General features: G+C 51.2%; 6 protein-coding genes and 1 long non-coding RNA gene across 11 annotated transcripts; 4 read left to right on the top strand and 3 right to left on the bottom strand.

Annotated features, from left to right (window-relative positions):
• The first annotated feature begins 2,557 nt into the window (after positions 1-2,557).
• On the top strand, positions 2,558-9,804 carry GEMIN8 (gem nuclear organelle associated protein 8). 2 transcript variants are annotated; one of them, XM_032956643.2, is made up of 5 exons: positions 2,558-2,665; positions 4,846-4,985; positions 6,047-6,522; positions 7,826-7,899; positions 8,339-9,804. In XM_032956643.2, the coding sequence occupies exons 1-5, from the start codon at positions 2,597-2,599 to the stop codon at positions 8,519-8,521; spliced, it is 942 nt and encodes a 313-aa protein (XP_032812534.2). In that variant the 5' UTR covers positions 2,558-2,596; the 3' UTR covers positions 8,522-9,804. The 2 variants fall into 2 exon arrangements, with proteins under 2 accessions (XP_032812534.2, XP_075923952.1); XM_076067837.1 differs by lacking the exon at positions 2,558-2,665 and adding an exon at positions 2,902-3,015.
• A 9,277-nt stretch (positions 9,805-19,081) lies between these two features.
• On the top strand, positions 19,082-52,292 carry LOC116943624 (neuronal membrane glycoprotein M6-b-like). The gene is made up of 7 exons (XM_032956641.2): positions 19,082-19,368; positions 41,734-41,938; positions 43,418-43,577; positions 44,231-44,405; positions 46,492-46,565; positions 47,387-47,452; positions 48,532-52,292. Exons 1-7 carry the CDS (start codon positions 19,365-19,367, stop codon positions 48,610-48,612), a joined length of 765 nt encoding a protein of 254 aa, XP_032812532.2. The 5' UTR covers positions 19,082-19,364; the 3' UTR covers positions 48,613-52,292.
• LOC142925082 (uncharacterized) lies at positions 23,696-29,599 on the bottom strand. The gene is made up of 2 exons (XR_012942182.1): positions 29,241-29,599; positions 23,696-24,044 (listed from the first exon to the last, which is right to left on the bottom strand). It is a non-coding gene; the product is annotated as an uncharacterized LOC142925082 (long non-coding RNA).
• A 1,112-nt stretch (positions 52,293-53,404) lies between the features above and the next one.
• On the top strand, positions 53,405-60,033 carry C18H7orf25 (chromosome 18 C7orf25 homolog). Its single transcript, XM_032956640.2, has 5 exons — positions 53,405-53,616; positions 55,366-55,990; positions 56,444-56,693; positions 57,562-57,901; positions 58,847-60,033. Exons 2-5 carry the CDS (start codon positions 55,414-55,416, stop codon positions 59,363-59,365), a joined length of 1,686 nt encoding a protein of 561 aa, XP_032812531.2. The 5' UTR covers positions 53,405-53,616; positions 55,366-55,413; the 3' UTR covers positions 59,366-60,033.
• A 2,525-nt stretch (positions 60,034-62,558) lies between these two features.
• LOC116943621 (alpha-galactosidase A) lies at positions 62,559-76,649 on the top strand. Of its 2 annotated transcripts, none has more exons than XM_032956638.2 (8): positions 62,559-62,886; positions 66,366-66,570; positions 67,241-67,415; positions 69,387-69,564; positions 70,028-70,122; positions 70,735-70,896; positions 71,511-71,708; positions 72,159-76,649. In XM_032956638.2, exons 2-8 carry the CDS (start codon positions 66,371-66,373, stop codon positions 72,471-72,473), a joined length of 1,323 nt encoding a protein of 440 aa, XP_032812529.2. In that variant the 5' UTR covers positions 62,559-62,886; positions 66,366-66,370; the 3' UTR covers positions 72,474-76,649. The 2 variants fall into 2 exon arrangements, with proteins under 2 accessions (XP_032812529.2, XP_032812530.2); XM_032956639.2 differs by lacking the exon at positions 62,559-62,886 and adding an exon at positions 62,895-65,555.
• A 2,587-nt stretch (positions 76,650-79,236) lies between these two features.
• On the bottom strand, positions 79,237-94,445 carry VEGFC (vascular endothelial growth factor C). The gene is made up of 7 exons (XM_032956637.2): positions 93,273-94,445; positions 88,587-88,665; positions 87,862-88,139; positions 84,128-84,279; positions 82,990-83,111; positions 82,023-82,239; positions 79,237-81,615 (listed from the first exon to the last, which is right to left on the bottom strand). The coding sequence occupies exons 1-7, from the start codon at positions 93,654-93,656 to the stop codon at positions 81,519-81,521; spliced, it is 1,329 nt and encodes a 442-aa protein (XP_032812528.2). The 5' UTR covers positions 93,657-94,445; the 3' UTR covers positions 79,237-81,518.
• Positions 94,446-99,178: 4,733 nt separating this feature from the next.
• Positions 99,179-141,526, bottom strand: PIR (pirin). 3 transcript variants are annotated; one of them, XM_032956636.2, is made up of 10 exons: positions 141,374-141,526; positions 136,425-136,530; positions 130,755-130,853; positions 130,215-130,295; positions 125,533-125,742; positions 113,619-113,703; positions 106,546-106,590; positions 102,818-102,900; positions 101,932-101,998; positions 99,179-101,352 (listed from the first exon to the last, which is right to left on the bottom strand). In XM_032956636.2, the coding sequence occupies exons 2-10, from the start codon at positions 136,515-136,517 to the stop codon at positions 101,234-101,236; spliced, it is 882 nt and encodes a 293-aa protein (XP_032812527.1). In that variant the 5' UTR covers positions 136,518-136,530; positions 141,374-141,526; the 3' UTR covers positions 99,179-101,233. The 3 variants fall into 3 exon arrangements, with proteins under 3 accessions (XP_032812527.1, XP_032812526.1, XP_032812525.1); XM_032956635.2 differs by lacking the exon at positions 141,374-141,526 and adding an exon at positions 139,063-141,358; XM_032956634.2 differs by lacking the exon at positions 141,374-141,526 and adding an exon at positions 138,110-138,236.
• Between the last annotated feature and the right edge of the window lie 1,266 nt (positions 141,527-142,792).

Genomic DNA, 142,792 nt, shown 5'->3' with positions numbered 1-142,792 from the left:
CCCCTTTTTTAGGGGGCTCCTGCATTTCGATGTTTGGCCAATTCCACGTATGAGTATTTGGCTTCGTGTGAGAGAGTACCTGGAGAAAACAAGCGTGCGAGGGGATAGCGTTCAGAGGGCCACACAGATGGATTCAATGCACGTATGTAGATCCAAGTGAAATGTGTTGTTTTTGAACAAAACACACTGCTTTGCTGCCATCTCCTGGCCACCGCCTCTGCCTCGCCACATAATGACGTAAGACTTTCATCCGTCAACCTTTAAGCAAACTGATTTTTGTTTAAATCGTATTTGTTTAGCTCTTAATTTGGCAAAATTCCATACTCCCGGTGGCAGAGCGGGTGGGGAGGTGCTGCCCCCTTGCCGTGTGGACCACAGGTCACTTAAGGTATCTTTGCGGTAACTCTGTGTTGTCCACTTCCGCGGGCAGTTTTTACTATCTATCACGAAGGGAGGTTGTAACTGTTCTGCGAGAGATCCAAAACGGAGTCTCCGTCTCAAGACATGCCAGAATAAAATTAGGAAGCAAGATATCGGAAATACATTTAAAAAAAATAAAACTTGCATCTCCTCGTTTAAACAGAGATACACTTTGACTTCTGAATAAAGTTTAAATTTTATAGAAATTTAAGGACAAAAAAAACACAACGCATGACAGCATTGTTCGAGCGGTGTCTGCTTACACGATCAAGTGGACAACATCGCCGCCTCGCCATTCACAGCAGACAAAGGCCAACCGAGGCGACCTGGGCGTAAAATCAATGGCTATTAAACGACAGAGATAATGGAGTGGACAAAGAGAAATGTGCGGCCATGGCAAAACGGACCACCGTGGTCGCACCGTGTGGCGTCAAAGATAAAATGGCATCGACATGAATGATTGCGCCCGCGTGGCTGGAACGTGTCCCAGCCACGCGGGTACAAGAGTGTTGGTGATGATGGCGTCTGCGTGGCTGCAAGTGATGGATGTGGCGATGGTAGTGATGTAAGGAGCATGATGATGGTGGGTGGGTGTGTGGTTGGTGGTGGTGATGGTGGTTACGGCGTGCGTGCGTGTGTGTGTGGAAAGTAGTGATGATATTGGTGTGAGTGATGAGGTTGGTGGTGGTAATGGTGAGTGATGGTGATGGTGGTGATTAAGGGACAATAGGGATACACGGGAGAGGATGCAGGCGAAGTTGAAGGAGCACAGGAAGGAAATCAGAAACAGGCACAGGATATGACCGCTCACTGGCAGAAACAAGCAGAGGAGATGGAAGATAATGGTGTGAGTGAAGGCGCGTGTGATGGTGTGATGTGGTGGTGAGCGATGGGGACAATGATGTGATGTTGGTGGAAATTGTGCCGCGTGTGGTGGTGGTGATCATGATGTCGATAATGATGCGTGATGGTGGTTGTTGTGTGTGGATTGTAGTGATGGTGGTGGCCTCCCGTAGGTCGACTCAGCCTCAAATGAGTACCTGGTGCGATGTGTAAACACACTGCCACTAGGGAGACAAAGGCGGCCGGGTGTGATGCTGGCCACCCCTCACTCCCTCGTGTGCCGTTCCGGCCTTTATCGCTGCTCGCTAACAACACTTGCCCCAATAGTATGTGAAGGCTACACGGGGGATCTTTGTCTTTGTTTATATGGTGGTTGTGTGTGAATTCTAGTAATGGTGGTGATGTGTGGTTAAGTTATCACGGTAGGGGGGCACAGGTGGTGCATCGGCAAGTCATCTCAGTCAGTCGACCCATGGCATCGTCTGAGTCTGCTCAAGTGAACTCCTGCCAGCGGGCGTTCGACACTTCACGTGGCCTTTAACGTGCACATCGCCTGGCACAAGCGCCGTTTGTGACGTCACCGTCACTTAGTGGCGAATGGCGGTTGTTGTTGTTGTTGCTGATGTGTGGATTGTAATGATGGTGTGTGGATGATATTGATGGTGTTGATTGTTGCCACGTTTTGCGCCGTACATTTGGATCTGAAATCTAAAATCTCGCACGAAAAAGATTGACATCTCAAGGAACTCTCAGTTTAATTATTTATTTGTGTTATAATTTTTTCGTAAATTATTGTGTATTTTATTCTTATTTTGAATATGTTTATTAAAAAAACAATCTTTACGGTCTTACACAATATTATTAACGGTTATTAGTGGCGAATAATCACTTATTCAGCGAAGGAGCTGTCTCGGGCTAAGCTCCAGAAAATATTTCCCTATTCTTGCCGGGTGGTGAGGGGGGCGGATATAAAATTCCATACAATAAATCAAGCCTAATTAATCCCAATTTACGTACAATCGCCCCCCATTAAAAAACCCCCCACAAAAGATTAAAATCTTTCTTGATTTGAAGCTTTCGTGACTGCAGGGATCCATACTCTTTAGCTCTTTCGGTAAAGTCACGTAGGTAGAAAAATAAAATAAAACAAAAAATAATATATCACGACGTTACGTGACTTATCGAAATAACCAAAGACTACTCAAATCTTTGCCTCTCTTGCTTTTTACAATTGCAAAATCGCCGCGGTCCCTTAACCTTAGCTGGGGGCGGGGCGGGGCGAGGGTTTAGGGGCGGTCTCCAATGTGAACCTCCGGTACAGTCGCGAAGGCAAATGGTCGCGGCCCCTCACCGCGCACGTTGTCCGACTCACGTGGCAGGGGGAGCCATGGCGGGAAGGGAGGTGAGGAGCCGACGGGCGCTCGCTGTGAGCCACGTGGCCATGGCAAGACAATTTAGCCTCTAACAGACTGTAGGGGGCAAGTGCTGTTAGCGGCACTGTGGCACACGAGAGGGGGGTGGGTGGCCAGCAGCCACGCCCGGCCGTCTTTGTCTCCCTAAGTGACGGTGTTTACACATCGCACCAGGTACTCATTTGAGGCTGAGTCGACCTAGGGGAGGCCCGGGACCGGTTCAGATCATCGTCACTGGGTGATGGCCGTGAGCGGGAATCGATCCCGGGTGGCCAGGTTCATAGCGCAGCGTAGCGCTACGCGACCGCTCCCCGTGACACTGTGGGACAAACGTCTTCAGGTTGTGTTATAGGATGTGGGGGTGCTATTCTCGGTTGTTTAGCCGTGGCAGGGTGACGGCTGTGTGCAGGGTGATGGCTGTGTGCAGGGTGATGGCTGTGTAGCTGTGTGCAGGGTGGCGGCTGTGTGCAGAGTGACGGCTGTGTGCAGGGTTACGGCTGTGTGCAGAGTGACGGCTGTGTGCAGGGTGATGGCTGTGTGCAGGGTGACGGCGTGTGCAGGGTGATGGCTGTGTCCAGGGTGATGGCTGTGTGCAGGGTGATGGCTGTGTGCTGAGTGACGGCTGTGTCCAGGGTGATGGCTGTGTGCAGGGTGACGGCTGTGTGCAGAGTGATGGCTGTGTCCAGGGTGACGGCTGTGTGCTGAGTGACGGCTGTGTGCAGGGTGACGGCTGTGTGCAGGGCGACGGCTGTGTGCAGGGTGACGGCTGTGTCCAGGGTGACGGCTGTGTGCAGGGTGACGGCTGTGTGCTGGGTGATGGCTGGGTGCAGGGTGACGGCTGTGTCCAGGGTGACGGCTGTGTGCTGGGTGATGGCTGGGTGCAGGGTGACGGCTGTGTCCAGGGTGACGGCTGTGTGCAGGGTGACGGCTATGTGCAGAGTGACGGCTGTGTGCAGGGTGATGGCTGTGTGCAGGGTGATGGCTGTGTGCAGGGTGATGGCTGTGTGCAGAGTGACGGCTGTGTGCAGGGTGATGGCTGTGTGCAGGGTGACGGCTGTGTGCAGGGTGACGGCTGTGTGCAGGGTGACGGCTGCGTGCAGGGTGACGGCTGCGTGCAGGGTGACGGCTGTGTGCAGGGTGACGGCTGTGTGCAGATGAGCCCAGAATGAGGCCTCGTCAGATCAGGGAAGCTAAGCAAAGCCGAGCCTGAATATTTCTTGGATGGGTCATCATCGTGCATACAACATAATACTGGATTTGTTTGGGTTAGATCGCGTAAAAATACGTGTCGTCGGTTGTAAATGTTGTGGCTTTGCTCTCCAACACACCGGCGTGCTGTACCAGTAACGAACTGGCCATGTTCTGTTTACGTGACAAACCTTACTAGTTGGCTGTGTCGGGTGGTGGCGGGTTTAACGACACATTTCTATATTTACGCGATCTAACACACAAAAAAACAACAACCTGTAATTATAGTTGATATTGGTCGCGAAAGGCTGCGTGTTGCCGGAGTGCATACAAACAGGTTGATGTGGAGCAAATGTCGTGCTCCCCAACGGCACTGCTAACGGTGGTGAGGTGTAGTCAAATGACACCCCCGCGGTATACGAAGGCCTTCATCCAGCAGTGGACTGACAATGAGGTAACAACTTCGGTTGCCACCTGTCCGGGATTGGCGCGGATAGTGCGGGGATCTGTACCGGGATGGTAAGAATCCATTTGGTGCCGAGGTTTGTAGCGCCTCCCTTGAGCACGCTTGGCTACGTACGGCACGAAAGAAGTTCAACATACAGTAACATCCATGTTTATACTGCACTTGTTTCGTAGACGCAGACTGGCCGAGAACTATATCCGGGGTTTGGCCTCAAGTGGGAAAAGTTGGCAACCTTAGGGGGCGGACAATGGCCACTCAATGACCCCGACATCAAACCCGTGTGTGTGTGTGTGGTCTCCCCTAGGTGGACTCGGCCTCAAATAAGTACCTAGTTGCGGTGTGTAAATATCGCCACCGGGGCAGACAAAGACGGTCGGGCGCATTATTGGCAATCCACCCCCTCGTGCGCCGTTTCCGGCCTTCATAAGTGCTACTACTCGCAAACAGCACTTGCCCCAACACTCTGCTCAAGGCTATACGGGGGGGGGGGTGCTTCTTTATCTTTGTGGCGTGCAGGAAGAGGCGACGGCTGCGACGGGGGGCTCCGCGTGGTACGCGCACCCCGTGTACGCGCGCTACTGGAGCCACTACCGCGACGCGCAGGCCTGGACGCGGAGGCACCAGAACGCGCGGCGGAGAGCGCTGACGGAGGCCGCGTGAGTGGGGCGCGCTCACGCGACCCTTGGCCAGCGCCGTTACCATGACCCATAGATGCACCAGCCAGCCACTTCTCCCCCGTGCCTAAATAGCCAACCAGCCCATTAGACCACCCATAGATACACCGCCCAGCCACCTCCCCCATGCCTAACTAGCCAACCAGCCCATTAGACCACCCATAGATACACCAACCAGCCACTTCTCCCCCGTGCCTAAATAGCCAACCAGCCCATTAGACCACCCATAGATACACCAGCCAGCCACTTCTCCCCCATGCCTAACTAGCCAACCAGCCCATTAGACGACCCATAGATACACCACCCAGCCACCTCCCCCGTGTCTAAATAGCCAACCAGCCCATAAGACCACCCATAGATACACCAGCCAGCCACTTCTCCCCCGTGCCTAAATAGCCAACCAGCCCATTAGACCACCCATAGATACACCGCCCAGCCACCTCCCCCATGCCTAACTAGCCAACCAGCCCATTAGACCACCCATAGATACACCAGCCAGCCGCTTTTCCCCCATGCCTAACTAGCCAACCAGCCCATTAGACCACTCATAGATACACCAGCCAGCTACCTCCCCCATGCCTAACTAGCCAACCAGCCCATTAGACCACCCATAGATACACCAGCCAGCCACTTCCCCCCGTGCCTAACTAGCCAACCAGCCCATTACATGACCCATAAATATGCAAGCTAGCCAGCCATTTTCCCTATGTCTAACTATCCAACCAGCCTATGTAGCTTGCCAGTCCTATATCACCATCGGCCATACTCAATTCACTGCTGGATTGAAGGCCTCCCCAAGCCATCACCATCTCTCAGTTCTGTAATGTAGCAATCCTAGCACCTTCTCACAAGCTAATGTCACTCACCATGACTGTGGTTGATGTCTTCTTGGCCGCGTTCTCGCCTTTGGCTGCCACTCCGACGTTGGTCTCGACCACCGGCCTTCATCCCTTCTAGCTATGTGTCCTGCCCAATCTCACTTCATGTATATATATATATTTTTATTCCCGAGTTGAATTTCTTTTCTCTTTGTCGCTGCACAGGCAAGGCCTGGACTGGAGCAGCCTAGTTGGGCTCCCATTTCCGTACGATCCATCGCATCCCTACGCTGCATCTCACCACGGCCCCCAATCACACCCTCCGTGTCTGGGTCACAATCACTGCTCGGCGCAAGCTGCCGGCCATCGGAGACGTCATCATCAGCAGCAGCATGATCATTATCATCAGCAGCAGCATCATCATCAGAAGCACGAGGAAATGCCAGAACATCATCACTTCTCGTCACAGGCTACCGAGCATCAGAGAGATCATCAGCAGCATCAGCATTATCACCATAATCAGCAGCGGCAGCATTGGCAGCAGCAACTGATTGACGAAGTTCCGGATCTGAGGAGCGAAGAACCAGACGAGGATTCGGATCCGGAGTCCGAGTCGGAATCGGAGGCGGAGAGCGACGTGGAAATCACGGACGAGCTGCGCGCGTATTTCGCCGAGACCGAGCGACACCGCGAGGAGAGGAGTGAGTGCCGATGAGCCGGACGCCAAACCCATCGCAACCGCTCGCTCACCGCAGGCGTTGCACCCCATAACTTTTATCGCCTAGGTATCGAATCCATCACTCTTGTCGCTCGCTGACCATACGTCTCATTAGAATCTTGCAGGCAAGCGTTGTGGGTGTAATCAGGAAGAGGGTGTTGTGATTGGTGGCAGACGTTTTCTACCAAAGCTTTGCGACCTTAGGTAGTACCAATTTCTTCAATGGCCTATGCATTCTTAGCCAGGTGGTGGCGGCGACGGCTCGCAAAACCTGTAATCCAGCACTAGAGGTGAGGGTTGGTGAATCACGCAAAATTTTGTGAAGCTCCCTTGCCTTTGGGCAGCGAGTTGCCATACCCTGGCTCGCCAGGAGAAGGCGGGGAACAGATAATTGGACTAATCTCCATCTGCCCCATCCATATGCTACAGAGTGTTGCCCAATTTGCAAGCGTGGGTTTTCTCTGGGCGCTCTGGTTTTCCTCCAAAGTGCATAAACACCACAATAATTGGCCGAAAACATCTTCATTTAAAGTCATATCATGCAGGACCCTCCTGAAAAAGAGTCATTGGACTCGGGTGTGGTTGCCTGGGTTAAGTTATTATTATTATTTGGACTCTTGAAGTGTGGCATTCGTAGGCCCTGCCTGTGCTGATAGCGCTCTCTGCAGGCTGCGTTTGCTGCACTCTTTAAAAAATTATGAATCGCATTCCGCTGTGCTTTAGTTAAAGCGGTGAGAGTCCAGTGAGGTTCCTTATCCCTGAGCTTGGCGATCCGAGTTCGATTGCAGGCCCACGTCAGCACTGTGGAGACAAAGGTGGCCGGACGTAGTGCTGGCACCTCTAGCCCTTGTACACTGCTGGTCTTATTAGGTGCTCGCTAACAGCAGTAGCCCACAAAGGCTTTGTAGCCTACATGGGGATCTTTGCTTCTTTGTGTGAGTCTTGTGTGTGCATGTGTGGGTCTGCGTGCGTGTGTGCGTTTCAACATCGGTGACCAATATCTGAACCGGTACCGGTCCTCGTCTAGGTTGACTCAGCCTTAAAGTAGTACTTGGTTTAGTGTGTAAACATCAGCACTGGGGAGACAAAGGCGGTCGGGTGTTGTTTTGGCCACAAACCCCTCGTGTGCGCCTCATCAGCTTTCATGGGTACACTCGCTAAAAGCACTTGCTGAAACAGTCTTGTCAAAGGCTATAATGGGGGATCATTGTCTTTGCACATGTGCACCCATATTTGATCGGCGCTAACGCCAGTGCTCTCTCGCCCTCTGTCTCTCTCTCTCTCAGGGCTGGAGCAGGAGCAGGAAGATGAACGAGCGGAGGGAATGGTGTGGGCAGATGAGCCGCCGGGGACGAGGCAGGTGATGAGCTCGCTCACATCGACTCGTCTGACACGGCACTCGCATCACAAGCAATGTGTGTGTGTGTGTGTATACGTGTGTACGTAAGTGCACGTGCACTTGCATGCTTGTGTAGCCGCGTGTGTACATGCATGTGTTGTGGGGAGTGAGGGTGTAGCGGTTAGCGCTACGCTGCGCTACGAAGCCGGCGACCCGAGTTCGATTCCCGTTCACGGCCAACATCGGTGACGATTATCTGAACCGGTCCTGGGACTTGCTTAGGTCGACTCGGCCTCAAATGAGTACCTGGTGCGGTGTGTAACCCTCACGACTGGGGAGGCGAAGGCGGCCGGGCGCGGTGGTGGCCACCCACCCCCTCGTGTGCCGTGACGCTCTTGCCCCAACAGTCTGTTGAAGGCTAAACGCAGGGGATCTTTGTGTCCTGTGTGTGCGCGTGCAGGCGAGTAGCCTGGCTCCACAAGAACGGCCGGGCGAGCGTCGGCGCGTCGAGATGGCGCGTCTGTACGGCGAGGAGGCGTGCGTACGGATCCTCGCGCTGGAGGCCGCGATGCAGCTGTCGTTCGACCAGCACTGCGACCGCACGCGGCCAAAGTACTGGCCCATCATCCCACTCAAGCTGTGACGGCGACGGCCAGGCGCTTGGCCCATTAACACCAGTCAAGCGTTGAGCACGCAGCCACAGCTACCAGGGAGAACGCCCGTCCATTTCACCCCATGAGTACTTTTTCACTCAAATGTCTTTCAACTTCTAGTCCATCAAACTCAAGTTAATGGCCCCACAGCCGGCCGAAAGCTGAGACCACGAACAGTAAGGCACTGGCCCCATTTACGCACGTGGAGTCAATGGACGTGTACAGCTGCAGGACGGAATAATAATTGATTCTTGGATGTGATCGTGGCCCTGAAACGTGACCTTTCGTCAGCTCGTGGACGGGCTGAATTCCTGCATCCCTGTCGTTCACACGAGTGAGTCGACCAGGGTGTTCCATCGGTGTCATCGGCTGAAATGTCAACATTTTTAGCAGCTCCGTTTTTAAATGTTTAAATTCCTCTCCACCGTATGGTGTTTGTGTGTGCGCACGTATGTTTATTATGTGAGAGTGAGTGTGGTATATGAGTGTGTTTGTATGTGTGAGGAGCGGTCGCGCGCTGTGCTATGAACCCGGCGACCCGAGTTCTGTTCTCGCCCACGGCCAACACCAGTGGCGATTATCTGAACTGCTCCTGGGCCTCCCCTAGGTCGACTCAGCCTCAAATGAGTACCTGGTGCGGTGTGTAAAAACATCGCCACTGGGGAGACAAAGGCGGTCGGGCGTGGTGTTGGCCACCCGCCCCCTCGTGGACCGTGCCGGCCTTCATAAGTGCTCCTTAACAGCACTTAGCTCAACAATCTGTTAAGGTTATATGGGAGATCTTTGTTTTTTTTGGAGAGTGGTAGCACAGTCTTAGTGATAACATCATCACTGGAAAGCCAAAGGCTGCTAGGCATTGTTCTGTACCAGCCTTAATAGGCACTGTTAATAGTACTTGCTCAAACAGTATACATATTCTTTGTTCTTTCGGTAAAGTCCCGTAGAAGGGAAATTATAAAATAATAAAAATTTAACAATGAAATTCTCACGACGTTTCGATTGCAACACAAGGAATCATCATCAGTTGTGAAAACCTGATGATGATATTGTTTTATTTTATTATTTCCCTTCTACGTGACTTAACCGAAAGAACCAAGAATATGAATCCCTGCAGTCACGAAAGCTTTAAATCGAAATCAAACAGTATACGTTGGCAAAAAGAGAGGGATGCTTGTATTTTTTAGTATGTGTGTGTGTAATTTAGAATGTTTTGATAAGGTGCAGTGGGAAATGTAGTTGTGAGAGTTCAATAAAAAAACAAATAAAAACTTGACCACGTAATTTCTCTGACGTTAGTTTAAGGGAGGCTGTTAAAGGGCATACTTGTGAAGTAACGGACAGGATTAAGGCGCAGCCCTGCAGTTGCCAGCTCACGGCACCGCTGGTGGTAAAGGCCTCTACTCTCAACAGCAGGCTCGAGAGAGACATTCAGGGGCCTCCTCTTGCATGCTGTTGCATGCTGGCCAGACGACTTTGAAAAGACGCGAGACTACCCACACTTTACCCCGCCATCAAGCGTCACCTGCCGATCGACTGGTGGAAGAAACGCAGTTGCCTCAACTGCCGCGCCGGGAGATGGAATCGAACCAGCGACCTCTGGCGCGCTCATCCTATGGCACCACGGCGGCGTCGTGCACAATACACTCGGTGCGGTGATTCTCCGATCGGCTGTGTAACTCCTATGGAGCAAATGCTGTTAGCGAGCACCTATTATTTTTTGCAATATTTTTTTTTATTTTACCAGGTAAGGCCCACTGAGCTGCGATATGGTTCTTGTTTTCAGACGCGACCTGGCTGTATCACAAATTAAGGCTCAACGAAGTGGCTTATGCCGTGGGCATTTATAGCAGCCAAATGCTCTAAACGCGTATTGATGCCGATTTTAAATGTGGAGGGAAAAAAACCGAAAGACCTAGAGAAAAAAATCCACGCAACCCACGGGGAGAGAGACACACACAGACTCCAAATATACAGCAGGCGTCAGGGTCTGGATCGAACACAGACTTCCTGCATGGCGGGCGAGGAAGTTAAGGCTCTTGTAACATAAACATGCAATAGAATGCAATTAATATTTTAAAAATATCTATTTTAAAGTTGTGGTGACATGAATTAGCGAATCTCTATGAAAGTGAATGGAGGTCACGTCGGTGTATACAAGGTGATCATTGATTATCCAGCTGCTACCAATAAGGACAGTTGATAATCGATTAATTATATTATCCATCCGGCTGCTTCCAAAGTCATCCGGCTGCTGCCAAGGGCCGATGAGGCGAAACCGCTCCAAAGGCTGTGCCCAGTCCGGCTATCGGCACCGCGTGCGTGACAAAAAAATTGTAGCTCCGCTTGATTTCAGTGTTAAATATTATATATAGTACATTATACACTACGTGCAAATTAAACAATGAAAATACTGCAACGTATCCTCTATACATCACCCCGAAGATGATTGGAGTGTTAAGTACGGTACAGTAAATACGGTAACTTTTTAAAGTAGGATATTTCTACTCGATTTAAAGCTTTCGTGACTGCAAGGATTCATCTTCTTTGGTTATTTCGGTAAAGTCACATAGAATGAGAATAAAATAATAAATTAATAAAATAAAATAACAATAAAATTCTCACGACGTTTCGGCCACAACACAAGCGGCCTTCATCAGGTGAAGGGACGAGACTGTCTGCAGCTGGAGCTCCAGCGCTGTCCTCCAGACAGTCTCGTCCCTTCACCTGATGAAGGCCGCTTGTGTTGTGGCCGAAACGTCGTGAGAATTTTATTGTGTTATTTTATTATTTTATTCTCATTCTACGTGACTTTACCGAAAGAACCAAAGAAGATATTTCTACTGTTTGGTTATTTCGGTCAATTCACGGCGGTAGAAGTATAAAATAAAACAAAATATATCGCAACGTTTCGATCGCAACACGAGCGGCCGTATAATCAATCAGTTCCACTGCTGGATACTTTTTTTCGCCTGAGGACGACCGCTCGTGTTGCGATCGAAACGTCGTGATTTATTATAATATTGTTATATTTTTATACTCTACCAAAGAGTATGGATTCCTGCAGTCACGAAAGCTTCAAATTAGGATATTTAGGTTTGTCTATCTGTACGTTTATGCGAATTTCATATCGTAAACCAATGCAGAACACCAAAAAAAACCACATATACACAATACCTACAAATATAATGTCATGCAAGTGTGTGCAAAATACATGCTCGTTTAAATCATGATTAGTGATTATCGGGCGCCCCCGATACCTCCGAATAATTGATGATCGAACCGCATTTTGATGGAGTTTCTTAACCCAGGCAAATGTCTCAACCGAGTCTCGTGACTCTTATCTCAGGGAGAGGCCCAGCCGAGTTTTCGCGGTAGGGGGCGATGATCGCTGTTGGCGTGTGTGATCTACGGTAGCAGAGCATAGACCTCTGATGAAAAGTCACAGCGTTGGACAGATCTCGACGATCTCGGGCATAAGTGAACGGGAGAGCTCTTTATTTTTTTCAGTTTTTTTTCAGTTTCTTTATTTTGGTATAGCCCTGTGAGCCATTCGGCTCTTGAATCGGGTGCAACCACAACAAACAAAAATACGAACAAGAAAACATCTTAAAGTGACTACGTGACTGTGCAAACAGAAAATCCACAGAGAGAGAGAGAGAAACACGCAAACTCCAATTATACAGCAGGCATCAGAGTTGGGACCAAAACCCCGACCTCCGGCATCAATGAGAGAGCAGAACAAGGAGACGGAAACGTAACAGATTCACTCCGGTCACTCGCTCACTCACGGCGGACAGCCACTTCCTCGTCACTCTCCTATCGCTACTACCCCGTTCCCCGTGAACTTTACTCATTCATTTCTCCAGCCACTTCGAGGACTTGGTCCACCACTGACGTTTGTTTCTCTCTCTCGTCCATGCTGGGTTCAACCACCACACTGCAGGTCAAAACAACAATAACAACAACAACGCACCTGCTCGTTCAACCACTCACCCGCTCGCTCACCCACTCACTCACTCGCTCACTCACTCACTCGCTTACCCACTCGCCCGCTCACTCACTCACTCACCCACTCACCCACTCACCCGCTCGCCCGCTCACTCACTCGCTCGCCCACTCACCCGCTCGCTCACTCACTCGCTCGCTCACCCACTTGCTCACCCACTCACCCGCTCGCTCACCCACACGCCCGCTCGCTCACCCACTCACTCGCTCACCCACTCACCCACTCGCTCACCCACTCACTCGCTCGCTGACCCACTCACCCGCTCGCGCATCCACTCACCCGCTCGCTCACCCACTTGCTCACCCACTCACTCGCTCGCTCACCCACTCACTCGCTCGCTTATCCACTTACCCACTCGCTCATCCACTCACTCACCCACTCGCGCACCCACTCACCCGCTCGCTTACCAACTTACTCACTCGCTCACCCACTCACTCACTCGCGCATCCACTCACCCACTCGCGCATCCACTCAGTCACTCGCTCACCCACTCGCTCACCCACTCACTCACTTACCCACTCACCCGCTCGCTCACCCACTCACTCACTCGCTTACCCACTCGCTCACCCACTCACTCACTCGCTTACCCACTCACCCGCTCGCTCACCCACTCACTCACTTACCCACTCGCTCACCCACTCGCTCACCCACTCACTCGCTTACCCACTCGCTCACCCACTCACTCACTTACCCACTCACCCGCTCGCTCACCCACTCACTTACCCACTCGTTCACCCACTCACTCACTCGCTCACCCACTCACTCACTCGCTCATCCACTCACTCACTCACCCACCCACTCACTCAACCACTCACCCGCTCACTCGCCACACAGCCAGGTCACAACAATTATCTTTCTGCTTCTTCCCTTGCACCGCTCGCCTTTAAAATGCCCTCACCGTCTCCTCCCCCCCACCCCCCGAGCCCTTACTATAACAATCTTACTCAATCCAAGAAAAGCGTTAACTATAATCGATTACAACATTGATCGTGCTGCTTGTTGCTGAACGCTTGACATTTTCGGCACGTGCAAAGCACTTCCGGTCATCGCGGTTGGCTACGTACGGTGCAAAAGAAGTTCAACATGCATACAGTACATACGACATCGGCCTTGCCCTTCATTCGTCCCAGGAAAGCCTCGTAGCTGAGCCTCACGAGATGGCGGCATAGCAGTGAATTCCTGAATCTATCTGTGCAGGGCTTTTGAGTGCTACTCAAATGAATGCATTGTGGGTTTTCTCTCACGTCGAGCCAAATAACGTTTCTTTGACTTCGAAATTGTATTTTTTGAAAGCATCCTCGTGAGGACGTCTATCATCATTCAGGTGTTTCGGAATGACGTAACAATAGTTGACTATTTATTTTGAATACATAGCAATTGGTTTAAAAAAATGTCCACGAACAGTGAACGAATTGAGATCACACGTTTGACCGAGCGTGGGCCAGTCGACGTTTTAAAAGCTTTACGAGCATCAATTGACCTCCTCTGAGATGTCACATGAAATGCCCTCTCTGGGTTTTAGACCTCCCTATTAAGTCCATGGGCCAGAGCAGAAATTGATAGCAGAGCTTAAGTCGCATCGATTTTATTTACCTGGCTCATGAGAGCGAATTACTCGGTACCCACACTCATTCCAAACGGTCATCAAATAATTCGATGTCGTTGGCCACACGAATAAATTGGCAACACACACAAAAAAAGTATGACACCTTAGGTGATGAAAATATCTACTTTGGACTATTATTGTACTGTTTATAGGGTCGCGTCCGTGACACCATTCTTTATACTTGTTTTAATATGCATGTAAGCACTGTATTGTTTTATCCTGGATGGGTTTCGTGTAAATAACATGTTGTGTTTGCTCCCGTTAGTTTGCCTTATTCACTCCATCCTGCAGTGTCCTGTAACTGTCGCCACTACCCACGGTCCGGGGCTGTGGTCTGAAGGTCGCTCTGTAACTCTATGGATCTCGATGAAACTATATGGATCTCTGTGTAGCTATATCGATCTCTGTGTAACTCTATGGATCTCTGTGTAACTCTACGGATCTCTGTGTAACTTTATAGATCTCTGTGCGACTCTATGGATCTCTGTGTGACTCTATGTATCTCTACGAAACTCTAGGGATCTCTGTGTGACCCTATGGATCTCTGTGTAACTCTACGGATCTCTGTGTGACTTTATGGGTCTCTGTGTGATCCTATGGATCTCTGTGTGACTCTATGGATCTCTACGAAAATCTACGGATCTCTGTAACTCTATGGATCTCGATGAAACTATATGGATCTCTGTGTAACTCTACGGATCTCTGTGTGACTTTATGGATCTCTGTGCGACTCTATGGATCTCTGTGTGACTCTATGGATCTCTGTGTGACCCTATGGATCTCTGTGCGACTCTATGGATCTCTGTGTGACCCTATGGATCTCTGTGTGACCCTATGGATCTCTGTGCGACTTTATGGACCTCTACGTAACTGTCTGAGTCTCTCACCACGCCCGGGCTCTACACAGAAACCCGATCTGCCCGTGGCAGTGCCTGGGAGCCACGACGTTTATTTTGGGACTCCGTAGGTGGCAGCGGAATATCACTGGAGCTCACGTTGCCACCACGCGCCCTGGAATATTCTCTGCGGGATTCCGGTTCAGATCTATAACGCGATAAACGTGCACGATGTGTCACGGGAGGTACAGGCGCAGCCCTGAAATTTCTTGCTCGTGCCACTGCTGGCGGAAAGGGCCTCGACTCTCGAGGGAGCTCCAGAGGGGGGGGGGGGGAGCTACCTCGAGACGGATACTTCGCGCTCCTCTTCCACGCCGGCCAGAGGTCTTGGAAGAGGTCGGAGTACCCACGCTTTACCCCACCACACGCGAAGTGCAGATTCAACCTCACTCTGGCGTGCCCTTTTATGGTCCTGCCCAAGGCGGCAGGGGCGGATTTAAGAAATTCGCGACGTCGTTTTAACATCCGTGCCGGCAGATGGAATCGAATCGGCGACCTCTGGATGGAAGTGCGGGGCACCGATTCATGACTCCGCTGTGGTATCTTGCAGCATCTTACTGTAGTGACGTGGGAGGTTAGCGGAAGTCTTCTATAAGTCCTCAACATGATTGGAGCTCATCAGTGCACTATGCTCAGATACAGACTGCCAAGCCTCATAGTGTTAAGTAGGGCTTCAACATAAGAAGACCTCATCAGTTAGTCATGCCCAGATACAGACTAACAAGTCTAGTTTACTGTTGCAAACGTCCTCAATATAATTGGGGATCGTGAGTTAGCCATGCCAAGGTACAGATCGCAAAAGTGTCATATAGGGCCTCAACAAATTTAGAACACATCAGTGAGTCATATCCAGATACAAAAAAGACCTTAACATAACCACGATGAGGTGCTCGCAAGATGGGAGACCACATATGTATTTCACCCTCATAAGGAATCATCAGTGAGTCATATCCAGATACAAAAAAGACCTTAACATAACCACGATGAGGTGCTAGCAAGATGTGAGACCACATATGTATTTCACCCTCATAAGGAATCATCAGTGAGTCATGCCCAGGTGTATACTGCCGAGGCTGGCTAAAGTGCGTCACAGGTCCTCAACGTGATGAGCGCTCATCATTGAACCACGCTCAGAGACACGACTGCTAAGGCTAATTGAGTGTTATATCGGTCATCAATATCGTTGTGCCTCAACATTGATGCTCCGATAGAGATTGACAAGAGCAGCCCAGATTATATGTGGGTCCTCATGGTCAGTGTGACTCATCGGCGAGTCATGCTCAGCTATTGGTTGCCAAGGACAAGCAGCAGCGGGAACCGCAGTGAAGTCGTTAAGATGCAGGCACATTCCTGAACGTGACGGCGATGTTGATGATGCCGATGCTGATTATGACGCTGATGATGATTATGACGCTGATACTTATGACGCCGCTGATGATTATGACGCCGCTGATGATTATGACGCCGATGATGATTATGATGCCGATGATGATGATGATGACGCCGATGATGATGATGACGCCGATGATGATTATGACGCCGATGATGATTGTGATGCTGATGATTATGACGCTGGATGATGATTATGACGCCGATGATGATTATAACGACAGTTTATTTTAAGCAGGACATTTGCCCTAAAGATAATGATGATGTTTAACTCGTTTTACCCTGCTGATGAGATCCAGAATGTCAAAACCCCGGTCTCCAGTTCACTTGCTTAAACAAATGCTGCTGGATAATATTGGTGTGGAAAGCCGCTCGGCTGATGGACTAAGACACGCCTGTACTTGTACGTGGCGAGACGCAGAGCGGAGTTGTGCGCGTATTTGATATTCATAGCATCACGATGATAACGATGATGAAATGCTTGAATTTAATTAGGAATTTTCTCTTGAGATGAAGTTGATGATAATGATGATACCCTTAACGTGAAGATAATGATGGTGATGATCGTGATGATGATCATGATGATGTTCATGGGAAATGTTCTTTAAGCAAGACAAACCTCGCCGAGTCTCAACACTCTTCTCAGAAAAGTACTACCTACGGAATGTACGGTCGATTACAAACTGTAGCATGCCTGTCAACCCCTTCTCAGTGCCTACCTTATTTCAGACCTTATTGGTCACCCCGTGCCCTTAAAAATCTCAACGTTCACCCTACAAAATCACAAGGGAGAAAAACAAACAAATAATACACGTTAAAAAAAATGTTTGCCCGTATTGAAACGGTTGTACGCCGTAATGGACCTTAAAACTCAATTTCCCTGTACAAGAATACGGGTTAAACCATATGGGTTGACATGGCCTGGTATAGTAGTGTAGTACTGTGGCACACGTGGCTCGCCGTTTGACCCGTCACCTTCGAGAGAACGGTTAGAGGACTGCTCTGCCACCCGCGGGGTAATCCACTGCTAGATGAAGCTCTGTCCCACGCCGTTGTCAGTCATAGGCATGTTTTTAGCCATACTTCACCAGGCTGGCCAGCACGCTCTGGTGAGAGGGCTCACTCCATGAAGGGTTCAGATTGTCACTCGCCACTGACGTTAGCCGTGGCCGCTCCCCGCGGTAATTCATTCATGCGGGGCGTTAATTACCAAAGCACGCCGACTGGCTCTGAGATACACGTTAAAGAGCTGATTGCGTCATCGTTTGCGGCAAGAGATTTGTCAAGTTGCTGTGTCACCCCGCTGTGTCACCCCACCGCGTCACCCCGCTGCGTCACCCCGCCGTGTCACCCGCCGCGTCACCCCGCCGTGTCACCCGCTGTCACCCACTGCGTCACCCCGCCGTGTCACCCGCCGTATTACCCGCTGTGTCACCCCATTGTTACCTCGCTGTATTCACCCCACCGTGTCACCGTGCGGTATCACCCACTGCGTCACCCCATTGTGTCACCCCGCTGTAGTTGACCGTGTTACAGGCTACCCTCAACGAGAGCGAATTGAAATCGCAAGTGCAGCGCTGTTGCTGCTGCTGCAGCTGACGGCGATAATGATGATGATGTTTGCGAACGGTGCGACTGCTGCTGCTGCCGATGATTATACTGCAGCTGCTGGAGACGCGATGGTTCTGTAGCTACGATACTGCTAGCTACGACGGTGATAACGACATTGATGACGATGTTTGTTTATGCTGCAGATGATGATGATCATCATCATGAGCATATATAATAAGACTGCTGAAGATGATTGGGATGATGACTATGCTGATGTATTCCTGATGCAACCGCTGATTGTGCTTATGAAGATAACGTACGGTGATGCTACTTCTGCTGCTGCTGCTGCTGACCGATGATTCTGCAAGTGCTGCTGCTGCTGACGATGGCAGCAAAAAAAGAGGATGATGATGGATGCTAAGGCTGCTGCTGTTTCTGTAGCAGAGACGCTAATTTTAAAGAGCCACACTCCCGTAACGCGCCCGGTAAGGCGTCTACTAAGCGAATCAACCTCAACCCCTGCCAACAGAGACCCCCCCGTCGCCACACCTCCCTCCCTACATCACTCTCCTCCCTTCATCCCTCTAACCCTCAATCCCCTCCACTCTCCCCGTGTCTTGCCATCCTTCATCTCACGCATCCATCATCCGTTCATCCCTACTTCCATCCCTCACTCGAACCCTCGTACGCGTCATCTGCCTTGTGTCTCTCTCCCTGCAACCCTCTAAACACCCCCACTCGCTCCCATTCCCACCCTCCCTCTCACCCACCCTCCATCCCTCCTTTCATTTATCCAACCATCCCTTACATCCCTCTCTCCCAACCACCCTGCCAGTCGCAATCCATCCTTTCTACCCTGCCTCTCATTCTCCCTACATCCCTCTCCTCAATTCCCACTCTCCCTCGATCCCTTTCATCTATTCCCATCCTCCCTCCATCCATCCCTTCAATCCCCCCTCTCACCCATTCCCACCCTCCCTCCATCTCTCCCCGTACACCCGCCCCGTGTATCTCTCTCCGTCTCCCTCTCACCCACCCACCCACCCTCATTCTAACTCTCCCCCCTCTCTCTCTCTCTCCCATTCCCCTCCCTCCTCAGAACCAAACATTTTTTCCAAACCAAGTCACGTTCGCTTGCTCGGAAGCGCCAGGACGCGACCACGCGCTTGGGTATTCCGTGCACAGAGCTGATCGGAGCGCCGCTCTCTCTCTCTCTGTGCTCTCTCTTTCTTTCTCTCTCTCTCTCACACACACAGCTCCTCTCTCCCTCCATCCCTCTCTGTCTCTGCGTGTCTCTTTTCTTCACGCACTGCCCCACAACAACCACCACCACCTACAACTGCAGCAGCAGCAACTTCGCATCTTCCGAGTGGACTTACAGCGTCATGGGTGAGTGGCAGAGCGCATTGTTCGGTTTGCTCTTGCCATCTTTGCAATGTGTGTACGCATGCTGAACTTCTTTCGCGCCGTACGTAGCAAACCGTTTTAATCGGAGGTGCGGGGGAAGGACAACGAAACTAAACGCAAAAAAGCAGTTCTAAAAAAAAAACGTTGCTGGTGTGGAGACGATAAATGATATTGACGCTGCTGTTGTTGTAGTAGTACATGTATACACTGTATGTGTATACATAATAATACAAGAGGTGCCGTGTTCATTGACGGACGTGGTGGTAATGAGACGCCGTGAACTTGACGCACGGCACGGTTCGGGCGGTGGTGGGGGGTGGGTGGCGCCCTTGATGCGCGTGTTTACATTATAGCAATTAACGCAATTGATTTGTGGGTGGGTGAGGTGGGTGAAGGGGGATTGGGGGCTGTGGGGGTTGGGGGAGGGGCGTGGAGAGCTGTGGTGGGCTAGTAGTGCGTATGTCGAGGGATAGGCAGAGATTAGGAGGGCAAAGCTGGCGCTGAATGCCGCGACAACAACAGCATCAGCAGCGTCGGCACCGAGGATAAAGCCACCCGACTCGAAGGGAATTAGCCAATGAACTTGCCGCAGGAGCCTCCTGCGAACGGCATCGCGAGACTCGAGCGAGGCTTTCGTAGCTCAGAGAGGTGACGTCACCGTTGTTGTTGTTGTTACACAATAGCAGCCGCCCCTAGATAGGCACCATCGCCTGAACGCGTGCGATCTCGTCGGACCTCGGAAGGCAAGCAGACGCGAGCTCGGTTAGCGTCTTCGATGGGATACTGCCCGGCCACTGCTCGGGGCTACGAGGTGGCTACGCTGATGGCAGTAACTGTGCAATGAAATTATTGAATCTATCTGTGCGGAGCTTTTGAGCGCGGGAGTTCCTGCGGGTTCGCTGGTTGAAGCCAAAATGATCGTTGAACGGAATTGGCCGAACATTCCGATGTGACAGGATACAAGTGTGAGCATAGAACAACAACAGCAACAATGCCGACGACGACAACAACATCATGAGTTAGAGAATGTGGCACCTCGATTTTAAATGAAATTGGCCAAACATCTCCCATGTAGCAGGACCCTCCTGATTTAAAGAGTTCTGGGAGTCGGTGAGAATGTAAAAGCATAAAAGACATACGCGCGCGTGTTTATCCGAACATATTTAAAACAACAACAAACACTTTAACCACAACAACAACAGCAGAAGAGGCGTATGCACAGGTCACGGATGGGGGACTCTTGACGCGTGTACAGGGGAGGATGGCAGAGCGGGTATTTATGGCTCATGAGCAGTAGACCCTCCCAGAACGGGAGACCTGTGCTTGGGCTATTTTCGTACGTACGCTCCTCCCTTCCAATTTCTCGCCGGTCACGGCTAACGTTAGTGGCGAGCGGTGACTGAACCCCATCCCGTCAGCACCACCGCCTCCCTCCCCCGTAGCCCACCCACACGCTCACCCACCCCTTCATCACCCCGCACTAATCGTGGGGAAATATGGTTAAACAACCCCCATGACCGACGTGGCGTGGGGAAAGCCTCCATCGTTACATGTCCCCTTGATCTGTTCAGAACCGACACTCATTTGGCCTCCCATTGTCAATTGCTTTTCCGGCAGTGCCTCGCCGAGTCCCAAGGCCCTCTTTTCATGTGGCTCCTGCTCTATTAAGATAGTGAGATATTTGGGTCAATTCTATCTCGAATAAGAATGTGCCTTCATGCGGGAAAACGCCGGAGAAATCCCAACTCGCACACACATACATACATATGGCGGGGGGGGGGGGGGGCAAGAGTCAAAGTTCCGCACAGATGGATTCAATTATCAATTTCTGCACCATCTGCTGGCCACCTCGCAAACCGACAAAAGACTAAAACTAAAAAAAACTCTTTTTTATTTTGCCAGGCAAGGCCCACTGAGCTACGTGGCTTTTCAGAAGCGACCTGGCCACAAATGATAGTTCAACGACGTGGCTTATCAGATGGAAATGCATAGCAGCCAAATACTCTGAAACGCATGTTGAGTCAAAATGTGGAGGGTGCAAACCGGAGGACCCGGATAAAAATCCACGCCACCACCACCACCACGGCGAGAGGGAGGGAGAGACGCGCAAACTCTAAATACACAGCAGGCGTCAGGGTCGGGGTCGAACCCACAACCTCCTGTACACCAGGCGAGGTAGTTAACATCTCGCCAACAGCCATTGAAAGTACTGTACTAGCCAGGCTCAAAACATGCTGAGCTTTTGACGGGGGGGTCAGGCGCGTTCCGGATGGTTTGCTCGTAGGCGCGAGACACGCAGAACAATTGGGGCGCTGTTGCGGGTTTAATGCGTTGGCAGGGGGTGTTTAGTTTAGGCCGCAAGCAAACTCTGTGTGTCGGCGTCTGTGTATGTGTCCCCTTGTGTCAGGCATTCCCCCTCTCTCACTCTCACTCCCGGGTTCTCCGTGTGCTTATTGACTATGCTGTCATCACGGTCAAAACAGCAACGGAGCTGTTGTGCTTCCACATTTCAGCCCTGTCGTGTAAGACACTTCGTACACGCACCCCACACTGATACACAGATGAAGATCACCACCCTGTGTAGCCTTAATAAATCGTTGGGGCAAGGGCCGTGAGCGAGCACCTGTGAAGGTCGGGGCGTCAGATGAAGGGGGTGGGTGGACAGCACCACGCCCGGCCGCCTTTGTCTCCCTCGTGGCGATTATTACACACCACACCAGGTGTGGTCCAGCAGCACGCCCGAACGCCTTTGTCTCCCCAGTGCTGTTGTTTACCCGCTGCACCAGGTACAACTCAGTTAAAGCTGAGTCTACCTAGGGGGGGGGGGCTCAGATTTCCGTTACTGAAGTTGAAGTTGGCGGTGGAGCGTAGTGCGCTAACCATTACGACACCGCTCCCCACAAACACACACACACACGCGCGCACACGTACAAAGATGCCCCGTATAGCCTTAACAGACTGTTGGGGCAAGTGCCGTTAACGAGTTCCAATTAAGGTTGGCACGAGGGGCACGTACCCACAAAAGACAAAGATCCCCCGTATAGCCTTAACAAACTGTAGGGGCAAGTGCTGTTAGCGAGCACCTATGAAGGCCGGCACGTCACGCGAGGGGGTGGGTGGCCAGCACCGCGCCCGGCCGCCTTTGTCTCCCCAGTGGCGATGTTTTCACAAAACCGCACCAGGTACTCATTCGAGCTTGAGTTAATCTAGGGGAGGCCCAGGACCGGTTCAGATAATCGTCACCGGTGTTGGCTGTGAGCGGGAATCGAACTCGGGTCGCCGGAACAACAAAGACCCCCCGTATAGCCTTAACAGACTGTTGGGGCAAGTGCTGTTATCGAGCAGCATCTTTGAAGGCCGGCACGAAGCACGAGGAAATGGGTGGCCAGCACCACGCCCGGCCGCCTTTGTCTCCCCAGTAGCGATGTTTCCCGGGGCGATGTTTACACATATGGGGAGAGACATCGCCCCAGGAACTCTTTTGAGGCTGAGTCGACCTCAGAGAGGTTCATGGCTAGTTCCCGCAAGCGGGAATCAAACTCATGTGGCAGGGTACACACACGTGCAAAAATAAACCACAACAACCATTCTTGCACGAACCCTCACCACCACCCACCATTATCACCCCCACCTCTCACTTCCATCCCTCACCGCTACATCCTCATCCCCACCTCTTACATCCATCCCTCACCCCGACACCCTCACCCCCACCCCTCACCCCTTACATTCATCCCTCACCCCATCCCACGCTCACCCCCCACGCTCACCCTTTATAAGAACTCGAAGAGCGCGGTTGCGTTGGAGGCATCGCTGAGTCGCAACTGATTTCGTATGCAGGGCACGTGCACGGCGCAGTGGGGAGCAGAGAGAGAGGGGCAGAGAGAGAGAGGGGCAGAGAGGCATGGGGAGAGACACACAGAGAGGGAGGCATGGGGAGAGCGAGAGGGACAGAGAGAGAGGCATGGGGAGAGACACAGTCAGAGAGGCATGGGGAGAGCGAGAGGGACAGAGAGAGAGAGGCATGGGGAGAGAAAGAGAGGGACAGAGAGAGGGGCATGGGGAGAGACACACAGAGATAGATGCATGGGGAGATGGAGTGGGACAGGGAGAGAGGCATGGGGAGAGACAGAGAAAGAGGTATGGGGAGAGACAGCGAGGGGGGACATAGAGGGATAGAGGGAAAGAGACGGAGAGGCAGTCAGAGAGAGAGAGAAGAGGCACAGACATACAGATATATACAGAGAGAGAGAGCAACAGACAATACACAAATCGTTAGAGAGAGACTGACAGAGGCACACAGGGACAGACAGACTTTTAAACAACTTTTATTGCCGCCAGCAGCAAAAGCACTGGAGGCGATTTAGATATGAAATAGACAAAGTCACCAGCAAACAATTGCAAATGAACGTTACAATTCCACGCGCTGTGGCGCTAAAAAGCACCGCGCACAACATGAAAGAAAAGTCACGTGGTGGTGGTCATTCGCGCAGGCCACGGTGACGAGCGAGCGCTTCAGAAGGTGAACATGAGGGTGCTGTCCACGCTAGTACAGAGGGCTTTTCAGGCTCCCCAGCGTTCGAGGAAGACGTGCACATCACCGACATGTGTGTGGTACGCGTGCTCCAGCCGGAGCCGCGCCTTAAGCAGGCCCCTGAACACTGGAAGCACAGAGCAGCCGTCAGTGTCACCTTCCAGCATCTTTTTTCTGAGCATAGGCGAAGTTGGCGAGGTCATTGCGTTTGTTAGCCAGGTAAGGCACCCCATATACGAAGCTGCTGTTGTAGAAGGGCACCCCCAGTTTCATGAAGATGTCCCCCAAAAGGCGGAACATTGGTTTGAGCCGCTGGCAGTGTAAGTACTGGTGGGGCAGGTCTTCCCTGGCACCGCAGGATATGCACCAAGTCTGTTACCCCTGGCGAGATTCGGCTGAGCCACACGGCCGATGGCAACGTGCAGTGTGCCAACCTACACTGGAGGTCATCGCAGCGTTTGGCTACGGGAGACTTGTACATTTGTTTTCACTGAGGGTCAGACATAGAGCGAGACGGACAGACACTGAGATAGACTGGCTCGCGGAGAGACAGAAAGAAAGAGACTGCCAGATGGATTCAGAGACAGGAGAGACACAGAAAGCTAAGGCGAGAAACACGGAGATAGTTTAAGGAGATACAAAGGGAGAGAGGGCGGGGGTTCGTTGTGTTGAGGCAGAGAGGAGCAGAGAACGGGGAGATTAAGGCTGGAGGATGACGTCGGGACACTGATTCGTCATGGGCAAGATGAGTGATAGGAGAGAGAGATATTCGAGGGAGATGTGTATTCAGCGGAGCTCTAAGAGGCAGGATATACATGTATTCAGCAAAAGAGGTAGCGGAGACAAGAGAGACATTCAGAATCGATAGATGTATTTAAAAGTGATAGAGATATACAGCATAGGAAGATAGGCTACTGATAGATATATAGATACATGATAGACAGGTAGACACATCGTGTACATGGATGGATAGATCTAAAGAAAGCCAGGGTTGGATACACTCATGGGCTGATGAACAGAGAAATAGATGGTCAGATGGCTTTTATTTATACCAGGTGAGAGCTCAACGGGTAACACCTGGGTTCCGTTACGTTGCCTGTGATGTTACACAAACACACATACACACAAAGATCCCCCGTGTAGCCTTCATAGACTACTGGGGCAAGTGCTGTTAGCGAGTAGGACCTATGAAGGTCGGCACGGCACACGAGTGGGTGGCCAACACCACGCCTGGTCGCATTTGTCTCCCGAGCGGAGATGTTGACACACCGCACTAGGTACTCATTTGAGGCTGAGTCGACCTAGGGGAGGCCCAGGACCAGTCTAGCGGTTAGCGCATTGCCCTATGAACCCGGCCTACCCGAGTCCGAATCCCGCTCACGGTCAACACCAGTGACGATTATCTGAACCGGTCCCGAGCCTCCGCTAGGACGACTCAGCCTCGAATGAGTACCTGGTGCGGTGTAAACATCACCACTGGGGAGATAAAGGCGGCCGGGCGTAGTACTGGCCACCCACTCCCTCGTGTGCCGTACCGGCCTTCATAAGTGGTCGCGAACAGCACTTGCCCCAAAAGTTGGTTCAGGCTATAAGGGGGATCCTTTGTGTACTAGTGTATTTGTGGAATAACGCCCAGTGCTCGAACGGAACGGTCTGGCCGATGAAGCGAGTCAGCCCGGAATGTGCCCGATTCTGGCAAATCTCGGAAGCTAAGTAGGGATTTTTTTTTTACCTGGACAGCACTTGGATGGGCGGCCACTACGCACAAACAACAACAACAACAACAGAGAAAACTCAACACATTCGTCAATAACACTGTGGCATTGAGAGCAAACATCAAGTCGGCGACGTTTCGTGCAATGGCCCTTCTTAATAGCACGTGCACAATCAGAATGTCATGGGGTTTCAGGGGCTACGTGATGGGCAGCAGAGGGCGGTGCATAAACTTTAATTGTTGTACCGCACTTCTACGCTGTCGGTCTCTATGCTTCCCATCTTCACCAACTCGCACTGTCCAGCGTGGTGAAGTAAGGTCAAATCATCTGTATGACCACCGACAGTGCGTTGGGAGTCCTTCATCCAGCAGTGAATTTGACAAAAGGTACACGTGAGATGACGTTTCGGGCGATGGTCCTTCGTAGAGCAGAGTTAACGAAGGGGGGGAGTCGTGAGTTTTGAGACTTACAATTGCAGATTCGGGCATGATTTGTCCATGTTGTTGACTCTAAAAGGATGTGAAATGTAACGACTGATGGAGAGATTGCTATAGAGAGGGGCGGGGGAAGGGAGACGTATCGGGGGGGGGGGGGGGGGGTCACACAGAGCGACAGAGAGAGCGCGTTAGACGACAGAGAGAGTGAGACACACAACAACAACCGCCATTCGCCACTAAGTGGCGGTGACGTCACCACGACGCTTGTGCCAGGCCATGTGCACCTTGAAGCCACGTGAAGTGTCGAACGCCCGTGGGCAGGAGGTCACGGGGCAGACCCAGGTGCCACAGGTCGACTGACTGAGATGGCTAGCTGATGCACCACCTGTGCCCCCTACTGTGCCAACCTGCTGTGCTTTAGCCACCCGGCGCTCCGCTCGTTGTTGTGAGCGTCGCTCCTCCGCCCTCCGTTGTTGTTTGAGGGCGACTGCCTCCAACTGCCCAGTAGCGTCCTTCACGAGCCTTCTCCACAGAGGCCGATCTTGACACCGCTGGTACCAGTCATCGGCAAGTCAACTCAGCTCCACGTCCTCCTGTACCACGTCACTCTATCTCGTCTCTAGCCCGTGCCGCGCCCGTTTAGCCCCCTCGATCCGGCCGAACAAAAGCTGTTTCGGCACGCGGTGGCTGGGCATGGGTGAGACAGACAGACAGAGAGAGTGAGAGAGAGTGAGACAGACAGAGAGAGACAGACAGAGTGAGAGAGTTAGACGACAGAGAGTGTGAGACAGACAGAGAGAGAGAGTGAAAAGGGGAGTGAGAAAACATGTTTGGAAGAGATACAAACGGGGCAAAGGAGAGGGGGTGAGGGTGTGACAGAGGGGCGTGGGAGAGCAGCAGAGAGAATAGTAATGAGCGTGCGCGAATCGTAGTGCGGGCTATACACCACCCCCTTGTGTACCGTGCCTGGCCTTAATAGGCGCTCGCTAACAGCGTTTGCACCTCGGGGCCTAATTAGGCATTTGTGTACATATGTCGTTGTCTTCGTGTGCGATTGGCGCGTTACGAAACCCAGTGATCAGAGTTCTGAATCCCGCTCACGGCCACCGACAGGGCCGCTTCGGATAATCCTCCAAATATACAGCAGGCGTTAGGGTCGGGGTTGAACCCATAACCTCCTGGAGACGAGGCGAGGAAGTTAATATCTCGCCACTCGCCATTCAAAGTACTCTACGAGCCGGGCTCAAACAAGGAACAGGATTATCCGAACCGGTCCTGGGTTTCCCCTAGGTCTACTCAGCCTCAGACGAGTACCTGGTGCGATGTGTAAACATCGCCACAAGGGAAACAAAGGCGACCGGGCACGGTGCTGGCCACCCACCTCCTGGTGTGCCGTACTGGCCTTAACAGGTGCTAGCGAACAGCACTTGCCACTAAAAGTCTGTTAAGGATATGTATGCAAGTACAGTACGTAGGTGGGGAGTGGTGGTGCAGCGGTTCGCGCAACTCTGCTAGAATCACGGCCATCTGGGATCAATTCCTGACAAATAGAAAACAATGGCGAGTGATATCTGATCATGTGCTGAGCCTCCCCTAAGTAGACTCAGCATTAAACGAGTATGTGTGCTGTGTGTGAACTTCGGCACTGGGGAGGTAAATGCGACCGGTTGTCATAAACCGGCCACGCCACTACTTGCCCCAACAGTCTGTTAAGGGTCACGCCGTGACCCCTTCCTGCCAGCGGGCCTTTGCCACTGCGCGTGACCTGGAAACGGACCTAGCATGGCACAATCGCCAGGACGATGTCTTTGTAATATTTACAATCGGCGTTCTTGAAAACCTCCTGATATAAACGTGTAATGGGACTAGCTTCAAAATAACGAACTCAAACATTGAATTGTAAACGTAAGTGTTCGCACTTTTCTAAATATAATCATGGAACTCGACTGCAATTGTTGCAAATGTGATTCTTATCCCCCTTCCAGAACAATTTTAGAAAATTCCATCGGTCAGGAAGTCAATCGTTAGCGTCTCTATCTGATGACCGCGTGTGCGAGATGAAGCGATTGGGTCCCGCTCATTGGCGATTTTTAGCCAGGCAGACGGATTACGGCATCGCAGAGAGATGGTGCCGACTCGAGTCAGGCTTTCATCCAACAGTGGATAGAGCACGGCAAGGGGGTCTGGAACCAAAATAACAACAGCCATTTTTTCGAATTCGATCCAAAAAAAACCCCTCAATATATCAAGAGCCCCATTGCCACGTGAATGCGAGACGGCCGTCATTAATAAATAACGCCACGAAGCAGTACTTTAATAGCCGCATGCGACTCCGAAGCAGAAATTTGCCGATCCCTGACCATTACTCATGATGACGGAGATGAAGAGAGGAAAGCCAGAGAGGAGGTGGTGATGGATGAGTGGCAACATGTAGAGGGTGACATTGTGGGTAGGCAGGTTAGGAGGTGGGGTAGATATTGGGTGTGCAGGCGGTGCAACTGCACAGGGACCGTGGGCCGGAGGGATACGACGAGGAGAGGGGGATTGGACTGCGTGGCGGGGTGGCATTTCATTCCTTTCGCCAGAGTCCATGCCAACCGCGCTACGCTACGCCCCTGTGGGTGAGAGTGCAAAGGGGGGAGAGAGAAAAGCAGAGAGAGAGAGAAGGGAGGGGGTGGGGTGCAGAGATAGACACGGAGGAGTAAGAGACAGAGACACAGTCATACAGACATACGCCGAAGACACTGAGAGGTACAACGATACAGAGAGACAACACAGAGGGGCAAATCAATGATAAAGGAGAAAGAAGACAGAGAGATAGGCATATTGAGGACAGACAACAGAGGGAGGGAGTGGACAGACGGTAGACACACGAGGGACAGAGACACAGAGTGCAGGACACCGTGAGAGACACGCGCATGGGCACAGAGACAGATGGATGCTCGTTCACAGATGGAAGGAGAGACAGCCAGCCACGAAGAGAGATAGGGAGACAGGTACAGAGGCACGATTACACAGTCGTGGAGAGACGCAGAGGGGGCAAATGTAGATTGAGAGAATCGGTAGGACACAGAGACACAGGGAGACAGAGAGACAGGGCGAGGCAGTGAAAGAGAGAGAGAGACAGGGCGAGGGAGAGCCAGGGGATAGCTCTTGCTGGCATGGACTCACGGGTTTCTGGAGCGAGAGAGCGAGCGACATCACAAAGCTCCCTGTGTTCATCCGCTCCCTGTGTTCCTCCGCTCTGCTATGTTGCACTTTTTTTTTGCCCTAAAGAGGCGCGTGCAAGCGTTCAGCCTTCACACGCGGGACGCGCGCCAACTCCGGCAATCACATCGCTGCGCGGGTGGGAGGGTGGCTAAAGCGACGCTTGTACTCACGCACGCACGCGCGCAGTGGGGGATGATGTGTTTGCGTATGTACCTGTGTGTGGGCCTCCTCAGTTGTGCACCTAGCCTGGCACAGGCGCTGTGGGGTGTTTTTGTGTGTGTGTGTTTTGTGCGATATAGCGTGTGCATGTGTAAACAGGGGCGGCACAGTGGTTAGCGCGCACTGGAATACGACCACAGAACCCCGAGTTCGATTCCCACTCGCTGCTAACGGCAGTGGCGAGTGACATCGGAGCCGATGCTGGGTCTCCCGGTAGTTGATTTCAGCCTTTAATGCGTTAAAAACGCCAGCATTTGGGGAGACAAAGGCGGTTAGGTGTGGGACTTTGCCCCATCATCTCTCACTAGCACCACTTTCCCCAACACATTGGCTACACTGGGGGTCTCTTGTACATGCGTGTGTACTATTATGATGATTGTTACGCTAGTTTACCCATCAACGAATCACCGAGTTTTAAGGCTCCCTTTCAGAAGGGTCTTGCCAAGTTTTTAGAGTAGGGGCAGCGATGTTGCTGCTATGTGGAATCTCAATTGAGTAAATTTGCAGGTGATATTTGAACGTTGTGATGTTTCTGGTCAATGCCAGTTAAATTGTGATTTAATTTTTTTTCATAGCAATGGGAGGAAATGAGAGAACTCAGAGGAAACCGATGCAGAACACTGGGAGAACATTTCAACTCCACACAAAAAGGAGGAGGCCGAGTCAGGAATCGAACCTAGGACCTTTTGGTGTGTGACACTTGTGTCACCGCTGTCGCGTCTCTGTGCAAGTGGATGTGCCACTCTGGTCAGCCCCGTGACCTATCCTACCAGCCAAGACTTCCTCACTTCACGTGATGGCCTTAAAGTGCACCTCGCCTGGCAGAAGCGCTCAAGCGCTGTGGTAACGTCACCGTCACTGAGTCGGCAAAGAGCGGCTGCTGTTGTTTTTGTGTATCTGCGTGCGTGTGAGATGTTTTGTCTTTGTGTGGCTTCCAAGTCAGAGCCCCAATGTAATCATAAGCGCGGCGATGTACAACAAAGTCAACAACGGCAAACCGATGTTCACTTCCCAGTACCCAGTTGCAAGTTTACCGACCCCGGAGGTAATGATGATGATGATTGCAATGACAACGACGATAACGTGATGAGGGTCGTGTGGGTGGTGGTTGATGGTAGTGGCTTAGTCGATGTTGAGGATTGATGGTAGTGGATTTGATGATGATAACGACAGCATAGTGGTGGTGGTTGGTGGTGGTGTTTATGAAGGTGGTGTTGATGGTAGTGGTGGTGGTGATGTTGATTGCGATGTAGTGGTTTGATGATGATAGTAGTCACAGTGTTTTGATGGCGAGAATATTGGCGAAAATGAAATAACTGTCACTAACCCCTGGCCTGACAAACCCAACCACCCTCCCAAAAAAAGAAACCCCACTAAGCCTCCGTCCCCCGATACACGAGGCTTTTCCGTGATCAATAAGGAGGGCTCTTCTGTCAAGAGACCCTCAATTCCAGCCTTCATTTATTAATTCCTCCGAAGCAACTGTGACACGCAGGGCGGAGAGACAGAGCAACCTTAAGACAAAAGTAATACTCATCATCATCAGTATAAAAATCATTTGTATCATCATCAGCATAAAAATCAATTGTATCATCATCCTCAGGAGCAGATTAAAGGCGGCAGCATCATCAGCATCGCTCAGCTGAAAGCAACGCGATCAGAAACAGAGACAGTGAGACAGAGAGACTGGGGATAATGAGAGAGAGACGGTGAGCTTGAAACAGTGAGACAGACAGAAAGACAGAGAGAGAGAGAGGCAGGGAGCGACAGACAGACAGTGGGAGACAGACAGACGAGGGAGACAGACTCGGGAGACAACGCACTTTCTCCGCTCGTCCCAGCTGTTGACGTGGACACGAACCGACTCGCTCTTCATCACCACCATCGTCGTCATCGTTGATATTCTCGTCGGCGCTTTGCGAGTCTTAAGTCGGTTTCGCAGTCGTTGAGTTGACGTTATGCGGGAGACGTCAGTCTCGGAGGTGCTAAAAATCATAGGCGAGAGTAACTCAGGTCTCGTCCAGGACGCGACAATCGCGGACACAAACCTCCACGTCCTTGGATGTTCCTAACAACGTCGACGACGACGTTGTTGTTGGGTCAGCGGCGGAACGGTGGCGCAGCGGTTAGCACAGCCGCGCTGCGCAAACCCCTCCAACCTGAGTTCGATCCAGCGGCACCCGAAACGCGGCTAACGTCAGTGGCGAGTTATATCTGAGCCAGTCCCGTATCGCCGCATCCACCTCTCTTCTCTGCCAACACCGCACCGACCAGCGTGGTGAAGTATGGACAATTAACCCTCCAACCCCCCACCACCCCCCCCCCCCGTGACACACACGCCGGCGGGGGAGGCCCTTCATCTAGCAGTGGATTGAGTAAGCGCCGTGAATTGTTATTCTATGAGAAAAGCCGTCGTGATGGAAAGCCGGTGCATGGAGGTGCTAACCCGAGCAACGATTAATTTACATCTCTTACGATAGAGGGGTTCGTAACGCGTACAACTTTAAACCTGTACATTATAGGAACAACGGGAAAACGACGGTCGTTATAGCAATCTGAGATAGAAGGGAGGCTGACAACAACAAAATAAATCAGGGCATTATCATCATCGTCGTCATCGTCGTCGTCGTCTTGATCATCAACATCGACCATCAACCCATCAGCAGCAGCATCGACACCAATCAGCGGGGCAATCGCGAGAAAGTCAGCGGAAGAGGAGGCGAGGAGACATGGCAGCGAGCATCGCGAGCGAAGAGGAGGAGGCGTTGGGTATGAGGAGCAAGCACACACACACGTGTACACAGACACAGAGACACGTCTCTCTCGTGTCGTCGTTGCTCGCACAAAGACAAAGATCCCCCGTGTAGCCTGTAACAGACTGTAGGGGCAAGTGCTGTTAGCGAGCACCTACAGACACACAACAAAGACAAAGATCGCCCGTGTAGCCTGTAACAGGTTGTAGGGGCAAGTGCTGTTAGCGAGCACCTACAGACACACAACAAAGACAAAGATCCCTCGTGTAGCCTGTTCAGCAGGGACGAGCGCGCTGAACTCGCTCAATTGAAAAAGAGAGATGACATTGTCATCATTTCAGCCAACAAGGGCAATGCCACGGTCATCATGGATAAAACCACATACAACAACAAAATCCAGGACCTTCTTAATGATGGCGGTTATACTAAAATCAACAAAGATCCTACCAACCGCCTGGCTACAAAAACCAACAATATCATCACTAATTCAACTTCTCTAATCAAATCGACCAAGCAGCTCTCTCTAAAACCTTCGGCTGCTAGACCACCCACATTTTATGGTCTTCCAAAAATCCTTAAAGAAGGTACTCCACACCGTCCATTCGTTTCTACCATCAACTCACCTACCTACAAACTGGCCCGATTTCTGTCTGAGACTCTGCTTCCATTCACGGGCAAGACCACCTCAGCAGTACTTAATTCAGCTCACTCAGTTTCTCTAATCAAAGACATTTCACTGTCTCCAGATTATTTGCTTGTCAGCTTCGATGTAGTCTCTCAGTTCACCAAGGTACATGTGCCTGACACCATAGCAATCATTGAAGACTTGGTCCAACAGGGACTGAATCCTGATGTACCAACTTTGGTGAGGCACTGCCTTACCAATACTTTCTTAATCTGAAATGGTACATTCTACAAACAAAATGAAGGTACCCCTATGGGCTCTCCCTTATCACCAGTGGTAGCGAATGTTTTCATGGAGAAATTTGAAACAGATGCCATCCTGACATCCACCCTACGTCCTTCCCTGTGGAAGAGATACGTAGATGACACTTTCGTCATCTGGCCACATGGCCAGCCAGCACTGAACCAGTCTTTCAACCACATCAATTCCATACACCCATCCATCAAATTCACCATGGAAGTGGAAAATGATGGTAAGCTACCATTCCTGGATGTTTGATCGAGACGAGGCCTGATGGCTCGTTGGGACATTCCGTATACAGGAAGGCCACCCACACGGATTCCTATCTTTAGCCTGATTCCCACCACCATCCGGCCCAGAAGAATTCCCTCATCAAAACAATACACCATAGGGCCCATTGCATCTCCGACCAGCGCCACCTAGCTTGTGAACTGGAACACGTACACCAAGCCCTCAAGATGAATGGATACTCAGACCGCACAATCTGCAAAGCTGTAGCCCCAACCATAGGGAGACAACCATCTGAGGACCCAATAAAAAACACCACCTTGCCATACATAGCAGCTGTTACCAAAAAGATTTCCAAAATCTTAAACAAATATAAGATCCAGGTCCGATTCAATACAGTACACAAAATCCGTGATTTGATCCCATCTGTGAAGGATGTCATTCCTGACATGCAATACTCTGGTGTCTACAAACTGAGTTGTGTCTGCAGCAGCAGTTACATTGGGGAAACGAAACGACATGTCTCGGACCGTGTTCGCGAACACAAGGCAGATTTGAAATACGGCAGAACCAATACCTCTGCAGTGGCTGATCATTGTTATAACACAGTGGGCTCGCACAATAATGTTTTTTTCCGAGACCAAGGTACTCTGCAAATCTTCGGGCTACCATCAAAGATTTGTCCATGAAGCCATCCAGATATATAAACACAGAGACAATTTCAACCGAGAAGAGGGGTATAAGCTGAGCAATCATTGGAAGGACGTTATTAACCAAGCAAAGTCGTAACTTGCTGTGGTGCTTCCATTCTTCCCTGCCGTTTGGCTGTTATCTCCGGCACTCTGAGTCGCATTGCCCTGTTGGGTGCCTCTGTATTAACGGGTTGGGGTCTCACTAACATGGCCACCTCCCTTAGCCTCGATGTATCGATGGTTCTGGTTGTGTGATGGGCTGTGTGTCTCACTGGCACGACCACCGTTGTAGTGGTTCCCTTGCGTGGACGCGCTTGCCTCACAGCGCAGTTGGCAGCGCCGCAGCTTGTGTTACACATAGACATGACGTTAACTTACTAATCCTCCTAATCTCCCTGCCTAATCTCTCCCATCAACATAGTGCTAATCTCCCATTGACACTGCTGTTGTGCGCATATGCGGGGATGATACTCTTATGCGGCGACGGAAGCTCATTTCATGCTAATCTCTCTCCCTAATCTCTCTCTCCCTAATCTCCCCCATTAATACAACTGACGTGCTTGCGTCCGGGGATGGAATTCCTTTCCAGCTCAGACCCCGCTTGCTTGCCCATCGCCACATAAATAACCTCTTGTTGTAACAGCTCTCTCGCTGGTTCAGCAGTTCCACTGCTGGATTATTTTTTCCCCCTGAGGACGACCGCTTGTGTTGCGATCGAAACTTCGTGATATATTATTTTTTGTTTTATTTTATTTTTCTACCTACGTGACTTTACCGAAAGAACCAATGAGTATGGATTCCTGCAGTCACGAAAGTTTCAAATCAAGATTGTAATAGGCTGTAGGGGCAAGTGCAGTTAGCGAGCACCTACAGACACACAACAAAGACAAAGATCCCCCGTGTAGCCTGTAACAGACTATTGGGGCAAGTTAGCGAGCACCTACAGACACACAACAAAGACAAAGATTCCCCGTGTAGCCTGTAACAGACTGTAGGGGCAAGTGCTGTTAGCGAGCACCTACAGACACAACAAAGATCCCCCGTGTAGCCTGTAACAGGCTGTAGGGGCAAGTGCTGTTAGCGAGCACCTACAGACACACAACAAAGACAAAGATCCCCCGTGTAGCCTGTAACAGGCTGTAGGGGGCAAGTTAGCGAGCACCTACAGACACACAACAAAGACAAAGATCCCCTGTGTAGCCTGTAACAGACTGTAGGGGCAAGTGCTGTTAGCGAGCACCTACAGACACACAACAAATACAAAGATCCCCCGTGTAGCCTGTAACAGGCTGTAGGGGCAAGTGCTGTTAGCGAGCACCTACAGACACACAACAAAGACAAAGATCCCCCGTGTAGCCTGTAACAGGCTGTATGGGCAAGTTAGCGAGCGTGGTTTAAAAGATAAAATAAAATTATGAACGGGAGAGGGAAGAGAGGGGGGTGGGCAAGGAATGACCGGGCCAAGATGTCGCGAATGAATGGGTGATGATGAGAAGAGAGAAGGAAGGAGGGAATGAGTAAAATGAAGGAACACAGCTGTCAACCCATAGGGTTTACACACCAGTAATCTTGTGCAGGGAAATTTAGTTTTCAGGTCCATACGGCGTCCAGCCGTTTCAGTACGGGCAAATAAAAATACATTTCGTGTTTGCGTGTAATGTGTTGAGGTGATTTGTTGTGTGTAATGTGTTGAGGTGTATTGTGTTGAGGTGATTTGTTGTGTGTAATGTGTTGAGGTGTTTTGTTGTGTGTAATGTGTTGAGGTGTTTTGTTGTGTGTAATGTGTTGTGTGTAATGTGTTGAAGTGTTTTGTGTGTAATGTGTTGAGGTGATTTGTTGTGTGTAATGTGTTGTGTGTAATGTGTTGAGGTGTTTTGTGTATAATGTGTTGAGGTGATTTGTTGTGTGTCATGTGTTGAGGTGATTTGTTGTGTGTAATGTGTTGTGTGTAATGTGTTGAGGTGTTTTGTGTGTCATGTGTTGAGGTGATTTGTTGTGTGTCATGTGTTGAGGTGATTTGTTGTGTGTAATGTGTTGAGGTGTTTTGTGTGTAATGTGTTGAGGTGATTTGTTGTGTGTCATGTGTTGAGGTGATTTGTTGTGTGTAATGTGTTGTGTGTAATGTGTTGAGGTGTTTTGTGTGTCATGTGTTGAGGTGATTTGTTGTGTGTCATGTGTTGAGGTGATTTGTTGTGTGTAATGTGTTGAGGTGTTTTGTGTGTAATGTGTTGAGGTGATTTGTTGTGTATAATGTGTTGTGGTGACTTGTTGTGTGTAATGTGTTGTGTGTAATGTGTTGAGGTGTTTTGTGTGTCATGTGTTGAGGTGATTTGTTGTGTGTCATGTGTTGAGGTGATTTGTTGTGTGTAATGTGTTGAGGTGATTTGTTGTGTGTAATGTGTTGAGGTGTTTTGTGTGTAATGTGTTGACGTGATTTGTTGTGTGTAATGTGTTGTGTGTAATGTGTTGAGGTGTTTTGTGTGTCATGTGTTGAGGTGATTTGTTGTGTGTCATGTGTTGAGGTGATTTGTTGTGTGTAATGTGTTGAGGTGTTTTGTGTGTAATGTGTTGAGGTGATTTGTTGTGTGTAATGTGTTGAGGTGTTTTGTTGTGTGTAATGTGTTGTGTGTAATGTGTTGAGGTGTTTTGTGTGTCATGTGTTGAGGTGATTTGTTGTGTGTCATGTGTTGAGGTGATTTGTTGTGTGTAATGTGTTGTGGTGTTTTGTGTGTAATGTGTTGAGGTGTTTTGTTGTGTGTAATATGTTGAGGTGTTTTGTGAGTCATGTGTTGAGGTGATTTGTTCTGTATAATGTGCTGTGTGTAATGTGTTGAGGTGTTTTGTTGTGTGTAATGCGTTGTGTGTAATGTGTTGAGGTGTTTTGTTGTGTTTCATGTGTTGAGGTGATTTGTTGTGTGTAATGTGTTGAGGTGTTTTGTGTGTAATGTGTTGAGGTGATTTGTTGTGTGTAATGTGTTGTGGTGATTTGTTGTGTGTCATGTGTTGAGGTGTTTTGTTGTGTGTTATGTGTTCAGGTGTTTTGTTGTGTGTCATGTCTTGAGGTGATTTGTTGTGTGTAATGTGTTGAGGTGTTTTGTGTGTAATGTGTTGAGGTGATTTGTTGTGTGTAATCTGTTGTGGTGATTTGTTGTGTGTCATGTGTTGAGGTGTTTTGTTGTGTGTAATGTGTTGAGGTGTTTTGTGTGTAATGTGTTGAGGTGATTTGTGTGTAATGTGTTGAGGTGATTTGTTGTGTGTCATGTGTTGAGGTGTTTTGTTGTGTGTAATGTGTTGAGGTGATTTGTGTGTAATGTGTTGTGTGTAATGTGTTGAGGTGTTTTGTTGTGTGTCATGTGTTGAGGTGATTTGTTGTGTGTAATGTGTTGTGTGTCATGTGTTGAGGTGTTTTGTTGTGTGTAATGTGTTGAGGTGTTTTGTTGTGTAATGTGTTGTGTGTCATGTGTTGAGGTGATTTGTTGTGTGTAATGTGTTGTGTGTAATGTGTTGAGGTGTTTTGTTGTGTGTCATGTGTTGAGGTGATTTGTTGTGTGTAAAGTGTTGAGGTGTTTTGTTCCGTAATGTGTTGAGGTGAATTTTTTGTGTGTAATGTGTTGTTTGTAATGTGTTGAGGTGATTTGTTGTGTGTAATGTTGAGGTGTTTTGTTTGGTATCATGTGTTGAGGTGTTTTGTTGTGTGTAATGTGTTGAGGTGTTTTGTTGTGTAATGTGTTGAGGTGATTTATTGTGTGTAATGTCTTGAGGTGATTTGTTGTGTGTAATGTGTTGAGGTGATTTGTGTATAATGTGTTGAGGTGATTTGTTGTGTGTAATGTGTTGTGTGTAATGTGTTGAGGTGTTTTGTGTAATGTGTTGAAGTGTTTTGTTGTGTGTAATGTGTTGTGTGTCATGTGTTGAGGTGTTTTGTGTGTAATGTGTTGAGGTGTTTTGTGTGTAATGTGTTGAGGTGATTTTGTGTGTAATGTGTTGAGGTGTTTTGTGTGTAATGTGTTGAGGTGATTTTGTGTGTAATGTGTTGAGGTGTTTTGTTGTGTGTAATGTGTTGAGGTTATTTGTTGTGTGTAATGTCTTGAGGTGATTTGTTGTGTGTAATGTGTTGAGGTGATTTGTGTGTAATGTGTTGAGGTGATTTGTTGTGTGTAATGTGTTGTGTGTAATGTGTTGAGGTGTTTTGTGTAATGTGTTGAAGTGTTTTGTTGTGTGTAATGAGTTGTGTGTCATGTGTCGAGGTGTTTTTGTGTAATGTGTTGTGGTGTTTTGTGTGTAATGTGTTGAGGTGATTTTGTGTGTAATGTGTTGAGGTGATTTTTTGTGTGTAATGTGAAGGAGCGGGCTACGTGATCCCTGTAGGCTATGAGGGGGCATTCAATATTGAATATAAAGTGCAGTAATTCCGCTAAACCACAATCTATAATCTTTGTTGGGTTTTTTCGGAATAGTAAAAAGCACTTCTTTTTTTTTAGACAGAGTATCGTTTTTTTTCACGATTCTCACTGATAAACTTTCTGTGGTTTGTAAGACCACGTCTTTTTTTGCACAGCAGCACCGAGTGTTTGAACAGTAGTGTAGTTCAAAGTAACGGTACAGTTAAAATGCAAAGCTTCAGTTAACGCGGACCCCACAGGCTTAGAGACTGGAGAGAAATTCATTGAACTTCAGGTTGATGGATGTCTACCTCACATTTCACTCACACAGTGTCGCGTCTGAAGGATTACATTGCTCGGACAACAGCATTATTCTGGGGCGCAACTAACAACAAACAAAACATTCAACCCGTTCATCAATAACACTACCGTGGCCTTAAAAGGAAACATAATAGCCGACGTTTCGGGCAATGTCCCCTTTCATTGAGCACTAACGCAGTCGATGGGGGGAATGACCCTGGTGCAACACGCGTGCTTGCAATGGTGGACGCCAGGTGAATCGTTACACTTTGTAACACGATTTTTGTCCCTGGGTAGTAAAGTGTTATTTTCTAATTGCCTATGCCTCAAAAGTTTAGAAAATGGCTATTATTATTCCCCACAAACTTTGCTTTTGTGACCAGGACTTTACGTGTAGGAATGACACAAATGCACACCACGTTTTCTCATTGAAAATAGGTAAATTAAAAAAAAATCACTGTCCCTGTTAGGAAATGACACTTACTACCCAGGAACAAAAAAAAATACATTTGTTCCACACTGTTATTAATGGAGTGGATTAACGATTCACTTTGCTATTGTGTCCTTGTCACAAAAGCAAAGTTTGTGTGGAATAACAGCCATTTTCAGTACTTTTGAGGCATAAGCAGTTATAAAATAACACTTACTACCCAGGAACAGACATTTGTTTTTTGTTACACAGTGAATCAGAGAGTTGGCGGCGCCCTTTGCAACGGATACAAAAAAGATAAATCAGCGAGCCGTGCCGGATGAAGCTAGTGCTGGGGCCTGTAGGATACGTTATAAAGGGGGCCCTAAATAATAATAAAAAAACACACACGCAAATATTAAAACACAATTTTTTTTTTTACTTGCATGGTAAAGTAATTGTATTTTTTCATTTGCTACACAGCCAGATAACACGACAAATCGCTAGCCTTAAACAGCCAGTCGTTCATATAAAAGTTGAAGGCGGTATAGTACTATAGTAATAGAGCAAGTGCAGAATCACTGAAACCAGAATTGATAGCTTGAAAGCGTTTAGCGCGGGGCCCTTGAAAGTGCGGGGCCCGTAGCATGTGTAGTAGCTACTACACATGTAGCTACTTTTGCTACTCAAATAATCCGGCACTGGATGCGAGCGTGTTCGTTTACGACATAATTGGTGGCTGGCCAATTGATGCTTAGGCACCAGCCGTGGCTCGCTCGTGCAGCCAGTGGGGTTAATTTTAGATGACAGGCGAGCGGGAATGATGCACATATCAGGAGTCGCAGCGACACGTACGGGAAACAGTTCAATTAATAACCCGTGACAAGTTGAAATTTTGGAAATTACGCGCGCCCGGTTGGGTTTCCAAAAGTGTTAATGGAGGAAGCAAACAGATTAACATTGTTTTCGTGCCTCGTGAAGGCATTGCATTTTTTGTCTCCCAATTATGGCCTCCGATGAAACTTGCATCTCTAACTGTGCAGTGTCAGACAGTTTGTTGCCAAAGATAAGATTCAATAATCTGGATTCTCCAGGTCCCCCTCACACCACCACCTTCTGCCAGAAAGGTAATGATGGCAGTTTCTTGAGACAGGAACAAAAATCAACAAATCGCCACTCGAACTTCCTATTGTGCCTTGTTGTTGGGGGACAGATTGAAGGTTCATTAGTATCGCCGTGGGCTCTGAAGAAAGGGAGCGAGTGGTGTTTCAGCAATGACGATGCAGGCTCAGGCTCCGCACGCGCAACGATGGGATTGTTGAGAACAGCTTGCGCGCAGAATTCCATCCCAGAGCTAGCTAAATCCATCCGTGCGGAACTGAAAGATGGTCCACGTGGAAGGTGGTTCGACAGTGGCAAGGCAGTGAGTGCTCATGACCGGAGAACCAAATGCAGATCGTCTACGCTGCTGGCATGAGGAATCGATGCGGCTGTTGGGACCAGGGAGTTGAGTAGAGGGGTGACTAGATGGAGGTCTCTCTATCGGTGATCCACGTTGAATTGTCACATCTCACAGTCGTGGGCCTCCCCTGGGTCGACTCAGCCTCAAATGAGTACTTGATGCGATGTGTAAATATTAGCACTCTGAAGACAAGGTTGCTTCGGGCATGGTGCTGGCCACACCACCGCTCTCGTGTGCCATGCAGCCGGCCTTCACAGGTGCTACTCGTGCATGTCACTAGCCCCAAAAGTCTGTCGAGGCTACTATGCGTGTGTGTATGTTGAACTTTTTTGCACTGTACATAGCCAACCGTGTTAATCGGAGATGCGGGGGGGGGGGGGGGGGGACAAAAAACTAAACACAAAAAGCACTTGTAAATAAATTAGTTTTCAATTTAGATAACTGAAAAGTGCACAGCTCCCAGTGACTTCCAAATTTCAAAAGGAAGAGCGTTCCAGACGGCCGCTGAAGCGCATCTGAAAGCGCGCGATGCAGAATAAAAATATGTATTCATACTGGAAGAATTCGATGAGCTACAAAGCTCTTTTTCACAGATGTCCAGAATTCCATATACGTTCAAGTAAAAGAAAATATTTTAACAGGTAAGGCCCACACATCAATTCCCAAGCTTGGGCATGGCAGCAAAAGAACAGCAAGAACAGTCCCAGGGGAGGGTAGAGGCAGGGCAGGTGGGAATCCACGTAACTATAACTACTAAGACTATTTTTTTTATTTTACCAGGTAAGGCCCACTGAGCTATATAGCTGTTTTTCAGAAGCGACCTGGCCACAAATGATAGCTCAACAAAGTGACTTATGTGGATCTGTTTTTTTTATAAATGGGGACGGAAAAACTAGAGGAGCAAATCCATGTGACCATGGGGAGAAAATGCCAACTCCAAATATACAGCAGCAGGCATCGTCAGGGTCAGGATCGAACCCACGACCTCATGTATGCTAGGCAAGGAAGTTAACATCTCCTAGCCACGGCGGTGCCCTCATGATGCAGGGTGGGGGGCAACTTTTTCCTTTTTATGTGTGCGCAGGTTGCCGACGCCGCTGCTCGCGCTGCGTGGGTGCCACGCCGTGCGGCTCGCTGCTCGCCACCGTCGTGTGCCTGGCCGGCGTGGGGCTATTCTGCGGAGCGGGCCACCAGGCCCTCGGCACCACCGAGGAACTGCTCCGCCACCGCTTCGCCTACCCCACGGACGACGGAGGGGAGGATGGGGAGCGGAGAGGGATCGGAAAACTGTGAGAGCAGCGGTTGTAAACTATAAACTATTTTCTATTTTACTAGATAAGGCGTAAGGCCCACTGATGATGATGAAGGCCCGCTGAGCTATATAGTTATTTTTCGGAAGTCACCTGGCCACAAATGATAACTAACGAAGTGGCTTATCACGTGGAATTCTATCGCGACCAAATACTCTAGATGCATGTTTTTGAATGTGGAGGGGAAACCACGGAGAATCAGATAAAAAAAAACGGTGGGGAAAAATCCACTCCACCACGGGGAGAATATGCAAACTTCAAATATACAGCAGGCATCAAGGTCGAACCTGCAACCCCCTGTATACCAGGCAAGGTAGTTAACATCTCACCATCGCGACACCCCTCGTTGTGTAGGGGCGGAAGGGGTTGTGGTGATCATGGTGGTGGCGCATCATGGACAGGGTGGTAGTGTTGTTGGTGGTGATGATACATGATCATGGTGAAAAGTGACTTTCCTGGATGATGATGATAGTGCGTCATGATGACATCGCAAATAGTGCTGCGGAAAAGTGTACGATGTAACTTGGTGTGCTGTCTCTTGTGATGTTGTTTCAAGTTAAGTTTATTTAACCAGGTGCGAACTCAAGAGACCAGAATGAGTCTCATTTGCAAGAGTGACCCGGGGTATTGTTCGCGAGTAGGGGGCGATGATTGCTGCCACGTATAATCTAAAATGAGTCATTTGCGGTGTTAATTTTCAAATATAGCAAATTTTCACCATGACGTTAGCACACTCTTGTGAATGACGTCACGGGATCTTGAAAGTCCACGGTGTTTGAATGCCACGTAGTATTATCGTGGCTAATACGCACCGCATTAAGAATCAATTCAAACCGTTAACCTCTGCAACAAGCTGTGAACGCGCTACCACAAGGCCGCGATGCCGCCTGCGCTATGAATCTGGTATCGTGATGTAATCATCATGATTTACTTATTTTTCCAGGGAAAGCCACACCGACTCATAGGATTTATTTTCTTGTAAGATGTTTTCAGCCAATTAATGGTGTTTATTTTACTCGTGGGAGGGCACCGGAGCACCCGGAAAAAACCCATGCGTGCGAGGGGGCAACGCTCTATCTCCCCGTTCAGATGGAATAAACGGACAGCGATTGCTCCACTTGCGGCACTGGGGTGGGTGGGTAGCAGCACGCCCGACCGCCTTTGTCTCCCCAGTGACAATGTTTACGCATCGTACCAGGTACTCATTTGAGGCAGAGTGAACCTAGGGGTGGCCCAGGACCAGTTCAGATAATCGCCACTGGTGTCGGCAGCAGTGAGCGAGAACCGAACTCGGGTAGCGCAGCGCACTAACCGCTACACTACCGCTCCCCCAAGCAACGTAGCCACCCCCAACCACCACGGGCCCCGCCGCCGCCACCGCCGCCGCCCATCTGCTGCGACGCCCGCGCATCGCGCGTCCCACGTCGTGATGCGCGCTGTGCGTGTGTCCCGCCGCAGGATGGACGTGCTGCGTTACGTGCTGTACGGCCTGGCCGGGGCCTTCTGCCTCTACGGCGCCGTGCTGCTGTGCGAGGGCGCCGCCTCCACGCGCGCTCGCCGCCGCTCCTACAGCGGGGGTAGCGGCGCCTCCGCGTGCGCCACCTGTGTCAGCGGCTGGGTACTGAACGCCTAACCCCCCCCACCCACTCCCCCATCTATATTTCACCCAGTGTTCTTCATTGCAAGGACCGCAGGCTACTGGCGGTCCCAGGTGGCCTTTAATGCGGTCCCCGACAATGCACGAATATGAAAACACCCCCCCCCCCCGTCATCGTGCTGCTGTCCACACCCAATGGTTTAAAATGTGTGGCGGCCCTCACACCGACGTCTCAACGGCGAAAGTGGCCACCCTCTGAAAGTGAAGGTTTAACACATAGGCATAATAAAGGTTTTTTTTCTGGGTTATATCGCGTAAATATAAATGTGTCGTTAACCCACCACCACCCGACAGCCGATTAGTAAAGTTTGTCACGTAAATAAAACGAGCAAATTAATTACTAGTTCAGCACACCGGTGTGTTTGAGAGTAAACTCACAACATTTACAATCTGAGTACGAAGACTTCACAATTCTGCAAATCGCCTGAAAACGTTGGTTGTAATCACCAGCGATGACGGTGGTAATGATGACACTATAAGAGTGGATTTGAAACCCATGAAAACATAAAGTCCTCAAACCTTCATAGGTGCTCGCCAACAGCACTTGCCCCAACAGTCTGTTAAGACTAAACGGGGGGGATCTTTGTCTTTGTGCGTGCGTGCGCGCGCCAAAGTTCATCTTGCTGACCTTCGTGCTGGCGCTCGCGTGGCTCGGAGTGTTCGGCCTCTCGGCCCTGCCCGTCTACATGGCCTTCTCCGTGCTCTCCGCCTGCCACTCGGTGGCCCCCTCGGCCGGGTCCCCCGCCCCGCCGCCCCCAAGCCGCGTCTGCGTCGACTTGCGCCAGTTCGGTGAGGATGGGCGCCACCTCCTCTCCTTGCCGCTGTTTTTCCCTTCCCCCCCGTCATTCAGTCTCGTATTCGCACCTCCGATCAGCGCGGTTGGCTACGTACGGTGCGAAAGAAGTCCAACGTACATACAGTACATACAGCAACGGCCTTGCCCTTCATTCGACCCAGGAAAGCCTCGTAGCCGAGCCACACGAGATGGCAGTATAGCAATGGATTGTTAAATCAATCTGTGCAGGGTTTTTGAGTGCTTCCCGCCTGAATGCATTGTGGGTTTTCTCTTGCTCCCATGGTTTTGTCCCACGTGAAGTGAAATGTCGCTTCTTTGACTTTGAAATTCTATTTTTGGAAGCATCCTCGTAAGGATGTCTATAATCATTCAGCTTACTCTGTATTTTAATCCGATCTGATCTATGTGCCTGTAAGGTGGCAGTACAGCCATAGGCTCAGTCCACGCACAGATTCAATGTATTGGGTATGCCTGTGAATCAAATTCTTTGTGAAGCCAAGGTCATTAAAACTTCAAGCTGTTACAAAGTTTTCTATTCTGTATACGTCTGTTTTTATTATTTTACTCTCTAGAAATTGTTTGCTGTTAAATATTTGTATATATGTATTTGTATAAATAATTCAGATTTCTCTTCAAGAATAAACTTCTGTTGCCAGCGAACTCTTACCAAAACTTAAATAAATTATCACTCCGGCGTGGGTGGCGATCCACAGCCAGGGGCGGAAATTCCAAATTTTTATGGACAGTCAAGAGTCTCTCTAAAAATAACGGACGTTACTGTTGGCTCGCCCCGTACTTTACGACGATAATTTTTAAATCAATCGCGGAGGAGCGAGCTGACCCCACTGACAGATGATTTTAAACGCAGGCTTCAAACGATGGCCGTGCGACATGTCCCCCAATCTTCCTGTTTTGGCAACTAATCTCACGGGTGCCTCGGTTTGGCATCACGAGCCCCAGCGTCTAAATCGAGCTCTTTACGGCGGCGGATGTGTAACGGTGTCCCATTTCGCAATGTCGCTCGTCAATCGTCGTGCTTGCACCTCCTTACTCCTCCTCTTCCCTGCTCCACTCCCTGCAATGCATACCTCCACCTTCGCCACCACCACCAACACGCGCTCGCCTTCACTTTACCCGCCATCGTCACTCACTCTCTCCTGAACCGTCACGACTCTTGCCCCACATCTCTGTCGCAATGCTAATGCCGCTCTCCACATGTGCGTGTGTGTGTGGCGAGCGGTCGTGTAGCGGTTAGCGCGCTGCGCTATGAACCCGGCGACCCGGGTTCGATTACCGCTCACGGCCAACACCAGTAACGATTATCTGAACCGGTCATGGGCCTCCCCTAGGTCGACTCAGACTCAAATGAGTACCTGGTGCAGTGTGTAAAGATCGCTACTGGGGAGAAAAAAGGCGGTCGGGCGTGGTGCTGGCCACCCACCCCCTCATGTACCATTCCGGCCTTCATAGGTGCTCGCTAACAGCACTTGCCCCTACAGTCTGTTAAGGCTATACGGGGGATCTTTGTCTTTGTCCCTCCGCCCGTGCTGCCCTGTGTTTTGATTCTGTTGTCTAAGTCTACTCTGTCGCTTTGCTTCTTCCGTCCTGTCCTTGTGAACCCTGGGAACTCACACGCACTGCATACTAACGCACACACAACTTCACCCACCATGCACACAACCGGCATACACAACCCTACACACATAACCTCTGCACTTACACGCACACAACTGCGCACACGCAACATTACACACACAACACCGGAATATGTACACAAACACACACGAAACTCCTCCGCGTACACCGCACAACACTCACAATTTTGCAAACAAACAAAACCCGCCAAACACAATCGCACGCACATACATACACACACAATGCACATATACAAACCAACACACGATTCCACGCACTTACACACACACACACAAAACTCCGCATGCATGCATACAAATACCTTCACGCACAATGTCGAGCACGACCCTGTACACACGCAACACTGCACACGACCGCACGCGCACACACACACACACATGCACGCATCTCCATCCCAACGTGCGTGTGCGCGTGAGCGAGCAGGCGTCATCCCGTGGAACGAGACCGCGGGGGTGCTGTGCGACGCGCCGCTGAGTGAGATGTGCGACAGCTCTGAGGTGAAGCCGGCTGCAGCGATACCCATCGTGGCATTCACGCGGGAGATGAGGGACCTCGGTGATGCTCGACCGAGCAGTGAAAACCTCTCTCTCTCTCTCTCCCTGCCACTTTGACGCATTTCGAACAAAATAAAAAAACAATTGTCGGCAATTACAAATATATTCAACTACTCAACTATTTCGATTTAAAGTTTTCGTGACTGCAATGATTCATCTTCTTTGGTTCTTTCGGTAAAGTCACGTAGAATGAGAATGAAATAATAAATTGATAAAATAAAATAACACAATAATATTTTATCAATTTATTATTTCATTCTCATTCTACGTGACTTTACCGAAAGAACCAAAGAAGATACTCAACTATTTTTTTTTAACCAGGCACATCCCACTGAGCTATGTAGCTCTTTTTTTCAAATGCGACCAGGCCACAAATGATAGCTCGATCAAGTTGCTTATCACGTGGACATTTATAGCAGCCAAATACCCTAAATGCGTAACGTTGATTATAAACGTGGAGGCGGAAACCGGAGTAACCGGAGAAAAATCCACGCGACCACGGGGGAGAGACATACTCCAAATCTCGCAACCGCGTCATTGAATACGAGCTTGCGACGTTCTAGACCCGAGTCCGAATCAGATACTTTATTTTAACCGGATGAATCCAATGAGCTATGAAGCTCTTTTTTTTACAGATGTCCATTATGGGCGGGTACTCACTGACCAGACGCAATCGAGCAGTCATAACCGTTGAAACCCCTCTCTGTAACCCCTTTCCTGACCCCGGCCCCCACCCTCCTCCCCCCTGCGCCAACCCCCCGCAGTTCACGACCGCCTTCTACCTGTACGCGGCAGCGAGCGCGGGAGCAGCACTCACCGTGCTGTCCATGGTGAGTGCGGCGCGTCAACAACTCCCGGGCACCACCTTCGTGCCGTCACCCCGGCGGTCGTAAAGAAAGACGTGGCCCAGACACACACGCGGCTCTTTCCTTGAATTTTTGGGTCAGGCCAAATTTTTGTCGTAAGACCCGCCTCCCTCTCCACGACCCCACGCTGCCAAGCGAATAAAATTTTGCCACGCGGTGCACCGGGTTGAAATTAAAGGACGATTCCCGCAACTAAAATTAGCAGCACTTGGATACGTGGCGTGTCACTCGAAACCGCATCGAGCATCTTCAGGAAGATTCAGGAAGTCGAGAATTAAAAAGGCGGGGAAATCTATCACGAATCACAATATTGGCTGTTATGTTAGCTCTTCTCTAGTAGCTACACAGACAAAGATTCCCCGTATAACCTTAACAGACTGTTGGGGCAAATGCTGTTAATGAGCACCTATGTAGGCCACGCAAGGGGGTGTGGCCAGCAACACGTCCAGCCGTCTTTGTCTTCCTAGTGGCAATCTTTACACAGCACACCAGGTACTTATTTGAGGCTGAGTCGAGCTAGGGGAGGCCCAGGATTGGTTCAGATATTCGTCACCAATGTTGGTCATGAGCGGGAATCGAACTCGCGTCGCCGGGTTCATAGTGCCGTGTGCTGACCGCTACACTATCGCTCACCCCTCGAGTAGCTACACACCTAGGCTGTCACACGCAGGCTTTGGTAATGAGAAACAAGTTTGGAGAAATAGTGCGTACGCGTCTATTATGGAAAACTTTCCAAACACTTTGGCTTGGGCAGGATGCGTCGCTAGAAGGGACGATGGCCAGTGGTTGAGACTAATAATGGAGTTGCAGTCGTTGGAAGGAACTCGCCCAAGAGAGATGGAGTGATGGGATCACTTCGTGTCCTGGTGCTCAAGATGGGTTTTTGCATCGCAAGACCATGAGAGATATCGACAGCTTGAGGAGGCCTTCATCCAGCAATGGGTAGATCACAGCTGAATATGATGATCAACCGTGGCCCTTGACCCCACCATGATCCCTGACTTCACCCTCTGACTACTCCATGCTGTGCCACGTGTCCGCAGCTCATTTACTGCTCCGTGCTGGTGTACAACTTTGGGGTCTCGCGCCTCTACCGACGGGAGGATTACTGCACCAAGCTGTGAAGGGAGCGGGCATCCAACTCCCACCATGCCCACGGGGCACCCAGAGATCGGCAGAACAAACGGGGGCAGAAAAACGCTTACGCACTCACTCACCGACTCAACCGCTCGCTCGCTGACTTGCTCACTCAATCACTCGCTTGTTTACTCACGCACCCACTCACTCAATCTCTCGCTTACTTACCATAGCACTTGCGCCAAGACCCCTCTCCGACCACCAAACATCTCTCTTCCCCTCCCCCAGAGTTTTGTCACCAATCCACAGTTTTATGGCAGGAGCCAGTCTCTCCATATACGACAACCACTGTTGACCGCCCATGAAGTGGTATCTATTTTATCGACCCCAGAGGGATAACAATGGTGGGCTGAATCGAGCTCTTAACCCAGGATCAAACTCACAACTTTCCGACCGTGTGTTGTATACTCTGCCGTAGTCCTGCCATCACTGCGATGGGTTCCGTGGGGTTTAGACTGCCAACGTTAAATAAATGGCTGGGAACTGCATGATCGCGACAGCATTGTCTGACACACGGGGCTGGTGGCAGACACCTGGCCACCACTTGCCGTGACATTGACAATGATAGTTAAACAGGGGGCCGCGGTGGCGAGATGTTATTTGCCTCGCCTGGTATACAGGAGGTCGTGGGTTTGATCCCGACCCTAATGCCTGTATATTTGGAGTTTGCATGTTCTCCCCTGTGGCAGCGTGGATTTTTCTCCGGACCCTCCGTTTTTTTTCCCTCGATATTAGAATAAACATGCGCTTTATTTGAACGCTATCCATTTCCACACGATACACCACTTCGTTAAGCTATCATTTGTGGCCAGGTCGCCTCTGAAAAAGAACCATTAGCTCAGTGGGCCTTACATGGTAAACAAAAAATACTTTTTAGGGTTCACAACGGCCGTGTCAGAGTCACCGAAAAAGTTCCAAAGGGATACCCGGGTTAGAATCTGTCGGGGGGTTGCTGCCGCCCGTGATGAAACCGGCTTCGGCATCCCAAGTGAGGTGACCTCATGGTCTCAGACCTGGGTCACTGATGACAGCACCCACAAAAAATCCCACCGCGTTGAAGGTAGTTTTTCACATAAATATAGAACACGTTTAGCGGTGAGGATTTAAGTTTCGGTTCGAGCGTTGTCATTTCGACAAATGCTGTTAACAAGGCACGTAGTAATACACGTGTGCCACCTATTGTGGAATTTATTCAAGGCCCAGTGAAGGTGACATCGGCGGTTTGATGTCACCTTCCCCACGGCCGTACTGGAGCACAAAGTGATGCATTCGTCTCGAGAGGCCAAGATAAGCACAAATTGGAATTATAATTAAAAGCATTTTAAGGCATATATATTTTTTACAGAAGCAAAAATAGATTTAAAAAAAACCGTCAGAGCACCGGGGGACGCGGCAACAATGGGTAGGCGTAGCGACGGAAGTTTCAGGGGTCGCTCTTTGATCGTCTAGTACTGAAGCACAGTGTTTAATTGCGTAACGAGACCTCGTAATTGGTATAATTGTAGCGATCGGGCTCGAGCAGGGGTGGGAAACGTGCGGCCCACGTGTTAGATGCGGCCCACGGCTTGGGTAAGGTCCGCGTCCACACGCGGGCTACTGCCACTTCAAAACGGCCCACAAAACGATCTTTATCCGTCACCGCGGACACCTCGGGTGCTTTGGTTTCTTCCCACGTGTAAACGCTCATTAATTGACCGATAACACCTTCGTATATAGAGAGGGTGGCAGAGTTTGGGTGGTGGGAGCGATATTGGCGCTGGTTCACTGTCTGGCTGTTGTTCCTCCTGTGCGGCGTGATACAAGTTGAAATTATTATTAATCGGTCACCTGTTTCCTTTCACGGAGTTCTGAGCACACGGTCAAATGCGTGGCTAGCCACTGAAGGTGTTTGAGAGTCCTTTTCGGCCCTCGGTAAGGTAAAAAAAGTTATATCTCTCAGGCAGATTGTGACCTGTAGACCCACGTTTCCAATCACACAAAACACGAAGTCCATTCTTTTTACACGGGGAAGGCTGACGGAGTTCGAAGACTCATTTTTTACGCTGGTTCCTGCTACATCTGGATGTTTGGCCATTCCATCGATGAGTGTGTGACTTGTGGAAAGGCAACAGGAGTGTGTGGAGAAAACTGATGCACACGAGGGGATAATACACAAACGTATTTAATCCACAGACAGAACCACGCCCTATGTGGATCAAGCCGATGGCTGTCCTGCCATCTCCTGGCCCCCCTCTCTCAGTCCGAGATGTCAGATTTGAAAATAAGTACTCAAAATTTAATCAACTACTTGATAACAGCATGAATAATGATATACGTCCTTGTTAATAATTTACAATCCCTTCGAGGCAAATACGTCCTTCGAGGCAAGCACATGTAGTGAACTTATAATCACAACAATATAGTTACATTATTCAAAATCAATTAAACGTCATAGAAAGCATACATTCAAAGTGCACCCAATTTCAGTGCAAGGTGCACCCCAGACCAAACAGAGTGCACCCACCCACGTGCTGAGACAAGGCTACGCTCGCACGCGCGTGTGATTGGCCGGCGCCGTTCGACGACTTGCTCCCTGCCCCGCCCCCTGCCTGCACGCTAACCCCCCCCCCCTCGTCCCCCACCACCCCACACAGGAGGGCTAGACTTTAGTGTGGCACCGTGCGTGTTTCTAGCGTTATTGCCCGCAATAGACTTTATTTTTGTTGGAGTTCTGTGTGTTTTTTTTTAACTAGTCCAATGTTGAGTATTAATAAAATGTGCGTAGCGTTCTAGGCGACTTTGATGTCGTGAAACTTGTATGTGGTGAAGTCATCGGACTACGGTTCCCCAACTCTGAGCCCCAACTCCTGACCCCAAACCTTCACCCCCCACCATCTCACCCTAACCCAAGTGCTGCACCCCACAAATCCCTAACTCCAAGCCCTAATCCCCAGCTCCAACCCATTAACCTCCTAACCCCCTATCCCCAATCCCTAACTGCAACCCCGAACGGTAAACACCTAACTCCCAACAACTCCGTAGCCCATCGACTCCTAAACCCTTTTCCCCACAGCCTTTTCCCCCGGCAACTAGATGACACGGCATCATCCCCACGTGGCGTTCGTTTTACCACCCACCGCAAAGGAATGCCATTGCTGATGACGATGATGGCGGTGATGAGAGCGGTTGAAGGGACTGGATTGGATGTGAACGCGGCATATTGCAACTGGGGAAGAAGCCTCGCCTCTGTCGTTTGACGAACGATGATGGCCAATGGTGGTTGTTGTTGTTGGTGGTGGTGCTGCTGCTGGGTTGCCGGTAACAATTTTCCGCCCAAATCGTAACTCAATAATTCGGTTGTCGCCTTGCTGTTGTTGTTGTCGTCGTCGTTCTTGTTCCTTGTAAGAGCGTCGTTTTTGAATCTAACGTCGAGATCGTTTTTAGTAAAACTACTGTGTAACGCCTCTACTTCGAAATAACATAATAGCGACGACGGTAAAGATGATGATGTTATTGAACAACTTAAATACTGTATTAATGTTTTTTAACCTACTGTACTAAAAGTAAACTTGGGTGTTTTAAAAGGATTGATCTGCATGCATAAAACCACAAGACGTTGAAATGTGTGTCCTGTCTATTCGTTAATAACTCAAGAGAAGTTTAAAATAAAGTTGGTACTTATACCTGAGGAGCAATGGATTGTGAATTTTATCCGGCGGTTTAGTTTCCATTCGTGTACAGTAATGTATATACAATTTGTTCTATAAAGCGTTTTCATAACGGCAATTGGATATGACGCAATGAAAATATTAGGAAACGCATTTTTAATAACGCGGATGGTGAATTGTATATAACGCGATCGAGTGAACGGAACTACGTCGCGCTATTAGCAACAAGCGGTTGTATCGCTGCCTCGATGTACCATCACACAAGGCGGGATGCTGCTGGATGCTTCTAGGCTGCGTACACATCTCACATGTTATCGCGGACTGTGCTTTACCACTACATTATATATTATTTATGATAACGCGATTTATTTTCCATAATGCGGTGTTCTTCAGGACGGTATATCGGTAAGGCATAGCCCGCACCTCCAATTAGCATGGTTGGCTACGTATGGTGCGAAAGAAGTTCATCACAGTACAGTAGACTCTGGATTATCCGCGTGCAGTTTATCCAATTTGCGGATTAACTGCACACCTAAGATTTTGATATTAATTAATAAGTCATGGATTTTCACTTCAGCCCAAATTAATAATCTAAAACCAGTTATACATTGTTATTCTTGGAAATACTTATTATAAGTCACACGGTGCTTAAACCGAACAAATATGTTGCTTCGGTTATTTCGAAATCCACGTGATCACCTCTACAGTACAGTAGTTGCATATCTCTACAACAGTGGGGCGGAGTTTGGTTGATATTGATAGGCGTGGCTCTGTGATGATCCACTTAGTGGGCGGACTCTTCTACGCAGGAGCAGGAAAGTTATCATTGCGCACGCGCATCGATCGATCGTTCGATCATTAGTATTTGTCATAGAGATCCGTGGAAAATTTGACGTTTTTGGACTGTCCGCTATTTTGAATCATTCACGACCGCTCCCCCTCCCCCACCACCGTCATGAGCGCGGATAATCGAGTCTATTCGGAACATACATAGCCCGTTGCAAACTCACACATCGAGCCGCGCCTCCGGACTCAAATGGCGCCTCCACGTGGATTTCTGAACACGTTGCAGGGACGAGGTTGGGGGGGGGCGGGGCGTTTGGGGGCGGGGCGTTGGAGGAGGGGGGGAACGCGATGACGTAACCACTCGACGTGACGACGTCACCGATCTACTTCCTGGTCCGTGACAGGGCCACCACGTGCCTGCCGAGTGTGTTCGGCTGGGCCGGCTCTTTGTCATCATCATCATCCTCCATCAGCAGCAGCAGCAACTACCATGTTCTATCCACCGCTATGCTTCACCGTTAGCAGACTCTAAAGTGATAGTGGCGACGTCGGCGAGAGGTATTTCAAATCCTCCAGTTCTCATCGCGGGACGCCTTGACACCCTGTACCACCACCACCACACGCTGCATCGAAGATGTTGCACTGCAGTTGGCAACCCTGCACCACAGATTATCCTGACACCCAGCTTCACGGAACACTCTGACACCTCGCTCCATAGCCATGATGACACCCCGCTCCATAGACACGATGATACTTTGCACCGCAGACCGACACACCCTGCATCACTTCACACCCAGCACCATAGACCTGGCACCCTTCACAACAGACCTGGACACCCAGCGTCACAGACACTCTGACACCCAGCACCATAGACCTGGCACCCTTCACAACAGACCTGGACACCCAGCGTCACAGACACTCTGACACCCAGCACCATAACCCTGGCACCCTTCACTACAGACTTGGACACCCAGCGTCACAGACACTCTGACACCCAGCACCATAGACCTGGCACCCTTCACAACAGACCTGGACACCCAGCGTCACAGACACTCTGACACCCAGCACCATAGACATGGCATCCTTCACTACAGACCTGGACACCCAGCACCTTTAGACAGACTACCCTGCACCATAAACTTGACACCCTGAATCACAGACAACCCGCACCGCAGATGCCCTGGCACCTTGCACCAAGCACCCTGCGCCATGCATTATACACAGACCCTGCCCCACAGATACTCTGACACCGTGCAACACAGACATGAGCTACACACCCCGTTCCCTGACGGAAGCCCCTGAATTCTGTAGAGGCCCCCAGAAGTAACTTGGTCTCTGTGTGTCTGCATCTGTCTGTGTCTCTGTGTGTCAGCATCTGTCTGTGTCTCTGTGTCTGCATCTGTCTGTGTCTCTGTGTGTCAGCATCTGTCTGTGTCTCTGTGTCTACATCTGTCTGTGTCTGCATCTGTCTCTGTGTGTCTGCATGTCTCTGCATTTGTCTGTGTCTCTGTCTCTGTGTGTCTGCATCTGTCTTGTGTCTGCATCTGTCTCTGTCTGCATCTGTCTCTGTGTGTCTGCATCTGTCTGTGTGTCTGCATCTGTCTGTGTGTCTGCATCTGTCTATGTCTACATCTGTCTTTCTCTGTCTGCATCTGTCTCTGTCTGCATCTGTCTCTGTCTGCATCTGTCTCTGTGTGTCTGCATCTGTCTGTGTGTCTGCATCTGTCTCTGTCTACATCTGTCTTTCTCTGTCTGCATCTATCTGTGTCTCTGTGTCTGCATCTGTCACTGTCTGCATCTGTCTCTGTGTGTCTGCATGTCTCTGTGTCTCTGCATTTGTCTGTGTCTCTGTGGGTTTGCATCTGTCTCTGTGTCTGCATGTCTCTGTATGTCTGAATCTGTCTCTGTGTCTGCATCTGTCTGTCTCTGTCTGCATCTGTCTGTGTCTCTGTGTGTCTGCTCGGCAATGTCTGTTTATATGGCTGCCTCTGTATCCACTGCCTTACTTCGTCTTGTCGCTATATTTATCTCTGCATTCTTGTATATCTCTTTGTGCGTGTGTCTATTATTTATCTCTAAATTTCTGTATTTTGTCTTCTATTTCTGGTTGTCTCTTTTTGTATTACTCCGTGTATTTTTGCTTGGTGCGATTCATCGTGTCTCTGTCTGTCTGAATTCATACACCAGTCTAAATATCTCTGCATCTCTGTCTCTACATTTTTCTCTGCATCTGCGAGGTTATTGTTGTCTCTCCGTTTTCCCCTGGGTCTCTCTGATATCTAAAGTCCCACCCTTCCATCTGCACAGGCCCTACTCAATGCTGGACCATCTCTGACCCTGGATCCTGGCCCCACGATGTCCACAGCCGCCCGCCTGGAGGAGCTGCTGGTGCTTGGTCACGACCTCCTGCGGAGAACGGAAGAACTGGGGATCAAATCAGAACCTCACCTCCCAGATAGGTTTACAGGGTCCGTGCAGACCAAATCAGGACCTCTGAGCAAGGATGAAGTCGCTGGTCTCCTTGGGACTGAACCAGGACCCCAAAACAACGAGGAGGTCCGAAGACTTTTAGAGACCGAACCAGGAACAGGGTGCAACGAGGCAGTCCCAGGTCCGCCAGAGACTGAACCAGGACCTCAGAAGCAGCACGAAGTCCCAAATCCACTTGTGACCGAACCAGGAACTCCGTGCAAGGACCAGATGCCGAGTCCTCCAGTCCCCAAACTGGTCGCTCGGGGCCGCCCCTCCGGCCTGGCCATGCTGCGCTCGAAGATCGAGGCGGAGATGCGCTTCCTGATGCGCGTGCAGGGCGGCCAGTGCAGGGAATCGCACGTTCGCAGCAGCAACCTCACCCAGCTGCGTGCGCTGCTGCAGGCCGCCGAGGCTCACGGAAGCGTCACGGCCGTGCTCAAGACGTTCCGCTACCGCGATGGTAGCGACGCGTGCGTGCGCGCGGGCAGGCAAACGACACGCGGGAGCCGTGCCACTCACCGACACGGCTCGCTCACCACTAACAGGGTGCCAGAGTATTGATAACTATGGAAATGGATAAATAGCCATTACAGTGCTTCACTTGTTATTGGGCTTTAGTGGCCCTGCCTGTTACGAATGATGACCGTGACTTATTAACCATGGTAGTGATTTACTAAACATGATATTAACTTACAAAGAGATTGGTATCTTAACGACCTTGACATTTTTTTACGTCTGAAGGTGATTTCCCAGTGTTTGGTGCTGAGTTCTGAGTATCAGGTGTTGAGTTCCCAGTATCAGGTGCCGAGTTGTCAATATCTGGTGCTGCGTTCCCCGTATCTGATTCCTACTTCCCAGTATCTGCTGCCGACTCCTCAGCGTTCCTCTGCCGACGTCCCCTGTTCCCCCGCAGAGCTTGAGCAGCCGCGGGTGCTGCTGGTGGACGTGGTGGCGGAGGGCGGGCGCGCGTGGGTGAAGGCCGTGGGCCGCAAGGCGGACTCCCTTCTGGCGGCGTGGGCCGGCCGGTGCCCGCACGGCGTGCGCTGCGTGAGCGAGCAGGCGCACCTCTTCCTGCGCGCCGCGCAGCACAACCCGCTCCACTTCCACGCGCCGCGCGTCGTCTTCTCATTCTACGGCGGCGTGCCCAGCCCTGTCGCTTGCAGGTGACTTGGCGAAGTGTTTGGCTGCTGGACATTGCCGCAGGAGATAATCCACTCCATCGCGCTATCATTTTGTGGCCAGGTCGCTTCTTAAAAAAAAGAGCTTAATGGCTCAGTGGGCCTTACCTGAATAAAATAAAATAAAAAAATTGAGCGCAAGGTAGTGGGGACTCGCCTACAGAAGCTGGGCTATCGGCAGCAGAGATACCTGTAAATCATACTGCGGTTCGTTCCTAAGTGCGGATGTTTTGTAAGTTGGACGTTCTATCTCGGGGACTGCCTGTATTCAAATAAAACTTGCACAGTAATCGGCTACTTTTCTCGTGGTCGATTACTCGGGCCTCTTTAAGAACAACGGGCACTCCCACATGCTGCCTCCTGAAGGCAGGAAACCCCCTAGAAAATGCACCCACCGGCATCACCAAGCCCCGCCTATCACTTCCCGTCCAGCGGTGAGACCTTATTTTCCCCCAACTGTTTTCGTGTTGTCCGATTAGCCGCGTAACTGAACCGATGATCGGTTAGGAGTCATAGATTACTGAAATCAGTGGTTCTTAACCTTTACTGCAGCCTTGCACCCCTTTAGTTATCAATATGTTAAAAACATGTATAATGTTAATAAATACATAGGTTTGATGAAATGAAGTAGTTGTACTTACGTGCACATGCTTAATTTGTGTTTTCGATGATTTACCTTCCAAAAAAATTTGGCATGTCTCGCACCCCCGGACAGGGCATCTCGCACCCCCAAGGGTGCGTGCACCCCAGCTTAAGAACCACTGACTTAAATAATCGGAGAGCCTAGCTGTGCTATCGACTGCTTTGTCAGTGGGTAATCGTCAAATCCGCAACACAAAACATGACCCTCCAGGCTGCAGGAAATGGGGGTCACCGTCAGAGGGGACATCCTCCCGGGCGTCACTGATCCCCTGTCCGGGGCGATCGGCGGCGAGGACGAGGAGTGTGGAGGAGACTCGGATTCCGATGACGAGGGCGAAGGAGGAGATTCGTGGGCGCCGTGGGGGGACGCACGCGCGGGCGCGAGGCTTGCGACGGCGAGTCCCCCAAGTTCCCCGGTTTGGACGCAGCCCCCGGCAGGGGGAGTGGGGGGCGGCGGTGGCTGCTGCTGCTCGCGCGTGAACCTCGACGTGACGACGATGCTCACGCTCGTCTCCGCGCTCAGCCACGGCGGGAGCCACTTCGCTTTCAAGGTAACGAGGAGACGCAAAAGGTTACGTGCCTGGAGGGGGGGGTGCGTGATGAGAGACACCGGGAAGGGAGCATAGCCCCGTACAGATGTAATCATAGCAGGAGCAGCAGCAGCGAGGTTGTCGTGGAACTCGGAAAATCACTGCAGACCACTTGGTGATTGAGCACCAAGCAGCAGCAGCAGGAAAAATCACTTGTCAGGTTTCCATATCTTTTCCGTACGGAAATTGAAAAGAAACTCCCAATACTTAACTGTTTACTGAGTCTGGTAAATCCGTTCGATGGCATCAGGAGTTGCTCGATGCGTAGCGTCCGTGCCTCCTTTCTTAAGCGCAGCAGATCCCCGCTTCACGTTCGCGATGGGTCGGGCGGCTTTCTGTCGTTTCCCATTTATGAAGGAAAGAGCCGCACCTGCCATGCGTTGTTGGAACATTCCAGTTGCCGCAATCCTGGGGCGCATTGCGATCTACAGTTGAAATGTGCCTTAGAAATGTAAATTATTATTGTTCACATTTTTTTAAAAATAAGAATCCATTCTTGCTTTGCCATGTGCGCATCGTCCTGTTCACACGGCCTTGTTTGCGCTGCCTGTTCAACCGTCGCACCGTTTGTGCCGTGTCTCCGCTGTGTGCTGCCCTGTCTCGTCTATCTAAACATCTGTCTGGTTCCGTCTCGTTTGCTCCAACGATTGACGGTTCAAATCCAGCAGTTGTCCTGATTTATACTGTGGGCCTAATATTAACCTTAACAATCGACTTCTCTGGGAAGACTAATGCCATTCATCACTCTTATGAATTAGACTCCTCCCGGTCTCTCGAGTTCTCACCGGGTTACACAAAATAACGTGAAAATTAGATTTGAGAGCAACGGTTCGCGGCGCGCCTACCGGACGTTCCCGTGTTAAACTAACGGCACGCCCGCACGCGACCCCCCCCGTCGCTCTTCAGGAGCAGGTGCTTGCCGAGCAGGCCGCGGAGGAGCGCACCGACCCCGTGCTGCCCGCGCTCGTCCGCTTCCTGCGCGACAAGCTCCTGGTCGCGTGCGACTCGGCCGCCCGCGACTTCTCCTCCATCCTGGACACGCTGGGGGGGCCCCGGGAGAGGGCCAGGGCCCGGGCCCTCATGGGGCACGTCGCCGTCGTGGCGGACGGGCCGTCGGCCCGGGCGCTGGGGCTCGCGGTGCGGGGCCGCGTGACCCCCCGCTCGGTGGCCGTGTTCGGGACGGGCGACGAGCTGCGGGCCGTGACGGCCACCGCCAACGCGGGGCTGGTGAGGGCCGCGGCGCAGCAGGGCGTGGCCTTCGCCGTGTTCCTGCACCGCCCTCGCGCCCTCACCGAGGGGAAGGAACACGACGCGGCGAGGCTGCCCTCGCCGCGCCGACGCGACGACGGGCGGGAGGAGCAGGAGGCCGAGGAGGAGCTGTGGAGAGAATTCACGGCGGGCAAAGTAGGCCAACAACAGGACTGACATTGCGGACGAAGGAGACCCATCGCCCCAAACGTTCGCCCGGTCGGGATTACGCACGGCGGAAATCATCGCTGCCTGTCAGTAGATTTGATGCCTCTGCTTGGAGGCCAGGCACTGCTACTTGGGGTGCCCTTTGTGTTAAATGTTTAATTATAATTTTTGCACTTGTTTACCCAGGAATGCCCGAGTTTCAAGACTTTTTTTCATGAGGGTCCTGCCAAGTTTATGCAGTACGGGATGATGTTGCTGCTCTGTGTGACCCCTATTCAGTAATTTTTCTAAATTTGTATGTTTTTGCCAATGCCCATTTCTGTACATTGCGTGGTTTATTTTAGAAAATAAGATGTTTTAGAAAATAAATCACAACATGGGGAGAGACCATACAAACTCCACACAGAAAAGGCACCCACGTCGTGAATTGAACCCGAGCGCTTGTTTTCGTGAGACACAAGTGTTACCACTGCGCTTTTCTGCAGCCATATAACAACAATAACTATACAGTCAATTTTGGCACATCTTGGGTTAGCGTGATAAAAAAAAAACTGCATGCGCGATGATGGAGCGGTCATATGACCCTCGGGGCCCGTGAAGGGGCCGTTGAGTAACGTGTACCGCTAAACTGCAGCATGCAGTCGTTTTGGAATAAAGATTATTTTTGAAGCAGTAAAACAATGTCGTCATTGAGAATCTTTCGACATGTGAGACTATAAACCCTCACGTGTCCATCACTCATAAACGCTGAACAATTATACGCTATATAATTGCCCACGCGGAGGTTCGAATGTCGCGAATCAATGTTTTATTTAACTCTGCCTTGAATGGTAGCTCATCGTCGGTCGTGGTCGGTCATCCACTGCTGGATGAATGCCTCGCCAAGACACCGCCACTTCTCAAGATCCTGCGATGAAGGGAGGTCTAGGATTCAAGTGCGAAACGGATCCAGATATCCTTGATGCCACTGGCGTTAGTTTGTTTAGCCGTGGCCGGGAATCAAACTCGAGTCGTCGGGTTCGGAGCGCAGTGCGCTAACCATCGAGACGCCGCTTCCCACAATATCAGCATACGCCATGAATCTTGGTCGAAATCTAGCGTTGCGTTATCGTGATCCTAAGATCCAACTGTGATCGATGATTACTCGCCACACGCCCGGCTGGTATGCAGTTAGGAAGCGTCTCCACAGTGCCTAACCATATATACGACAAAAAATTAGTCACTAGGTTCGTCAATTACAGTGTGTGGCCTTTAAAGGAAAATATATAGTAAGCGACGTTTCTCCTAAGGGCCCTTAATAGCACATATATAGAGGCCAGTAGAGCGATTGAATGGATAATACAAGTTGAGAACTGCACTTGAATACATGGGAGCCTGATGATAGCTATTGGGCAACAAACGAACAATCTTTGGTAATCAAAATAAAATCTATTGACTGAACAAACTAATGTTTACATCATTGCAGGGTAGAATTAGGAAACATTGCTGGAACCTTGTTAGGTTATGGCAAGAATTGTGTTTGTGAGGTCTGTGCGTCGAGAAAAATAGGGACATGATGGTGATGATCACATACCTGTCCACCCCTCATCAATATCCTACCTCATTACAGACCAATTCAGACATTATTGGTCACCCCCGTGCCCTTATAAATCTCAACGTTCATCCTACAAAGTCCCATCACAAGGGAGAAACACAAACAAATATACTTTTTTGCTCGTATTGAAACGACTGTACACCATATGGACCTGAAAACTCAATGTCCCTGTACAAGCATATGGGGTAAACCGTAGGGGTTGACAGCTGTGTGATCAGGATGGGTAGGCAAAAACACAATAACGAGAAGAGGCATTTTTTCTCGAACTCGGTAAAAACACCCCCCCCCCTCTTTATTCTAAGAGCCGCAATGCACTGTGGTGGTTGAATACGAGGCGGTGGATCCTTAATAAAGAACGGTCACGAAGCGGTGCTTAGAAAGAGCCGCACGCGGCTCCTGACCCCTGGGGCGCCACGGTGGCTAGGAGATGTTAACTTCCTCGCCTGGTACACAGGAGGTCGTGGGTTCTATCCACAACCTGACGATGCCTGTTGTATATTTGGAGTTTGCGTCTCTCATCGTGATCATGATCACGGTGGCTAGGAGATGTTAACTTCCTCGCCTGGTACACAGGAGGTCGTGGGTTCTATCCACAACCTGACGATGCCTGTTGTATATTTGGAGTTTGCGTCTCTCATCGTGATCATGATCACGGTGGCTAGGAGATGTTAACTACCTCGCCTGGTACACAGGAGGTCGTGGGTTCGATCCACACCCTGACGATGCCTGTTGTATATTTGGAGTTTGCGTCTCTCTCATCATCGTCATCATCACGGTGGCTATGAGATGTTACCTACCTCGCCTGGTACACAGGAGGTCGTGGGTTCGATCCCACACCCTGACGATGCCTGTTGTATATTTGGAGTTTGCGTCTCTCATCATGATCACGGTGGCTATGAGATGTTAACTACCTCGCCAGGTACACAGGAGGTCGTGGGTTCTATCCACAACCTGACGATGCCTGTTGTATATTTGGAGTTTGCGTCTCTCATCATGATCATGATCACGGTGGCTATGAGATGTTAACTACCTCGCCTGGTATACAGGAGGTCGTGGGTTCGATCCATACCCTGACGATGCCTGTTGTATATTTGGAGTTTGCGTCTCTCATCGTGATCATGATCACGGTGGCTATGAGATGTTAACTACCTCGCGTGGTACACAGGAGGTCGTGGGTTCTATCCACACCCTGACGTCTGGAGTTCACCTTGTCTTTCTCTCTTTCTCTCTCGCCGTGTTCTCGTGGATTTTTCGTCCCCCGGGGGTTTTCCCCTCCACCTCGAGCATCTCGCCTCGAGAGCGCATCTGACGACTTGCTCGAAACGCCGTCTCGTTCAGCGATAGCAAGGTCGCCGCTTCTGAAAACAAACACAAAACATAGATAGCTACGTAGCTCAAGTGCGCCTTACCCAGGTTTAAAGTTTTATTTTATATTTATATATATTTAAAAACCGAAGAAACAATATTGCTGAAGTGGGCACCTCGGCAATATTGTTTATTGCTGTGGTTGATCACACGGCTGATGACGGACGCTCGTGTCGCGCGCCCGAAACGTCGTGATTTAATTTATTTTGTTTTATACCCTACGTGACTTTGCCGAAAGAACCAAAGAGTATATGGATCCCTGCAGTCAGGAAAGTTTATACTGGTAGGAACGAAGTTGTAAACTGAGTGTACCAGCCTGCAATAGATTAATGTGTCCGTCCGTCCCCTTTCAATAATTTAACGAAGTGAAATCTCGTGCTGTTGGGTGTAAAATCAGCAATAGACAGCGCAGAGACTTGTCCTACCAGCCCACCCTGCAGGGACCTGTTTGTTTTAGTTCGATGATCGAGGAGGAGTCTCCGCCGCTGACTCCACAGCGCCACGCCGCGGCTTCCTCACCCGGAACTCGGCGCTGAGACCCGCAACAACACTCTTGTGGCGCCTCGTTCTGGTGAGCACCCTTGTCTCCCCGTGTCTCTCTGGCGTGTCTCTCTGATGTGTCCCCGTGTCTCTCTGGCGTGTCTCTCTGATGTGTCCCCGTGTCTCTCTGGCGTGTCCCCGTGTCTCTCTGATGTCTCCCCGTGTCTCTCTGGCGTGTCCCCGTGTCTCTCTGATGTCTCCCCGTGTCTCTCTGATGTCTCCCCGTGTCTCTCTGGCGTGTCCCCGTGTCTCTCTGGCGTGTCCCCGTGTCTCTCTGGCGTGTCCCCGTGTCTCTCTGGCGTGTCCCCGTGTCTCTTTGGCGTGTCCCCGTGTCTCTCTGATGTGTCCCCGTGTCTCTGATGTGTCCCCGTGTCTCTCTGGCGTGTCTCTCTGGCGTGTCCCCGTGTCTCTCTGCTGTGTCCCCGTGTCTCTCTGGCGTGTCCCCGTGTCTCTTTGCTGTGTCCCCGTGTCTCTCTGGTTAGTCCCCGTGTCTCTCTGGCGTGTCCCCGTGTCTCTCTGGTTAGTCCCCGTGTCTCTCTGGCGTGTCTCTCTGATGTGTCCCCGTGTCTCTCTGGCGTGTCCCCGTGTCTCTGATGTGTCCCCGTGTCTCTCTGATGTGTCCCCGTGTCTCTCTGGGGTGTCCCCGTGTCTCTCTGGCGTGTCCCCGTGTCTCTTTGATGTGTCCCCGTGTCTCTCTGATGTGTCTCTCTGATGTGTCCCCGTGTCTCTCTGGCGTGTCCCCGTGTCTCTGATGTGTCCCCGTGTCTCTCTGATGTGTCCCCGTGTCTCTCTGGCGTGTCCCCGTGTCTCTCTGGCGTGTCCCCGTGTCTCTCTGGCGTGGCCCCGTGTCTCTCTGATGTCTCCCCGTGTCTCTCTCGCGTGTCTCTCTGGCGTGTCCCCGTGTCTCTCTGGCGTGTCTCCGTGTCTCTCTGGCGTGTCTCCGTGTATCTCTGATGTGTCCCCGTGTCTTTCTGGCGTGTCTCCGTGTCTCTCTGATGTGTCCCCATGTCTCTCTGGTGTGTCTCCGTGTCTCTCTGATGTGTCCCCGTGTCTCTCTCGCGAGTCCCCGTGTCTCTCTGATGTGGCCCCGTGTCTCTCTGGTGTGTCCCCGTGTCTCTGATGTGTCCCCGTGTCTCTCTGATGTGACCCCGTGTCTCTATGGCGTGTCTCCGTGTCTCTCTGGCGTGTCTCCGTGTCTCTCTGATGTGTCCCCGACTGATAATTTTTAGATTGTTTTGCTGCTATAAACTTCCACGTGATAAGCCACTTCTCGTTGAGCCAAAATCTCAGTGGGCTTTGCCTGGAAAGATACAATAAAGTTTTTAGTTTTATATTTTCTTCAAAGGGTTTTGCGTATTTTTCCTATACTTTTCACTCATATCGTATTTTTTGTATTGTTGTAACGTTCTAACTTGCCCCTACTGTGAAAAAAGAGCTTTATAGCTCATCGGATTCCTCCAGCATAAATAAACATTCGAATTATGATTCTGAGCCGCTTCTAATTGATCGACATTAGCACGCGAACCCAGACAACCTCAATCCTATCTCAGACCCGAACATCAATCCATAAACCTATCTCTATCCCTACCCCTAACCAAAACCCAATCCCCAAATATTAATCCTACCCGTGACCCTACCCCTACCTGGGTTATAACCTGAACATAAGTTCTCACCTTTTTCGTTTATTGTCCTTCCCCGGCAAAACCGATTAGCACGGTTGGTTACGTACGGTGTGAAAGAAGTTAAACATACATACAAACGAACTCGGTTACTAATAAGCAAACTAACCCGAGCCCTCACCAAAACCTCATCCCTCGTGCTGTCTCTTCTCCCTGGTGTGTAAACACCGCCACTCGGCAGACACATGCGACCAGGCGTGGTGCTGGCCACCCACATCCCCTTGTGTGCCGTGCCAGCATACACAAAAAAAGCCCCAATAGTCTTCTGAGGCTTTACCGTGGGATCTTCGTCCTTGTGGTTGGCATGCGGATGTTCGGTTTGAGGTGACATCAGCTGATGGATGATGGGCTGTGGTACGACCAGAACCACGCCCAGCCGTCTTTGTCTCTCCCAATTGGTTATGTTACTTACACACCGACACCTAGGGGAGGCCGAGTACCAGTTCAGATATTCGTCACTGATGTTGGCCGTGAGCGGGAATCGAACTCGGGTCGTCAATTTTCGTAGCACAGTGTGCCAAACACTAAACGACTACTCTCCCATACAAAGACATAGAGGCAAACCCACGCACATCCACCACCGCACACTATTCCTGTCTCCCCGCATTTCCCACGCTTCACCCCACCCTGGGCGAACAGTCAAATCACATGAGTCACATCACAGTCGCAATACGTGATGTATGTGTGTATATTGAACTTCTTTCACGCTGTACGTAGCCAATCGTTTTCATCGGAGGCGTGAGGGAAGGACAACAAACTAAACACAAAACGCAGTTATAAAGAAATGAGATTTCAATCTCGATGATGATTTAAAAGTGCATAGCTCCAGTGGCTTCCTGATTTCGGAAGGAAGAGCGTTCCAGCGGCCGCAGAAGCGCATCTGAAAGTGCGTGATGACCGTCGATGGCCGGCCAAAAGCCGCTGCGAGGATGAGCGGAGTCCGCGTGGTGATTTGTGCTCGTTGATGACGACGGTGACTCTTCCAACGCAGAGCTCTCGTGGTGTACGCCCAGTGACGGAGGTAACCCTCAGCGGAGTTCGTGTGTCTTTGCTCATCAACAGGGGCGGTTCCACGATTTCGGACACTCTTAAGCAGAGGGCACACTCACGGTCGTGTACGTCGCTCGGTGGTGGCGTCTTCAGAATCGGAATATTTATTTATGCTGGAGGAATACGATGAGCTATAAAAGCTCTTTTTCACAGATCTCCAGTAGGTGCAAAACATGACAGGAGTGCAATTTATTGGAAAGGTAAATAAACACTTTAAAAAAATCTACAAATAACACTAAAGTATTTTTTTTAAATCTTACCATGTTGAAGCGCACTGAGCTGGTCGCTTGGGCATGGAATGCGTCGATCAATTTGGACGGCAAATCGGTTATAAATTATTTGTCCACCTCTTTTGCGAAGGGAGAAACGCACATAAATAGAACACCACGGCGATCGTGTCACATCTACTCGGACGACTTAATTTTTCCTCCAAGCTGGGGGGGAGGATGGTGGTGGTGCATCCTGTTTTGTGCATGTGTGTGGGAAACCATCGACGCATTCCAGATATAGCTATCGTTTCTATGACTATGGATATACCCAGTAAACATGCAGCATTGAGCCAACGTAGGCATGTGTTTTGAATCGTTGGCCCAAATTTGGCCCAACGTTGCAGGTTTCCTGAGTGATGGCGCTCACAATGGCACCCCGTGTGTATCATTAGGATGATGTTGAAATGTTTAAGCACGTGTGTGTGTGTTTGCTTGCCAAACGTGTTGGCACTACCCAGAGTCTGAAGAGGTCGTTTGGCTTAAGAGCGGGATATATATCCTTGTCTCTGCAGGTGTCATGTCTGTCCAGGTGCCAAGTCAGGTGTCTCGAGGGGCGGCTGCACGGCTGCTGCCACTGCTGCTGGGGCTCTTCATGTTCGGGGGCCCCGTGGGAGCCCTGGACAATGGATTGGCGCTCACCCCTCCCATGGGCTGGCTACACTGGGAGCGTTTCATGTGCAACACGGACTGCCGCAGCGACCCGGACAACTGCATCAGGTGCGTCTCTGTGGCCTCAAAGTTCATCGAGCTTGGCACAAGTACTTTGGTTACAGATTTTCATGTGTGCGTCTGTGGGTAGGAATCAAACACAGGTTTCCAGTGGACATTTAACAATGGGCCAGTGTTGGGCTAACGGTTCCAACCACATGCCATAGTTGCTCTAACGTTGCGTGCTTACTTGGTCACTGCTGATGTTAGCTGTGGCTGGGAAATGAACTCCGGTAAAGCCATGAGGACTCGTTTTTAGAGTATTATAACAATACCGCCCCCTTACACCCATACACATGCAAAACGCGCGCACACAACTCCTGCACACTCAACAAACCCATGCACAAACACACGTACACACAGAAAAATTGATTTACTCACATACCGATGCAGACGCACATTTACCCACTCACAGACACACCCAAACACACACATTACAAGTAATAACGGCAGCCTTTATCCACTATGTGGCAGTGACATCACCACGTGAAGTCTCGCTGGCAGGAGAGCACAGGACAGGCCCGGGTATTATGGGTTGACTGACTGAGATGACTGACAGATGCACCACCTGTACTCCTCACTGTGCCACTGTGTAATATGAAACATTCCACACACGCACGAACAAACGAGCCCTCACCCGCTTCTTCCCTTCGGCCGCCCCCCCCCACCCCCTCCGCAGTGAGAAGCTGTTCATGGAAATGGCCGACATAATGGCGACGGAGGGCTGGCTGGACGCCGGCTACGAGTACGTGTGCATCGACGACTGCTGGCCGTCGGCCAAGCGCGATGCTCGGGGACGCCTGCAGGCCGATCCCGAACGATTCCCGTCTGGCATCAAGGCCCTGGCGGACTACGTGAGGCCGTCGCACGCACCCCGCCGATTGGCGATGGCCGCCGCCGCCACCGCCCCACCCCAGCCGCCCCCGGGTAGATTTCTGCAAGGAATTTCATCGCCTCCTGTTGGCAGACCAATGCCCGTTTTCAGGCCAGCCGCCGAGTCGCCTCGTGCGAACGCAGGGGCAGCTGACACTGGGGGTGTCCTTTAAAATGTGTTGAGATGAGAGGTGTAAAGTCCACTGTCGCTGGTAAAGTGCTCCCCAAGACACCTCGGGCACTCTCTCGATAACAAGTAAGTAATATAATAACGTAGAGCGACTCGCGAGGGCGACTGCAGGCTGAAGTGTTCCGCCCGTGGTGTTGGTGGTGGTGGCAGGCCGGCTCAGAGGTCAGAGCGTCGAACCGGACTTGCTGAGACCCGTGCTTCGAATGTAGGCAGCCACGCGTGATTAAACCGGGTTCCCAAGTGTTAGCGAGTTGATGGCACCAGCCCAGGCAACAATAAACAATATCACCATAATACATTCTTGTTCTGCACTTAATTTGTCCGAATCCCAGCTCTAAGCATTAAAAATATTGGTCACGTGACATTTGAATTTTCATTCGTTTTAATTGGCTCATTCCAGCTCAGAATATCACAGATTTCAGTCTCACGCGCATTGATGAACATTTTTGTCGAAGCAAATAAAACCCATGTCCCCCGTGCGCTGTGCCAGCCTTAACAACTGCTTCCTAGTAGCACTCGCACCAGCAGTCTGTATGTCAGCAAGGGGCATCTTGTGAGTGTGTATAGGGGCGGGCATGTAGTGATTAGCCCGCTGCACTACAAACCCGGCGACCCAAGTTCCGATCCCAGCCCAGCAACCGCTAACATCAGTGGCGAATTACTGAACCAGTCCTCGGCCTCCCTTCGGTCGACTCAGCCTGGTGCGGCAGGGCGTGATCCTGGCCACGTGGGCTACATGCAGGGGATCCTGCGCGTGTGCGCGTGTGTGTCTGTATGTGCGTGTGTCTGTATGTGCGTGTGTGTGTGTATGTGCATGTGCGCGTGTGTCTGTATGTATGTGTGTGTGTGCGTGTGTGCGTGTGTGTGTCTGTATGTGCGTGTGTGCGTGTGTGTGTCTGTATGTGCATGTGTGCATGTGTGTGTCTGTATTTGCGTATGTGCATGTGTGTCTGTATGTGCGTGTGTGTATCTGTATGTGCGTGTGTGTGTATGTGCGTGTGTGTGTATGTGCGTGTGTGCGTGTGTGTCTGTATGTGCGTGTGTGTGTATGTGCGTGTGTGCGTGTGTGTCTATGTGCGTGTGTGTGTGTGTCTGTATGTGCGTGTGTGCGTGTGTGTGTCTGTATGTGCGTGTGTGCATGTGCGTGTGTGCGTGTGTGTCTGTATGTGTGTGTGTGTGCGTGTGTGTGTCTGTATGTGCGTGTGTGCGTGTGTGTCTGTATGTCGTGTGTGTGTATGTGCGTGTGTGTGTCTGTATGTGCGTGTGTGTCTGTATGTCGTGTGTACGTGTGTGTCTGTATGTGCGTGTGTGTCTGTATGTGCGTGTGTGCTTGTGTGTGTGTCTGTATGTGCGTGTGTGCGTGTGTGTATGTGCGTGTGTGTGTATGTATGTACGTGTGTGTGTGTGCATGTGCGTGTGTGCGTGTGTGTCTGTATGTGTGTGTGTGTGCGTGTGTGTGTCTGTATGTGCGTGTGTGTCTGTATGTCGTGTGTGTGTGTATGTATGTGCGTGTGTGTCTGTATGTGCGTGTGTGTCTGTATGTCGTGTGTGCATGTGTGTGTGTATGTGCGTGTGTGTCTGTATGTACGTGTGTGTCTGTATGTGCGTGTGTGTCTGTATGTGCGTGTGTGCTTGTGTGTGCGTCTGTATGTGCGTGTGTGTTTGTGTGTGTGTCTGTATGTGCGTGTGTGCGTGTGTGTGTATGTGCGTGTGTGTGTATGTACGTGTGTGTAATTCGCTGTGACATCCCGCGTGAGTGCAGGTTCACGCCCGCGGGCTCAAGCTAGGCATCTACAGCGACGTGGGCCCCACCACGTGCGCCGGCTACCCCGCCAGCTACGGCTCCTACGAGCTGGACGCACGCACCTTCGCCGAGTGGGGGGTCGACCTGCTCAAGTTCGACGGCTGCAACCTGCAGAACATCAGTGTGCTCGTGGAGGGTGGGTTGCACGCTCGAGGGCGCGTGCCTTCGCCGCACAGTTGCACAGTCGGGCAGTGCCTTCTGCTAACACTCGCCCCCCCCGCCCCCCCCCCCAACGGTCTGCGAGGCTAGCGGGGGCGGAGGGGGGGGACCGTTGTCTTGTTACCGTGGAGCGGTAATGGTAGTGGTTAGCGCTGTGCTGCGCTACGAACCCGGCGACCGGAATTCGATTTCCGTTCACGGCCAACACCAGTCACGGGTTATCTGAACCCGTCCTGGGCCTCTCCTAGGTCGACTCGTCCTCAAAATGAGTACCTGGTGAAGGTGGTGTGTAAACATCGCCCCCCAGGGAGACAAAGGCGGCCGGGCGTGGTGTTGGCCACCCACCCCCTCGTGTGCCTTGCCGGCCTTCATAGGTGCTCGCTAACAGCACTTGCCCCAACAGTCTGTTAAAGGCTCTACGGGGGATCCTTGTCTTGTAGGTTACACGAACATGTCGATTGCTCTCAATGGGACCGGGCGGCCCATGGTCTACTCGTGCGAGTGGCCCCTCTACTCGTGGGGAGAGTACATCAAGGTAACGCGCGCGCGCACGCACGCACGCGTGCACACGTGGGTATCCCGATAGCATCGATTTCACGTGAAACCAGGTGAGAACTTAAGGGACCAGGGTGAGTCATTGAGACTTGGGCCATTAGTCTGCCTGTAGGGAGCGATAACTGTTACGTAGGATCCCATTTGAGTAAAGAGTAATTCCAGCGGCCGCCCTAAATCACTGCAAAATGCTACACGCCGTCTACTTCAGAGTGAACAGTAAAGACCCCCCCCCCCCGACGTAATTGTCGCAAGAGTAGGCCGTTGTATGTTGGTGTCAGGGCCCACATTTGCCAAATTCGAAACTGATCTGCATTTACAGTCCTCAATTGGGAATACGCACAGCAATCATCTCTCCCCTCTACTGGCAGAATAATGCTCCAGGTCACTCCTTGTGAACGAGACTCCGTCCTGGTCTCTTGAGTTCCCACCTGGTTAAACAATAAACTTTAATAAACGTGAAAGCCCTCACCCTAACTCCTCCTCACTCCCTTGCCCGCTCTCCCCACTCCTCGCACCGCCGCCACCACCACTTGCGCCGCAACCCTCCTCCGTGTGCGCGCGAACACACGTCCACGCGCTACACGCCGCACAGCCCAACTACACGCAGGTGCGCCGCTACTGTAACCAGTGGCGCAACTCGGCGGACGTGGAGGACTCGTGGGAGAGCGTGCGCAGCCTGGCCGACTGGGCCGCGAACCACCAGAGCCTCATTGTCCCCGTCGCCGGGCCTGGCGGCTGGAACGACCCAGACATGGTTTGGCCTGGACGGACGCGATGACACCGCAACACCACTGTGACAACACCGCAACACCACTGTGACAACACCACAACACCACTGTGACAACACCGCAATACCACTGCGATGACACCGCAACACCACTGCAATGACACCGCAACACCACTGTGACAACACCGCAACACCACTGTGACAACACCACAACACCACTGTGACAACACCGCAATACCACTGCGATGACACTGCAACACCACTGTGACAACACCGCAACACCACTGTGACAACACCGCAACACCACTGTGACAACACCGCAACACCACTGCAATGACACTGCAACACCACTGTGACAACACCGCACCACCACTGTGAGAACACCGCAACACCACTGCAATGACACCGCAATACCACCGCGACAACACCGCAACACCACCGCGACAACACCGCAACACCACCACAACGCCACGACGACACCACCACGACGACACCGCGACGATACCGCAACACCACGACACCACGACACCACCACCACGACACCACCACGACGAGACCGCGACGACACCGCAACACTACGACGCGTCGGAGCAGTGACTTGCTCACAATCTCGCGCGTGCCTCTGTGTGTCGCCGCCATAGCTGGTGATCGGGAACTTTGGGCTGAGCCACAGTCAGCAGGTGACGCAGATGGCGCTGTGGGCGATCATGGCGGCGCCGCTCATCATGTCCAATGACCTGCGCAACCTTGACGGGTTCTCGCGCAACGTCCTGCTCAACCCCCACGCTATCGCCGTCAACCAGGACCCGCTGGGCCGGCAAGGCACGCTCGTGGCCAAGGTGCGCGCCCGCTCCGGGCAACCGACGTCCGACTTACGCCGGTGCTCAATCGCACGCTCGGACCGAACGGCAACACTCTCAACCTGATACGAGCACTGATTCGAACGCCAACATTGAGTCTTAACTCTGAGCCTAACGCTAACACTGAACCTAACTCTGAGCCTCACGCGAACACGGAGCTTAACATTTAATCCAATGTTAACATCGAGCCTAACGCTAACACGAAGCCTAACACCGAGTCTAATGCTGACACGGAGCTTAACTCCTCCGAGTCTAACGCTAATACTGAGTCACACGCCAGGACCCGAGTCTTACCGCCAACCCTCTAGAGGGAGCCGTCTCGAGCTGTCTCGGGCCCTTGCACTAGCGGTGCTGTGAGAGCAAGCGATCCATAGCGGTGCCTCTACCACGTTACCCCTCGCCCCCCTGCCACCCTCGCCCCCCGCGCAGCTCAAGAACAACGTGGACATGTGGCGTCGCGAGCTGGCGGGGGGTGGCATGGCCGTGGCGCTCGTGAACCGCAACCAGATTGGCGGGCCGGTGCTGGTGAACGTGTCCCTGTCGGCCTGGGGGCTGCTGGGGGCGAGGGTGGCGCGGGCGTGCACTCCGTGGTGCGCCGTGCAGGTCGCGCTGCCGCCGGGCGACGCGACGTTCCTGCGGTTGCAGGGCCAGGCGGTGCGGGTGGCGGTGAACCCCACGGGTGCCGTGCTCTTCACCGTGCGTCCCCACGGCGGCCTGCCGCAGCCGATGGTCGGCGTGCTCTAACGCTGCGGTGGAGGCTGGAGGACGTCGGAGATGGTGCGGTGGCAGCGGCGGAGATACGGGAACTTTGCGAAGATTTTTAGTTTTCGTTTTGGGGGCCAATTTGTTCAACTCCGCTGGCAATTTGCGACTCGCCGTGCACCACGGCTGGAGCTCGCGCGAGGCGGTCGTTGTCGGTGTTGCGAGCTAAATTAAACGGTTGCACTTTTTGGGAGTTTGTTCCACCGGAAAAGTCGGGGCTGTAGGGACCGAGTGGGAGGGGCGGGACCACAGATGTGGAAAGGGTGGGGCTAATCGAATAGGCATAAGTTTTGCTGGCTGGCGCGGGCGGCGGGCAAGCGCGTGGCGGTGACGACATCCGCATCTTGGATGATTGAGCCAGGTCCGATCGTGCAGACGTCACGCCTCCCCTCACCCTCTCTCCACCCTGGCCATATATCCCGCAAAAATCAACTAAACTATAGAAACGAAACAATTTAACTATAAACTAAATGCACCAGTTTCAGATGTCACTCGCCGGGAATCGAACTCGGGTCACCGGGGTTCGGTTCACTGAAGACCCAAACTGCGCCACTGCTCCACCCCAGCAGCGATTATCCCACGTGTTTAATTCACTAACGTTTAACCAAAACGTGTGTGTAATTATAACCGAGCAGGGCATGATTATAATTGACCTAGGCTCAATTATAATTGCGCCTATGACCAAGCCACTCGGAATGCACCGGAGCCTGGTTACTGTTCGGAGGAACAGCCACCCGTGCACAGCAGGTTGCTGCGCGAGGCTGCGTGGGGATACGTGGTGTAGGTGTCAATGTTTTGTATGCACGTGCGCATGAATCATTCACCAAATTAACATTTTGGCCCCACCATAGGAATGTGGAATTTTCACCTCCAGCTCAGGAGCTTTAACCACCTTTCGTTAAGTGCAGGGATCACTTTGCCTTAAAATAGACGCGTGTGTGCGTGCGCGTGTCAGGAGACATAATGCACCTAGCCTGGCACAAGCGCCGTGTCAACATCGCCGCCACTTAGTGGCGAACGGCGGTTGTTGTTGCTGCGTTTGATGCGTTGCACGCTGTGCTGCTGTATGATACGATGTACCGTGTGTATACCTCATGACATGTATGGTACATGCTGCATTGCGTAGATACAGTAGCTGTACTCTTTGGTTCTATTGGGTAAAGTCACGTAGGTGAAAATAAAATAACAAAAAATCACGACGTTTCGGCCACAACACAAGCGGCCTTCATCAGGTGAAGGGACGAGACTGTCTGGAGGACAGCGCTGGAGTGGAAGAAGCCACGCTTAGATCACGACCTTTAAGCTGTGTGAGAAGAAAAAGACCACGCGCCTTGACAAAGGAATTAGCATATAATTTAGCATTGAAATGGCTCATTGAAATAGCTAAGTTAAAGTATACACATCCGCAGAGGTACCCCTTGACAAAGGAATTAGCGCTGGAGTGGAAGAAGCCACGCTTAGATCACGACCTTTAAGCTGTGTGAGAAGAAAAAGGCCAAGTGCCTTGACAAAGGAATTAGCATATAATTTTGCATTGAAATGGCTCATTGAAATAGCTAAGTTAAAGTATACACATCCGCAGAGGTACCCCTTGACAAAGGAATTAGCATCGAATTTATCATTGAAATAGCTGAGTGATTAGCTTGTAACTGGTCACAGAAATAGCTATGTTAAAGTTAGAGCATATACATTCACCTAGGCACCTAGTACTCATCAAACAGGAGAATTTAGCGAAACACAACCACGCTCAGACATCGGACCTGTGTGAGAGCAAACAAGGTGTTCCGACAAAGAAATTAGCATAAAAATTAGCATTTGATTGGCGGATTTTAGGAAAGAGGTGGTGTACGTGCCGGTGGACTTGCAGTTTGGCGCGGTGGGGGGAGAGTTTACCTATTGATGGTGTGAAAAGGGGGAATTTATAAGAGCTGCGAAAGTTTGGGGTACCACTACTTGAAAAATATACTGTACCATTGAAATTAGTTTAATGTTTAGTTCGATTTAGAACATCTTTCCAATGGTTGCTTAATTTGAAACCATCCTCGGTTGAAATTGTGTCTGTGTTTGTAGATCTGAATTGCTTCATGAACAAATCTCTGATAAAAGCCCGTGGGTTTGCAAAGAACCTTGGTATCGGAGAAAATTATATCGTGATCCCCCACAGCGTTGTAACAGTGATCAGCCACGGCAGAATTCTTCTTTCAATGCTAAATTATATGCTAATTCCTTTGTCAAGGCGCGTGGTCTTTTTCATCTCACACAGCTTAAAGGTCGTGATCTAAGCGTGGCTTCTTCCACTCCAGCGCTGTCCTCCAGACAGTCTCGTCCCTTCACCTGATGAAGGCCGCTTGTGTTGTGGCCGAAACGTCGTGATTTTTTGTTATTTTATTTTCACCTACGTGACTTTACCCAATAGAACCAAAGAGTATGGATCCTAGCAGTCACGAAAGCTTTAAATCTAGAATACAGTAGCTGTCTTTGCGGAGTCGTGAGTGATTAGTTCAGGCATATTGTTGACATCACTGGTGATGCAGGGAGTGGATGTGTCTTGTGAACGTGAGGCAGTGGTAGGTTATGTCGGGCAGAACAAGATTTCCCCAAGTCCAATCCACGCCACCCACCACCATTCAAACACAAATTAATTCATCTCGTTACATGCTGAACGTGCCTGATGATTTCAAAACGCATCCCACGTGATGTATTAGAATGCCGATTCAAATTAAGAGAGCTCTCTCTAACGTGGGGAAAATAAGTACACACACGCGAGATATTTATTTGGATCAGGTCCTGCCACGTGGAACAAAGATCCCCCGAGGGGGAGTTGGTGTGCCTCAGAATTACGCCCGGCCGTCTTTGTCTCTCCTAGTCTTGATGGGTAACCATTTGCAGCTGAGCCGATTTAGGAGAGGCCCAGGATCGGATCAGATAATCTCCACTGGTGTGAGCCACGGCGAGGATTCGAACTGGGGACGCCAGGGTTCGTGGCACAGGTTCGCGAACCACACCGCGGTGTGTGTGTGTGTGATACGCAGAGCCGTCCCTCGGGTACGGCGAATTGGGGGCGACCGCTCCGGGCCCCGCGCTTTGGGGGGTGGGGTCCGCGCTTCGACGTCACGGTGCCAGATGTAATATTTTAGTTTGAAGGCATCAGATGGCCCACACAGACACGCCGCACGCACTAACGGCACGTCGTTGCGATACGATTATTTCACTCGTTCATATCTAACAAGAGAGGGTCCTGATTGCCCGTCAACGTCGGGCAGTTTCGCCAGCATCGGTTCAAGCAAGCCTGACTGCTGATGAGATAGTAAACGTCGAAACCGGTCCAGAGTTGTGCTCGTACAGAGGACCAGTGCTGCTGATGAGATGCACTCCCAGAATGCCGCGCGTGTGGCTGGTGGGTTGCGTCGAAATAAAATCTACTTTTGTTTAACGTGGCGAGAGACAAATATGGGAAAGATGCATGATTTAGTTGAACAGGCCTAGTAGAACTCTTGCTGTCCTTGTGAGTCGGCTGACAAGTCGGGCTCATTGAGCCAAATTAAGCCCCGACAGACGCGACCAAGTCTTCCTAAAATAAAAAAAATATCACTGTAAAAGTTTTCTATTTGCACACGCGCGCGCGCACACACACACGTGAATACAATACTAAAAAAACAAAATAATACCTCAATGTATAAGATGTTGCCGCTGTGCTTCTGAGCACGCCCTACCATCAATGTGGTACACGTTGTACGTGATAGAATCGAACTCGCGCTTTGTTATGTCTCAAAGCGAAGGCTTATTCGGAGTGCAGTAAGACACCCGTTGCCACCACGCCTCCTCTTCTCTCCCACAGCCTTCTCCAATAACTTCACGCCTCTCTTATACAATTATCATCTCCATTGCTTCTAATCTCCGCCTTCATCCCATGCCCTCCTCCAGCCTGGTCATGGATCATCTCAATTATCTTGGCCTCTCGTCCTCCATTATTTTGCAGTCCATGCACTGCCTTTAAATCCTCGATTTCTCCATCCTCCTGCTACCAAGCGTCCCGGTTTGGCCAGGACAGTCCCGGTGGTTCGGAAATTGTCCCCACACCCCCCTCCCCCCACTTAAACGTGTTGCTCTTCACAGTCGCATGATTTTGTTCCAATGTCATTAAAAAAAGAAACATCAGCTGGCTCCAAACAGCGACTCATTGTGGGCAGAGGGCCGGGTTACCTGAGTGGTGGGCGGGGTTACCGAAGTGGTGGGCGGGGTTACCTGACTAGTGGGCGGGACTAACCTGGCAGTGGGCGGGATTATACGTATAGTGGGCGGGACTAGCCGGGGTTACCTCGGTCGTAAGCGGGGTTACCTGAGTAGTGGGCGGGGTTACCGAAGTGGTGGTCGGGGTTACCTGACTAGTGGGCGGGACTAACCGGGCCAGTGGGCGGGGTTACATAACTAGTGGGCGGGACTAGCCGGGGTTACCTCGGTCGTAAGCGGGGTTACCTGAGTAGTGGGCGGGGTTACTCGGGTAGTGGGCGGGGCTAGCCGCATAGTGGGCGGGACTATGCAAAGTGGGCGAGTCTGATAAAGGGAGTGGGCTGTCGGGCTTCCCCCGTGTGTCCTGATTGAGCCTCCATGAAGTCTTCTCTGCTGCACTCCCATCTCGTCCACCCCACCCACCACCGCATCTCTCTCCCTTACACTGCGCAGAGCCCCCTCTGCTGTTTCATTTCGCTTAGAGAATCTACGCGTCCCCCTCTCGTCCATCGCAGCTTCACGGTCTCGTGCACGTCTGTGAACAAAGCGCTTCATAGCTCATCGGATCTGTCCAGCTTTAAACACAATGGTCTGATTCCGATTTTTTTTCCACGCGTCCGTTTCGCGTTTTTGTTCGTTCAGGGTGGGACACATTGAAAGGTGATGTCACCTATCAACGTGGATTCTTACATTCGAGATACCATGAGTCGAGCTGGTGATAATCTATGCTCTTAATACACACTCATTTGGGATTGTTTAACACGTAGGCTTTCGCGACTAATATCCATAAGGGGCCGTCCATAAATGACGTCACGCGATTTTGGACGATTTTTGACCCCCCCCCCTCGTCACACGGCGTCACAAAAAGTCAGACCCCCCCCTCAAGTATGACGTCACAAAGGTCTGCCCCCCCCCCACAAATAAAACATGCTTCAAATGGCTTTAAACTATTGTTATTGTAGTGCGTTTTGAATGTGGCGCTGCACCCTGATGTTATAGGAGAAAACATTTATTAAAAAGTCTATTTAATTAAGTAGAACGTGTTGGCTATATTTATTTAAAGTTGCGCATTTTTATGTGACGTCACATTTCTCACCCCCCCCCCCTTGTCACACATCGTCACAAATGTCTGACTCCCCCCCCAGGTGCGTGACGTCATTTATGGATGGCCCCTAATACTGGTTTTTTGGGGGGTTATGACACGTAAATATGAATGTGTCGTTAAACCTGGCTGCTAATTAGCTGCGTCGGGTGGTGGCGAGTTTGACAACACATTTATATTCTTTGGGTCTTTTGGTAAAGTCACGTAGATAGGTTCAAAGAAAATAACAAAAAAACTACGACGTTTCGATCGCAACACAAGCGGTCGACATCATTCCTATCTACGTGACTTTACCGAAAGACCCAAAGAATGTGAATTCCTGCAGTCACGAAAGTTTTAAAGTCAAGATTTAACACATATCTATTTAGGCGATCTAACCCCCCAAAAAACCTGTATTATGAATAATGTGGGATTGCATACAGAAATCATCGCCCCGTTCCTGGTAGACTAATGTCCAGTTGCAGGCCAGGTGCTGAGTCGCCTCGTGCCACATAGAGACCACTGCCACTAGAGGTTTGAGATGAGATGCAAGTCGCTTATCGTTTAAAGAGTTATCGGGACCCTTACAGCCACTATAGGGCGCGACAGGGAACAAAAACTAAAATTGTATTTTCCGGGTAAAGCCCACTGAGCTATTAGCTTCTGAGGCTACTTGGCCACACCTGATAGCTCATCGAAGTGGATTTTTTTCGTATCATCGCACGTGGGGAATTTATAATCGCAGGGTGGGGAACCGAAAGGAAATCTGAGAACAATCCACGTGACCACCACGGGGGGAGAGAGAGATCACGCGGACGACTCTAAGTAGTGTAAAACAGGCATCGTAAGGGTCCGGGATCGAACCCAGCAGGTCACAAATGATAGCCCAGCGAAGTGGTTTTATAACGTGGAAATGTGTATCAGCCAAATCATCCAAACGCATGTGGATTCTCAATGTTGAGGGACAAACCGGAGGACCCGGAGAAAAAAACACGCGACCACGGGGAGAGAGAGACGTGAAAACTCCAAATATACAGCAGGCGTCAAGGTCGGGATCGAACCCACGACCTCCTGCGTAACCAGGCGAGAGAAGGATAACGTCTCGCCACCTCACGTCCATTCCTGTCCGCGATCAACATCAGTGGTGATTTCCGAACCGGTCCTGGCCAACGTGGTTTAAGTATGGCCACACACGATTCCCACGACCGACAACAACGTGGAGAGGCATTCATCCAGCAGTGGTTTGACAAAGTGGCTGTAAAAAAACAAACGAATTGGCTGAGACAGCTCGACTCTCGAATTCCCTCCCATGCATCTCGTCTCGTTTTCCCAAGCTCTTATAATAACGTTGGCACAAAAACGTACAACAATCTTAAACCCTTAGCAACTGCACGTTGCTAGCAGCTTTGCAATTAATTTACGCCATATGTTGAATTTAGGATGTAAATAAATATTTATGTACACAATAGATAATAAAATGCACGCGTAGGGAGCAACATATTTTACAAAACAAAAAACGCCAACATTGATCATGGCATATGACAGCAAACATTACCGTATTCTCTGATGTATAAGACGTTCCGGAAAGTAAGACGCATCCCGAACTTGCGTCGGGTATCAATAAGGTTACACAAATCTGATCACACATCACCGAGCGGATTATACGACGCACCCACAACTTTTGTTTAAAAAATACAGTTGTAAAAAATAAATGGTATCTTATAATCGGGAGAATACGGTATCTCAATAAACCTGAAGTATTCCGTACTCGTAATCTCAAAGGCATTTTTGTTTGCGCCGCAATGATTGGAGGAACGGTGGCGCAGTGGTTAGGGCACCGTGCCCTGAAATCCAGCCGACGCGAGTTGGATTCCCGGCCACGCGTCAGTGGCGAGCGAAATCTAAACCGGTACTGCCCACCACCCCCTCTCCCCCTTTCACTAATTCGCACTGATCAGCGTGGTGAAGTATGGCCAAACAATCCCCATCACAGGCACGGCGTGGTGGAGGCCTTCATCCAGCAGAGGATTGACAAATATCTGTAAATTGTAATATTATTACTCTGTAAAATATTGATCCCAAATAAGATGATATTGTACGCATGGGGATTATTCGGCCGGACGAGTTAATACACCTTCATGAAACTGTGGATTGGTTAACAGGCGTCAGTGAAGGAGTTGAAAACAAATGCACATATTTGTAGCCTATGTTACACGTCTGTGATCCAGCAACTTCGGAGGCAAGGGTTTGCGGACAGTGAAGTGACATCGTTGAGAAAACTGCGAGTTCGTGAGCACCAATTAATGTCGGCACAGTGCAAGAGGAAGGTGGTGTGTGGCAAGAACCATGCCCAGCCGGCTTTGTCTCCCGAGTGATGATGGGTATTCATTTAAGACAGAGTCGATCTAGAAGAGGCCCAGGATCGGTTCACATAATCGCTGCTGATCATCACGGACAATGCCAGTGATGCCACCACACAATTCCATCGCTTCCTTCCACATGCTAGATCCCACAAAGGTTGCACAGTTGACAGATACCAGAACTCCAAGATCCCCTCTTCACAGTCCACCACCACCACCGTCTGAGTTTGGCTTTAGGTCTTCCCCGCTCGTTATCCAATTTGACACTTCCTTCAAAGAGGCCTCTTGCAGTCTCATCATCACCAGCGTCTGAATTCAGGCCTATTTCTGGCTCTATGAGACTCATTTGCATGCATCCTCATATGCACAGCCCATTGTGGTCCAAAATTACCTCGATAAAAACAAACGATCATCATTGTCATGATCATCATCATGGTCCTCATCATCTTCTTAAGCATCATTATCATCGTCGTCGTCCCTCCTCGGTCAATAAGTGGAGCACCGCGCAGAGAAGCCGCATCATTAAATTTGATGCCGAGGAGTCAAAAGATTGCGGGTATTTTCATGTTTTTTTTGTATCTCAGAAACACTTGATCCCTCCATAGAAGCGTAAAATCTCCACGACTGGCCCTGGACCAGATGTCAATGCAAAGACTTGCATTTACATCAATCGATCTATTTAATTGTGTGGCTATCTGTACGTATGAGTGGGCGTGCCAGTGTCCACCATCTTGGGTGCACTGTGAAAAAAGTGCACAGTGCATATTTTGGGCTGGGTCAGGTCCAGGGTAGGGTCCGGGTTCGGGTTGAGGCGAGTTTGGTTTTGGATTGAGCTTGGGTCTGTGTCCAAATTGAATCTGAGTCCAGGCTGGATCTGGGTCTAAGCATGATCTGCGTCCAACCCTGGGACCAACTGGGTCTGGGTCCAGGCAGGGTCTGGGTCCAGCCTGTATATATAGGTCGATGTTGGGTCTGGGTCCAGGCTGGTTCTGGGTCCAGACCGAGTCTAAATCAAAGCTAGGTCTGGGGTCCATGTTGAGTCTGGATCCAGGCTGGGTCTGGGTCCATGTTGAGTCTGGATCCTGGCTGGATCTGGGTCCAGGAAGGGTGTGAGTCCAGGCTGGGTCTGGGTCCATGTTGAGTCTGGATCCAGGCTGGATCTGGGTCCATGTTGAGTCTGGATCCAGGCTGGATCTGGGTCCATGTTGAGTCTGGATCCAGCCTGGGTCTGGGTCCATGTTGAGTCTGGATCCAGGCTGGGTCTGGGTCCATGTTGGGTCTGGGTCCAGGCTCGATCTTGGTCCATGCTGAGTCTGGGCCCGGACCTGAGTCCAGAGCAGGCTCGGTTCCCATTGCTCAGAGGCCGCGCCCCCACGGCACACAGCTGCACGAGCGCGGGTGGGTGGCGTGGCCGGGGACGCAGACAACGCGAGGACACGGGGCTCGGAGACAGCTGCACGCACAGGACCACGCAGAATCAGCGAGAGGAAGACAGAGGCAGAGAGGAGATAGATATAGAGAGCGAGATATGCGACAGTTGTATATTGCCTTACCACTTAGCCACCCGCACTCAATATTGCATTTGTCCGTGGTGTAACTGCCCTTTCATTAAGTTCAGATATCTTAGCCTTTCATTTATTCTCCTGTACTGTGCCCATGGCTTAACTTGTTCATAGAATATTTCCAGGGCCCTTCCAACCCATAATCCTCTTCACTGCAGGGATTTTTTTCTCTCCCAACTGACGCTCATCCCCGGACACATTTTTTTATTCTCTCAAATGAATCCCTGGGACTGTGCTGGTTTTACCCCCACATCCTCCACGCCCCCCCCCCCCCCCTGCTCACCCCCCACCCCCGCACCTGCACGTTTCGGCGTGGAAGCGGCCACCGCGGCGCGCGCAGCCCTCGCGCGTCTCGGGGCACGCGCACTCGCAGCGCGCTCCGTGCGCGCTGCGAGTGCGGCGGCGGTGGCGTCGCGGGCACGCGCGCCGGCACACGCACGCGCACGACTCCTCGTCGAGCGCGCGACCCGGGCCGCACGTGCGCGCCGGGGGAGCCGCCAGCGGCGGATCCGGCACTGCGGGGGGAGCGGCGGGGTAGGGGATGGGAAGGGGGGGTGGGGGTTAATGCACCGGGTCAAAGGTGAAGATCGTTCAAGGTGGAGGGCTCCCAGGTTTCATGAAGCGCTTCGCTTCCTTGCGATTTGGTGGCCCGGCAGAAGAGCGAGTGGCTCGCGATCGGAAGGTTGCAAATTCCAATCCTCGTCTGCTATGAAAAAGGGCCAGTGCCGGAAACGTCGCCTTTTATATATACTCCTTTAGGGGCCACAGTATTGTTTACGAATGTGTTTTTATTTGATTAAAAGAGGGCGGCAAGACGCCTCCGCAGTGGGAAACACGGTCCAGAGTTTAAAAACGACGGTAAAATGGTTGCTCTGAAAAGTTGCTGTTTTACAATCGTGTTTTCTTCTCCTAATCATGAAGTATTTTCTCAGAATTCGTGCCAAACGTGGTACCACAACAACTTCTGTTTAACGATGATAAACGTTGCTGCTGCTGTTGCTCATGCTGCGCTACCGCTGAAGCCGAGTTGATAATGACGCTGCTGCTATTGCTGCTGATTATGATTATAGGACGTTGCTGCTATTCTGGCTGCTGCTGCTGCAGCCGATATTGCAGCTACTATTACTGATGGTGACACTGCTTTCTGTGACCGGCGGAGGGATGGAGAGAGAAAGAGAGAGAGGGAGGGACTGCTCGTTTGCATATACTGTCTTTTTTTTTCTTTTCAAAAGTGAGATATGTCACGGGTGATGTCCCACACTCACGCCAGTAGCTGAGGTGTGGTGCCAGCAACGCTTCCAGTCTGGGCACGCAGGCGCACGAGAGGTCATCCCAGAGGTGCCCGGATCCGCATTCGACCTCGGCGCCTCCCCTCACGGGCGCGCAGCTGAGAGACGCGGGTAAACGACAATCCGCGTTGATCCCTCCGGCCACCTCTATCCGATCGACCGGAACGAACGAACGAACGAAATTTGTTGTTGATGTTTGTTTGCGCAAGCAGACTCTGGACCGGGTCACGTGCTCGTGTGTTCATGATGAGGCACGCCGAGTCGCAGGAGCGTTCTTTCAAGAGGGTCCCTGGCCGCTTAGACTGGGTTTGTCTTATTGATTTATTTCAAGGCCTTTACATTGCCGCTCACCCACCAAGTGGCGAATATTTGAACCGGTATTCAAATTGGTGCCTGGTGCGTAAACAGCAGTCGGGGGGAGACAAAGGCGGCCGAGCGTGGTGCTGGGACACCCTCTCCCTCGTGTGCCGTGACGGCCTTCGTAGGTTGCTCGCGAACAGCGCTCACCACAACAGCCTGAATGGCCCACGTGACAGTTTTAGCAATCACTAGGCACGCACGTGCAGCGTGTACCGACTGTAGTCTGATTCAAATAGAAATGATTTGGTCGACTCGAAATAACGTATCGATGGGGTGTCGCGAGTCATGGTCGAGTTTGGTAAAGGCAGCTCAAGCCTAACCTCTAATTCGGACAACCTAGCCCTGTCCCTAACCCATTTAACTCGGTCCTAGCCCCGTGCCCTCGCTCTAACTCTAACCTCAACCCTAAACCCTATCCTTAATCCCTTAACCATCTCTCCTTGTCCTAACCCCTCGCTGTAGAACCGTACCAACAATTACGCGCGAGCACCGACATTAACCCTCGTCCCAAACCCCAAAACGTGACCCCCTAACCCTAGCCCCGAACCCCATAAACCCTAACCCCTTGCCCATACCCCTTAACCCCGAAGCTGGCCTTAAACCTCCATCGTCCATAAGCCCTTTAAGGCTTTAGCCCATCTCGAACGCTAACCGCGCGTGCGCTCTACGGCTGGTGGCCTCCCCCACGGGGTACCCCGGGGTACCCCGTGGTACCCCGTGGCACCCCGTGGTACCCCGTGGCACCCCGGGGTACCCGCTCTCCGGAGTCTCCCCGAGGGCGCGGCGGATGATGGCGTGGGAGTGTCGCGCGGCGTCGGCACGGGACAGGCAGCGGCACGTGGTGTGGTTCACGAAGCTCACGGTCACGGCCTCCAGGCGAACCGAGCTCACGGAGATCTCGATCAGCTGCACGGACACACACACGACATACACAGCGCTATTGACACACACACGACACACACATCGCTACTGACACACACATCACTATTGACACACACACACATCACTATTGACACACACACACATCACTACTGACACACACACATCACTACTGACACACACACATCACTATTGACACACAGCCCTTTTGACAACAACGCTAAGTGGCGGTGACGCCACCACCGCGCTTGTACCAGGCTAGGTGCACGTTGATGCCACGCCGGCAGGAGGTCACGGGGCAGACCCAGCAGGTGCCACGGGTCGACTGAGATGACGGCTGGCCCATGCACCACCTGTGCCCCCTACTGTGCCAACACACATCCTTACAGACACACACAGGTCCTTATAGACACACACAGATATTTATAGACACATACAGACCCTTACGGACACACAGGTCCTTATAGACACACAAAGACAAAGATCCCCCGTATAGCCTGAACAGACCGTTGGGGCAAGTGCTGTTAGCGAGCACCTATGAAGGCTAGAACGTCTCCCCAGTGGCGATGTTTACACACCGCACCAGATACTAATTTCAGACTGAGTCAACCTAGGGGAGGCCCAGGACCGCATCAGATAATCGTCAGGTTCGTAGCGCAGCGTGGCGCTAACCGCTACACGATCGCCCGCCACACACAGACACACTCACACATCCTTATAGACACACACACATCCTTATAGACACACACAGATCCTTATAGACACACACAGATCCTTATAGACACACACAGATCCTTATAGACACACACACATCCTTATAGACACACACATCCTTATAGACACACACAGATCCTTATAGACGCACACAGATCCCTATAAACACACACACATCCTTATAGACACACACATCCTTATAGACCAGACGTGGGCAAAGTACGGCCCCCGGGCCGTATACGGCCCGTTGGGCTTTTTAATCCGGCCCGCCGAATTTGTCTAACCTTTTAATGTAGATAATAAAGAAGTTCAAGTGAGGTAATTGGTTTGGGCGCAGGCCTCAGATGTTTTCATGATGTTTGATCAGTCACGTTACGACAAGTTTTTGTATTGTTCATGTTCGTGCAATGTGTTAAATTGCCTTGCAAATAAATGCTTTGCTACCTGTTAAAGGCCAAATCCTTTCATGTAATGATTTTTACACGTCATTTATATTAGTTCACACAAACACTCCATCCATCTGTTCTTGGCCCGGCCCCTCTGTCAAATTTTAGAACCCATTAAGGCCCGCGAGTAAAAAAAATTACCCACCCCTGTTATAGACACACACACATCCGGCAAGACACACATATTATTATAGACACACACACACATCCCTATAAACACACACAGATCCTTATAGACACACATAGATCCCTAAACATACACAGATCCAAATAGACGCACACACTTACCTATAGGCATACACACAGTTCCCTATACACACACACATAGATCCCTACAGACACACACACACATAGATCCCTACAGACACACACACACACATAGATCCCTATAGACACACATACAGATCCCTATATACACACACACATAGATCCTTACAGACACACACACACATCCCTACAGACACACACACACATCCCTACAGACACACACACACAGATCCCTACGGACACACACACATCCCTACAGACACACACACATCTCTACAGACACACACACAGATTCCTACGGACACACACACACACACATCCCTACAGACACACACACACATCCCTACAGACACACACACATCCCTACAGATACACACACACACATAGATCCCTACAGACACACACACACACATAGATCCCTACAGACACACATAGATCCCTACAGACACACACACACATAGATCCCTACAGACACACATACAGACACACACATCGTCTCTCATCCGCCCTACCTATCTGGCCTCTCTATGTACAATGAAGAAGGGCCATTGACCGAAACGTCACCAACTTTATACTCATCACGACGATGATGATGATATCAATAACAATTATGATGATTATGACTCCGATGATAAATCAATGCAAAGATAACCGTGATGACGAAGGTGGCCGTGTCGGTGATACGCGACTACAACGATATCTTCAACTCGCATGGCCCCCTAAAGGCCCCCACAACTCCAAGACAGATTCACTTCAAAACAAGACTTCACATAAAAACGAAATACTCAAAGTGTGTCAGTGTGTGTGTGTGCCAGTGTGAGTGTGATACTAAAGTGTGTCACTGTGTGTGCCAGTGTGATTGTGATACTCAAAGTGTGTCAGTGTGTGTGTGCCAGTCTCCCAGCGTGAGTGTGATACTAAAGTGTGTCAGTGTGTGTGTGTGTGCCAGTGTGATACTAAAGTGTGTCAGTGTGTGTGTGTGTGCCAGTGTGATACTAAAGTGTGTCAGTGTGTGTGTGTGTGCCAGTGTGAGTGTGATACTAAAGTGTGTCAGTGTGTGTGTGTGCCAGTGTGAGTGTGATACTAAAGTGTGTCAGTGTGTGTGTGTGTGTGCCAGTGTCCCAGCGTGACACTAAGTGTGTCAGTGTGTGTGTGCCAGTGTTCCCAGCGTGAGCGTGGCACTTAAGTATGTCAGCGAGGGTGTCGTCGAGTAAGTAGCTCTGTGAGTGAAGCAGCTGAGCGCACGAGTCACGGACAAAACGCAACGTCGCACGTTTAAATTCTGCAGCGTAATCAGACGAATCTAAGGGACGCCAAGGGTTTGTTGAGGGAGTGAGGACTCTGGGCTTGATCGCACGGAGGAGAAGGGTGAGGTGCTCAGGCCAACGCGTACAACACTCAACACGCTCGTCAATGACACTGCTTGGCCTTTGAAAAAGATATATAAACGGGCGACGTTTCGGGTAATCACTACCTTCTTACAGCACGTAGAGAGAGAGGTCAGAGTGGGTAAGATTTGTAGACTGCACGTCGTCGTTGTTATTGTTGTCGTATCAGACTTAAGCACAGACGAGGAAGGCATCGACATGCCGAAAGGTCACGAGGCAGGGAATTTCAGACTCTCAGGAGCCGCAGGAGAAGGAAGAGCGAGCGAGCTACCATGGAAGCCGTCGATTGAACCGATAGCGACGATGACAAGGATGACAACAAAAAAACACGCAGAAAATATATATGTGGCGACGTTTCGGACAACTGCCCTTCGTGAACACGTAAACGAAAAGTGCTATGAAAAAGGGCCATTGCCCAAAACGTCGTCAATTTTTTTTCTTGCTAAGGCCACAATGCTATTGACGAATGTGTTGAGTGATGTTGTTGTTGTTGTTGCGCACCACTGCGAACGCAACAGCAGCAGCAGCGGCAGAATGACCAAATCAATTGTTGTTGCCGATCGTGATGACCATAACGGCGATGATGGCCGTGGCAGTGGTGGTCACCACGACTCGTAGTGACAGACGAACTTCCTCCGCACCGTACGTAGCCTACACGTGCATCGTCGGAGGTGTGGCGGTGAGGGTGCCGGTGGGTGGGATGAAGGACAACAAACTAAAAGCAACAACAACAACACAAAATGGGGGAGGGAGGGGGGTCGTTCGTTTTTGAACCGTGGCGTGGCAGCGCGAACCGTCTTGCTGATGTACTCGTAGCTCGTGTTCACGCACTGCAGCCCCTCCGAGTTGCAGCAGCCGCCGCAGCGATGCAGCGCCACGCAGGGCGGCTTGAAGAACGAGGCGCTGCCCGAGCCTCCCCCCTCGGCGTCCGAGCCGCCGGGGCCCCAGCCGCTGCCCCACGCAGCCCCGGGGGCCACCCCGGGGGCCGCTCTTTCGCCCGCCCGCTCGCGCGCCACGTCGACGCACACCTCGCGCGGCACGCAGCGCGTCTTGTGCCACTCGCGGTCGATGCCTTGAGGAAGAGGGGGGGGGGGTGGCGGAGGTTTGGGACGAGTGACACCTTCATTAAAATCGTCAGCAGCAGCATCAACAGCAGCAGCAATAGCAGCAGCAACAGCAGCAGCAGTAGCAGCAGCAATAGCAACAGCCTCAACATAATTGATGATGCCCATGGTGATGATGACGAAGATGCCCGTGATGACGATGCCCATGAATGATTATGATGCCCGTGATTATGATGGTGATGATGATGCCCGCGATGATGAGGGGCATGATGATGATGGCCTTGATGATGCCCATGATAATGATGATGCTCGTGATGATGATGATCGTGATTATGATGGTGATGATGATGCCCGCAATGATGAGGGGCATGATGATGATGGCCTTGATGATGCCCATGATAATGATGATGCTCGTGATGATGATGATGATGATCGTGATGATGATGATCACGCACTCTCCCAGTTAATGTTGAACGTGGCCGGAGTCCCCGAACGCTTGAGGCGACAGCGAACGAGGCTCCACGGCGACACCCCCTGTGCACATCATCACGGGTACCCACATCATCATCACCATCATCACAGACACCCTCTGTGCACATCATCACGGGTACCCACATCATCATCATCATCACAGACACCCTCTGTGCACATCATCACGGGTACCCACATCATCATCATCATCACAGACACCCCCTGTGCACATCATCACGGGTACCCACATCATCATCATCATAGACACCCTCTGTGCACATAATCACGGGTACCCACATCATCATCATCATCACAGACACCCTCTGTGCACATAATCACAGGTACCCACATCATCATCATCACAGACACCCTCTGTGCACATCATCACGGGTACCCACATCATCATCATCATCACGGGTGCACACCTGACACACTTTGTTATCCCACTCACGCTGGAACACTGGCAACAATAACAACAACCGCCATTCGCCACTAAGTGGCGGTGCCGTCACCACGACGCTTGTGCCAGGCTATGTGCACGTGGAGGCCACGTGAAGTGTCGAACGCTCGCTGGCAGGAGGTCACGGGGCAGACCAAGCAGGTGCCACGGATAGACTGACTGGGATGACTGAGATGACTGGCCGATGCACCACCTGTGCCCCCTACTGTGCCAACTTGCTGTGCTTTAGCCACCCCGCGCTCCGCTCGTTGTTGTAAGCGTCGCTCCTCCGCCCTCCGTTGTTGTTGGAGGGCGACTGCCTCCAACTGCCCAGTAGCGGCCTTCACGAGCCTCCTCCACAGAGGCCGATCTTGACACCGCTGATACCACTCATCGACAAGTCCACTCAGCTACACATCCTCCTGTACCACATCACTCCATCTCTTCTCTAGCCCGTGCCGCTCCCGTTGAGCCCCCTCTATCCGGCCGAACGAAAGCTGTTTAGGCATGCGGTGGCTGGGCATGCGGGCTACATGACCCAGCCAACGCAGCCTTGCCAGCCGGAGGAGCTCAACGATGGGACTTTGTCCAGGTCTTTCAAGGATTTGTGAGCTTCTCAGACAATCCAGCCTGGTTAAATCCAGGATGGATCCGTAGGCAGGCCAGCCTAAATGTTTCTAACCGGTGAAGATGTTCCATTAGGGGGGGTCCACGTTTTGCAAGCGTAGATAAGGGAGGACATGACTGTGGCCGAGAAGACATGAAGCTTCGTGTGGAGCGACAGACCAGGTAGCTTCCACACAGCGTTACGCAACCGATGAAAAGATAATGCCACTCGACTGATTCGGAGTGAGACCTCTGATGTCAAACCGGAGCCGGTCATGAGCACACTGCCCAGGTATGGGAATCTCTCCACTCTCTCCACAACTACCCCATTACCAATTGGGAGTTGTGGGGGTGGAGTGTCCGATGGTACAAAATACCCAGGCAGGTGCTTAGTTTTGGTGGGGCTGATGGTAAGGCCCCACCTCTTAGTGGCATGCCCCAGTTCAGCAGCAGCGTCTCCAACTCCCCCTCTGAGTGAGCAGCAATTACCAGATGATCGGCATACATAACGTGGTTGAGCAATAGGGAGCCATCTCTTGACCGCACCCGACCATCGATCAGCCTCCCATTGTATCTGTACGAGACGGAAATTCCTCCGATACAGCCATCAAAGGCTTCACGAACTACATGGTCGAAATAGATGTTAAATAATGTGGGAGCCAGAGGACATCCCTGTCGCACACCAAGGTGAACAGGGAATGTCTCCAATTCCCAGCCACGTAGTTTTACCCGGGCCCGCTCACCATCATGAAGGTCCTTAATGATTGTGAGCAGAGAGTCAGGGACTCCGGAAGCACGAAGAACAACCCAGACCCCAGGCCTACTGATGGTATCATAGGCCTTGACCAGGTAAATAAAGCAGAGATGTAGGTCTTGTTGGAATTCCCTACACCTCTGCTGTAGTAGTAAGCCTCCTCATTCTCTGACGTGGGATGCTGTAGACGATTAAAGTGGTCCTGTTACTTTTTCTCAGCCAGCCTGAACACCTCTGTGAGCCAGGGTCACTGGGGAGGTCTGGACCGTGTACCCAAAGCAGCCATTGCAGCTGCTTGAACCACAGTCCTGAACCTCGCCCATTTCCCTCGACATCAGGAGGAGTGGAGGACAATGCTAACCCCAGCCGCAAGCGATGATGAAGTTCTCGCTTGCAACTTTCATCAGCTAGCTGAAACCAGGCCACTATGGGTTTGAATGGGGTCCTGGGTGTACACCCACCACTGGAGTGGAAGAATGGCAGGCGCATCTTACAGATGACAAGTAGATGGTCAGAGGGCAGATTAGCTCCACGGTACGTCCTGGTGTCAAGGACATGGGTCCGCATCTGCTGTTCCGTCACTATGTAGTCCAGCAGATGTTCTTGCTTGGACCCGGCATGCATCCATGATGTTGTGTGGATGCGCCGATGTCGGAACAGCGTGTTGGTAATTACAAGGCCATGGGCTGCACAAAAATCTATCAGCCTCCTGCCGTTGTTATTGAGCTAATCTGGCCCATGCCTTCCAATCACTCCAGCCAGGTGCCAGCATCACGGGCAACTCGGGCATTAAAGTCACCCAACAAGATGACTCTATCCCGAAGGGCCACTTTAGCTAGCACCTGTGACAGGAGGTCATAGAAGGCATCTGACTCATCTGCCTTGCCTGCATCCCTCCACGGATGTTCGTCTTTGGTGTGGGCATAAGTATCCACGACCACCACTCCTCACCTCCGGTTGATGGGAAGGCGAGCCCAAAGTAGCCTGGGGCTTACAGCTTCCAACACCTCACTGCCACGCTCCCACGCCCCCTTCATTATTTTATTCAGAAGAAGAGTCACTCCCTGTTGTTTGGCAGTCTCCTGCCCCGAGTAGAGGACTGTCCACTCCTCATGGTGGCAGGAGCCAGAGCCGGTCCACCGGACCTCCTTAATACCACAGAGATCCAGGCGGTACCGGTCCAGCTCCCGACAGAGGAGTGGCAGCCTCTCCTCTGCAGTGAGCATTCGAACATTCCACGTGGCCACCCGCAGTGGCTTTTTGCTGTTTCTGGAGGAACCCCGAGGGTAAGGATTCAATCTCCTGGCTCCGCCAAATGGGGTTTGGCCAGGAGACGTCATGGATGCCTGTCCCCCCACGGCCTCCGGCACAAACTTAATACAAACTTAATTAGAGTGTTATTTCGTGGTTTAGTGGTACTTGGATTGAAGGTGGAGGGGTTACCAGCCCCTCGCACCCGTCCAGAGCCCCCTTTGGCCGCTGTGGTGGCTACAAACGCCATGAGGGGAATGCCCAATCGAAATTTGCCCTCCCCCCATGGCACTGATCACCACAGCGTTACCGTCCAGCACCAACGATGAGGTAGGGGGTTGTTTTAGGGCAATGGCACACACACGCTGACACACTTTATTATCACACTCACACTGGTAACTGGCACACACTGCCACACTTTAGTGTCACACTCACGCTAGGACAATGGCACACACACACTGACACACTTTATTATCACACTCACGCTAGGACACTAGCACACACTCACTGACACACTTTAGTGTCACACTAACACTGGGACACTAGCGCACACTCACTGACACACTTTAGTATCACACTCACACTAGGACACTAGCGCACACTCACTGACACACTTTAGTATCACACTCACACTAGGACACTAGCACACACTCACTGACACACTTTAGTATCACACTCACACTAGGACACTGGCACACACACACTGCCACACTTTAGTGTCACACTCACACTGGGACACTGGCACACAGACACACTTTAGTATCACTCACACTGGTAACTGGCACACACTGCCACACTTTAGTGTCACACTCACGCTAGGACAATGGCACACACCCATACCGACACACACGCACATTAACACGCGAAGTAACGCACACACATTGACACAGCGGTACATGCACACGACAAAGACAAAGATCCTCCCTAAAGCCTGAACAGGCAAGTGTTGTTGGGGCAAGTGTTGTTGAGGCAAGTGTTGTTGGGCAAGTGTTGTTGGGGCAGGTGTTGTTGGGGCAGGTGTTGTTGGGGCAAGTGTTGTTGGGGCAGGTGTTGTTGGGGCAGGTGTTGTTGGGGCAAGTGTTGTTGGGGCAAGTGTTGTTGGGGCAAGCGTTGTTGGGGCAAGCGTTGTTGGGGCAGGTGTTGTTGGGGCAAGTGTTGTTGGGACAAGTGTTGTTGGGGCAAGTGTTGTTGGGGCAGGTGTTGTTGGGACAAGTGTTGTGGGGCAAGTGTTGTTGGGGCAGGTGTTGTTGGGGCAAGTGTTGTTGGGGCAAGTGTTGTTGGGGCAGGTGTTGTTGGGGCAAGTGTTGTTGGGGCAAGTGTTGTTAGCGAGCACCTCTGGTACAGAAACACGAGGCGGCGGTATGGCCAGCACTGTGCCCCACCGCCGCCTTTGTCCTCATCGACGACGATGTTTTACACATCGCACCAGGAACTCATTTGAGGCTCAGTTGATCTAGGGGAGGCCCCAGCACCCGTTCAGACGATTACCGCTGATCTTAGCCGGAATCGAACCTGGACGGCGGGGTTCGTAGCGCAGTGCGCTGACTACATCACTACCGCCCCCTCCCCAACAACAGCAGTACACACAACACACACGCACACAGAAACACACACACTCACCTCGTAACCTCCACGCGTGTCCCTCACTCCTCCCGTCGCGGGGTTCGATCGAACCTGAACACTTGACACTCCGGGGCGAGGCAGAGCCGAGGTGCAGGGAAGAGACCACGATCCCATGAGCACCGCCACCACCATCATCAGCAGCCTCAGCTTCATGATCATCTGAGCCGCCTTCAAAGGAGTCGCCGTGGCTCTCAGTGAGCTGACCTCATGCCTGACCCTGCTAGTTCCCACGATGACGATGGCAGTGACAGCGGTGATGATGACGACGGCGGGAGTGATGGTCGTGGTGATGGTGGTGATGGTGGTGATGATGATGGAAGATAGCAGCAGGGCGATGGTGCAGGCAGAGCCACGAGGATGAGAATCCGCATGGCTCGACATCCGGCGGCGAGGTCACCTTGGTCGAGTCGGATCGAGGCGAGAGGAATTCGCGGTGCTCAGTGGCGTCTGGGGGCCGCTCTCACCGGGCGAGTCTCCGCCGTGAAGCGCCGCAAGGGAACTGGAGGAGAGAGAGGGCGCGGAGCAGGCTCCGGACAGAGAGGTAGCGAACAGCTGGGAGGCTCGTGATGTGGTGGCCGGTAATGTGGAGGACAGTGATGTAGTCGACGATGATGATGATGGCACCGGTGATGCGATTATGGAGATGCTGATGTGGTGGTGTTGGTGGTGATGATGATGGGACCGGTAATGTGGTGGTGATGATGAGACCTGTGATGATGTGGTGGTGATGATGGGACCGGTGATGTGGTGGTGATGATGGGACCGGTGATGTGGTGGTGATGATGGGACCTGTGATGATGTGGTGGTGGTGATGGGACAGGTGATGTGGTGGTTATGATGGGACAGGTGATGTGGTGGTGATGATGGGACCGGTGATGTGGTGGTGATGATGGGACCGGTGATGCGGTGGTGATGATGAGACCGGTGATGATGTGGTGATGATGGGACCGGTGATGATGTGGTGGTGATGAGACCGGTGATGCGATGGTGGTGATGGGACCGGTGATGATGTGGTGGTGATGGGACCGGTGATGATGTGGTGGTGATGGTGATGATGGGACCGGTGATGATGTGGTGGTGATGGTGATGATGAGACCGGCGATGTGGCGATGTCTCCACAGGTCTCGCCCGCAGCAGGAGTGAGAGGCACTACTTGCACTGCCCACTTTTACGCTCAGTGCGGACCCCCCTCCCCCCACTGCCTCCTCCCCCCACCCCCTCCTCTAACACCCCCCCCCCCCCCCCGTCGGTGCCAAAAACCCTTGGCGGCCAGCAGCGGAAACGTGCGGTGGAAATAGCGGAGAAGGGAGGAGGAGAGAGGACGCAGAAGGGAGGAGAGGGGAGACGGGAGGAGGGACGAGAGGGAGGAGGAGGAGGTCTGAGGAGTGCAGGAAGAAAGGGGCGAGGGGAGAGGAAGGAGAGGAGCGGGAGGAGAGGGGAGGATGTGGATGCAGTGGAGGAGAGGACATCGAGTCGACGGAGAGATGACGAAGATGCTGATGATGCTTCAGCTGCTGCTCATCACATGGTGATGCTGCTGCTGCTGACGTTGACCTAAGTCAACCCTGACCTGCACATAAACTCAATCCCAGAAATGTTTACGCAAGCGATCGTTACTGTCGCTGTAAACAATACAATTAAGACTATCAAACCTTTTAAAACTCGCACGAGAATCATCACGCGCGCCTGTGCGCAGCCATTCATTTCACCCGGGGCTGCTCCGGGTCGGCGACGGCACACCACATCCAGTATACCCCGCCCTGCCTTCCTTCGCTATGGCTGCGGCTGCTAGTCACGTTCCCGCTCCAGTCTGGCAGTGACCCAGACGAGACCCAGCGAGACATTCGATGCCTGTCCGTACCTCCATGCGTCAGCCTCACGCGTCCACAGCACAACCCGAGTGACGTTCGCGCGCTTCACGATCAAGCCGCGGTCCGTTCCACCGTCGGATGAAGACCTTCCCGAGCCGCCGCTGCCATCAACTCGCTCTCCTGCGACGCAACAATCCACCGAGCTGACCTCATCGCTCCATCTCCTCGATGGACTGACTGTCGGGAGCGTTTCCCTTCCCTCCTTCGGCTGCCACTCCGCCGTTGCGAACGAAACTGTTGTCCTTTCAACCCGTGACCCTATTATAATTTTAAACTATTTTATTTTTATTTTGCCAGGTAAGCCCCACTGCGCTACACAGTGGCTTATCATCGTGTTGAAATGTAAAGCAGCCAAATACTCGACTCTTAAACGCGTGATGTTGATTCTCAATGTGGAAGGGGTGAAAAAGCCGAAGGACCCAGAGAAAAATCCACGCGACCACGGGAAAAAGAGAGAGAAAGACACGCAAACTCCAAATATACAGCAGGCGTCAGGGTCGGGGGTCGAACCCACTACCTCCCGTATACCAGGCGAGGGAGTTAACATCTCACCACCTGATTTGCTTCATTGCTGTAACTTAATTTTCTTTCGTTTTGCTTTTGTCAGTTTGGTGAACCCCAGGTCAGTCGCTCTTGCGAATGAGACTCATAGCTGGTCACTTTTGAGTTCTCAGCCTGGTTAAACAGAACAATTAACTCAAACTCGCCGTCGTATGCATGCATGTCGAACGTCTTACGAAGCCAGCCGACAAGCAAAAGTAAACACAAAAAGTCAGTCCGAAAGAAATGTTCTCTCCAATACACGCGGTTCGTGTCGTGAGCAACTTCAGGCCCGCGCGCCTCTACAAAGGACGACGAAATATAATAAACTACATTTTAAAAAAAAATCCCCCTACTTAGGCCCGCATACCTGAGTGAAGTTAGCAATGTTAAGGATGGCGTGCGACAGTTAAGTTCAAGCAAATGTTACTTCGGTTTGACGTCACGTTTACATCCTGGGGAAAATTATAGCCAACACTGACCAGCTTCTGCAGGAATTCTCAATCGCAGGTCACGCGCGCGCCTTATCGTGAACACACACACACTCGCCCACGCGCGCGCACACACTCATCCACAAAGACAAAGTCCCCCCCCCCCCCGTATAGCCTTTACAGACTTTTGGGGCAAGTGTTGTTAGCGAGTAGCACCTATGATGGGTGGCCAGCATCACGCCCCGATCGCCTTTGTCTCACGAGTGGCCACCAGGTACTCATTTGAGGCCGAGTCGACCCAGGGGAGGTCCAGGACCGGTTCAGATAATCGTCACTGGTGTTGGCCGTGAGCGGGAATCGAACTTGGGTGGACGGGTTCATAGAGCGAAGCACGCTAACCGCTGCACCACCGCTCTCCATACATCTACACACACGATCTCACCCACATACACATGCTCATATATACACACACGCGCACTCATAAACATATACACACTCACCCACATAGGCATTTACACTGGCTCATACACAGATAAACATATACACAGACGCATGCATAACACACACAGGTACTCACATACACAAACATACACAGACGGAAACGCGCACACACACACAGACTACCGATCTCACCCAAATACACAAACACAGACGCATACACACAACGACAAAGATCCCCCATATAGCCTTTTAACATATTTTTGGGGCAAGGGGTGTGCCGGGTGGGTGTAACCAACACCACCCCCGGCCGCCTTTGTCTCCCCAGTGCTGATATTCACACACTTTACCTGGTGCTCGTTTAAGGCTGAGTCGACCTAGGTGAAGACCGAGGACTGGGACCGGTTTCAAATAGTCTGCAACCGTGAACGGCAATCAAAACTCAAGTCGCCGGATTCGTAGCGCGGTGCGTTGACTACTGCACCACCGCTCACGGACAAACCACAAATTCCCCTGGGCGCAGTTTAGCTGCGCCAGAGAGAGAGGGAGAGTGAGGGTGAAGCAAGGCTGTAGCCATGGAGTCAACATTGGGGGGGACCAAATCTTCCAGGGGGTCTGGGGATCCCCCCCCAGAAAAAAATCTAAATTTGAAAACGAATTTCCTGCCTAAAATATTAAAAAATTCACTTTACAATGTCTAATAGTGTATTGTATTACATTGCTCTATTTTTTATTTGTTACCTTTATTGTTTCATTGTATGTAATGGCAGAGATTAGGGATTAATAAAGTACAACCATAACCACAATCACATAAACAGAAATATATTTTATAGCAATATATTGGGGGGGGACATTTTGAGCATATTTGAATATTGGGGGGGATGTGTCCTGACGGCTAAGACACGGACGGGGGGCAAACTGCCTGCAGGTCGAGCGTCGGATTTCGTTCTCCGAAGGCCCTCTCTCTCTCTCTGCCCCCTTGTCCCGGTAGCCACTGGGTCCACTTGAGATTGTCTTCTTGAGCTTGATGGCAGCAGCGGCGGCAGAATGTTCAGGAGCGAGGTGCCCCCTCCCCCCCCAATGTCGAGGTGGTGGCCGGTGACGACGGCAAACACGGAGCCTGTGCCATAGCTTTGCGCAATAAGAATGGCCCCAAAAGTAACAACAACAAAACATTCCCGAAATAATGTTGTTGTTGTCGATAAGTATTGTTATCAAGTCGCAGTGGCAATGAACGACTCTGAAGCAACGAGGGACGAAACGGGATCATATTTCGGTGTTGATGGACCAAACCAATCGATTTATTTGCCCACGTGACCATTTGATTTGATCGGCTCTGTTGGGTGGTGGAGATGTTACCGACCTCGCCTGGTATACAGGAGGTCGTGGGTTCGATCACGACAACCCTGACGCCTGCTGTATATTTGGAGTTTGCATGTTTTCTCCGTGATCGCGTGGACTTTTCTGTGGGTCCTCCGGTTTTCCTCTACAGCTAAACATTTCCAACATGATGACGAGCCATTTCGTTGAGCGACCATTTGTGACCATGTCGCTTCTGAAAAAGAGCTGCATAGCTCACTAGGCCGAACCTAATAAAATAAAATAAAGTTTTTATTAGTTTAAATTTAGTCCTCGTAAATGTTTATTAAATTATACACTCTATACGATCTAATCCAAAATAAACAAATTATGCATCATATGCTGGGAAAGCCTGCAACTAAAATTAACGGGGGGTAAGGATTCCCGTGCGGCTCTGAGCGTATATCAGCATCTTGATGACACGCATTGGAATGTTTCGTGAGTGGCAAGGCAAGTCGGTGGACTGGGAACTGCGAACGAATGACCCGAGGTGGCCCATGTGGCTCAGAGGTCAGAGGGCTGAGCTGGCACCATTGAGTTCCTGGGTTTGACTCCAAGGTCACTCGTGACTAAAACCGAGTGTTCCCGTGTAGTGAGCTGTTGGTCTCATCCCCCGTTCTGTATGTATATTGAACTTCTTTCGCATCGTACGTAGGCAACGGTGCGAATCGGAGGTGCAGGGGAAGGACAACTAACTAATCACAGAAAGCAGTTCTAAAGAAATTAGTTTTCAAACCCATGACCAATAACTGCACACACAAACTACCACATCAACATTATTTTGGGATCAAATCCAGCAGAGCGAACGGGTAAGGTCCAGGTAGGGCCCAATGAGCTATTTAGCTCTTTTTCAGAAGCGGCCTGGCCACAAGTGATATTCCAATGAAGTGGCGTATCATCATATGGAAATTTATAGCAGCCAAATACTCCAAACGCGTGTTTTAAATATGGAGGGAAAACCCGGAGGACCCGAAAAAAATCCACGTGACCACGAGGAGAGCGAGAGACATGCAAACTCCAAATATACAGGTGTCAGGGTTGGGATGGAGCCCACGACCTCCTGTATACCAGGCGAGGTAGTTCACATCTCCTAGCCACCGTGGCGCCCCTACTTGAAGAGATCTCGGACGTAGTTCTGAGACATCCACTTCGGCGGGGCCGTTGCCCATCACGAAGGATTCGCGTACCAACTCTGCGAGAGATCCGAACGGATTCTTCGTCCAGTGACGGACGCGATGCCGATAACGCACTCGGGATGGAAATGGTCGGTAAATGATATATATTTATTTTTTAAAAGCCTGGAAATAAATCGATAGAGGATGAGCGATTTGCGAACGAAAGAGTCGTAGACAGGGAGTGACCTTGATTTGAAGCTTCCGTGACTGCAGGAATCCACACTCTCTGGTTCTTTCGGAAATGTCACGTAGACAGAAAAAATAATAAAAGAACACGACGTTTCGGTCGCAACACAAGCGTCCGTCATCACCTGATGATGATGATGATTATTTGTTCTGCCTACGTGACTTCACCGAAAGAACCAGAGAGAGGAGGGAGTGACCTCTTTCCCACACCGCAGTCCCAAGGCTGCTTGCTCCAATACCACCACCACTCCCAACCCATAAAATAAACCGCCTCCTACCCTGAGAAAGTATGAGAGCATGTAAACATCAGAGAGGAAAAAAAACCTCGAGCGATCCCTATTCATAGCAGACGGCCAGAGCGGGTGCAGCTGTTGCTGTAGGGCTGCTGTAATTACTGAGCGCGGGCTTGCTGTGCTCGTTGAGAATGCTGTGCGCGCGTGAGCCCCGCGCGTGTACTCACTGACGAGCGCATTCACCAACAGCGCTTGCCCCAACAGTCTATAATGCTACAGGCGATACAAAGACAAATATCCCCCGTATAGCCTGAACAGACTGTTGGGGCAAGTGCTGTTAGCGAGCACCTCTGAAGGCCGGCAACGGCACACCAAGGGGGTGGGTGGCCAACACCACGCCCGACTGCCTTTGTCTCCCCAGTGGCGATGTTTTACACGCCGCACCAGGTACTCATCTGAGGCCGAGTCGAACTAGGGGAGGCCCAGGACCGGTTCAGATAATCGTCACCGGTGTTGGCCGCGAGCGGGAATAGAACTCGGGTCGCCGGGTTCGTAGTGCAGCGTAGCGCTGACCGCTACACCACCGCTCCCCACAACAGGCAACAGGCGGATACACTCTAAGGCAACAGTAGTATACATACGATGACCGTTTTTAGAGGTATTGAATGGGTTTGGAAGCTGATGGTACCCACATTTTAAAACCACCAGAGGCAATCCAACGAATTTACACTCACCTATGCTACCTGATAATGATGCTAATGTTAATGAGGATGTGATCACAATTATGTGATTATAAAGAAATCAATACACATATAAGTTATATGCAACAGTGCTTCTAATCTTTGAGATTTTTTTCCCCTTAAAATTCTTAAGCACATGTATATATTCAAACTATTTAGTAAGCAGGAAATTAACTGTTGGCAAGACACACCCACACACGAAGATGACGATGACAGTTTAGAGATGTTGATGGGGTATTGGTGATGATGTAGGCGATGGTGCCGTAGGCAGCTATCGTGGCGACCGTTTTGTCGGTGATGGTGGCGGTGATGTAGGTGAAACATGTGCCGATGATGATGGTGCTGATGAGGCTTATGATGATCGTGTGATGGTCATGGTGACGGCAATGCAATGGGTAACGATGACGGTGGACTTGGTGAAAGCGATGGTAATGGTCGCAGGCGATGGTGATGATGATGCCCACTGGGAGAAGGAATGACAAGGTTTGATGATGGTGGCTGGCCGTAGATGGTGACAATGATTGTGGTGAACACAGAAGCGACACAGATCATGGTGATGATGATGTTGGTGGTGACGGTCGTCCGATCGTTGCTGGTGAAAGTGAAGATAACGGTGGTGATGACTCAGTAGGTGACAGTGAAGAAACAGAGAGATTGAAGTAACAGTTTAACATACATAGTGTCGATCGTGATGATGGTGCTGGAGATGGTGTCAATGATGATCATGGGAATGATGATGACGATGATGGAGCTGTACGCGATGATGGTGCTGGAGATGGTGTCAATGATGATCATGGGAATGATGATGATGACGATGATGGTGCTGTACGCGATGATGGTGCTGGAGATGGTGTCAATGATGATCATGGGAATGATGACGATGATGATGATGGTGCTGTACGCGATGATGGTGCTGGAGATGGTGTCAATGATGATCATGGGAATGATGATGATGACGATGATGGTGCTGTACGCGATGATGTCATCATTGACGGTTCCCATTCTGGGATTTCCAGCCCTTGGCTCGCTCGAACCCGTTGGTTCCGTTGCGGAAGTCTGAGATGGCCTCCTCAATCTCCTCCTGCGTGTTCATCACAAAGGGTCCTGCAGGACAAACATCGACATCAACACAAAGATCCCCCTTACAGCCTTTAACAGACTGTTGGAGCAAGTGCTACTATCGAGCACCCTATGAAGGCCGGCTCGGCACATGAGGGGGCGGGGGCGGGGGCAGGGGGCGGGTGGCCAGCACCTCGGGGCGATGTTTACACACCACACCAGGTAATAATTCGAGGCCGAGTCGACCTAGGGGAGGCCCACGACCTAGTGGAGGCCCACGACCGGTTCGGACAACACCAGTGGCGATTATAATCGCGAGCGGGTGTCGAAGCCGGATCGCGCCGGGTACGTAGCGCAGTGGCGCTGACCGCTACGTGCCACAACTCCCACGTCGTGGTGCAGCGACGGTGCAGCGACGGCCTCGCAGTCTGGACACGAGACGCCGCTGCCTCGCCGTGTACCGGTGGTGGAAGCGTCGTGTGGACGCGCAGCCCCTGCCAAAGGTGTCTGGGAGCCCTCTCTGACCCCGGAAGGGAAAATGTCTCCCACACCCTAAATTTAGCCACTGCAGAAATCCATACTGTTGTTGTTGTTGATGGTGGTGGTGGTGGTGTCGTTGTTTACCGTGCTGCACGATCGGCTCCTTAAGAGGTTCCCCAGCCACGAGCACGAAGTGAGCCTCCTCGCGATCCTCGGGGACGGGAAACGTTGACGTGTGGCGGGCACGGGGAGACGTGGGGAGACGTGGGGTGATGTGGGGAGATGTGGGGAGACGTGGGGAGACGTGGGGAGATGTGGGGAGATGTGGGGAGACGTGGGGAGATGTGGGGAGATGTGGGGATACGCGGGGAGATGTGGGGAGATGTGGGGAGACGTGGGGAGACGTGGAGAGATGTGGGGAGATGTGGGGAGACGTGGGGAGACGTGGGGTGATGTGGGGAGACGTGGGGAGACGTGGGGAGATGTGGGGAGACGCGGGGAGATGTGGGGAGACGTGGGGAGACGTGGAGAGATGTGGGGATACGTGGGGAGACGCGGGGAGACGTGGGGAGACGTGGAGAGACGTGGGGAGACGTGGGGAGATGTGGAGAGATGTGGGGAGACGTGGAGAGACGTGGGGAGACGCGGGGAGACGTGGGATAATGTGGCGAGATGCAGGAGACGTGGAGAGACACACATTAATTGCGTTAAACATGTGAAACATTGGAAACACATGAGATATTAAACACAAGAAACGTGCGCAACACACAAAATATGTTAACCATGCCAAATGTTGTCTCTTTGTTATGTCATAAGCCAAAATCAGGCCTGGATTTAATTACAGACTCTCAATGGCAGTGGAGAGTGATTGGCCGTTAAGTCTGTAATCGTTAGTCTGTAGTCATGAGGTGGTGGTCGTGAAGTAAATATCCGCTTATAGTTGGTAATTTGGTGGTGGTCATGAGTCAGTATTAGCGAGGTGTTGATCGTTGGTGGTGTGTTCGGTGCTCGTCGTCAGGCGGTCGGGCACCTGGTTCTGCATGATCACGTGATCTCCGTCCCCCAGCACCACGGTGTGATGCGCTTCCACTCGCTGCTCCGCTCCCACAGGGCCTGCCAGAGGCAGCGGCAACATTGGGGATCATCAGCACGGCAAGTTCAGAACATCCAAGCGCCCGCCTACCAATCCCTCTCTCTCACCCCCTCCCCCCACCGACGCGAACTCTGCGGTGGACATAGACGGATGTGGGTAACCGTGAGCAGAATCACCGAGTCGCCAGTGGATTTTCGCATGATCACAGAATGCCCGACCAATCGGAGGGCTGTGATTAGGACGCAAATAATGGGTGCACCTTCCTGGGTAAGGACGTACTCGGATGAAAGCCCTCGTTCGTCCACGCTGGGATGGTGGTGGTGGTGGTGCAATAATTATCATTCGGGTCATTGACCCATCGAATTATTCCATATTTGTAACACTCCAGGTAACCAATCTTCAGTGACAAACTGAGCCTGTAATACGACGATTTCAGTAAGAATAATAATTATACAAATTTTGACCACCCGCATCTCCCCCTCTCCCGAAGTCACCAACTTTCTGGAGCCGCCCCTCTGCGTAACGTGGGACGAGAGCGCCTCTCTCCCTCCTCACCATCGCTCCCATGGTGGCAACTCAACCACAAAGCCTTGACAGGCTGTTGGGGCAAGTGCCGTTCGCGAGCACACTCACTCAATCACAAAGATCCCCCGTATAGCCTTAACATAATGTTGGGGCAAGTGCTGTTGGCGAGCACCTATGAAGGCCGGCACGCACACGAAGGGGTGGGTGACCAACACCACGCGCGACTGCATTTGTCTCCCTCGTGGTAATGTTTACACAGCGCACCGGGTACTCATTTGAGGCTGAGTCGACCTAGGGGAGGCCCACGACCGGTTCAGATAATCGTCACTGGTGTTGGCCGTGAGCGGGAATCGAACTCGGGTGGCCGGGTTCGTAGAGCAGCGTAGCGCTAACCGCAACACTACTACTACACTCACATACACACACTCACATACACACACTCACATACAACAACAACAACCGCCATTCGCCACTAAGTGGCGGTGACGTCACCACGACGCTTGTGCCAGGCTATGTGTACCCTGAGGCCACGTGAAGTGTCGAACGCCCGCTGGCAGGAGGTCACGGGGCAGACCCAGGTGCCACGGGTCGACTGACTGAGATGACTGGCTGATGCACCACCTGTGCCCCCTACTGTGCCAACCCGCTGTGCTTCAGCCACCCGGCGCTCCGCTCGTTGTTGTGAGCGTCGCTCCTCCGCCCTCCGTTGTTGTTGGAGGGCGACTACCTCCAACTGCCCAGTAGCGTCCTTCACGAGCCTCCTCCACAGAGGCCGATCTTGACACCGCTGGTACCAGTCATCGGCAAGTCCACTCAGCTCCACGTCCTCCTGTACCACATCACTCCATCTCTTCTCTAGCCCGTGCCGCGCCCGTTTAGCCCCCTCAATCCGGCCGAACAAAAGCTGTTTCGGCATGCGGTGGCTGGGCATGCGGGCTACATGACCCAGCCATCGCAGCCTTGCCCGCCGGAAGAGCTCACTGATGGGACCTTGCCCAGATCTTTCAAGGCTTTGTGAGCTTCTCACACAATCCAGTCTGGTTAAACCCAGGATGGATCGTAGGCAGGCCAGCCTAAATGTTTCTAACCGGCGAAGATGTTCCATTAGGGGGGTCCACGTTTCGCAAGCGTAGAGAAGGGAGGGAATGACCGTGGCCGAGAAGACCTGAAGCTTAGTGCGAAGCGACAGACCAGGTAGCTTCCACACAGCGTTATGCAACCGATTAAAAGATATTGCCGCTCGACTGATTCGGAGTGAGACCTCTGCTGTTAAACTGGAGCCAGTCATAAGCACACTGCCCAGGTATGGGAAACTCTCCACTCTCTCCACAACTGCTCCATCACCGATTGGGAGTTGTGGGGGTGGAGTGTCCGATGGTACAAAATACCCAGGCAGGTGCTTAGTTTTGGTGGGGCTGATGGTAAGGCCCCACCTCTTAGTGGCATGCTCCAGTCTCAGCAGCAGCATCTCCAACTCCTCCTCTGAATGAGCAGCTATTACCAAATCATCAGCATACATAACGTGGTTGAGCAATATGGAGCCATTCTTTGACCGCACCCGGGCATCGATCAGCCTCCCATTTTATCTGTACCATATGGAGATTCCCCCGATACAGCTATTGAAGGCTTCACGAACTACGTGGTCAAAATAGATGTTAAATAATGTGGGAGCCAGAGGACATCCCTGTCGCACCCCAAGGTGTACAGGGAATGGCTCTGACTCCCGGCCACGTAGTTTTACCCGAGCCCGCTCACCATCATGAAGGTCCTTAATGATCGTGAGCAGAGGGTCAGGTACTCCAAAAGCATGAAGAACCCAGAGGCCAGGCCTACTGATGGTATCATAGGCCTTGACCAGGTCAATAAAGCAGAGATGTAGGTTTTGTTGGAATTCCCTACACCTCTGCTGTAGCAGACGGACAGAAAATATGGCATCTGTGCAGGACCGCCGTTTCCTGAAACCGCATTGGGGCTCCGCAAGTCTCTCCTCAGCGTGCCTGGCAAGACGATGTTGAATAATCCTTGCCAGGACCTTTCCCGGCACACTGAGGAGTGAGATGCCCCTGTAGTTGTTACAGTCCGTGCGATCCCCCTTCTTAAAAAGGGGGACCACCAGGGCATCCTTCCAATCCTGTGGAACCCGTCCAGTGGTCCAGACTGTTGTTATGATGTCATATAGGGCAGTCTGTGCACAAACGCCACTCTCCCTCAGCATTTCGCTTGGGAGATCATCTCTGCCCGCTGCCTTTCCTGGTCTCAGACTCCGGATCGCCTTCAGTACTTCCTCAACAGATGGCACCTCAGTCAGCCACTCACAGGGGGTGACTTATTCTAATATTTGAGGCACCGCAGCCTCAGCAGGGTCATCCTCACTTTGTGCCACGACGTTTTCCTGGCTGAGGGATTTTCCTTCCCCCAGGACCTCACAGAAATGCTCAGCAAATCTGCAAACCTGTTCCTCACTCTCACACACCCACTCTCACATACTCAGACTCTCACACTCTCCCACTCACATACACACACTCACATACACACACTCACTCTCACACACTCACTCTCACATACACACACTCACATACACACACGTCCCCCTGATGTTCCCCACGATGCGCAGAGGCGACGTCGTGCCGTGTTGGATGCCACGTCACAACCCAAATCGCCACGTCACAACCCAAATCGCCACGTCACAACCCAAATCGCCACGTCACAATCCAAATCGCCACGTCACATCCCAAATCGCCACGTCACAACCCAAATCGCCACGTCACAACCCAAATCGCCACGTCACAGCCCAAATCGCCACGTCACAACCCAAATCGCCACGTCACAGCCCAAATCGCCACGTCACAACCCAAATCGCCACGTCACAACCCAAATCGCCACGTCACAACCCAAATCGCCACGTCACAACCCAAATCGCCACGTCACAACCCAAATCGCCACGTCACAACCCAAATCGCCACGTCACAACCCAAATCGCCACGTCACAACCCAAATCGCCACGTCACAACCCAAATCGCCACGTCACAGCCCAAATCGCCACGTCACAACCCAAATCGCCACGTCACAGCCCACATCGCCGTTGCCGCGAGCGACGGCGTTCCGGACGACGGCGCGCACGAGGCGGCGGTGAGGCTCACCCAGGGTCACGGAGCCTGCCAGCGTGTACACCATGCCGGTCCATCCTGCAAAGACAACGCGCATGTGCTGTGTCATCCGTTACGATTTCTGTTTGCAGGTCAACGGCAAATGATTTGTCCGCGAACTCGAGCCGCCCCCATCCCTTTGTGCCGGGGGCATCTGACGGCACTTCAATGCCGCGATGAGCGGCTTATACGGCAGCTCCGCTCCACACGTGTGAAAGGGCACCAACCCCAGTGGCAATTTTCCTGTTGCGGCAGAAGGTGACTCGGCACCGGCCTGCGATGTTGGCTGCTGGTGCTGTGTCATCGGCATCCAGTCACTCGCGCGTCGTTTTCGGCCCACGGGCAGGAGTGAGGAGCGTTTGACGATGGGGGAAAATGTCCCCCACCCCGACCCCCGGTCATCGCCCCCTACCTCCTGGATCCGCCACCGCTGCCACGTGCATCTCAAACAATCCGTCTCCTTACCGTGACCCACCACCACACTGCCCCCCGCCCCTCCTGCAGTTCAGTTCATGAGAAATCGAGTTTATCAGAAATACAGCCTGGGCGCCACATTTCCACCCCCCCCCCCCGCCCCCCCGAGTACTCGGTCTGCTATTCCTCCCACACGACAAGCGTGGAATTGGCCAAAACTACCCAAACGAGCTGGCGCAATTACGTCGAGTGATGGGCGAAGACTTTTTTACTCTTTATTTCTGGTCATTTACTCGGGGCACCGTTGAAAATGGCAGCTGCCCCCACGTCCAAGTGCCCCCCGAAGGAGGGAAACCCCCCGACAAGCCACGCCGGGCGAGACGTGGCTGACGATGCCGATGGCACACCCAAGCCCTGACCATCACCGGTCATTTTCTTCCAACCATTTTCATTTTATCCGATTGTTCGACGAATCAACCGTTTCCCTTTATGACTTCACCTCCCTCCATCCCATGCGCCCCCCCCCCCTTCACTCACTCGCATCTCTCCCTCCCACTCTCACTCCCTCGCTCGCTCCATTCCCTCTCGAGCCCCCTTCCCGACCCTCGCCCCCCACGATCGCTGGCCGTGGTATCTCGCGATCGCGCTCCGGAGTAATTCGCGCCGCGTCTCCCGTGGCAGCAGCCCGGCCCCTGCGATGCCGTTCGCGGCTCGCCGAGATAAAGAAAAAATAGCCCAGACTCACGCCCCCACGGCACGGCCAAAACCACCACCACCACCGCCACCACCAAAACAACAACCAGACATAACCGCGTACTGCTGCGCTGCGGGGGGGGGGGGGGGCAGCAGCAACAGAGTACCACGTGTGTGTTTGTGTGTACGTGTGTTTGTGTGTACGTGTGTTTGTGTGTACATGTGTTTGTGTGTACGTGTGTTTGTGTGTACGTGTGTTTGTGTGTACATGTGTTTGTGTGTACGTGTGTTTGTGTGTACATGTGTTTGTGTGTGTACGTGTGTGTTTGTGTGTACGTGTGTGATTGTGTGTACGTGTGTGTGTTTGTGTGTACGTGTGTTTGTGTGTACACGTGTGTGTGTGTTTGTGCGGGAGTGTAGCGGTTAGCGCGCTGCGCTATGAACCCGGCGACCCGAGTTCGATTCCCGCTCACGGCCAACACCAGTGATGATTATCTGAACCGGTCCCGGGCCTTGCCTAGGTCGACTCAGCCTCAAATGAGTACCTGGTGCGGTGTGTAAACATCGCCACTGGGAAGGCAAAGGCGGTCGGGCGTGGTGCTGGCCACCCACCCCCTCGTGTACCGTTCCGGCCTTCATAGGTGCTCGCTAACAGCACTTGCCCCACAGTCTGTTAAGGCTACACGGGGGGTCTTTGTCTTTGTGTGTGCAGGAGCGACGCTCACAACAAACGAGCTGAACGCCGGGCGGCTAAACACGCAGCAAGTTGGCACAGGTGAGGTGGCGGTGGTGGTGGGGTGGGCACAGGTGATGGTGGGGGGGCACAGGTGATGGTGGTGGGGTGGGGCACAGGTGATGGTAGGGGGGGGCACAGGTGATGGTGGGGGGGCACAGGTGATGGTGGGGGGGCACAGGTGATGGTGGGGGGGTGGGGCACAGGTGATGGTGGGGGGGGCACAGGTGATGGTGGGGGGGTCACAGGTGATGGTGGGGGGGCACAGGTGATGGTGGGGGGGGGGGGCACAGGTGATAGTGGGGGGGCACAGGTGATGGTGATGGTGGGGGGGGGGCACAGGTGGTGGTGGTGGGGGGGGCACAGGTGGTTGTGGTGGGGGGGGCACAGGCAGTGGTGGTGGGGTGGGCACAGGTGATGGTGGTGGGGTGGGGCACAGGTGGTGGTGGGGTGGGGCACAGGTGATGGTGGTGGGGTGGGGCACAGGTTATGGTGGTGGGGTGGGGCACAGGTGATGGTGAGGGGGGCACAGGTGATGGTGGGGGGCACAGGTGATGCACCTGCCAATCATTTCACTCAACCCGGGGCACCGGGGGTCTTCCCCGTGACCTCCTTCGAGTGAACATCGCCCGACGCCATGGTGACGTCCCTGCCACTTAGTGGCAAATGACGGTTGTTGTTGTTGTTGTTATTGTTGTGCCGGAGGGGGGTGACTCAGCCTCAAATTAATACCTGGTGTGATGTGTAAACAAATGCGGCCGGGTGGTGGTGGTGGTGCTGGCCACCCACCCCCTCGTGTGCCGTGGTGGCCCTCATCGGCTGCTACTCGCTAATATGCCCTGTGCAGGCTACACAAGGCCATATTTGACTTTGCACCTGTGCGTGTGCGTTTGTGGCGCGCACACGAAGCGCACCTAGCTTGGCACAAGCGTCAACCGTCGCTTAGCGGCGAACCGCGGCCACTGTTTTTGTGTTGGCACGCCGCGAACTCGGTGGCCTGACTTTGCTGGTCACGGCTCCAACCAATCTGTGCGGGTGGGGGGCCCTCCCCTGCGGGTGGGGGGCCCTCCCCAAGATCATCAACTCCGGCTCGTCGATCAGCGCTCGGCTCGGTGCGGTGTGCAAACATCGGCACGGTGTGGCGGTGGCTGGGAGGGGGGGGGGGGGAGAGAGAGACAAGGTGGTGGGGCCGAGCGCGTGTGGTTTGCATTTTCTTTTTCACCGGCCACACCATCGTCACCTCGCCACGCGTCGGTGCTCGACTCACGAAAGCAACGCGTCGAGCCCCCAGCCACCGCAGCGGTCGACGTGGTGGGGTGCGGGGAGCCCGTTCGTTGCCTCGGTGTGTCTGGGTTCTCGAGGTCCCCGAGGTGTTTGTCTTTACTCTCTGATGGCATCTGGTTCTCGGTTTTGTGTTTTTTTGTTTTGTTTGCTCCCCCCCCCGCCCCTCCCTTAAAACTCAAATGAGTACGCACACGCACACAGATCCCCAGACCCACCCTGCCTCCACCCCAGTATAGGCTTAACAGACTGCTAGGGCAAGTGCTGTTAGCGAGCACCTATTGGTTGGCACGGCCCACGCGGGTGGGCGGCCAGCACCAGGCCCGCCCGCCCGCCTTCGTCTTCCCCACACTGCACCAGGTGCCCATTGAAAGGCCGGGTCGTGTGTGTGTGTGGGCAGGGGATGGGCAGAGGATGGAGCTGGGACGCGGGGAAAGCCAACATTTAAAAATATATATAATAAACCCCATGGAAAAGGGGGGAGAGAGGGGGAACAAAAATGATGAAAGAATAAAAATAAAATTGCCGCTTGCACACAACATCCGCTGGAGAGGGGGACTCAGTGGAAAACCCGCGCGCTGGCACACACACGCGTACACATTCACATGCAGACACACACACACGCACACACATGCACCCATTCACATGCAGACACACACACACGCACACACGCGTACACATTCACATGCAGACACACACACACACGCGCACACATGCACCCATTCACATGCAGACACACACACACGCACACATGCAGACACACACACATGCACCCATTCACATGCACCCATTCACATGCATACACACACACACAAACGCACATGCACCCGTCCACATGCAGACACACACACACAAACGCACATGCACCCATTCACACACAAACGCACACGTGCACACACCGCACACACTCGTGCCAACACAGGCACACACAAATACCCCCTGGATATCCTTCACACAGACTGTTAGGGCAAGTGCTGTAAGCGAGTAGCATCTCTGAAGGCCGGCACGGAATAAGTGGGGGTGGGTGGCCAGCTCCACAACTGGCCGCCTTTGTCTCCCCAGTGGCGATGTTTACACACTGCACCAGACATCCATTTGAGGCCCAGGACCGTTTCCTATAATCGTCACTGGTGTTGGCCGTGAGCGAGAATTGAACCCAGATTAGCGGGTTTGTAGAGGAGCGCGCTCACCCATGCACACGCTCACCCATGCACACGCTCACCCATGCACACCCATGCACACGCACACACGGCACCCAATCATGTCAGCACAAGCACACACAAATATCCCCGGAATATCCCCCGGGTAGCCTTTAACAGACTTTTCGGGGGCAAGTGCTGATGACGGGCACCTAACAAAGCCGGCACTCCACACGAGAGGGTGGGTGCACAACACCACGACCGTTGTTTCTGCCACTGCTGGCTGGTGTTTACACGCCACACCAGGTACTCATTTATTTCCGAGTGGACAAAGCGGAGGCCCAGCACAGATTCATAGACTCGTTTTAAGTCGTGAGCGGGAATCGAACTTGGGTGGTCGGGTTCGCAGCGCAGTGCGCTATCCACTACACTACCGCTCCCCGCACACACGTACACCACACAGGTGCGCGCACAGATTTGTACGAACACACACAGATGTGTGTGTTCATACAAAGACAAACATCGCCCAAATAATCCACAAAGACTGCAGGGGCAAGTGGGAGATGGCATGACCAACACCATGCCATGTCCTACTGCTAATGTTTACCAGATGCTCATTTAAGGCTGAGCACATGTAGAGGAGGCCCACGACTGGTTCAAATATTACTCCCCACTGATGTTAGCCGTGGCTGGGAATCAAACCTAGATCGCCAGGTTCATAGCGCAGTAGGCTAGCCACGCTCGGTGCACATTGAGGCCACGTGAAGTATTGAAGGCTCGCTGGCAGGAGGTCACAGGACAGACCCAGGTGCCATGGGTTGACTGACTTAAGACGACTGGCAGATGTATATGCACACACGTGCACACTTGCACAAACACAAGTACACACTTGCACGCACTTGCACGCACAAACACAGCAGCAGGTCACACGTCACCAACAGCAAAGGAGGCCGCCGTCTGTACGCCGGACCACATGATCACCAGACCACATGTACAATCAGACCACATGAACGGCAAGACCACACCATTAACGGACCACACGTACACAGGCTCGCACGGCCAGTAGACCGCTAAAACGGCAGGCCACATCATCACACAGACGTCAACCAGGCCGCATAAACATCAGCGGTCAGGTTCACATCTCGACGGACTGGCAAAAACGCTTCGGCTTGGCAACGGGCCCCGCGAGCCGCTTACGGAGCGAAAAAAAAGCACGTGGATCCGCCTGCAAATCGTCCATCCCACGCACGCACGTGCGCGAGATGGCACGAACCAGCGAGATGGCACGAACCAGCGAGATGGCACGCACGTGCGCGAGATGGCACGCACGTGCGCGAGATGGCACGAACCAGCGAGATGGCACGCACGTGCGCGAGATGGCACGAACCAGCGAGATGGCACGCACGTGCGCGAGATGGCACGAACCAGCGAGATGGCACGAACCAGCGAGATGGCACGCACGTGCGCGAGATGGCACGCACGTACGCAAGATGGCACGAACCAGCGAGATGGCACGCACGTGCGTGAGATGGCACGCACGTGCGCGAGATGGCACGCACGTGCGCGAGATGGCACGAACCAGCGGACCTCCCCGCGCACGACGCGACGGAGCGAGGAAACGCGAGGACGCCGAGCAGTGGCTCAGCTCCCAGGGATATTTTAAAAAAACGCACGCAAGCCGAGCGACATTTATGCACTCCCCCTTTGCTTTGTGCTTCTTTCATTTCGCGTGGCGCCAAGAGAGCTCAATCTTCTCGCCGAATGTTTTTTTATCCACGCCGCCGGTAGACAGACCGCAGTCGGCGGGCACGCAACTACCACTCGTGGCCCGTGATACGGCGAGAGGGATACTGGATGCGGTGTGCTGGGCACAGGAATGTATGTACGTAAATTGACCTTCTTTCATACCTTACGTAGCCAACGATGCTAATCAGGGGTGCGTGGGAAGGACAGCAAACTAAACACAAAAAGCAGTTTCAAAGAAATGACTTTTCAATCTTGGAATGTTTTCTCGGGACGCGGACCCGGACAGACCGGGTGGAAACGAAGCCCTGGTAGTGCCTCACCGGGGCGCCTGGGTTCACTCCAACACCATACCGCCACCGTCGACCGTCCACGTCCTGTTACGGAGTGGGCGTCTGAGTTAACGCCTGAGCAGAATTTAAGTTTTGATAAAAAAGAAACGGAATTGCTTGCAAATCACTCGCAGAATGAGGCCGATATCGTCGCAACTCAGAGGCAAAAGCAGAGGTTGATCCTTGGACAGTGCTCGGATGGGCAGTGAAATATGGTCAGGCAACCGCCGCAACTTGTGTGGCGTGGAGGGGGTCCCTCATCCAGCACGCGTCCACACACAAACCGCAAAACAACGAAGCACGCTCGTCAACGACAAAAGCAACGGCACTTCTTTACAGCACGCAGACAGAGAGACAAGATGGTGTCTATGTGCTATGCAGAAGGGCCATTGCTTGAAACGTCAGCTAATGTATATATTTTTTTCTTTTTAAGGCCACAGGGTCACTGACGGACGTGCCGAGTTATTTTTTGTTCATTCTTCTCGCGAGACCACCGCCAAGGCGGCAGCGGCGTCGCCAAGTAACCCGTTTCATTTTGACGGCGTCCGCAATTGATCGCTCAACCCGCGCGCACGCGACGGGCGGTCGGTTTTGACGCGGCAGCGCGACAGACCGCCACGACGTTCAGCGGTGGAGGGATTGGCCAAACGTCACCAAACGAAAGCCTCTGGAAGAGAGGGCCCTGGGAATCGCGGGGGCGTCGCCAGAGTTACTGGAAGGGCGCGTCGTTACCCTGCGGCACGGGCTGGGAGTGCGTGGCGCCCTGCGCCAAGCGGAAGTCCAGGTACATCGTCGGCGTGCGGGTGTACACCTTGGACTGCTCGCACGCGGACAAAGTGGGGAGACACGGGGATTGGGAGACACGGGGCGTTATTGCCAGCACCGATAATGCTCACTCGTTCATCCACCTGCTCGCTCGCCCATCTACCCATTTTTATTGTTGGGTCACCCACAAAATTCGACATCCACCTGCTCACTCACTCACCCATCCACCGACTAAATCACCTGCCCATCCACTTGTTGACTCGCCCATTCCGTTCACTCAATTTCTTCTAACCCACTCAGTGAACCGCTCATTCGACCGCTTGCTCATTTGATCACCTGCTCAACCACTCATCCACCCGTGAAATCGCTCGCTCATCTACTCGTGTTCCCATCTGTCATCCATGCGCTTGTCCACTTGCTCGCCTGCTCCCCTACAGGACAAATTTCTCATCCGCCCGCTTGCTTGCTCGCTCGATCATCTTGTCAACCGCGCGTCCACGCGTTAAATCACTTGTCCCCTTGCTCGACTACTTATCCACCCGCTCGATCCTGTATCTAAACGGGGCTGCCCTCGCGTTAACGGGGCTGCTGGCCGGTGGAGGGGTGGAAGGGTGGGTGGGGGGGTTGCGTTTTACGGTAGACATTAATCTCGCCCGCGCCGGAGACGCGGTGTTTATTTGGCTTCGTGCGGGTGGTCCGGCGACTCGTCAATTCAGCTGACCACGGCGGTAACCCCTGACCCCGAGAGGTCGCCCCCTCAAACCGCATTGTCTCTGCTGCCGGCCGAGATAACAAAACGAAAATAAGGGAAAGCTCCCGAAATTACCGACGGCTCTCGGCACTCGAACTGAAAGCGAGCATCAGGGTCAACGGATGAGCCCACCATTTTTTTCAAGGGAGGACAAAACACCTCCCAGTTTATGTTGATGAGTTTGATCGGAATCAAAAGTGGCTTTCCGATGGATCGACTGGCCTCCACCATGGGAGTGCGGAATATCCACCACTGGCTCAGAGCCCACCGATGGCGATGAGCGAATGCCCAAATGTTTGAACAAATAAACCTTCTGATTGGACTTGATACCGAATATATACACGACTGTGACTGGACGACCGAGTCTAACGGTGTTCTGGAAGGTTTAGAAATTTGCCATGTGACAAAAATGCAGTTGAGTCTGTTTATGAGTCGAAAAAAAATGTAAAAACCAACATTCTCAAATCTTGAGCCCACTCACAAATTACTGTCCAGAGGCAGAGTGTTTTCACTCAAGTGGGCAGCGTTGCTCTAAAAGATCTCAAAACATACGAACCTCATCCTCGGTGAACCGAGCAATTTGCCTGCCATGGAGTGTGACGCTGAAGTCAATTACCATTACCACGACGAGTACAGCACACGTGTTGACATATAACCATCATAGATACACACGTGCCGATATGTGAATTGAAGGTGCAACGCTTAACCAACCCCAGCTCCGGCAAATTGCTGAATTGTCCAGATTCAGGGTCTCCATTCGTTTAATTAAGGTCGGATTCTTTTTTATACAAACACGGCGTCAAATAGTAGTAGAGCCTCCAGTGGCTGCTCCAGGGTTGATGCGAACCCACTGCATACAACAACAACAAATACAAAGGCCGCAACAGCCTTGTGGGGCTGTCAGTTCGCGCCTACCAAGACCGGCACTGCACACGAGGGGGTGGGTGGCTAGCACCATGCCCCGGCCGCCTTTGTCTCCTTTGTGGAAATGCTTACGCACCACGCCAGGTATTCTTTGGAGGCCACGTCGACTTAGGGGAAGCCCGGGACCAACTTAGAAATTCTTCACTGGTTTTGGCCGTGAGCGGGAGTCTAACTCGGGTTGCCGGCTTCGTAGTGCAGCCCGCTAACCGCTACGTCACCGCTCCACGCGCGCATACAACAACAGACACAAACTGAGAATCATTTAATATCGTTTACGCACGCGATCAAGGCGCGTATCGTGATCTTGAAAATGCATCTCAATCCATGAATCGATCCGTCATGCCACCCCGGGATTTGCGCGCACGAAGCCCAAGCGCTTATTTTTTTTCAGCTCTGACCTCGGCCGGGGCTCGCTTGATCGGCGCACAAATGAACCTTCGGAGGTGGTGGCAGCGTCTCCGAATGGTTCGCGGCACAACAGGAAGACCCCCAGCGTGCTGTGCGCACGATGGCAGCAGTGTCATGGCCACCGGATCAAAAATAGCTGAACGCGCACGGCCGTTTTGTTTATAGGCATCAAGGAGAACAACAAGAACTTGCGTATTCCCTTTAACTCGCTTGCAAGTCATTTAATCCGCGTGTTCCTCTTCCCGTCTCCCAGCGGAATTCTAAGCACGCACCTCTCCGTGCTTCTCTTCGCACTTTTTCAGCCGTTGCCCCATTTTGCAATTGTCAGCGGCCCTGTTTCTGAGCCGTACACGTCACACCGATTACACATGTTCTCCTTTGGCACAACGATACGTTTCTATTCTGTTATCAGGTTCAGATTTACAAGAGCGCTCCAGCCTGCTCTCATCTCTAGCCTCTTCATTTCATCGTTTTCATCCCCGGTCTACCTTCAGTATCTGTCCTCGGTAGACAAAGACAAAGATCCCCCCCGTGTAGCCTTACCAGACTGTAGGGGCAAGTGCTGTTAGCGAGCACCTATGAAGGCCGGCACGGCACACGAGAGGATGGGTGGCCAACACCACGCCCGCTTTTGTCTCCCCAGTGGTGATGTTTACACATCGCACCAGGTACTCATTTGAGGCTGAGTCGACCTAGGAGAGGCCCATGACAGGTTCAGATAATCGTCAATGGCGTTGGCCGGGAGCGGGAATCCAATCTTGGGTCGCCGGGTTCGTAGCGCAGGGCGCTAATCACTACACTACCGCTCCCCACATGCACGCACACACACACATATACTTCACTGTGTGTTCCAGTTGTGTGCTTCTGGGAGACACTTCCACTCGTTCAGTGAACTCGCTGTTGTAAGTGACCTTTGTGTTGCTCGTATTGATCTTGAGCCCCACTTTGCAGCCCTCTTTATTAAGCTCCACTTCAATCGTTCCCTTCACCGTAGCTTTGTACCCCGTGCCATCTACGACACCTTTCTCTGCACGTATTATGGACGATTTTAGCTCTGCTGATCACATCTGGATTCGAATTAACGACGTCCATTTCGCCTACACCAAATAATTAATCGTGCCTTACGGGAACACGACAACGAGTAACAGGTGGGCCGCGAGAAGGGGCTACTGTCTCCCAGTGTGACTCTGGCCAAAGAACCCAAACTATCGATCATATATATTTTTGGTTTGACCACGTAAGGCCTACAGAGCTGTGTAGCCCTTTTTAAAAAGCGACCTGGCCACAAGCTCAACGAAGCTGCTCATCGTGTGGAAATGTACAGCAGCCAAAATACTCGAAACGCGACGTTGATTCTAAATGCGGCGGGGGAAAACCTGGAGGACCCGGAGAAAAACCAACGCTGCCACGGGTGGGGATCGAACCCACGTACCCCCCGTACACAAGGAGACGTTGTTACCAGCTCGCCACCGTGGCGCCCAACGGAGGAACAGCAAAACGAAACAAACCCTCTCCCGTAGCTCTCTCGTGGCTAGCAGACCTCGCCACTGGCATTTAGCTCCTGAACAAATTGCTGCCATACGCAAGAATAAAAAACAATAAAAGTGTTGTGCTACCCGGCACACAGTATTACGGCCAATGCATTTTCTCACCAGTTGGAGCAAGCACTAGAATTTGTTTAGGTATTACTCTGTTCATAGGTGGCCACACGGCTGGGAGAACCAGAGAACAGAGCTGACACCGCTGGGATCCTGGGTTTGAATCCCGGCTTCAGCCACTTCTGACCGAAACTGGAATCTCCCGAGTGTAGTGAGTTGATGGTCTCAGCCCGTTCAACGATGACCGCACTAAAAAAAAAAACCCCCATGGCGATCAACAATGCGCCTCCGCACTTTATTTGGTTAAATTCCAGCCCCGAGAATGAAAACATCGGGTCGGCCATCACGCGACGAACATTAACTCTCGTGTGCGGAGCGAGTGGGAAAGCGCTGCCCTCTGCTGCGTGAAAACCCGAGGATCACTTGACAGGATCTCTGAAGAGGCAGCTTGGCGGCAGCCGCTTCTGTGGGCCGTTCTCCAACACGGAGAGTGAGCAACTGCTCTGCCGCGAGAGATTCCCGAAGGAATCTTCTCCTCGTCGCAGCCGCCGCCGCCGCCGTGCGACGCCGATAGCACGATCGGGGGGGGGGGGGGAATTGGGGGGGTAAAACGACAAAATAGGAGGAAGGTACAACTCTCCGTGTAGCGGCCAGACGCACGTGCGTGGCGTAGGGGGCCCAGCGGGCTGCGCTCCGCTCCACAGGGCCCGGAGAGGGGGGGAGGGGGGGTAGAGACCGCGTCTGCTTTCACTTAAAAAGACACGGAGCAGGGGAGGCGAGGGTTTGGCAAAACTTACAAACAAAACCTTGCTGCCGTGTCACAATCCACCAGCTGCCCGGGGGCCCCAGGCCCCCAGACCACGAGCAGATGAAAAAAAGTTTAAATGTGCAAAGGAGGGCGAGACGGCGACAGAGATACTGTCTGGTGGCGCGCGCCTGTGATCCAGAGATTTGTGAGTTCATGGGCCCTATGTGAGTCTATGGGACCTGCGTGAGTCTATGGGACCTGTGTGAGTCTATGGGTCCTGTATGAGTCTATGGGTCCTGTGAGTCTATGGGTCCCGTGTCAGTCCATGGGACCTGTGAGTCTATGGGTCCTGTGTGAGTCTATGGGTCCTGTGTGAGTCTATGGGTCCTGTGTGAGTCTATGGGTCTATGTGTGAGTCTATAGGTCTCTGTGCGAGTCTATGGGTCTATGTGTGAGTCTATGTGTGAGTCTATAGGTCTCTGTGTGAGTCTATAGGTATCTGCGTGAGTCTATGGGTCCTGTGTGAGTCTGTGGGTCCTGTGTGAGTCTATGGGTCCTGTGTCAGTCTATGGGTATTGTGAGTCTATGGGTCCTGTGTGAGTCTATGGGTCCTGTGTCAGTCCATGGGTCCTGTGTGAGTCTGTGGGTCCTGTGTGAGTCTGTGGGTCCTGTGTGAGTCTGTGGGTCCTGTGTGAGTCTATGGGTCCTGTGTGAGTCTATGGGTCCTGTGTGAGTCTATGGGTCCTGTGTGAGTCTATGGGTCCTGTCTGAGTCTATGGGTCCTGTGCGAGTCTATGGGTCCTGTGTTAGTCTTTAGGACCTGTGAGTCTATGGGTCCTGTGCGAGTCTATGGGTCCTGTGTGAGTCTATGGGTCCTGTGTGAGTCTATAGGACCTGTGTGAGTCTATAGGTCCTGTGTGAGTCTATGGGTTCTGTGTGAGTCTATGGGTCCTGTGTGAGTTTATAGGTCCTGTGTGAGTCTGTGGGTCCTGTGTGAGCCTATGGGGCCTATTAAAGTTCTACGTAAATCCGCAGAACCTTGAAAATTCATTGCTTCCTATGTTTTAAGGCCTGACTTAAAATGAGACTTATATTTTTATGATCGGAGTTAAATGAAAAGAAAGTTATATAATGTTGGAGCACATTTGACGAAAAGCTCTGCTCCCACCATCATCATCATCATCATCAAATGTAAGTGTCATCTTCATCATCGTGACATCATCACCACCATCACTGTCACGAATGAGACCGTCACGCAGTGATTTGCGAGACTCCCAAAATTATGCCGAGCTGTGAGGTAGCCCAGAGGTTGCAGCCCAGCAGCAAGTGGGATCATGTACCAGTCTGTGCGGAACATCCCCTTGTATGCAACGTGGGGTTTCTCCCACATGCATAGCACGTGTTAAAAAAAAAAATTACTAAACATTCCACAGCAGGATTCCTCCTGACAACGAGTCTTGAGACTCATTTACTAGTTGCTGGATAATACATGATTATTAATGTTCATATTTAAATTTGAAAGCCTCACTGAGTCGCAATAATCATATTCACGATAATCCTGCTTGTAACGTTTGGCGAATGCCTCTTAGTTTATATATCTAAAATGTGTTTTTGTGGAAGGAAGCTGGCGAGATTGCGACTGCACGCTCACAATCTCCTCTGTGTAGTCAGCGGCCAATTCACTGTGCTACCAAGTAAGTCACCGTGGTGGCTAGGAGATGTTAACTACCTCACCTGGTATATAGGAGGTCGTGGGTTCGATCCCGATCCTGACGCCTGGATATTTGGAGTTTGCGTGTTCTCCCTGTGGTCGCGTGGATGTTTCCCTCCACATTTGGCTGCTATAAATGTCCACGCGACAAGCCGCTTTCGTTGAGCTGTCATTTGTAGCCAGGTCACTTCTGAAAAAGAGCAATGTAGCTCAGTGGGGCCTTATCTGGTCAAATAAAAAATAAAAATGTTTAGTTTAAGCAAGAGGAGGTCCCATTACTGTACAATTCCACCGAACTTCCACCGTCAACCTCCACCTTTGAGTTGCGTGATCGAAGCACCCGGCCAACACCAACAAAACCGCATAAAGTTTTTTTTTCACCGCAGCCTTTTTAGCCGGAAACAAAAATTAGTAAAAAAAAAAAACACAAGAACGCCGAGCGAGGTTTAAATGAAAAGGCGAGGGGCTCGCAGCGGCAACTTCACAAGCAGCTGCTGGCTCAGAACCAACGTGAGGAGACGGGGGGAGATGGGGGAGACGGAGAGACGGGGGAGACCACGGGATGGAGAGATGGGGGAGATGGAGAGAAACGGGGAGATGGGGGAAACTGAGGGAGATGGGGGAGATGGGGAAGATGGGGGAGATGGTGCAGCTGGCCTGGGGAGGCGAAACATTGTAGAATGCCGACATTGCTCACTTTGTGAACCGAGAAGAGAGGGGAGAGAGGAGAGGACTGGGAAGCAGATATAGGTGAGGGCAAGAGAGTGGTGAGGAGAATACGTGGTAGGGGCTTAAGAAGAGGGATTGGGAGGAGAGTCGAGAGGGGAGGAGGGTAAAGGAGTAGAGAAGAAGGCAAATGACAGGAGAGAGGGGAGGACAGAAGAAGAGAGGACACGAAAAATGTAAATAGGAGAGAAGACAGAGAGGAGAGGAGAAATTAAAAGGGGAGAGAAGACGGAGGAGAGGAGATGAAAGGACAGGAGATGAGAGGAGAGAAGATAAGAGGAGAGATGATGAGAAGGCAGGAGCATGGACAGAAGAAGAGGCAAATGGAGAGCAGTTCAGAGGAGTTCAGGGGTGGACAGAAGGGACGGGAAGAAGTCGACAAGAAGACAGAAGGGATGGGGGAAAGTCGACAAGAAGAACGATCGACAATCACCACTGGTGGGGTTTTTTTTTCCACACAAAGGCCACGCTGGACTTCACAGAGCCCCGTCGACAACCTCAGGGTAACCAGGCGACGAGGCCGCTATCGTATCACGTTTACACTCCGGCAGAGAGAGAGCGAGAAGGAGAAAGAATAAATAAATAACATAAAACAGGCAACCCTGCCCCCCCCCCCACCACACCAATTTTCCAGATCGGATTTCCATCCCAGCAGGAGGCCGACACCTGGCTTGTTGGACACAGCCATGAACAGTGTCGGGTTGGTTTGAAATGTGAAACAAGGTGCTACGCCGAGTTTGAGGCAGGCGACACACGAAGATAAAGATAAAGGTCCCCAATTATAGCCTTGATGGACTTTTGTGGAAAGTGCTGTTAACGAGCGCCTATGAAGGCCGGCACGGCGCACGAAGCCGTGGACGGCAAACACCACAGTCGACTGCCGGTGTCTACCGACTGCTGATGTTTTCACATCGCGCCAGGTACTTGCTTTAAGGCTGAGTCGACCTAGTGCAGGCCCAGGGATCGGTTCCGATAATCGTCACCGGTGGTTGGGGACCATGAGCGGGAATCAAACTCGGGTCGCTGGGTTCGTGACGCAGTGCGTTAACCACTGCGCCACCACTCCCCACAACGCGCACACGCGTACATGTGCACAGAGACGTACATACGCATAGGTGCGCAAACATTCACAGGTTCACACGTGCATGCACGCACTCATAAACACGTGCGCAGGTACAAAGGGAAACCATCACCCACGTGCAGTCAGGCCATGTGGGATAAATTGCCCTGTGACCCCCAGCCACTGCCAACACTACCACTGCTGACGCAACATAGCTCCTTGGGCTGTCACCAGGACTATGACGTCTCAATTAGTAAGTGAGCGGGTGCCTCACGGGATAATAATGACAGTGATCATGGCGATGAGGATGAAGGAAATTATGATGATTTCGATAATGATGACGATTAAAATGATGACGCTACCATCGTCAGCATCATCATCATCATCATCATTCCCATCACTGCCATCCTGATCGTTCATAACCGCCGCTGCCACCGTCATCACCGTCATTGCCATCACATCCCTCGTCAGCATCTCCACCGCACCTGCATCACCGCCAACATCGCCGGAGTCATCACGGAGGGAAAGGGGGGGGGGGCTAGGGGGAGCGACGGGACGGTGGGGGGGGGGCTCCGGAAGTCGTGCGGCCTTGGGCACGGTGCCCCCCCCCTCTCCCCCCCTCCTCCGTTTCCACGGCCCCCCTCCATCCCACCGCTTCCCCTCCACTCCACTCCCTCTCATTCTTCAACTCTCAGGGGCCTGAGGAACAAACACGAAGGAATGCCGCCGCCACCGCTGCTGCCCTTCTGCCACGGTGGGGGGGGGGGGGGGGGGCGGGTTGTGGCAGCGGTAAAGTTAAGCAAATAAAAATAAATAACCTCGACGCAGAAAACACAAACAAATATTAACGGCGGCGGCGGCGGCGGCGGCGGCGGCGGCGGGGACACGTGACAGTTCCGATGGGACCCGAGCCGCCACGTGCCCCCCGGAGAAAGACCAAAAATGTAAAATAATTTAAATTCTTCCTTGCGTCGCCAAGTCACCCGGCTCAGAAATAAGACGGCCCGCAACAACCTGGGCAGACCCAGCCGGTGAGGCGAGCCGCGTCCACTTGGCATCGCGGGCGTCCCGATTTGCCGGCTTGTCAACGGGGGAAGGGATAAAAAAACTAAAAAGGCGACGGAATTTGCACGGTGACCCCCGGGTTTAGTTTTTTGTTTGTTTATCTATCATCGTCACCGGCCACGGCTAACGTCAGTGGCCGAGTGATATCTCCCGAAAGTGGTCCCCAGCACTTTGCTGGAGCTATCCCGTTCCCGGGTCTGGACATGCCCCAAGTGCATTGGAACAATGCGCGTGCCCACACGGAACAAATTACATGATGCATTTATCCAGGACACCCTCAACTGGTAGTGGAAGCGTGATGGATATGTTGATTTGTTACCAGCGGCGCAGTCGTTAGCGCACTGCATTATGAAACCCCCGCTAATCCAAGTTCGATTCCAGGCCATGGCTACATTTCGCAGCAAGTGATATCTGAAAATGGTTCAGGGCAAGCCTCCCTCACCAACCTGCACCTACTAAAGTGGTGACGTACGGCCAAGATGGACAGATATCGATCGTGCGTTCAACATATCTCCCTTTTACAGTGGCGATCCGATGAATCGTCATATCATGGGGGAGGGGTTCATGATTCGACTCGAGAATCAACGATTTTCCTCCCCACCCCTAACGCTGTGGTAAATGTAGCGGCCTCTAGTGGCTGTACAAGGGTCAGTCAGGCAAACCCACCGCGTAGAACAAATAGGAAATGAACAACATTATTTCGCGTGCGATTCGATGCGTGTTTAGTGAGCCTTTTGCAATAGATGCTAATCTTCAAATCTAGAATAAATGTTAATCTATTAACAGTCGACGAACTCCTACGCTCAACCGCGAGACCGAACGAGATCTCAAGTTCAAAGCTTGGCGATAAATGATAATTACCGAACATTTAAACTCTGGCCCTTCAGGGTAACGAAATCGGCAGAGGAACGGAATGCATGTTTTTGCACTTAAATTGCCCTAAGCTGAAGTTTAACGTCGCTACTTTTTTTACGCGATAATGATGCCGATGGTAATGCTGTGGCCCGTGCAATGCCATTCTGAACACAGCCCGTGGCGCAGAGTAACGTTTCGCGGGGGGATATAACTCACAATTTTAGCTCGAACCCCGCTTGGGACTTATGTTTTGGTGTGAATGTAAATCTCGGCCCGATTGGCTGAGCAGGCCATTGTTGCGTGGTTCTCAAGGCGATGCCAAATCCAACACGCTCGTCGCAGCAGGAGGTGGCAAGTTTGGGCCAATGTAGGCATGTGGTTGAAACCATTGGATCAATGTTGGTCGAATGTTGTATGTATCATACTTGTCAACCCCTTATCAGTGCCCTACCTTATTACAGACCAATTCAGACCTTATTGGTCACCCCGTGCCCTTATAAATCTCAACATTCATTCTACAAAGTCCCATCAAAAGGGAAAAACACAAACAAACAGACAAAAAAATATGTTGCCCGTATTGGAACAGCTGTACGCCGTATGGACCTGAAAACTCAATTTCCCCGTACAAGAATATGGGTAAGCCGTATCGGTTGGCTGTGTCGGGATGGGGACGGGTTTTAACGACACATTTATATATTCACGTGATCTAACCCAAAAAAAAAACCTCTATTACAATGCGTTGATCTTCTTGGTTCTTTGGTAAAGTCACGTAGAAGGGAAATAATAAAATAATAAAAATAAAACATAATAAAATACAATTCTCACGACGTTTCGGCCACAACACAAGTAGCCTTCCTCAGGTGAAGAAACAGAACTGTCGGAAAAAAACAGTGCTCCAAAGAACACTACTAAGCTACACTACACTATATAAAGTAACTGGGTATACACTACACTATATAGTGTATACCCAATTAATTTATGTTAATAGCTCAGCTTATTGGAGAATATATTGAGTACATTGATTATATTGATGTAGTTTATATTTAGTTCTTTCACATCGGTTTATTGTATGATACTTGGGTAGTTGCAGTTATTTAGTGTCAATATACTAAATGCCTCTGTTGATATGTAAGCTCTGACTTTAACATAGCTACTTCTGTGACCAGTTACATGCTAATCCCTCACACTAACATCATGCTAATTTCCCAGTTACATGCTAATTTCTGACTTTAACATCCTGCTAATCTATCACATTAACACAGCTACTTCAATGCTAAATTCTTCTGTTGATATGTAAACTCCTTTGTTAAGGCGCTCTGCTCCTCCCACCCAGCTTAAAATACGCTGCCAAGCTTAGCAGTGTTCATTGGAGCGGTCTTTCCATCAGTTCTGTTTCTTCACCTGAGGAAGGCTACTTGTGTTGTGGCCGAAACGTCGTGAGAATTGTATTTTATTATGTTTTATTTTTATTTTTTCATTATTCCCCTTCTACGTGACTTTACCGAAAGAACCAAGAAGATGAATCCCTGCAGTCACGAAAGCTTTAAATCGAAAATACAATGCGTTGGTTCATTATTTTTTTACAGAGGTCAAGCAGGTGCCTTCCGTAGCCGAGATCTTTGTCTTTGACCGGGTTGACGATGAATGCGGTGATCAATTCAATGGAAGTGGTACAGTTGGAAGTGATGCTAATTCTGGTTTTGGTAACACCAGCGGCAAGAGACGGTGGTAATGGGACATTAAAAGTTCAGCCCCTCACCAAAGCAAACTTGGCCTACTCTTCCACGCTGGCTTAGGCGCCATGGAAGAGGTGGGAGCACCCACACTTTTCCCCCCACCGCACGCGAGCTGCCGATCGATTAACTACGGCGCATCCAATTCGCATCGCCGCCACGGGCCGCAGCATTTCAACCGGACGGCACCGGCGGCGGACTGAGATAGAACCAGCGACCTCTGGATCGCAAAGTCCGCCATGTGAACGATCATCGCGCCACGGCGGGGGGGGGGGGCGGTAGCAGCGGCGGTGCCGTCCCACCTTCTGGCCCAGCGCCTCCCCGGACACGACGATGACGGTGACGCCGTCGCGCGTGGCCTTGGGGATGTCGGCGGCGCGCAGCTCCTGGTAGGCGGGCTCCACCATCTTGTCACTCGCGCGCAGGTTCACCCACAGCTGCAGGCCGTGCGCTGGCCCCGCGTCGTTCACCGGCATCTCCGAGTGCACGACGCCACGCCCGGCCGTCATCCACTGCGCGGCATCGCACGGCATGGCAGTCACCGACCCGACGAATGAACGCCGGTTAACGGGCACACGGCAACCGGGATCAAATCGGGGTTGTCATTTATTTCGCAGGACAACAGTCGTCACGATAGCAGTTTCCCTGAGCTTCGTGATTGCTTTCTGCTGATTTATTGTGTCGTTTTTTGCACTTTGCCATAATTCCAGTTGGAGTTTTACTTAAAAGTGTATTCAGCTGCAGTGCCCTCAACATAAGCCTGGCATATGTGGTCTAATTATTTCCTATTTACAATCTGTAACGCTTACGACGGACACACTATCCTTTCGAGAATTCTTCATGGAGTAATTAAATTCAATGACTAAAACGACGAGGCGATAAAACACGGTTACCCATGATGCAATCTGTTCGCATCCTACGATGAAAAATTATGCTTAGTTTATGCGAACGTATTTTAACTGTTGAAGGGTTTGTCCATTACTAAATATCTACTGCAGTACAACTGTCTCGTATTCACTGTCCGAGAACGAGGAGCAACTGAGGTCAAAACCGATGAGCACTGGATACCGGGGCATGTCAACCACTTGTGTGTCAGGAAGTTGGGTAATTTCGTTTTTATCGCTGTTCAACGTATTAACTCCAGCCGTCTGTTTTTTGTTTGTCTGTCTGCCCATCTGTCTGTCCATCGGTATATCCATCCGCATGCTAGTTCCAATTGGTCCAGGCTAGTCCCAACAAGTCCCAGATACACTGGGGCGATCATTCCTATTTCTCCAAAGTTTAAGGATTTCTATCGAAGCCCCGGGTCAACTTTCGCTCGGTGGAACGTCGCTAAATCTATGCTTCGCCCCCCGAACGTGGAACTCAGCTTCCCTCGGCTGTACCCACTGTCGGGACTCTTCCTTCAGCCACCCGTGCTGTCGACTCCCTGCCTCTAGTCCAGACTCAATCCCTTCACTGTTCCTCTGCCTACGACTGGCTGCCACTTTCCACAAAGTTAAAAATGTAAATATATCCCGCTGTTTCTGCGCAGCAACTCGTGGAGCGGTCACATTCGAATCCGAAAACAAATTTGAATTCTCTTACTTTCGTACAGTGTCCTACATTTTGAACAGCAAAAACATGTGCATGCATTCATGTATATTCTAAGGGTACAAAAGCTTAATCCAATCCAAAATGAGCCTCTTCGTTGGACGAGACATGGGAGGGCTCAGTCTAGGGAAGACCGGTGGGGTTTTTGCGATCGGGCCTTCAAGGTCGCGCGATGACACCGGGAGAGCGTCGTGCGGGCGTCGAGTCAAAAGAGTCCACGGTTGCAAAACCCGGCCAAGGAAAATGTGGAAGCACTCAAAAGGACGGATAAGAATCGCGTGCTGGAAAAAAAAACGACTGCTGCAAAACATTCGGCGGAAAAAAATGTCAGGACTAAGAAATGGAAGGATGATGGCGGGGCGGGAGCGCAGAGGTACGAGAGTGCGAGTTTTTAGAACTCGCAAATTTACTTGCCGCGCATATTAAGGTAAGTTTATAGCCCACTACCAAATCACTCGGAAAGCGCCCGACCTCCTTCGACCTCGGAAGCTAAGGTGGGTTCAGTCTGGACAGTGCTCGGATGGGTGACCACCGTGTACAAACAAGTTGCTATAGGCGGCTGCGGAGAGGCTGGGCAACGTGGCGGTCGACAGAGGGCAGGTGCAGCAATGTCCATCGTCGTACGGTACACTACTTCTAATCAGCAGCGTCCACGCTCGCCCATTCTCACCAAACCCACACTGACCGGCGTGACCCAGTGTGGTAAAAACAACTCCCAGGACCCGCATGGTGCGGTGAGGCCCTCATCCAGCAGTGGATGGACAAAAGGGCTCTCCAGCGTGGCCATAAACACAGCAAGGCGGCTGTGTGCACAGGGGCTCGGTCTTCGACGACCTTTGGTTTACGCGTAAAACGATTGCGGAACGGACAAACATCTCATTAATCAATAATTATTTTCAAAATATGGCCATTTATCAGCAGGTGTCCCAAGTGCGAGTACACAAGTAATCAGTCAATCCCTTAAAATTGTCATGTAGTTTTGCATCCTTGACTCTAAAGGGTCCCTGACTATAAACATTTGGCGGTCCACGAGCATTGGTTTACGCAAACCTGTCTCTGCTGATGCAACACTGACAGTAAAATCCGGTCCAGAGTTGTTGGCTTGTATAAAACCGATGCTGCCAATAAGATGTACTCCCAAAAGGCCATGTGGCCAGTAGGATTTGTAAACATAAATACTCTATGTTGGAGATACAAATATATTATTTATTTGTAATTCCATTAAAATGTTTTATCCACTCTCCAGGACAGGTCACGTTTCTCAAGGAAGTAACACGCCCCTCACAACTTGCACTTTGGAAAGTGCTTTTTGGATATCGAGTGATAAGTATGTATGAATGTTGAACTTCTTTCGCACCGTACATAGCCAGCCGTGCTAATTGGAGATGCGGGGGAAGGACAACAAACTAAACATAAAAATAAATGAGTTTTCAATCTAGATTTGAAAGTGCATAGCTCCAGTGGCTTCCTAACATCGGAAAGAAGAGCATTCCAGACGGCCGCAAAAGCGCATCTGAAAGCGCGCAATGCAGTGACCGTCTTTGTTCGATAAGTCGACGAGTTATAAGTAGAATGACAATACATTCATATGAGTAATAATGATAATTCCATTTGCTGTCACTGTACAGTGAGGGAAAAAGTATTTGATCCCCTGCTGATTTTGTACGTTTGCCCACTGACAAAGAAATGATCAGTCTATAATTTTAATGGTAGGTTTATTTGAACAGTGAGAGACAGAATAACAACAAAACAATCCAAAATGTTATAAATTGATTTGCATTTTTATGAGGGAAATAAGTATTTGACCCCTCTGCAAAACACGACTTAGTACTTGGTGGCAAAACCCTTGTTGGCAATCACAGAAGTCAGACGTTTCTTGTAGTTGGCCACCAGGTTTGCGCACATCTCAGGAGGGATTTTGTCCCACTCCTCTTTGCAGATCTTCTCCAAGTCATTAAGGTTTCGAGGCTGACGTTTGGCAACTCGAACCTTCAGCTCCCTCCACAGATTTTCTATGGGATTAAGGTCTGGAGACTGGCTAGGCCACTCCAGGACCTTAATGTGCTTCTTCTTGAGCCACTCCTTTGTTGCTTTGGCCATGTGTTTTGGGTCATTGTCATGCTGGAATACCCATCCACGACCCATTTTCAATGCCCTGGCTGAGGGAAGGAGGTTCTCACCCAAGATTTGACGGTACATGGCCCCGTCCATCGTCCCTTTGATGCGGTGAAGTTGTCCTTTCCACTTAGCAGAAAAACACCCCCAAAGCATAATGTTTCCACCTACATTTTTGACGGTGGGGATGGTGTTCTTGGGGTCATAGGCAGCATTCCTCCTCCAAACACGGCGAGTTAAGTTGATGCCAAAGAGCTCCATTTTGGTCTCATCTGACCATAACACTTTCACCCAGTTGTCCTCTGAATCATTCAGATGTTCATTGGCAAACTTCAGACGGGCATGTATATGTGCTTTCTTGAGCAGGGGGACCTTGCGGGCACTGCAGGATTTCAGTCCTTCACGGCGTAGTGTGTCACCAATTGTTTTCTTGGTGACTATGGTCCCAGCTGCCTTGAGATCATTGACAAGATCCTCCCGTGTAGTTCTGGGCTGATCCCTCACCGTTCTCATGATCATTGCAACTCCACGAGGTGAGATCTTGCATGGAGCCCCAGGCCGAGGGAGATTGACAGTTCTTTTGTGTTTCTTCCATTTGCGAATAATCGCATCAACCTTCTCACAAAGCTGCTTGGCAATGGTCTCGTAGCCCATTCCAGCCTTGTGAAGGTCTACAATCTTGTCCCTGACATCCTTGGAGAGCTCTTTGGTCTTGGCCACGGTGGAGAGTTTGGAATCTGATTGATTGATTGCTTCTGTGGACAGGTGTCTTTTATACAGGTAACAAGCTGAGATTAGGAGCACTCCCTTTAAGAGTGTGCTCCTAATCTCAGCTCGTTACCTGTATAAAAGACACCTGGGAGCGAGAAATCTTTCTGATTGAGAGGGGGTCAAATACTTATTTCCCTCATTAAAATGCAAATCAATTTATAAAAATTTTGACATGCGTTTTTCTGGATTTTTTTGTTGTTATTCTGTCTCTCACTGTCTAAATAAACCTACCATTAAAATTATAGACTGATAATTTCTTTGTCAGTGGGCAAACGTACAAAATCAGCAGGGGATCAAATACTTTTTCCCTCACTGTACGTGACTTCAAATTCTTTCTGATCACCCCGAACTTAGTCAGTCCCAATGCGTCCCAGTCATTCCAATTAAGAAATATAACCTTTAATCTGGAGGCCCTTATGATCTGTGACCTGTGGGCCACCACTCCCCCACCCCCCCCCCCACTTCGTAACCACGAGCGCCCACCAGCCCCTGAGCGACCTCTGACCTGCAGATCACCGGCGTGCAGCGTGCCCTTGCGGCCGCAGAAATCTTCGTGGGTAAAGGCACCACTGAGCAGGTACGTCACCTGAGAGGCAAAGGGGGAGCGAGGTCAGAACAGAAGGCAGCGATAATGTTGCGACCGAAGAAAAAGACGGCGTGGTTGGCTACGCGCGGTGCGAAAGAAGTTTCAACGCAACAATTTTTGTTTACAAAAAAATTATTCGACGGTTCCATCGCCCACAAAAGGGGAAATTGGCCAATGACATGTGACGTGATGTGTTTTGGGAGCACGGGGATGTGATCAGTGTTGCCACCTCTGAGTTGCACAAAAACCTGGGACACATCTTGGGGAGAAGATCTCATCATTCCGGAAGAGGGGAGAACTACATGTGAACGTGGCCGAGACTTTTTAACGTCATGGGTAGACAACTACTGCCGCCCCCTCAACAAACAGATGATGATCCAGGGAAAACCAGCACAGGCGGCAACTGTAGATATGCTGTCTTTCGAGGTCATCGATGAAACCGACGGATCATCGTCGCACCGTCTCGAAGCCGCGGTGCGGGTGATCGGGAAACCCGGCCGCCGATCCTGGCGTCGTTCGGAACTCGTCCATCATCAGGAATGGGTCCAGGTTGCGCAGCTGACAAAGGGGGCGGGAGGGGGGGTCGTGGAGGCAGTACGTGGAGGAGGGGCAAATACGGAAGCAGAAACGTGAAGCAACGCCGGCGGGCCTGTGAGGATCCGCGCGAACGATTCAGTCACCCACACCCCCGATTGGCATGGTCGGCTACATACGGTGCAAAAAAAGTTCAACATACCGATTGTTACATACATACGTACTATGCCAACATATGTGTTACATACAGGGCCGGATTAAGATTTTGTAGGCCCCTGAGCGACAGGTACTGTGAGCCCCCCCCCCCCCCCCCCAGTAATATTTTTAAAAGGGAAACAAAGTTAAAGGAAAATACAATTAATTTTTTACAAGGCGAATAACAAATAAAATTCAGCATTCACAAATGAAATAACCTGGCAGAGGCTCCTGGGCTGCAGCCCCTAAAGCCCCGTGCCTTCATCCGGCCCTGCTTACATAAGTTGGCACAGTTGGGGGCACAGCTGGTGCATCTGCCAGTGATCTCAGTCAGTCAACTCATGGCACCACCTGGGTCTGCCCCGTGACCTCCTGTCAGTGAGCCTTCGACACTTTACGTGGCCTCAAAGTGCACCTGGCCTGGCACAGGCGCTGTGGTGACGTCAACACCACTTAGTGGCGAATGGCGGCGGCGGTTGTTGTTGTGTGAATCTATGATGTCAATGAGCAAATGCGAGCATGTGTACCACTGCACAGGAATGTGTGTGCGTCCGTGCATGTGCTTGTGTGTGTGTGCATTTGCACGATTTAAGTGGGGGTACGACTGCGGAAGGGTGCCTGTGTATGACCGTGCAAGAGTGCGTACGCATACAGCTACATCGGTAATGTGTGCGTGCGTGTGCAGGTGCCCGTGCATCCGTCGTTGTGCGTGTGGGTGTCACTGTGCAGGTGCGTGCGTGCCAACGCCTCCACGCCGACGCGCGTGCACACGCGTGCCTGCCTCTGTGAGCCACGCACGCGTGCGTGTGCGTGCATGTGTGCGTGTGTGTGCATAAGGGCCATGCCAGGTGTCCTTGCTGGTCAACCTTGACATGACCTTCCACGCCACTGCCACAACAGGACGCTGGGGAGCCACCAACCCCTGGTCTCCGCTTACCGGAGGTCCTGGCTACTGGTGGGGGGTAGGGGTGGGGAGGGGAGGTAACGCATCACTCCCCCCACCACACAACCCCCCCGCCCCTCCCCCCCGCCCCAAAACTTCATCTCGCCCCAGATTCCGGAACTGGATTCGGCATGGCTCATCGAGTCACACTATGGCACGCCAGCTGGTGGAAAGATTGAGCTGGCGCTGCGAAGAAGGAAATTCCTTTGACGGATACTGCACCTTGCCGTGGGGGGTGTGTGTGTGTGTGTTTTTTTACGGCTACGTAACTCCCTTCTGTGTATTCCCGCTGGATCCCTGTTGCACACGAGATATTTGTTGTCTCAATAGGCTCTCATCGTAGTTGTCATCGGCCACGACCTATATCCCCCGCTGAATGGAGGCTTTCCCAAGCTGTCACAATCTCTGCCCTGATCTCGTGATGCCCCACAATCTATCTATGTAGCACCCGTACATCGGCTGACTTCATCATCGTTCCATCGCCACAGGAGATGCGGCGATGGAGTGAGGTCCTTCCTTCCTTTAGCTGCCACTCTTTCGTTAGTCTCGACGACTATCGGCCACTTGTCCCTGGGAGCGACGTGTCCTTCTTAAGTCCACTTATCCTGCTTAACAGTCCATGTGGCGTCATCATCATCATTCCACCTGGACAGACACAATTAAGAGCACCATTAAATCTAACCCAAAAACCACTATTATAGATAATATTGGTCGCGAAAGCCTATATGTTAAACTGAGCATAGCATGGGTCTACACATCAAAAATGGTTTGCCCTTTCAAGGTCCTGACCCCTGCCATAAGAATATGTAATTTGCATCACATGGCACAGAGCTGGATATGGAGATGAGTGGTACCTCATGTTCATTGGAACAGAGGACATCTCTGTTATGATAATTGGTTTTTTTACCCTTTTATCTGGCAACAAAACTGACACCTTTTTTACAAGGAGTCATGTTTACATTGACCACAATACCTGCGGTCGGAACGCAAACAAAAAACAACTCTGATCATGTATGCACTGTCCTTGAAATTGATTGGTCCACACCCGAGACAGCTTTCCTTAGAGCCTCGTCTCACATGGTGTTGGACCAGAAGACGCCAAAAGGCGGACAACTCAAAGACAATGCACCATCAGAGTATGAGAGCTCGGGGTAAGCATTTACACCAGAAAGCTGTCTCGGGTGTGGACCAAACAATTTCAAGGACAGTGCCACATACATTATCAGAGTTGTTGTTTTTTGTTTGGGTTCCGACCGCAGGTATTGTGGTCAATGTAAACATGACTCCTTGTAAAAAAGGTGTCAGTTTTGTTGCCAGATAAAAGGGTAAAAAAACAATTATCATATTTTGTTACTGGCAAATGAGGTTTCCAATGGTGACATCTCTGTTACTTGACAGCTTGAATTAAACTGGGTGCCTGATTGTACGTCGGTATTGGTTTGTAACGTTCTATACCGGGATAATATGGGGCAGCCGTCTGAAATCGTCTCAAGATGGCCCGGGCGAGCCTGATATCTCTCACAACTCGAGCTGGTCACAAAAAGTGATTACACATGACCTGACAAATTACCGTACTCGCGTTTCCACGCGAGTCGGGCAGGCCTTTCACAGGAATACTTCCGAGTAAGACTTTCCCAGGAACGCTTGTGAATAAAAGAACAAGATCAATGCCCGGCGGTTAACTGTACAATTAAACATCGGTGCCACCTACGATATTTTTTATTGCAACATTTTTGGTGATACATTTCCAATCGGGCCCAAACGCTTGATGTATGGAACACACAGGCCTGGTCTTTCATTTAAAGTTTGCAGATACTACCCCTTTGCTCTGGTTTATATCTAAGTTTAGGGGAGCAATTTTATACATTTTGGTCGATTTTCTCTAGGCTAAGTTCCCAAAAGGCCACGCGATTTCACGCTAAAGTGTTGTTCACAATGGATCACCTTCATGAGAGCTATTGTTTCCCTCCATTATAGACGGAGGGACGGAGACAATGCGTAAACGCTTTCAACCCGAGTTGAAGGTCGTAAAAACTAAATCTAAAGCTCTATCCGAAAATGAGATGTGAAAACGAGCCAAATATATATATAAATATTTTAACCAACATCGCTGCCCCGAATCGCGACAATCATCAAATCCCTGGGGGAGATTCAATCGTTACACCCCAGCAATTCTAGAAAATTTGTTCAACGATTAAAAAATAATACGAACCGCTTGAAAACTCAAGAAAGCTCAAATTACCGAACTCAATTAACGAATTGCCGAGCGCCTGCCACCGTGCGAGCTGTGACGGCAGGTGGGGCCTTTGTGTTGTGTGTGGCCCCTTTGATAGAAACTAAATTAAATTAAATAACACTCCGGCCCTCGGAATAAACCACGAGCACAAAACGCCGCCGTGCAGAAATTCCATGAGCAATTGAACTGGCGGGCAGTCAGAACTGGGGGGTGGGGGGGGGGTTTGTCGGCTAGGTAGGAGGAGAGGAAAAAAATGAACCGTGCAAAAACATCTTCTCTTGAAGAACAAAAAACAGCCCGAGCCTTTCTAAACCGGTGTGTTTCGTACGTGTAGGAGTACTTGCGGCCGTGGTGGTAGCGCCGAGCACGCGCACGGCTTGCAAAGCGACGGTTGCCGGCTCTATTCCATCTCGCGGCCGCGCCCGATTACATAATTTGTGCAACTTTCTAAAATACCCCCTCCACCTCTAGCCACCCAGCGGTATGAATAAATGGGTACGTCGATCGGCAGGTCGTGTGTGGTGGGGTGAAACGTGGGTAATTCGACCTCTTCCGCGACGTCCGGTTGGCTTGGAAGAGTAGGCCAAAATGCCCTCTCCAGCGAGGCTCTCCAGAGCCCTCTCACAGTGCGGAGAGGGCCCTTCCGCCAACAGTGGCATAAGACGGTCATTATACCTCCAACTTTTTCAGGGAGTACGAGACTCCCTGTGAGTTTGAGAGGGGCACTGCGCTGCATTCCATACCGTCCGCAGTAAGATTCCTGGTTGGGATGTGCACCAACAGCGGCAAGTGCTTTCTGACAAGGCCCTTTGGTCAACTCGGACGTTAAACAAGGCCTTCGGTGAAATATGGATTATTCATTCAATAAGTCAATAGTTTTGATACACGTGGGATACTAAATGCATCGTCACAATCCCAGCACGGATGAAAGTGCCTGTTGGTTTGAGCATGTCTAAAGACTCCGTGGTATTTTACGAGCATTTATCCCTTGTAATAAGGAAAGGCGGACCAAATGTTTATTTCAGAATGACAGTCTTAATTGGTTAACATTGTACAAAACCCTAGTAAATGCCACTTCATGATTACACCAGGGATTATTCAAAATCCGGAGCTTTATTTCAGCTGGAGCTGTCTGGGGCTGAGCTCCGTAAAATATTTCCGGGGTCCGGGTAGTTGGGGATTTGGAGGTTGGGGGGATCAGGGGCCCCTCCCGGAAAATATTCCTTGAGAAATTAGGCCCTGGACCACATCCTTTAAAGTGTCCTGTACGTACGTCCGGAATTGTGGAACAACTGCCCTCTTGGTGGCATGACACCAGTGGCACAGGTGGAATAAAATACTGAGGTCCGGCCATCAGACACTTGTGAAATGCCGGTCAGGCTATCAGACACCATTCCTAATGTGGAGTTTTTCTCCTGCTTCACGTTGAGAGGGCCCCCACTGGGTAGCGAAAGATTTACAACTCTACTGGCAGAGCGAGCAGTTAAATAAACTTAAGCAGACATTATGCAGTCTCGGCATAGGACTGTTTTAGAGCAAGGCTCTGCTTTGATTTGTTACACGTAAGCCCTCATGACCAATATTATGATGCGTAATTTGTTTCTTTTTTTTGCTGAAAAACCCAATCAATCGGAATGTTTGTCCATGTGACAACTCGATTTGATTGGCTCTGTCGGGTGGTGGAGGGGTATAGTTAAAACAATGACGATATACATACACGGTCTAACCCAAAATAAACCAATTAAGTATCATAGGAATCCATTTGAATGTCATTCGCACCGTTTGCTCGCCAAAACATTTGATATTTGAAAATATATTCAAGGTTATTTCACCGCTTGCTGTATTCCAGTAGAGTCGTACATTTCTTGCTCAACAGTGGGAGCCCTCAAAAGGATGAAACATACAAAATCCATGTTATAAATGGTGTCTGATTGCCTGGCTATAATTTCGGAAATGTCTGACGATCGCTTGACCGGCACTTTGGATGAGGTCTGATTTATAGTTCGACCGGGACTTCGGAAACGATCTGATGATAGCTTTACCGGCATATCAGTAGGGGTCTGATGATAGCTTTACCGGCACTTCGGAAGCGGCTGATGGTAGCATTTTACCGGCACTTCGGAAGGGGTCTGATGATGGCTTTACCTCAGTTGTGAAAGTGTGGAAAAAGAAGAAGCGAGAAAAAAAACCCCGGCTCGTAAAACCGGCACGGCCGTCGTACCCCGTGGCGGCCGATGCCGCGCCGCACGCGAGCCCCCACGCCCTCGTGCTGCTCCACGCTCGCCACGGATTTCACCACGAGGCGCCCCGCCATCGTCGCTCGCGCTCTGCCACCGCAGCGGAGGGAGCGCGGACGTGTGCGGGTTGGCGGTGCGGTGGGAGGTGTAGGTGGGCAGAAACAAGAAACGAGTTATTTGGTCATGCTGCGGGGGTGGTCAGCGGAGCCCAAGCACAAATAACAAAAAATGTCAACACGTTTGTCAATAGCACTGTGGCGTTAACGGGGGGGCGGGGCGGAATATGTAAATATAGTAGGTGATGATTTTTGGGCATGAGAAATGATGGTGGTGGAGGTGGTAGTGATGGAAATTATGGTGTTAATTGGTGGTGCTAATTAGGTTATATAGTTATGATGGTGGTGGTAGAGATGGTGGTGGTGTGGAGATGAGATGGTGGTGGTGATGGTGGTGATACAGATGATGGTGGAGGTGATAGAAATGGTGGTGATAGAGATGATGGTGTTGATAGAGATGATGGTGATCATGGTGATGAATTCCTGATGACAGTGATTTTAATAATAAGGACGGTTATGGTAGTGATGTTGGTGAGATTAATGATAAAGTTGTTGGTGCAGATGACTGTGGTGGCGATTATGAAGTTCACGGTATCAACAGCTATAATTGTGACAATGGTTATGATGAAGGTGATGATGATGTTAATGGTTATGATAATGGTGATTATGATAACGGTGGCAGTGTTTGAAAGTGATAGTCATGGAAATTATGCCAATAACTACACAGACTACGATAACACATTGAGATAATGACTTTATTTAAACAAAAAACAATACAATCATGTATGTTAACAAAGTCTAAGCCTTTTTAGTACCAATAAATAAGTCACGCAAAATAAGCGTTTACTTAACCCTACACATGATCCTGATCCAAATCTTTGGCCCCTAACCCCAAGTTTGCCTCCACATGTAAACAAAACTAAGCCTTAACCTTGGCATACTGTAGTTCCAGTTCTAAATATAGGCACAGTTGTAACCCCCAACACAGCAGCCCTATCTGTACACGTCACGCAACTATATCATCGCGTGCATACAGACACACGTGGATACAGATACATGCACACATAGACATGCTCACAGACGTACACGTACAAACAAGTGTACGCACGTACGCATCATGTGAGTGCACACAAGTCGATTATAATCTCGCACAAATACCCCAAGCAAAAATATCCATCGTGTAGCCTTAATAAAATCTTGGGCCAAGCGCTGTTAGTGTCCACAAGTAGACACTGCATGTAGACATGCGCGCACACACACAAAGTAGTCTAGACGCATGTAAACACGTGGGTTGTCAGTAATCACACAAACACATCTTACTCACACAGTCTCACACATGTACACAATCGCATACAAAGATAAAGATCACCCGTGTAGCCTGCAACAGACTGTTGGGGCAAGTGCTGTTAGCGAGCACCTATGCACATCACACACACACTCAAGTACACACGCGTGCGATAGACAAACACACACCACGCACACAAGTAGACGCACATCGACAAAGACACACGCACACGTGGACAATCTAACTCTCACACACACAGAACATATCCACGTGGACAAACGCGTGTCTAGACACAGGAGTGCATCTCAAGAAGACGAAGATGACCAACCCCGTGTCGGCTTCGTAGACTTTTGGTGGGCAAGTGCTGTAAGCAAGCACCTTTGAAGGTCGGAAGAGCCAGGTACATGTACGGAACATTTTCATAGCTGTCAAGGGGCCGTCCATAAATGACGTCACGCGATTTTTGACGATTTTTGACCCACCCCCCTCGTCACACGGCGTCACAAAAAGTCAGACCCTCCTCAAATATGACGTCACAAAGCTATGCCCCCCACCCCACAAACCATATTTCCATTTTGAAAATAAAACATGCTTCAAAGCGCTTTAAACTATTGTCATTGTAGTGCGTGTTTAATGTGGCGCTGCCCTCTGATGTTGTATGAGAAAACATTTATTAACAAGTATATTTAATTAAGTAGAACGTGTTGTCTATATTTATTGAAAATTGCGCATTTTTATGTGACGTCACATTTCTCACCCCCCCCCCCTCGTCACACATCGTCACAAATGTCTGACCCCCCCCCCAGGTGCGTGACGTCATTTATGGACGGGCCCCCAACCCATTTTCAGCAGACCCATTCAGACCTTATTGGTCAACCCCGTACCCTTTATAAATCTCAACGTCCATCCTACAAAGTCCAATCACAAAGTGAGAAACACAAACAGATAAGGCAAATTATTTATTTGCCCGTACGGAAACGGCTGTGCGCCGTATGGACCTGCAAACTCAATATCCCTGCACAAGAATACTGGTGTGTAAACCCTATGGGTTAACAGCTATGCATTATACACACATACAATCGCACACGAGTACACACACACACATGTATAGTTCACACACTACATGCACTTTACATCGTGTGGCAGTGTGTACACTGCACCCTGTATGTATCAACACCACAATACGTACGAAAAACACTCATAAACAGCAACGGCAGACAGTGGACACCGCACACACGTATGTGTGTGTGATACACAGTCACATGTACACTTCCTACTCACCTGTCTGATCAGGCAGCCGTGGCGGTTGAACCCTCGCTATGCAGACTTGTGTCAGTGTGAGTCTGTGTGTGTGTGTTAGTGCGAGTCTGTGTGTGTCAGTGTATGTCTGTGTCAGTGTGAGTCTGTGTGAGTCTGTCTATGTGTTAGTGCGAGTCTGTGTGTGTCAGTGTATGTCTGTGTCAGTGTGAGTCTGTGTGAGTCTGTCTGTGTGTTAGTGCGAGTCTGTGTGTGTCAGGGTATGTCTGTGTCAGTGCGAGTCTGTGTGTGTCTGTGTGTTAGCATGAGTCTGTATCTGTGTCAGTATGAGTCTGTGTCAGTGGCGTGTTTGTCTGTGTCAGTGTCTCTGTGTCAGTGTCTCTGTATCAGTGTGCCAATGGCGTGTTTGTCTGTGTCAGTGTCTATGTGTCAGTCTCTGTGTCAGTGTGTCAGTGTCTCTGTGTGTCCGTCAGTGTGAGACAGTGGCGTGTCTGTGAGAAATGCCGAGTCACGATTGATCAGTGGTGGTGGTGGTGGGGGAGCGGTGGGGGAACGGTGGCGTTGTGGTCCGCTCGCGTCCCCTGCGGCCACGAACCCGGCGACCCGAGACTTTCTATTCCCGCTCACGGCCACCGGTCCTGGTGGCCTCCCCCTAGGTCGACTCGGCCTCAGATGAGTCACCCGGTGCGATGTGTCGTAAAAAAACATCGCTACCCGGGGGAGACAAAGGCGGCCGGGTGTGGGTGGTGCTGGCCACCCATCCCCCCTCGTGTGCCACAGTGCCGGCCTTTATAGGTGCTACTCGCTAACAGCACTTGCCCCTACAGTCTGTTACAGGCTACACGGGGGATCTTTGTCTTTGTTGTGTGTCTGTAGGTGCTACTCGCTAACAGCACTTGCCCCTACAGTCTGTTACAGGCTACACGGGGGATCTTTGTCTTTGTTGTGTGTCTGTAGGTGCTCGCTAACAGCACTTGCCCCTACAGTCTGTTACAGGCTACACGGGGGATCTTTGTCTTTGTTGTGTGTCTGTAGGTGCTCGCTAACAGCACTTGCCCCTACAGTCTGTTACAGGCTACACGGGGGATCTTTGTCTTTGTTGTGTGTCTGTAGGTGCTCACTAACAGCACTTGCCCCTACAGTCTGTTACAGGCTACACGGGGGATCTTTGTCTTTGTTGTGTGTCTGTAGGTGCTCGCTAACAGCACTTGCCCCTACAGCCTGTTACAGGCTACACGGGGGATCTTTGTCTTTGTTGTGTCTGTAGGTACTCGCTAACAACACTTGCCCCTACAGTCTGTTACAGGCTACACGGGGGATATTTGTCTTTGTTGTGTCTGTAGGTGCTTGCTAACAGCACTTTCCCCTACAGTCTGTTACAGGCTACACGGGGGATCTTTGTCTTTGTTGTGTCTGTAGGTGCTCGCTAACAGCACTTGCCCCTACAGCCTGTTACAGGCTACACGGGGGATCTTTGTCTTTGTTGTGTGTCTGTAGGTGCTCGCTAACAACACTTGCCCCTACAGTCTGTTACAGGCTACACGGGGGATCTTTGTCTTTGTTGTGTGTCTGTAGGTGCTTGCTAACAGCACTTTCCCCTACAGTCTGTTACAGGCTACACGGGGGATCTTTGTCTTTGTTGTGTGTCTGTAGGTGCTCGCTAACAGCACTTGCCCCTACAGCCTGTTACAGGCTGCACGTGGGGGGGTCTTTGTGTCAGTGTGGAATGCTGAGTCACGATTACTCCATGTTGCCCATCATTATTGGAGGGTCAGGCTGGGGTGACTTTCTCGCCCGGACCGCCTTTGTATCCCCTGGCGCCGATGATGTATCGCACACCGCAGCAGTAGCAGCGGCAAGCTACTTACTTATTTAAAGGCCGTGTTGTACGTTGGCCGGTGTAGCGAGATTGGTTAAACTGGGTCGACAGATCAGCTTCGCCAAAGCCAGACCACACCTATAAAACATACTCGTGTACACACACACACACACGTATAACACCCATGTACACAAACGTGTAACACATATACACGTGTACAAACAAAGTATTCTAACCATGTACACAACCACGCACGTGTAACACATACACGTGTACACACAAATATACTAACCACGTACACACCCATACACGTGTGTATGGGTGTGTACACGGCTATTACACGTGTGTGTACACGTGCAATAGCCATGTACACACCCACTCACGTGTACACGCACTTCCGATTAGCACGGTAGTCTACGTACGGTGCGAAAGACGTTCAACACACACGTGTAACACATATACACGTGAGCACACACACGCGTACAGCCGTGTACACCCACACACGTGTACACGCACCTCCGATAAGCGCGGTTGGCTATGTGCGGCGCAAAAGAAGTTCAACCCCGCACTCAGCGTCAGAGCTCGGCAGAGCAGAGGGCAGTGATGACATCCAACGCTGCTGTTGTTGCTGCTGCTGATGTCACCGTTTGTTGGAGTGGGGGTGGTGGTGCTTCGATTTGTGGGGTCATGGCGCCCCCTGGCAGTAGAATCGCCAAAGCTGAATCACTCAAACCAAACTTGCTTCATTCATCCAATGAAACAAATATTCATTACCGCTGAGCTACAATAATAATTATAGATCTTGTTCAGAAACGACCTGGCGAGCACAAATTATAGCTCAACTAAATGGCTTTTTGTTTGTATCACGTGAACATTCGTAGCAGCCAAATACTCTAAATGCACGTTGATTCTAAATGCGGAGGGGAAAACAGGAGGACCCGGACAAAAATCCACGCGACCACGGGCAGAGAGACACGCAGACTCTCAAGTATAAAGGCGTAAGGGTCGGGATCGAACCCACGACCAGCTGCATACCAGGCGAGGGAGTTAACATCTCGCCACCGAGAAGCCAAGCAGGTTTTGAGCCTGGATAGTGGTCAGGTGAGTGACCGTCATGCACAAACAGGTTTCCATCGGGCTTTCAGGGCTAGCTTAAAATACGGCAGAGGGCAGTGTAGAAAAATATGTTGTACTGTACTTCGATGCGGTCACGTCTATGCTCCCTGACGTCCCCAACAGGCACCGACCAGCGTGGTGAAGTATGGTCAAATAACTCCCACGACCCGCATGGTGTGGGGAGGCCCTCATCCAGCAGTGGAATGACAAACGGCTAGACATATATACAGTAACATTGCAACCCAAACTGAGCAAAACTACCAATGTTTTACGCAGATAATTGAGCACCTCCGTCGATGATGCCAACCCAAAAGTGGAAGTTCCCCATTACCATGTCGGGAGCAAATGAATGACATTTCACGCGTGACCACAGCATTGCATTTGAAATGAGAAATACCGAATTGGAACAAGAATATACATGCATGGAGCTCGTGAAAATCCGACGGCAGGTTACATGCACGTCACTGGATGGGCCAACAGCCGGGCAGAAGGCGAGATGGTGCAAGTGTCACAGAAGTATTCGGACAGCAGTAGGACAGATGCTGGTCCAGAGATAAGCGCTAGGATTGACGTGGGAAAAGCGGCACTCAGTATGAGAAGGGAGCTTATGATAAGGCGGATAAGCAGAGGGGAATTGAAGGAGAGACTCAAATAGAAGTGGGCACTGCGAAGGAAAGAAATTGAGAGAACGGAAAGGTTTTGAGATATAAATAAGTGCGACGCTAAATGGAGAGAAAAAATCAAGTTGGAATTAACAAAAAAGGAGAATTTTTGAGGCGCTCGAGTGGGGTCAGGAGTAGACGTCTCATTGGAGAAATT

This window comes from Petromyzon marinus, chromosome 18 (assembly GCF_048934315.1).
Source record: "Petromyzon marinus isolate PM22_M1 ecotype Great Lakes invasive population chromosome 18, UKy_Petmar_22M1.pri1.0, whole genome shotgun sequence".
Lineage (NCBI taxonomy): Eukaryota > Metazoa > Chordata > Hyperoartia > Petromyzontiformes > Petromyzontidae > Petromyzon > Petromyzon marinus.
Note: the sequence above shows the minus strand (reverse complement) of the source record. Positions and strands in the feature narration are given on the sequence as shown.

Bases quoted from the DNA above. Each gene is read 5' to 3' on its own strand.
- GEMIN8 (XM_076067837.1), top strand. From the start codon at position 2,917: ATGGCCGTGAGCGGGAATCGATCCCGGGTGGCCAGGTTCATAGCGCAG. The intron at 6,523-7,825 runs GTGAGTGCCGAT...TCTCTCTCTCAG, and splicing joins GCGACACCGCGAGGAGAGGA to GGCTGGAGCAGGAGCAGGAA. The intron at 7,900-8,338 runs GTGATGAGCTCG...GTGCGCGTGCAG, and splicing joins AGCCGCCGGGGACGAGGCAG to GCGAGTAGCCTGGCTCCACA.
- LOC116943624 (XM_032956641.2), top strand. The intron at 41,939-43,417 runs GTGAGAGCAGCG...GTCCCGCCGCAG, and splicing joins CGGAGAGGGATCGGAAAACT to GATGGACGTGCTGCGTTACG. The intron at 43,578-44,230 runs GTACTGAACGCC...CGCGCGCCAAAG, and splicing joins CCACCTGTGTCAGCGGCTGG to TTCATCTTGCTGACCTTCGT.
- C18H7orf25 (XM_032956640.2), top strand. From the start codon at position 55,414: ATGTCCACAGCCGCCCGCCTGGAGGAGCTGCTGGTGCTTGGTCACGAC. The intron at 55,991-56,443 runs GTAGCGACGCGT...GTTCCCCCGCAG, and splicing joins GACGTTCCGCTACCGCGATG to AGCTTGAGCAGCCGCGGGTG. The intron at 57,902-58,846 runs GTAACGAGGAGA...GTCGCTCTTCAG, and splicing joins GGAGCCACTTCGCTTTCAAG to GAGCAGGTGCTTGCCGAGCA.
- LOC116943621 (XM_032956638.2), top strand. From the start codon at position 66,371: ATGTCTGTCCAGGTGCCAAGTCAGGTGTCTCGAGGGGCGGCTGCACGG. The intron at 67,416-69,386 runs GTGAGGCCGTCG...GCGTGAGTGCAG, and splicing joins TCAAGGCCCTGGCGGACTAC to GTTCACGCCCGCGGGCTCAA. The intron at 71,709-72,158 runs GTGCGCGCCCGC...CCCCCCGCGCAG, and splicing joins AAGGCACGCTCGTGGCCAAG to CTCAAGAACAACGTGGACAT.
- VEGFC (XM_032956637.2), bottom strand. From the start codon at position 93,656: ATGTCGAGCCATGCGGATTCTCATCCTCGTGGCTCTGCCTGCACCATC. The intron at 88,666-93,272 runs GTGAGTGTGTGT...TGATGTGCACAG, and splicing joins ACACGCGTGGAGGTTACGAG to GGGGTGTCGCCGTGGAGCCT. The intron at 84,280-87,861 runs GTTCGCGCTGCC...GTGTCCGTGCAG, and splicing joins ACGAGTACATCAGCAAGACG to CTGATCGAGATCTCCGTGAG.
- PIR (XM_032956634.2), bottom strand. From the start codon at position 138,225: ATGGACGGCCCCTTGACAGCTATGAAAATGTTCCGTACATGTACCTGG. The intron at 136,531-138,109 runs GTTGGTCATCTT...CTGCGGTGGCAG, and splicing joins GTCTACGAAGCCGACACGGG to AGCGCGAGCGACGATGGCGG. The intron at 130,854-136,424 runs GTACGACGGCCG...CCCCTTTGTCAG, and splicing joins GCGGCATCGGCCGCCACGGG to CTGCGCAACCTGGACCCATT.